Consider the following 130,061-nt stretch of genomic DNA (forward strand, 5'->3'; position numbering starts at 1 on the left):
GAGCGAGCAGATTGGGGTTATTCCAAGCAAGAAAAGGTACTGTTCTTCTTCATGTCAAACAAGTTTTAATGACAGACATCATTCCAGTGGCGACTTCCAAGTTACAAATCACAAGCAAACAAAAAATTTCTGGTTGTTTTTTTCCAGAGTTGAGAAGAAGGAGCGGGCCAGATTAAAAACAGTCAAGTTCCACGCGAGGACAGGCATGATTGAATCAAACAGGGTAAGTTAGAGGCTGGCTGCTCCCTGCCCTGCTGCCTGAGTGGCTGTCCTCAGAGCTGCTGCTGGGCTCCCAAGGAGATGGCCTACTTCCCCCCTAAGTGTGGGAAAGGGACCAGCACCTGCTTACTGAAGCAAGCACAAAGACCTCTCATGTTACTGTATAGATTACACACAAGCTCCATGGAGATGAGAGATCTTTGTAACCTCTGCAGCTCATACACTCAGTAAAATGAAGAAATCTCTAGTTGTAAGAATGCAGCAGGTTTGCCAGAGGCTGACCTGTCAGATTTAATTAGCAGAAGTATAAATCAGAAGTAATATTGTCTGTATTATCTGTCATGGCAGGAGATTAAATTTGTTTTAATGGTACATGTATAATTTGGTCCACAGACACTGGTTCCTTCACATTGATGTGCCATTCATTTTCACCCATTTCCTGCTTCTCATTGTCATCATCTGATGTGGATTGTTTTGTATTACATTTCATTTTTTTCTTTTATTGCATGACGGTTGAGTACCTTCATTGAAACCCAGTGTTTTGTTTTTTTTCCATTTTCGTCCTCCTCCTGCCCCTCCCCCCTCTCTCACCCACAAATGAACAAGCAGCCAGTCAAAGTAAAGCGCAAAAAAAGCTTCAACCTCTCACGCAAGTTCCCGTTTTACAAGAGCAAGGAGAATATTGTGCAGGAGTTGGTGGAGTCTGAACGTGAGTACAAGCTGTGTGATCGAGGGGGGGTGTTGTTTTTGTCCCTTCCCCTTCGAGCTTCAGTTCCGTCTCAACTTTCATCTATCCGCTCACCTTCAGGGATGGTTTGTGTGATAGAACCATTCTCATCCCTTTCTCGCTGTCCCAGAGAAATCCCCCACTTGCAGGAGCCGGCATCACAAAGCTGGAGACATGGGGCTCCTCTGGTGCGACTGCATCTGTCTGTGGGCTCCAGAGGAGTGTGTGCTTGTATGTGTGCTGCCAACTGCGTCTGCACGTTCTTGGCTGCATTAACACCCAGGCCTTCTACAGCTGCGATGCTACTCCTTGTTTAAGTCCTGATCAATTCTCCAGTCAGTCTCTGACCCACAACAGGAAGAATCTCATTAACTGGACTGAGGCTTTAACACTTAACAAGTCAAAATCCCATTTTAATGGGATTGAGCTTGTGTAATTGAAAGGCAGTGGCTTACTATGAACAAAGTAGAGATCAGGCTTAATGAGTAGGACAGCACCGTATGTCAGCAGGCCTGGTGAGCATCACACCACACTCCTCTCCTTCTCTGCCCCAACTCTCACTAACCTCTTCTTCTTCCTGTCTGCTTTCTTCTCTTGGTTTCTGCTCTCACCTGTCGGGACACCTAGGACTTCCCAGGGTTAAGCGATGACTTTTATGGATCAAAGAGTTTGAGTAAGTGTGTGGTTTTACTGTGTCAAGCAGCTGTCCCCAGAGTAAATGCTTTGTCACTGCAGGCCCAGCTGGGAATGCAAAAACCACACACATTTAGTGACAGACACGATTTCAGTGTGTGCTCATGCACACCATCTCAGATTCACAGTACATATGAAGGATGCATTCCCAGGGGAGGGGGAGACAGGGTGACACTTCTGAATGTCTCCTGGGGTCTTTATGAAAACATTAAGTGGAGTTTTGTCATGTAAGGTCGCACAGAGTCACAATAAATTTGATGTAAGAACAAATTGTCACTGTGCAGCTGGAAACACTTTCAGCCACCTCCTGCCTCCCTCCTGTGGACACTGCAATGGCTATATGATTTCATTTGAGTTTTTTTTTTCTTTTTTTCCCCTTGATAAAAGCTGTACTGCCACAGATGGGGTTCTAGCAATAGGAAACATTGGCAAGGGAATTGTGGGTGATTTGGGATATTGTCACAGGAAATGCCTAATTTCCTATTGCTGGCACCTAAAACCACTTCCCTAATATTGCAAGAGCTTGGCTGCTGCAGCAAACAAAAGTTCTGCTTTCTTTTTCCCCTTTTTCTTTTATTGACCCAGTTGTTGAGGAACAGCGTTGATTTTCTTGTTTTGCTTTCTGTTTTCCCCTTGGATTGTTCAGGTGAAAATACTTGCTACTCTTAAGAGGAACATTTATGCGAATGTGACTGTTTTTAATCTAAAATTCACTCTTGCTTTCGCAGAATGCCTGACATCCAACACAAGTGACAGTGAAAGTAGTTCAAGTGAGTCACCCAAACTTGTCTTGGTCTTCCTGATTTATTTCACACTTCCCACATAGATGCAGCTCTCAATTAATGTTTTTTAAATTTTTCTTGTGAAATGATATATTTTAAACCTTGAATTAAAATTTTTAGTGAGAAAAGGGACATTTATCATGTTCTGCTCAACAATCTTATTTGTTTTTTTTAACAGAGGGTCAGGAGGACACAATCCTTTCCTATGAGCCAGTCATTCGACAGGAAAGTGAGTGGAATCTTTTTTATGCTGTTGATTGAGATGTATTGGTTTTCTGCTTTTTGAACCTGTAACGGTTTCTGTTTTTCTGCCCCCAATTCAGTCCACTACACAAGGCCTGTGATCATCCTGGGTCCAATGAAGGACAGAGTAAATGATGACCTCATCTCTGAGTTTCCCCACAAGTTTGGCTCATGTGTACCTCGTGAGTTAACATTCAACACCACTTCACGGCACACTAAACATAACAGCTGGGACCAAAATAAACTTGTTCCATTTGCTTCTGCAGATACAACCCGTCCAAGGCGAGAGAACGAGATAGACGGCCAGGACTACCACTTTGTGGCCTCAAGAGAGCAAATGGAGAAAGACATTCAGGATAATAAATTCATTGAAGCTGGCCAGTTTAATGAGAACCTGTATGGGACAAGCATCTTATCAGTCAGAACTGTGGCTGAGAGGGTAGGTGTCGTGGGATTGATTTGCCAGTACATGTTTGCAGTGACAGGGAGGAAGAGTCATGATAGGTAGCCTAAGAGTGATTAAGTTTCTATACCTACTACCTCCAAAATGAACATTTTATCAGCAATACCAGAACAACAATTCATGTATTTCTCAGATCATAAGGCGCACTTAAAATCCTTAAATTCTCTTAAAAATCGACAGTGCGCCTTATGATCCGGTGGGCCTTGTGTATTAATTATTCTGACTGTGCTTATTGACCCCAAACCGATATTATGTGGTACATGGTGCTCATAAAGCTGTCAAAATGTTTTTGTACAACTTTGGTCAGTTACAAAGCCGCACTGCTTCGTGGCATTACAGCTTACAGCAGCGTTGCAGAGTGATACGTACTTTGTTGTGGCTTCAACATACCAGTACCGGTTTACTTTGTGGGACCTTGGAATAAGCGCATTAAACAACTTGGACCCGTGCATTACCAGTAGGGTTTTAATGCATAACACTAACTCTAGAAGACCCCGACATGCAGCAGCGTTAATGCATAGTTTTATACACAGATCCGAGTTGTTTAGTCAGTGTATACCGTGGTTCCGCACAGTAAATATTTAATAGTAAATGTTTATTTCTTTTTCATAAAACTGGCTAAATATGGTGAAGTACAGGAACTATTTAACGTTAGTCTCAATGTAGTTTTTATGCTAAACAACTGTTGTCAAGCTACAGCTACAGGTTTTTTATTCATTTTATTTTCAAAAGCCAGCTGATCTGAACCAGCTGATTCACGTGTTACCATGGTGACGCCTGAAACCAAGTGATATAAAGATGATTTAACTTACCGAACTACATGTGCGTGCATACAAAAATAATGCCTCATAACACGGTATATGTATATGTGTGTGTGTATATATATATATATATATATATATATATATATATATATATATATATATATATATATATATATATATAAGATGTGATATTAAAAGATCGTTGATATTGCATCTTATAATCCAGTGCACCTTTTGGCCCGAAAAATATGGAAGTAGTTCAAGAATATTTCTTGCAGAAGAAGAGTGATTCTAATTGGGTGAACTCTGTCTGCTTACAGGGGAAACACTGCATTCTGGATGTGTCTGGGAATGCCATAAAACGACTGCAGCAAGCACAACTTTATCCAATCGCCATCTTTATAAAACCAAAATCCATTGAAACTCTAATGTAAGTGGATGTCTTTGCACACATTGTGATCAAGATATAATCAGGTTTGAGTGTGTTAAAGTCCTTTCTGTCTTTTTCAGGGAAATGAATAAGAGACAGACATATGAGCAGGCCAATAAAGTCTTTGACAAGGCAGTTAAGCTGGAGCAAGACTTCGGCGAGTATTTCACAGGTTGGTCCCACTGCTTTTTACTTCAGTCACAGGTTAATATTTATTGTTTCATTCAGATATTTAAATCAAATCTTTAGGTTTCTTTTTGTTTTTGGTAAACAGATGGTTAACACATTTTTTGGAAATCTGACATCAGATTGTTTTTGTTAAACAATTTTATTCTATTTTTTTGTGAACTTAAAAAACTGAAGATATTTGAACTCCATATTTGAGAATGCAGAAATACTGTTTGTAAAATTGTTTGATTTACAAAGCTAGCAAGTAGTTTGACTCGGATAAATAACTTGAAGAGTGCAACATGAGCTTACTGTCTATCAGCTGCTCAACTTTAGTAGCAGCCAACAAACATATCTGCCTGTTTGCCTCCAGCTATCGTACAGGGTGACTCGCTAGACGAAATCTACAACAAAATCAAGCTAATCATTGAGGAGCAGTCTGGGCCCTACATCTGGATTCCCTCCCCAGAGAAGCTCTGAGCTCCCCACCATCCTCTCTGCAGCCCTCCTGCCTCCCAGAGACCCCACCCACGTCCACATCCCTTCCCTCCTCATCTCCTTTTTGCAGATATGTTTCATATCAAGTTTTAGTGTCATCATTATGTTACTCTAAATGAAAAGAAGTCTTATCACCATTACTGTGACTGTGCACACCCCTGCATGAGTTTCTCAACAAATCCATTCAAGACTGGAAACGCCATTCCACAGGAATTTGTCAAATGAAAACAAAAGGGAAAAGGTATAAATCCTTTTGTGGACTGGGAACGCCTGAAGATGAGAACATTGTGAAGAAATCAGAGGGGAGGAAGTTGGGATTCATAATGAAGTTGCAGGGGACAGAGACAAGTCATACCAAGTTGGAACACTTTGTAAATGTTCATTAAATCACATTTTAAAAGACACAAAATGAGAAGTTGAAGACCAATTTAGATTTTCCTGCTTTCATTTTTTTTTCTAAAGACTGGATAAAATTGAGCCCTGCTGATGGTACTGTTCAAGGAGTCGTCTCTCTTATTTGTACTGACTGAGGAAATAAGTTGAGCCTGAAAAAAAACCTGGTGATCTGTGTATCACAAACCAGCTTGCTGTTTGGTCGTCTGCCCGGGGTCTGTGCTGCAGCCGATAGACGTCTTGGGAGGCGAACCATGAGAGAGAAATGCGTTGAGAATAGCTACATTTATATTATTAAAATCACAAGATAAATGATAAATCCTAGTAAGATTTTACTACATATTAAAATCTATACATTTTACACTTCACTTGAGCTGTCAATTTGGAGGGCTGTTAGATTCCTTTTTTCTTTTCTTTGTGGGATTTCTTTGCTTGTTGTTTTTAGCTGCTCTGTAAGGTTGGAGGTAGAGAAGTGTAACCGGGCTCTCTGCAAAACACCAAACTGCCTTATATCAAATACAAATTCTGTTTTGTGACTACCTGTTGTCTGTGAGGGAGACGGCACACAACTGATGAGAAGAGTGGAAACATTTTCATCTTTTCGTACCGTTGTGACCTCCAACTGTCAGAAGATCTGACATTGACATAATTTTTATATTTTTATATATATATATATATATATATATATATATATATATATATATATATATATATATATGTGTATGTATAAATTAAAATACAATATATAAGAAGTCACCTCAGTGGGCATCTTTTTTTCTTCCCTGTCTTTTTAACCTTTATCTGCCTGTGTAATTAAATTTGGCCATTGGATTACAGTTTGGACAGCCAAAGCCACCTTTCTCACGTTAAGCAGCAGACCACCCCATTACACTCTCTGCCTTCCCAGAGGTTTCTCTTCTGATTGGTCACATGGTACTGTCCTATCTGCCACCACTGTAGTGGCATTAAAACGGGTAGAACGACAATAATTGTGCTGGATGTTCTAACAATGAAGTCAGTATATTCTGTTTTGAATTGTCCATCCCTTGCCCCCACCCCCCCAAAAGATAAAATACAACACTAAAATTGGGTTTGAGTCAAACTTGATGCTTTGTCTATCTATAAACATGAATTTTTATTGACTCTTGAAATTGGCAGGTACTGAACCACTGTGTAGAAGTTTTGGTGTGTCTGGAGTGAGCTAGACCAGCTCGGGAATTTTTAACATGAGAGGTCATGTTTGGGCGATGACCTAAAGTTAAAAAATGACAAAGGTGAACAAGCAAGTGTTCAAGAAGACACCATTGAGTGAAAGGTGTTTTTCAGCAGGACTGGGTAATCAGATTGTTTCGCATCATGTTTTTTGCAGGGCTGGAAGCTCATTAAAATCCACTGGTTTGGTAATCTTAGGTTTTGTTGTGTGGCATCACCACGATTGAAATTTATTCACTTTCATACAGATCCTGGCAACTGTATGTACATGTGTGCGTGTTGGAGGGCACGTCTGGAAGAAGAGTACTTTGGCCCATGATCTATATCATTTTTTTTTTTTTTTTTTTTTTTTTTAATAAATTATTTTTTGTCATTCTTCCTCAGAGAGCCAGACCCAACAAGAAAAGTTAACCCAGACCTCTGGGTCCCTTGCTCTCTCCCACCCACAGAGCACCTGTACCTGCAGGCATTTTCTGAACAGGTGTGCCCACCTGCCAGGCACCACTGCTAAACCAGCTGTCATTACCTGTGTCAAAACCAGAGTTCAGGGAATAACCGAAAGGGAACAGAGCCATTTCTAAACTGCTTGCAGACTGTTTCTAAAGGGTGTGGTAGCTGTACAATGTAAATAAGCCCCCAGCAGATCCCCTCACCTGTGCTTCATGCATGTGTGAATCAATCTGGGACAAACATGTTTTATAGACCACAAATGTCAGGTAAGTAAAGTTTGAGCTACTCTTGAGATATAATTTCCATGCAAATGTGCTGTCTTGTTGGTATTTCTCTTGATGCCTATTGGAACACTTAACTAGTCAGTCGGGAATTCAAGTTTTCTCAAGTAGGGCCTGTCTACATGTGATTTCTTGTGGAACGTATCTGGGTGGATAGATTAAAAAAAAACAAATACATATATATATACATATATATATATTGTAAGATAAAGTGATGCAGGCAAGAAACCTACACAATATAACAGAAACCAGGAGCGTCAATCAATACATCATTAGAAGTTTAGAATTGATGATCTCTGGTGTTTAGTTGAAATACAGCTGACTGTTAACAAATGTGTGTGGTATTCATACCTCAGTCAGCCATGTCAAAGCCCAAAGAACTTGTTTTATTTTACTTTCCATTGAAGTTGTGGTAATAAGGTGGAACCTGAATGCCTCTGTGTGTGTATATAATTGATGAGGGTTGCTCTGATGAAAGAAATGACATATATACTCCTATTTTTTGGGGGGGGGGGGTTCAGCATTCTTGTTTGTATTTTTGGGTGATGATATGTTTATGTTATAGCACATCTGTGCAGTAAGTGCTTGCAAACATGAACCCTTTGATTGTACAGTAGTTTCCTTCCTGTCACTGCAGGTGGTACAGCCTATTAGGACACTTGGCCTCCTGGTCTTCCTTGTCCTAGTCATGAGGGAACACAGTCCTGCAACTTTTGTTTGGGTTTTGATTTGGGACTTGACAAGAGTTTATTTGTTTGAAAATAAAATATGTGACTCAGTTATGATTTTGATGTGCTTGTTGTTCTGCTTCAAGTAGCTTTAAATAGACTAAGCTACCAAAATGCATGTCTTTAAAAGATTTATTGGCATTTAAAATTTTATTTGAAGCAGAGGGAGAAAGTGAGTTTGCCATGAACCATTTAGTAGACAGGTTACACCATTACAGATGGTAGGTTGGCATTTAAAGCTGTCCATTTTAATATATATCAAAGTGAATTTTTATGAACACCTGAGATGTAAATGTATTTGACTAAGTTTAAGTGAATATTCAGAACAGAAAAGGCTCCAAGTGAAAACTTTTGATTTGCTCAGCTATTCCACCATCATGTTGTCTTTCTTTGCATTGTCCAACTTGTCCAGGATCTCGCTGTACAGACCCGACATCTGTGGGCACACAAACACCTGCATAACTTAACAGCATTAAGACATGCAGTTGTACCATTTTGCTGGCAGATTCATGGTACCCCAGAGAGTTGCAGTCCTACCATTTTTATTGTTTAAAATAATCTTTGCAGTTGTATGGAAGAAAGTTAATACCTGCTTTTGACTTTAAGTATAATTGTATTTTTATGTGTTACCCTTAGTTAACTGATTTCTTTTTAATACTTTTTCCTGCTTAAACCTATGTGCTTGTCAAATTTTACTTTAGCAGGATGAGTTTTCATCAGTTGTGCTGTAATCACCTTGGACTGCTTCATCCCCCCGTCAGTTTCTCTACCTGTGTTTCATAGCTGTCGTGTAGCGATCCCAGGTAGCGGATGAAGCTCATGGCGAGCCCACACCACTTCTCAGCTTCAGGGTATTGAGTCAAGCTGTACAACAGTATCCCCGTGTTCCAAGCCTGAGTCATCAGCCACAGGGTCTCTATCTCTGGGAAATTGTCCGGCTTCAGATGAGAGTAGAAAGAAGTTGAAAAGACCATTTAACAGAGGCCACCTGGATGGTTTACTTGATAAAGTTTAGTAAGTTGAATCGGCAAGAACAAAGTGAACATTCATCAGATCTTCACTATGTGTATGTCAACCTTTACCAATGCTGAAAAATGGGTTATAAATCCACCAATTTTCTTCATTTCATTCATATTTCGCAACACTTTTATCTTGTTCCTTTACTTTGATCCAAAGTACTCAACAGCTTCCAAGAAAAAACTCTGAAAAGGGAAATTTGCACAGCTTCTACAGCAGCGTCATCTCTCAGTAATTCCATGTCTCTTTCAGAGTTGTAGCTCACCGGCAGTGTTATGATTTGTGCAGCACATTAACATTCAAATTGGCAGGAAGAGGCGGTGAATGGAAGCATCTGCTAATTGAAGTGCGGCTGAAAGCCCATTGATTTTTTTTTTTTTTTTTTTAAAGCCTTGTAGCGGAGTGGAATAGAGGGGGTTAATTATACAGCAGGGAACAGGAGGTGAGAGCTGAGGGATGTTGACGAGCGGTTGGTGCTGACTCACTGCGGCTGTAATGATGGACAGGGCCTCCTCGTAGTAACCCCACACCTCCTCCAGGACTCGGGCCTCCACCTCCGACACACCACTTGGAAGGGACAGCTTGATCAGACTGTGAACGCACTTGCTGAAATCAGGACGCAAGAACAACCACACAATCAGAAACCCTCCCGTCCCAATAATACCACGATGAAAACAGATCTTTGAATGAAATATAAGGTGCGGTGATGCCTGCAGTGAACCAGATCTGGCTGTGGCTGCTTCTTGTGCAGGGAGAGAGCAATTCTCAGGGCCCTTTTACAGAGTTGAGGGAAGTGGGCAGGTGGCTCCATTGCTAAGGCTTTTATTCAGAGAAGAAAAAAAAAACAATAACACACCACAAACACAAGTTTTTGTTACAAAGATTAAATCAACAAAACAGCAACGTTGTTAACCTGCCATGGTCTCCAACACTTTGGCTTCAACATTTTCAAGCTCCAGAACAGACTCCAGCATCGTTTCAACTTTTGGATCATTTAGTTTAGCACAGGCTTCAAATTCATACAGCAGCAGCAGGGAGTCTGTTGGGTCCGCTGGAAAGCTTCCTGTGAGTGAATGTTCAGAAAATGTTTTCATTAGACTTCAGCTTCATAATTAATTAGATCTATCTGTATTTGTCCACAGCTGCAGTTATTTGTGAGTTAAGCTGCTTCATGCACCTGATGCTTTCAGGGTTCTCCAAACCTCCAAACAGGTCTGAATATACTCCAGAGCCTGAGCGAGCTCCTCAGTCTGTGAACCAAACACACTCATCAAGTATTTTGGGTTTACTGTCGCCATCTAGTGTTCTGTTCCTCTTCAAAGGCACAGGGATTAAAAATAAAACACCTACGCCTGCACCAATAATGTTGTTAGTCACCTCTCCTCTCCACTGGTCTTGGTAAATTTCCATCCATGTAGATGGAGATTGTACTAAATGTGGGAGAAGGGGAGTGGGTGGCACACCTGGGTGGAGCGAGGAGACTTTCTGCAGAGCTCCAAAGAGACAGCAGCGGCCATTAGCAGGCAAGTCCTCTGGCCCATGAGCAGAGTGCGGTCAGGAGGGCACAGCTGGGACAGCTATAGGGTCATCCCGAAGAGCATAAATACTTTATTTCAACTTTGAAAACTTCATAAAAAAAGGCAAGGAAGAGAAGACGACAGTTGGATCTGTGATCTGTGGGTCTGGTGTTTTAATCTAAAAAACTTGACAATCAGTTTAATTAAACCTTTATACAAGACTTGTCTTGAATCAATAAACACTAATGTCTGGTTCTACATGCCATTGGAAAGGTCAACCAGGCTGTAATAAGTTATCAGCTCAGTCAGCATTCATTGAATATTAACTTTCATATGTGCTACTGAAGGTGTTTATTAAAATTTTAGAGGAATATATTGCAGTGGAATCTTCTCTTATAAGGCCCTTGGTTGTTTCAATGTCAGACCTAATCCTGCACAACCTGCAACAGGAAAGAACCCTTATAAAAACTGAATGTGTGTGACTGGCTGGATCTTGTCTAGCTCCGTCTCCCACTGAAAATGGATGGACAATCACAAAGAGGAGAACATTTAGGTTGTTTTGTTTGTATTGTTACTAGTAAATCGTGGTTTCCATGGCAAATTAAAAGAGGTTTATTCTTTTTTTATGCTATAATATCCACTTCAGTAGCATTTTCATCCAACAAACTTCATTTTTAATTTCTATTACCGTCTGATGAAAACTTGATTTCTAGAAATATGTTTTTCCTCAGCTTACTTATGAACAGATGGAAAGAGATTAAGTCTTTCCACCTTTCACTGTAGCGAGTCAAGAAAATACAATAAAAAATGTAACAAGCTTGGCTTATTTCTGGCAACTATTACAATTTAGTGCAAATTTGATTAAATATGACATAACTTGCATTTTTTTTAGTACACTTCTAACATAAAACATGTTCTTAAAGTAAGTAAATGATACAAGTAAGTTTCAAAGTGATGTTGCTTACTTAAAAGGCATTAACCCACAAGTCTGTCCAGCCCAGATCACATGAGTAACATACAAGTTAGGAGGGCAGTCATTTTAGGCACTGATGAAGGTTTGGTTTGAAAGTGATGAGACTGATTCTATCACTAAAACTGTTTATTTTTCTGAAACGACATTTGATCCCTGTTGAGGTGTTCATTATGTGCCCTCACGTTCAATAAATATTGATTAACTCACCCGACACATCTAATAAGCACACCCACCTGGTAGGAGAGCACAAAGAAATCCCTCATCCTGTCAGGGATGCTCTCGCACTGCAGAGCTGAGTTCCAAGCTGCAACACAGATGCATGCAAACACCATCACCGAGTTCGCTGCAATATACTACAGATAAATACATGCATAAAAAATACAGTGGCAGGAAAAGAATCAGTACCAATCTTTCTGAACCAGTTAGCTTCTTCTGTGCGCAGTTCAACAGTCATGTGAGACTGGTGTGAGAGCGTCTGCAGAGCTGCGATAGAGAAACCTCAGTGGGTTGTGATGCACAACAGTCTGCAGTTAAGGCAAGTTGAAGCAAATGTGTCGGATATGAACTCACCCCTTTTTAAATATGGCATCAGGGCATCCACATTCACAGTGCTATTGTGATTAAAGGTATTAAATGTAAAATCAGCATACATAATAACATTATGATCTGGGTGTTCTGTTTCATCTCACCTCATCTCACTGGAGGATTTTTCTAATGTGGAGAGCACAAGCCGAACCAAACACCTGTAAAAATATGAATGAAAAACCTGGTACTGACCTCCTTTCTCTCACCTACTAACTGTATTATACAGAAACACACTTTCTGTGAAGAAGTGAGGGAATATAGGTCAGTGGATCATAGAGATGAATGGAAAACTAACGCAAAACATGACCACTACATGAGAGCAATCATCTTCCAATGCAACCCATGAACATTTAAATCTGATATATTTTAATACACTATCTTTATGAACAATCTTAGTCATTTGTTTAAAGTGTATTTTTGTACAAGTCAATAGCAAAAGGTTATATTCAATCAAATAAAAAAAAAACAAGATTAGGTAAAACTGTAACTTACTAAGAGAAAAAAGTATTCCTAAAACTGGGCAGATGTCTGCTGTGACAGTTACAGGCCTGTTAATTAGGGTTATATCTGTGCTATCATTAGTAAAATCCTCTTAAATATGAAAAGGTATTTTCCCCCCTTTCATTACTTATATCAAATATCTTTTTTTTATAGAAACTAGTTTAGTTCTTTGATACTCTTTTTACAATAAACTCTTCAAGTTGTATTTCAGCTTCCACAGACCTCAGACCAGTAAGAACCTGAGCTTCATCTTCAGAGTTCTCACACAAAATCTCCAGTGCTTTCAAGGCAGTTTCCTGCTGTCCATTCTGTCACAGGAGATAAACATCTTCATCATTAATATTCATATACATCACAATCACACAATAAACATCATAATATTTAAAAAACTGGTTGTTAACAGTATATTTACTGACAGTTGGATCAATTAAATGAAGCTGAAAAGCAAAGGATAGTGGCAGATGGTGCAGTCTTCTATTTCTGATATATTTTTTGAGCCAACTTTAAGGAGCTTTTCACTAAATGGTGTAGCATGCCTCTTAGTACCCACCTCTTTCCTGCACAAATATGAGCTAAGTGACAAGGACATGATCCCTCATCACCTTCCCACTCACAAACACTTTCAATTGTGTTAAGCTGAGTCTCTGTCCAAGCTGCAAGTAACACTGATGAGGCACTGCATCATCATAATAATACCACAAGACTGGGAAATGTGTTAATTATACCATCAGACCTCATTTTTATGACAGCTGAACAGAAACGAGCAATAAGGGTTGCAATAATTCTACCTCCAGAGCGATCTGAGCAGCCAGACTGAGGATATGGGAAGCTGCACTCTCAGATAACATCACTTTGTCCTCATTGGTTTCTGGACCCTTGGATAGAAGTGCCATTGCATTCAGTGCATCTGCAGCTGATGCAAATAAGCAGCATAAATACTGAGAAAACACTGAAATTTACTGCATTGGTAATGAAGCTGCGTGTCTGCCTTTATTGCACATGAGTCACAGAGATTATATCTTGTAGATACCTTTCTCCACATTACAGCCAAGCACAGCAATCTTGTAAACATTGAACTGAGTGAAGATGTTATCAGGATCACATCTCTCTGCTTCCTTAATTGCATCTTTAGCCTGAGAACACAAGTTTTGGTATATGTGCAAGTACAAAACAAAAACAATAAGTAGGAGTATTTACCTTTGTGACATATGACATACAATAAGTACTTGGTGGATTCTGACATGCACATCATACTGCAGTCTTTGCCCAGCTGATTAATTAGCGGATGCAAACCTACCTTTTCCAGCTGCTTCAGTTGCAGGAAGCAAGACGCTCTGTTCCTCTGTAGCTTGGCTAAGTTAGGCTCCATTTGACCTGCCTTGAAGAAGCTCAGGGAGTAGTTATACCACTGAATAGCTTCAGAGTAGTTACTGGCCTGTAAAGAAGCATAAACATGCTTTTTCTCACTGAGGTTATCCCAATAAAACTATATGAGTGGAAAGAAGCCACATTGCAAAGATCAGGGACTGACTTTTTTTAAGTGTTTAAACTGTATTTAAAATGAAAATAAAAATCTTACTGAGTGAAAAAGAAATCATTTGTAAGGTGCTTCTGCCCAACCACAAACCTATCTTGTGGTTGTGTTTTTCTAAACTCAACAACAAATCGACTTTCCTAAGAAAAACCACTGCTAGTCTCTCTTACTGTGCTTCTTATGACACACTTAAGTTTATCAATAAATGTAGGGGGTTCTAACTTTAGCTTTTTTGGAGATTATTCCATGTTCAAGGGGCACAGGAAGAGTAAGGTGTAAAAAAAGAAGTGGACAGGAAAGATTCTGCATCGATGCAATGATGGAACATAAACAAAACTTTGCAGCCAACACAAAATTATAGTTTATGACTGCTAATTAGTGATTTTCTGGTCACAATGGTACAATAAAGTCATGCTATTTGCACAGTATGTTGCATTCAATTGCAGTAAAACACAGAGGAAGTAATTACAATGTATTGAGTAACTCAACATTGTGCTTACGTTAAGTTATGAGTGATGTGGTGAAGGAATACAATATTCAAGCTCAACGAGGAGTGATTAAAAACTGTATTTTGAAAACACTTAAGATTTAATGAACCTACAAAAGCAACAACTAAACTAAGAGTAGTCTGAGAGCACAGACCTCTGCCGAGCAACTCATTTCTGCCCATATTGTGATTTCCACCATATGTTGTAGTCCTACATTTACTTTAGATGTAGGTCTATACACTATTAGATTGCTAGATATGTTGACAAAGAATCCACAGTGTCTTGGCTATACTGCTGCGTTTTTGACCAAGCACTCTGACTATTTATTGTGGAGCTATGTGCACATATACTGAAAATGGCCCTATCTCGTAATGGTGAGGATCCTTCAAAAAAGTTGACCGTTCGCAAAAATTTGATGAAATCTAAGTTTGACCAAGACCCATTCTCAGAAAAAACAAATCATAAAAATCTGCCCAGTAGGTTTTACATAGCGTTACTAACAAACAGACAGACAGATAAACGTCAGCAAAAACACAACCTCTGACAACTCCTTGGCGGAGGTAATAAAATGTAGTGTGTTAAATCTGAACAACTAAACTGGATTACTTTTCAAAAACAAATAATATGAGAAACGTTGATTTTTATTTTCCCTCTGACTTAATGTGAGAAACCTTAAGTAGCAGTACAGTTAGCCAACTACTGCCAACTTTGTCCCACAACTCAGAGAGGGAAGAAAATCCTATCGTGGACTTATCTAGTTATAAAGAAATTAGGGTTTCACCAAAGTGGTAAAACACCTTGGAGCTGCTTTTTCTTTGAGTGTACTGTGAATATTTCTCAAGTGCAGTTTTCGTTTGTTTTAATAACTGAATTTAACTGAAATGTGTATTGAAAAAATGTTTTTACTTAATATTTGGATCACGCGGGGAAACCGGGGCTACAGGCTACTTAGACACAAGCCGGGGCTTGATCAACCCTGGTTGGGTCACCTAGGCAAGGGTGTCTGTTGAGAGACCCGGAACACCCAATGAACCTGGGATACAACACTGATGATGTGTCTGAGTTGCAACAAGAGTGTTTGCAGGAATGCAAAAAATAACTATAAACCACTTAAAAAAGGATAAACAAAGCTCACCTCATAGTTTTTGGATGCCTGATCCCATAGAATGACATGTAGGTTTGAGAGTGCCTGTGGACACAACTGTTTACCAGCATAGTGGCCTGTGTGGGAGTAACAAAATGTCAAACAGCTAAAACAGGGACACAATGACAATGCAGTATTTACATAGAGCTATATTTTCATTACAAAAATGCTACAGAACTGACTGCAAAAACACAGTACCAGTGATGATATCCTCTATCTTCTGTTTGCCCAGCAGCTCCTTGTCTCGCTGCAGCAGCAACTCGATGTGCAAGACAAGAGCCATTCCCAGGTCAGGGGACGACTCAAAGTGCTGACACACACACTTCAAATATTCAAATCCCAGCACTTCTCTAGAATAATAACAACAGATCAGTCAGCAGTGGAAAGTGTTTGTCTACACCTTCACACAATTAAATTGTGTAAATGTACATATTAATGTGTTGTGTATTATTACAAATAATAAAGAGGGATCACAAAAATAAACATTATTTGTTATTACCTTCCTTCTGCCATGAGTAGTTGCACAATGCACAGACACACTTCAATAGAAACCTGGAGCTCCAACATCTGATTAAGTCCTGAAAACATATGTTAGCAATTTGTTTTTATATGTATGTTTCCACGTGAACATTAGACACCCATAAAGCCAAATTAGATTTCCCCATACTAACAGGACAAGGGCCATTGTTTATTGTTGGAATCTGAGCAGCTCTGAGGGAAAACCTGACCCAAACTGTAAAATCCTCAGTAGTAGTTACATCACTCTAGAGACTGCCGGACGTTTAAGAGGTCCACAACAGCAACATTTGTAGTCTTCAATAATATAACAAAATTCTCAGCAAATGACATGCAACTGCTGCTAATGATGATCATTATAAACAACTCATTAAGGTCTGGTATTAACTAACCTGATCTGATATCACTGTCTGAGGCCCCACATCTCAGGAGTATTCTGATTTTCAAGTACAGTCCAAATGTGCTCTCACACTCCTGCCAAATTATATAGTGGTGATTAAGATCAGAAGATATTCATGCTTTGAAACATGTATTTAAATAACAATGTGAAAATAATATCTTATACCCCACCTTGTTAGCTAAGGTGACAGCATTTATAGCTTTCTCCTGAAAACTCTGACAGTCCCACTCTAAATAAACTGTGGCAAGGAGCCGTAAAACTTTAGCCTATGGCGAGGGAAATAGAAAGTCTATAAAAAGATTACTCGATTATATGTAGTTGGTGTTGATGTTTGACTTCACTTTCTTACCAGAACTTTAGATTCAGGGCCATATTTCACATTAATTTTTCCAATGTCGTAGCTTTGGCTGAAAAAAGAGGGTGCATTTCCCATTTTACTGTTTATCCACACTTTTTCTGGGAACAGTAAACATAATATTTACCTTAGCCAAAATGCACTGTCTTCAAACTTCCTCAGATTGTAAGCATCTATTCCAAAGTTGTAGCACATAAGGGAGAGGTATGCTGTCTGTCATGAGAGAGTATGCTAAAAATGAACATCCTCTGACTTTAACAAGAATTTGTGCTAAGAGTGAGATAAATGTGGGTAGTGTTGTTATAGTGATAACTGAGGTGTTTTATTTTGTTTTGTCTTTACATCTTTTGGTAGCCGGAGTAGCATGTCTTTACAACGTTGAATGTACACCACAGCCTCTTGGTTATTGCCTTGAGTTACTGCCTGTAAAGAACATCAGACTTAAACTTCCAATCACATGTCAGCAGTGATACTCCCTATTTGCAATTAGAAATTTTCCCTTGTCATTGTTTCTCAGTTCACATAGCTGTCTCACACTTCACACTGCAAGTCTGTCAGAACAGCACTTCCTAAGCTGCCAAATATCACAAGAACAAATATTCACATCAAAGGTGTCGAACATTACATGCACCACAGCTCACCAATTCAGCCTGAAATGACAAAATTCGAAATAGGTCCCGCTCCACATCCGCCTTGCATGAGGTGATGTCAGCTGCTGCATCGCCTCTGGATGTTAGCTGGCTGTAGAGGCTTTCCAGGCTCTAGGGACAGAGCATGTTGAATAATTTGCAAAGTCACCATATTTCTGCTTGCTCTAAACTTAAAAGAGATCTAAGCTGCCCCTCAGTTTGTGTGTTAATGCTTTTTCTTCACCTTGACAGCAAGCCTAAAGAAATGATCTGCCATCTGGGGATTTTTGCAGTCCAGCCAGGTTTTCCCTGTTTTGCTTGCCATCTGTGAAGATTAGACACTGATAAATGGGCTTTGTCCTCCTGAAATGCTGAGAACTCACAGAGGGTGCCTTCAGTATTTGTTTACCAGGATCTGCTTGCGGAGGGTGCCCTCTGTTGGATTATCATACTCACAGAAGTACAGCAGACTGCATGCAACATGACGCACTGAAAGGATGGAAAAAAAATCTTAGAATATGATGTAATGTGACTGTAACTAGCCCTGTTTCCAACAACAGTATGGTGCTTGTAGTACAGATAATTAGTTTAAGTTTTTTCTATTATAATCAATAGTGTAAATACTATTTAAACATAGATCGGTACCTTTAGCCTTTTGAATTTGACTTATAGCAGCTCCTATATTCTTTGTTACTACCCAATTCCACAGCTGGACGGCACACTCTTCTATCTGTAAAAGTGAGAAAATACACACAGCTTAGAAAGTCATGAACTCAGAAAAATATAAATTAATAACTTTGACATAAAATGTCACAAATCAGCTGCAGTTTCTAGATTACAATAGACTTGGCAGCCCAGCATTACATGCTATAATGTCTTTTAAAGTTTCGTTTTCTTTAGGCCTTGTCCATGCATAGCAGGGTATCTCACTAAACAAGATATGATTTTTTCAACTAGTTTTCTTTGACATCCACATGAAAGCGCAGATTTTTTTACATTAAAAACAATTCTTTCAAAAGTATGAAGAGGAAAATCGACTCAATATGATTTGCAAACTGTGTAAACTAATTTGTGTGTAACTTTGGGTAAAAGCATAAACAAATATCTAGAAACCACACACACACAATATTTATGCATGCACAAATTACAATAATGCACAAACCTTAATATTTTACACTCAATATTTTTTACCTTAAGGCTCACAAATATAATAGTTTTGTGTGACCACCCAAGGTTACACACAAATTAGTTGACACAGTTTGCAAATCATGTGTTACACACACACAATAACAGTGATTCAATTTTCTTTTTTATACAAAAATCTTCCACCAAAGTGAATATCTGTGAATACTCTGTGCATCTGCATGTGGACATAAACGACAGGGTTTTATGGTTTCAAAATGTCACTTGTGTGACAAAAAGTGCTCTGATGTCACATAACTGAAATGTGTTTACACTCATAATACAGCATGAATGTCCACTAAATATGCTTAACAACACGCTTATATGGTTAGATGTGGCTGGATTTTTTTCTTTAAAAAAGAGGTGATGAGACTCAAGTTTTTTTTAGATGGAGGGGGAGGATATGTGGGTACATGGCCGTATTTACTATCATGGCACATTCCTGATAAAAACGGCTAAATGCAGTTAGACTTTCTTATACATTTTTATCTACCTGTGCATCTGGTATTTTGATGCAAGTCTCTACACCACAGACTTCAGAGAAGAGTTCCTCGATCACTCCATCATAATCTGTCAGCTGTTTCTGCAGCAGATCCACTGTGAGACCTGTGTCAGATACAGACATGTAGACACAAACAAGAGCATGAACATATTTGTCATCCATGGCATAAAAACTCAATCTAACACTGCATTATTCTAGGGGTGTAATAAAAACTGAATTGTATGATTGCAGAAGTGTGTTGTCTTCTACACTGACAGCAACTCTGATTCTAACGAAACATCAGAGAACAAAGAAAATCTCTCACAACTGAATACATTATAAGTGTAATTCTGGCATTAATGTTATTGTGTATGTTAATTCACATTTACTCTGGCATTTATTTCAGTTTAAGTAAATATTGTTACTCTTGTAATATTTTTCACATTATTTTAGTTGAATTTAAAACGAGTAATAATCTTCTCTCTAAACAGCAAGGGGGATGCAAATCCTAACAGATTCAAAATTTGTGCTGCCTAAATACTGCATCCTCTGCAAGTATTTCTCTAAAGACACACAGAGTTAGAAAATGCCACACACATTTTAGTATTAGCTTTCATGACATACATTTAAAAAATTAACATTGAACTTTGGAAAAACAAACTAAGCAGATCTCAGCAGTTTTTAAATCAAATTTAATTATTTCACCCAATAATCAAATGCAGTAATGTATAGGCTGTATCCAGTTATTGTATTGTGGCACTAAATAATTAGAATCTGTTCCTATTTGTACTCTTTCAGCCCTGAAAAGAACTTATCTCTCCATAAATTTACAAGTTGTATTTGTGTGTATTAAATCTCTGTATATACTAAGGGTGAGAAATCAAATTGAAAAAATTAAATATCAGGATTTTTTTGCTTCACAATTTTAAAATCAATTTTTTTGTTTAAAAGAAAAAATCTTTTTTTCCAACAAATATAAAAAATCCATTATAATTTTTTTTTTTTTTTTTTTTTTTTACTGTTCTTATTGATCTTTTTACTTGTCTTCTCAGGCATTGTAGCAGCACAATGATGGTCTGGTGACTGTGTTGTTTCTTCCTAATTTAAATCAAGAAAAATGTTGAGCAAAAAAACTTTTTTTTTTGTTTTTACTCTACAAAAATCAGCAATATCAAAGAATTATGAGAATCACAATTTAAATCAAATCAGCACCCAAAAAATCAGAATTGAATCAAATTGGGACAAAAGCACATAGTTTCGGTTCTGGTGAATACATAACCATCAAACCTCGCATTAACTTAAAAGATGCATATTCTTCAATATGTTCTCACAACATTTCCACAGAATCACTGACGAGTTTTAATGAATTAGTAGTAGACTGATACCTTTGGACGAAGGACATTAGAAAAAGGTTTAACATTAACATGAGATGTAGCCAGAGAGCAACCACTGCCACAGCCACAGGTCTGTGTCCCTCCTCGTCCTCTGGCTCTGGATGCATCATCTGCAGCTAGATCAAATTCAGTCCTATTCTGATCCTTACTTTCCAAGTGCAGTCAGTCACAATTACATTTTCACTGACAGTATTTATGCAGGGTTTCTGCCTGCTGCAGATGTTTCTCTGATGTTCTACAGTTGAAATAAGTTGCACAAAATATAACAAAATCGGTTTGGTTGAGCTCTAATAACTTTTCTTAAAAATGAACTTAGGGTACCTGTACAGGTTAGTTACTGAGCACCCCTCCACAGCTCATCTTTTACTGGATTTAGAGGTTTGTTGAATGGCTAGAGCATGATGAAAACATCTGTGCTGCATATTTGTGTTGTTCTGTGTGACATGTGGTCCATGGTACTGAGCATACCTCATAATATCACTGTTTAGTTCTTAGTAACTAATCTTGGTCTCAGACAGTCTTGTCATTTAAATAAGATTTGAAAATGTTTACTTGCAGACAACAGTCAATTGCACATCAGGTTACTGCATCTTGGTGTTGGGTTTTGTGTGTGTGTCTCTATATTCTATTCTATTCTATTCTATTATATTCTACAGTCGTTTCGCAGACACTTTTCTCCAAAGTGACTTGCTTATGAGAGAGAGAGAACAAAGCAAGCACAAACTCAAACAGTAGAGGACATCATAGGTAGGTAACTAGTCTGACTGCTGTGAGTCCAGCTGGTCTCAGGTTTTGCCATGTAGTGTTACTTATGAATGTATTTCTGACATTAAAGTAGTACTACTATTGACAAAAAATTTTTTTTTAGAAATGTGGATTTAAAAAAAAAAAAAAGAAGATTTTAAGTTTGGAGAGTGTGTCCAATATTTTACAAAATACTGTCTCTTGGGGTAGTCTTGATACAATATCTTGTTTTCTCGCTTCTCTATTAATTTTTAAATAAAATTTCCTCAAGGTCGGTAGCGCTACCCTAAAATTTTTGCCATTTCTTTACAGCTGTTTTTTGACATGTCTTAAATGTAGAAATATGCCACCACAGTTTTTATTTGGTTAGACCACTTGTGTAATTACCTTTTTAAAAAAATTAATTTAAACCCCTGAACACCTTTTTTTTTTTTTTTTTGCCTTATCATGTCAAGGACCCATACATACACTTTCTTTCTTTCATGGCATAACCTGCCTCTACTCTGCTAATTGCAATTATGCTAGCTAGAGTTACAGCTACAGTTTATAGACAGTTTTAAATAGTGTTCAGACTAAATAAAGCAGACGACAACTCACGTTTCACGGATGAAACAAACTGCTCCATATTCGGTAGTTCACTACAAATAAAAATTCCAGGTTAACACTCCACCCATAGACGGCATAAATGCAAACGTGTTTGATTGACAGCTGCCACAAATGCCCGCCAATATTAGTTCTCGGCTGTGCTGCATTCAAAAGCACTGGGAATTTGGTCTTTGGGGTCTTCCAAAATCTACTGTATTCATCACTATGGAGGATTAAATCATAAACATAAAATACGTCTTTTCATTTATTTTTTTAGATGAAAAGACCAATTTGTTGCACAATTGCCGCCTGTTTGTGTTTTTTAAAAATACATTCTATATGCCCTATTACATATTTTATTAACCAATAAAGAGTATGGAGAATGCAGGTCAAGAGGACATAGGCCTACTATTATTTCGACTGTGTACGTTTAATCGTGTAAAACTAAATATAGCGCGATTGATGGTGGTACACTGAATGGTTTATATATTTATACCATGGTCAGTGATAATTGTAATGTCAACTGGCTGCATTATTTTCGTATATATGCACACATAGTTCGGCAAATTAAATCACCGTTATATCACTCCCTTACGGGGCGTCACCATAGCAACACGTTAATTACCTAATTCAGATCAGCTGGCTTTTGACCGTAGACTGTATGCTTTTGACAGGTGAATGAGGGAAACGGAGCCTGACAGTGGTTGTTACAAAAAAGTACATCAAGGCCAACATGAAATAGTTCCCATACTTTGTTATTAAATGCTTACCCCACCCTTACACAACATTACCCTCTTATATACACACACATCACATACATACATACATATATATATATATATATATATATATATATATATATATATATATATATATATATATATATATATATATATATATATATATATATATATATATATATATATATATATATATATATATATATATATATATATACATATATATATATATACTTCATTTCTAGTTTAGTTACTTAAGAAAACAGCATAAGATTACACTATATATATATATATATATATATATATATATATATATATATATATATATATATATATATATATATATATATATATATATATATATAGTGTAATCTTATGCTGTTTTCTTAAGTAACTAAACTAGAAATGAAAGGCCTTTGCGTTTACAATTTACATGACAGAGAAATGTGTCAGCAAGACCAGAGAGGCTTAATGAAATCCTTAAAATATTAACTTACCCAGTACTTTTATTTTTTCGTAAGTAGGGGAGGATTAAGTTTCAGATCTGTCCTTCCAGGTGTTCCTTCCTCTGATTTCATTCTTTATATGGGAAATCTTGCAGCACCGGTTTACATTATTCCTCTTTAAAGCAAGTTGCTGCTTTGCTCGGCAGTTAAAGTTGTTAGGACTTTGCAGAAGCCCCAGTCCTCAGGAGCCTAGGTGTTGATATAGTTACAAATCCATGACATCTAAGCTTTATGGGAAACACTCTGCAGGTATGCCAGTCAAGTTCTTTCTTTACTTTTACTTTATTGTGTACTTGTCAAGGACAATGATCAATTAAATGCTTGTAAATAAGCTAAGAATTCATTCCCAAAACAGGTAGAAAGAGAAATTAAAACAAGATACAAATACAACAGACAATATAAAATAGAACTAAATACAACAATAAGAAAATAGTTGAAATGGTACAGGATAAAAATACTATCTTTTCAAATCATAAATATAAATCGTGTTGAAAGGCTCAACCGTAATTATAGTAGCATCTTTAAAGAATCAAGTCCTGAACACTTGAGGCATTTTTTACTAACTATGCACTGATTTGAGCCAAAGTTTAAATTGTTTTATAAACAATGAAAAGCTACCAGACCCTCTGATATCATCGGGAAGGGGATTCTGCTTCCCCGCCACTTTTACAGAAAATGCTGATTGTCCGAGAGTTGTTCACTTTGCGATATCCCCCTGAGGATGCTCTGGTCCCCACCCACAATCTTCTGCCAGCCTTGTTGTGTCTGTGTGTTTCATGCGTCTGTATTTTTAAGTTCCCCTGACTGCTCCAACTGTGACTACTTATTCCATGATTTATGAGGAATGTTGGATTTGACAACAAATTCACGCCTGGCCTGAGATTTGTTATTATAATTATTTGTGATAGGGTGAGTTCTTGATCATTAGATTCATCGAAACTTTCCTGCTTTTGGCAATGTCCAATTATATTGCTTACATTCTTACAGATTGTTTCATCTGAAGCTTTACCAGAAGTCCTATGCTAGGAGCTGGAAGGGCATTAACAATAACCGTTGTTCTGTACAGGCCAATCACCATTTTGCAAAAGACCCGCTTGTACATTCAAGTGTAGCAGCGTTGGGACCAACTGGTTTGGCAGCCATTGTGGATGTTTCTTATTCTTATCTGGCAAAAAGAACGTGACACGATTTGCTGCCTTAACTGAGTTCCCCAGAGCTTCTAAACTAGTGTTTCCTTTTGATATTTCAGATACAGCTGTAATCTGTAATTTCCTGGTTACAAACATAGGTGATCAAATACTTTTCCACCCCTTTTTATTTCATCATCTAGGATCCAGTTTGACAAAAATTTTGATTACTATAAATATATTAATAGTAAACTCTGTAAGTAGACATATACATGTCCCTATTTTGTAAACTTTGTAGGCAAACAGATTATTAGCATAAAATATGTAAAAATTTTAGACTTAAACTTTAAGTCCTGTGTCAACTAAAAATTAACATTATTAATGTCTATGAATATTTTAAGAGTCATGTATAAATGTGGCACACTGAGCTTGTTTATATATGTTTAGAGATAGCAGCCCTCAGTATGAAAGTATTAAACTAGAATAATTTTTGTGATAAAAGAGAATTTTAGCAATGAAAATAGTATCAAAATAAAGTTTTCATCATTTTTCAGTTGTGTTTACATTATTTATTTATTTTATTTTTGTCGTTATTTCTTCCATTGCTGTTTTTCAATCAAGATATTTAGCATTTCAAGTTTACTTGGGAAGGGCCCTGGTGGAGTGGGGTCCCAAGCAGCTGCATAGTTTGCTTATGCTTTTGGGCAACCTGCCTCTAATTAACTAAGTTAAGAGTGAAAGCATGCAGATACAGCCAGAAAGTGAAAAGTAAAAGGATTCAAACAACTTTCAAGTTAAAAGGAAGTAAAAACAGGATGCATGCAAGTGGTTGCACAGAGACAGAATTTTGACCTCCCATTTTATTACACATTACCTGTTTACATACTTCGGAGTTTTCATCAAAGAGGATGTCAAATATAAAATATTTAAGAGAAACATTTTTCTTATCTATTTTGCACTGTACAAATTTTGACCTGTGAGTCAGCCAGATGTCAGATTTAATGCACAACTGGTTTCCACTAAAGCCACGTTGTAAAACTTGTGCTGACTTCTGTCCTTGACCTCGGCTTGGATATGGATAAGACTATTATCATGTGAGAAATATTAGCCTGTATCACAGGCTGTAAAGTATATTTTGACAACCTAGACTTGCTTTTATGAAGTGTGTGTATAAATGTGGTCTGAAAAAGAGTGGTGCTGTTTCCACTCAGGCTTTGGTCGAGTCATTGAAGCGACAGGATCGCCGCAGCTCTTGTGCTTAAAGACTTTTCTGCACGTTCTTTTGGACCAGGAGGAAGACTGCGTGCTGTGCTAGTTAGTTTCCCACAGTGTGTTTTGAACACATACTTCTAAAATAAATTGCTCCAAATCCAACCTCTCAGGAAGCAACTTCCAGCAATTGTTAATCAGGAGACTTATCTGTCTCAGTCCAATCGGAATGTCTCCTTTACTGAGGACCTAATTGTGAGCACATGCTGGAATGGTAGTAGAAGAAATGAGTGTTTCTTAATTAACTCAAATCATTATTTTGGTTTGTGTTTCTCTTTGAATGCTGAAGTTTATCATCTAATATTCACATCCAGTTTATTATGAAATCCACAAAAGCGGGAAAGCTGAATTTAGTGTTGTTTTAACTTGGAAGTTTCTTCTGTTCTCTTATGTGAAATGAACCTAGCAGAGAAGTGCTGCCTTTTGACATAGTTTCTCTCTGAATGCCCATATTTGGGTGTTTGCTTTCCTTTTCATGCCCTTTATTTCATGAATAAACAGGCCATTAAACTACTGCGTGTTGGAAATTTCTAAATTCTTAAGTTGTGACATTTACGACCTAAAATTCCCAGAAAGCTAAAAGATTCTCACAGCTGCAGTGGTGGAACTTGTTGCCCATGCTCTCATGAGTCACATCACCCTTTTTGCTGTTAAAAATTAAGAAAGACATGCTTATCTCTTCTTACTTCTGTTGAGCTTCACCCACCACCACCACTGCCTCCCCAAATTGGAAGCTGTTGTGTCCTGATGTAGTGAGGGCAGGATGTTCTCACTTGGAGAGCCTGCAACTATGACCCACAGCAGCGTAGTAATTGTTGTGTTGATAAAAGAAAACAGTCTATAGCACATCCACACACTGCAGGGTCCCTCTGGACAAAAGAGGATTATTTACACTGATATAAAAAGCAGTGTATCCTGTTGCTGAAGTTAAAAATAAATCCAGCCAGTGCTTATTTTGAACACTTGAGCAGAGATTGAGTTTAATATAACAGGAAGTGTTTGTTTTTTGATTGTTAGCTTCCTTAGACAAGATAACGGTTGCCACCTTTGACATTAGCTTCACAGTAGGTTGATTGTGTTGCACACAGAGGTCAGTTATGTAAATACACAGATAGTTTATTGATCTTCTTTATAACTGAACATAGGCATTGCTTTTGAAAATCTGTACACTGCCGATTGATGTTAATTCAGTTCAGTTCAATTCAATTCAATTCAATTCAATTCAATTCAATTCAATTCAATTCAATTCAATTCAATTCAATTCAATGTTTTTACTGGCTGTATTGTCCAGTTAACTAAACCAATTCAATTAGTCCTTGTAAAAGGCAAGGTATGGACTACATATGTAGCATTTTCTTATAATCTTATTGTCACTGTTTGATAACAACATTATGAAACATAACTTCTGCAAAAACTAATACTAAAAAACCAAAAAACAAAAGAGGAATAACATGAAGATAGCTGGCAATTGGAGTTGGTTAAAACGTATTACAGTCACTTGATGATAATATGACCTTTTGTTTTTTAATTATTATGTATTTTTCTGCATATGTTATTGTTGTATGTTGTTTACATTAATGAGCTGCTTTGTGGAATGAATAATGATAAAAATGTTGTTTTCTGTGTCACCTCTTTGGTAGAAATGCTTGTGTTGGCGAAACATCATCTCTTCCAATAACAAATAAATAAATAAATAAACAAATAAATAAAATGGTAGTATTTTTAAGGTACTTTTTATTTATTTGACTTAAACTTATTTGTAAACTCGTTAGTTTCCAAGGTTTCCCTTATTTACAGGGACGACAAGTTTACAACAGCATATCATAAAACCAGTGGTGTATTGGTCTCACAGGAAGTGGGTTTTTCTTTCAATTTTTTGCCTTTTTTAAAAAGATAAAATAAAATAAATAAAATCAGAAAAAAGTAGCTCAGAAAAACAGTATTTCAGAAAAAGTGACATGGAAGATTACTCTGTTTAGTTTACCCCAAAAATCCTTCCGTATTTTTGGTCATTGTCACATAATTTCTGCTCTTCGGTTTCAGGGAGGAAGAGTTATAAAAAGGACTAAACCAATACTGGCCTTGTATAATTGTTGTTGGGATTTTTGGCAAGTGGGATTAAATCTTGAGGATTTATCATAAATAATCTAAATACAGCCCTGCTTTTCTCTTTTTATTAAATAAATACATTCAACACAGAGTTTTTGTTTGTTTGTTGTTTTTCATCCGGTAGTCTCCTCTTCAGACTGTTTCCACCCCAAGCAAGTGACGTTGCGTCCTTCCTCTGAGTCTCCATAAAGCGTGTATTACGCATGGACTGGAAGTGCTGCTCAGAATCACGAGAGAAGTTGACCGAGGCGCGCGGGGGACTGATTGATGCTTTTTCAGTGAGGTTTCCCACTCACCGATTTGGATCTGAAATATCAATTACTCAACTCTGAATTTCCTAGTCCGTTAAATCGCAATTACTATTTAACTCACTTCTCAATACATAGGCTAAATTTATCCTTTGCTGCACCTGCCCCGCTGATAAAGCGGCACATCCGCGTGCTCATCGCGGGGATCGGGAGTTGGACTACCCAGCTGCGCAGGAGAGCTCCCCCGCGAAACGCGTCATGGGATACGGGAGAGTTGGCGCTGTTTTGTCTCTCTACACCTGAAGAATCGGTGGATCCCTAACACGAATTTAAAAAAGAAAAGAAAAAGGACTTTTTTTTTTTTTACACACATTCCTGCTTTATAACCGGAATTTAAAAGCCCCCCCCCCCCCAATCAGCGACTTCATCTCAACATCTTTTTTTAAACAGCAGGTTTGGTTGGAAGTGGCAGGATGATCCCATCTGACTGCCTGAAACTAGTGGCTGTTATCTTCTGCTGTTCGTCACTCACAGCTGGTAAGAAACAAATTATGCATCTCAAAATAACTTTGTGCTTAAATGAGCTCCATGTTTTATTAAAGTTTCAGTGAAACTAACGGCATGTTGTTGTTATTAAAGTCTTTGTTCTTCGCCTGATTGTAAATTTGTTTTAAAAAAAAAAGTTTAGTTGCGCTTTAATAAGAACGTCTCCCAATTTCCCTTTGTCACCCCTTCGCCTTTTTTCGTTGTGTGTGTTTATAGAGTATTTTTGCTCGTTTTAAGAAACTTAAGATGAACCTTTTGGGGCAGGCGCGTCCAGGAGACGCAGTCCTCCTCTATGCCGCTAGAGGGAGTCTTGTCCCTCTGAACTTGATAGTTTGCCCTGACAGGTAATTTGACTGATTTTTTTTTTTTTTTTTTTTTTTAAACAGTTTTGATTAGTTGATCTGTTTTCGTAGATTTTTCTGAACATTTTCTAATTCAGTACTTTTAGAAGAAAAAGGTTTATCCCAGCTATTGTCATCTGTGAGTGAGCAGGAATAAACATCTTGAGACGACAATGTATGTTTCTTCTGACAGCAATAGCAGCTTCATTGTTTCAGTGTCACTCTTTAAAAACAAGACAGAATAGAAAACATGGATGTTCCTCCACCTTGTGCCAGGTCGAATCGACCACTGAGATACACACCAAAGTTTCCTTGCTATTTCCAAATAAACAGCCCATCAAAACAAAGGAAACCCTGTTCACATTCCCACCTCCCTGACATGCACACACACACACACACATGCCCTCTACACATGCATTCGTGCACACTTTCAGTGTACAAAGCTTTGTTTGCAGTAGATTTCCTTCACTGTCCGCACACAATGCGTGGGAAAGACGCAAGGAGGAAGCGGATGCAGGGACAAGAGGCAGCCTGGAATTGTTCTGGCTAGTAAAGGTCACAGAAAAGTGACACGCTACCTGTGCAAAGATTTCTTCCTGGAGCTTCTTAAACTCTTTTTTAGTGATGTCAAACTTCACGCACAAGACAATGGCAAGGAGGGAAGTGGGGCATTGTTTCTGCAAAGGAGCCTTTGACTGCTAGAACCATTAGTTGTCGATGGTCATCAGACTGACAAATTGTTCTGAGATGTGTATCAGAGATACACAAAGCAACGACAGAGATCAAATGACTGAGATACTAAGACTCAGTTTGCGTTACAGTATTAAACTTGTGCAAAAAGTCATTAAAAGAGGTTTTCCCGAGGACTAAAACTCAACCCTAAGTCAAAATCACAAACAAAATTAAGTAAACGCATGAGCATCTCACAAATTACATCAATATAAATGGGAAGCAAAACATTTTCCTGACAAACTACGAACTCCTACAAACGGATAAAACAAAGTAAATTGCATGAAAAGAACATTTTACTTAATACAGTTGCATATTACACAGCACATACATGAAATAGAAAACATGTATCAGAAAACACAACAAAACACCACAAAGATACAGGAAGCAAAACAAGAAAAGCAAATTTCCAAAACATGACCGAAAACAACAAGATTTCTGAAAACTTTACATTTCAGAGAATAAAACAGGATTCCAGGGAGCACAGCAAACATTTTAGAAAACCAACCTGTTGTCACTCCCCACTACCCGCATGCTTCACTAAAATGAAGCATGCCATATGTGTTGGTTTTGCATTAAGGTGCTTTGATCATCACTTTTGAGCATGCAGGGTTTTTGGAGTTTCTAATATAAGTTTTGGGATAAACTCCTTGGCAACTTGATTCTATCTTAATGCATATTTATTATATTTTCCTGACTTTAGCCAAGTTCCTATAAATTCTAATAAACATTTTAGAAAGAAGTGAAAAAAAAGCCAAGATAAAACATGTTGGGCCAAATTTGCTCTTAAGTCATTTTTGAGTCATTTTTTCTTTGCTGTTTGAAGATTTGAGAAGGACTGTAAATTATTATATTATCACTCGCTGGTGGTATGTCTGATTGTGCAAAGCTGTAAAAAAACACACACACATACTCACCTGGATTGTAAGACTAACTGGTGAAGTAGTAAAAAATTACTCCCTCACAGTTTTACGAATTGGCCAATAGAACTGTTCTTATATAATTATTACTGGGTCCCCCGTCCCACCAGGCATGACCCCTTTGAGTCAGCAATATTGTATCTTTAAACCCTGCATCAGATTTCAATTTCAAGGAGCTTCTGTCTGCCTACCTGTCTCAATCAGACATTATGGAACAGTAATCCTCTGGGCTTATTTTTTAGGAGTCTCATGGAGGAAATTCCTGTTTGTTGGTTCAACTTGGCTTTATATAACCTGGAATGACCACCCATCATGACCAGATGTTCTTTTATTTTGCTTTTTTAAGAGGAGTCTGGGACATTTTACCTCGAAAATCTCCAAAGGCTAATATACAGCTAATAAAAAATGCACTCTTCGTAACTGTGGTCTTAACCTTGTATTTGGCAAAGAGAAGGGTTTTAGAAGAGCAGTGAGAGAATGATCCAAGACACAATGCAGCCAGAGCTGGCTGATATTACGGCAAGTGGCCTAAAGTATTTTTAGATGGGTAGTGAGGAATAAATGTTGTGCCAATAGACATTTTAACTCACTTTTCAATTTGAAAATGGCCAAACATTAAATAAAACTGACACAAAAAACTTACTGCAGGACACAACTGCATGTATTATAATGTGAGGCAACATGGTCAGATTAAGTTTTTAAGCCAACAGGTGAGGTAATGTTCACATTTTCATGCATTATATTGAATTACTGTGAAATGATCAGACTATTAAGGAACTGAACAGGTGGCCTGCCGTCCCTCGGCCTTCTTACACAAACGTTGCCTCAGTGTCTGCTGGAGATTGATGATCATTTGCTACTGTTTTGCAGCTTTCAGCCCTGTCACACAACAGTGAAAATTACTCATACACTCTTTTGTTAAACTGTTCAACCTCTTAATGCCTTTTGTTGACACACAAATGATAAGGATCAAGTGGCAAGGTTAGACCCTAGGACCATAATGTTGTCAAGTATTGTTGCTACTGCCCTCACAACACCCAAAAAAGATTTTATCCCCTCTGACTCTGAAGAAAGATATGTTGTTTCTTGACAAGACAGGAATTAAGGAGACATGAAATGTATTTTCTGCTCAAGAGAAGGGAATTCCGCACATTATTCCCTGCACTGAAGGGCTGAGACTGCGGGTTTCCTTTTTCTATTGAATGACAGTGCAGTCATCTTTTACAGTAATAGTGGTTTTTATTATGCAATATCAGTCATGAGTCTCTGGCAGCAACACAGGCTGGTGAAATACAGCCAACAATTGTGTTCTCTCATGTTATATTATGTAATATTTACTTTTAAAGTCTTTAGTCTCACAATATCTTGCCATAGTTTTCCTCTCAAAGTCACAGAACCGTGACGCACCAAATCCTCTCTCTTCGTTTGATTGTGCAGTATTTTAAGAACAACTACCGTAATATTCCCTTTAAGCCAGATGACATTTCATGTTACATCACTCGGGTTTTTCTCCTTTCCAGGCAGTTTTTTTCCCAATATTTATGCATTTTCTCTTCCACAAGTATCCTACAATATTGTAGAGGTGATCCTGGAATTCAATGCTGTTTGTGTATTTCCTGACTGGTGTGTATTCACCACAGATGTGTTTTTTTTAAACACTATGTCCTGTGCCACTTCCCTTAATCAGTGCCAAGTGAGGACATACCCAGTGATCCTGGTCTAATCTTAGTTGACTTGTACCCTGTGTTACTGGCACAAGACCCCATCGTGAGTTCTCTGAAAACCCTCATCCTCTCCCCTCCCTCGCACTGTTTGTTTCATGCCTGTCCTCTTTTAAATGGTTCTTAATGAAAACCAGCTTTGGGGTCTCTTTGAACAGAATAAGTACAATTTTTGGCATTTTCAGGCGATATCCTGCAGGAATGCAGCTCACAGCTGTTACAGGGGGTTATGGCTTTTCAGATGCTTTTCTGAGGCCAGCTCTGGACAGGCACTGAGGCAGGTGGAAGGTTTTAGGGTCTAGAAGGAAACAACAAGACGTTTTTTCCCTCTATAGTCTAATTTTTGCTGGGCTGCTGGGAGCCCCTGCTGATTCATCCATCTCCAAGTGCATTGCTGAGTGAAAGAAGGAAGAAACAAGTTTAGAAGGTAGTGGTGGTATTTAAATGAACATGGCATCAGGAGTTTCAGAAAAAAAACTGATAAATTGCAATATATCTAACTTTCCCCCATTAAAATTCGGGTTACTTCATTCTTTTCATTTTTACTAATGAGCAACAAATAGTAATTGACTTCCCAGCTGATCAGTTTGTGAATCTTCACTTGTAATAATCTAACACTGCCAAAAGGCTGTTTAATCATAACATGAAGGCATGTGAGCCACAAATCTCCCCCTCTGTTTCACCTTGGACAATAAAACAATGATGCTGTAGTATTTTAAGAGGAAGTGGATATTGAGTCCCACTGCCAGTGCTGGCAGCTTTTGCTCATTCTTAGCACAGCAGCTGTTCGGAATAACAGACTAATGCCATTGTGTTTGAGTGAGCATTTTCTTTCTGTGTGCTTGTATTTGTAAGTAGTGTGATTGCAGATGCGCTTGTATCAAGTCTCCAGGTGCACGTGCCTGTGCATAGGTGAATGCCTATTGGCTAGTGCGTGTGTTTGTGTAACACTTTCGTGTTACCTTAATGTCTTTTTTGACAATGTTCCAGGAATGAAGGTCATATTTGGGGCGTCAACGTAATGAAGTTGTTTTTGACAACAATGACAAGATGTTCAGGGATGTCAGTGAAAAGGAGGAAATCACTTCTGGGACTGTGACACCTCCCCAACAGCAGGGAGAGTCACACAGTGCTTCCTATGTTGATCGCTGTTAGGCAGCCCTATCAACAGATTAGTTTGGCTCAGCACCGGAGAGGCCAACTTAGAATCGGACATCACAGTCTCATGTGTTGAATTGTTACATAAAAAATTATTTTACAAAAAGTGAGAATGGCTTTCAGAGTGCAAGGTCGGTTGTAAATAGACAGATGCTGGTTCAAGAGAGTAACGATGTATGTACTACAGGAGGTTGAGTGTAGAGAGGAAACACATGCAAAGGCCTCCTCCTTCCCTCCATCCACCTTAACTCTTTTGTTGATGCTGCTCATCCGAAAACACAATCCATTCAACAACGTGCCTTCCAGCTCCGGAAACATCGCCAAAGTGCACACAGTGGGCAATCACTTGCATAAGGGGCAGAAGCCGAAGCGCACACTGTGAGCTCACATATAAAGCACTGAAGGGATTCATGGGAATTTCCAGCTGCATTTCTGACTAACACACCATTAAAGAGAGGGTGTAAATGTGCTGGTTTGTTGAACCTTTTCATTAATTGCTCTTTTTGTTTGTGTGTGTGCATGTGCTTTTCAGCAGGACACTCGGCGAGAGGCCCAAAGATTCAGCCTGCTGAAGATCTCATTCTTCAGAAGGGTGACTCGTTGAGCCTCACATGCAGGTATGTGGCTTACCTCACTATCTTTTGTCATGCCTGTCTGTGAATGTAACATTTCCCCATAAGCTGATTGGTCAGTAAATCGACCACAACCTTAATTTACAACTTTATTAAATTTATGTGGTAATTTAACAATTTTCTGTATCAGTTTTTTCCTTCCTGGTCTATTAACAGAAGTTGATAATGAGTTTTTGAACTGTGAAAGCTGCTTTTAGGATTAGACTCTGGGTTAGATAAAGGCACCTGCCCTGCAGGTTTTTCCTGTTTCAGCATGCCTGACTCAAATTAATAAGCTATTAAAAATTTTTTGCAGAACATTACAACAAGCTGGTGGGCGGTCCATTTAATTTGATCAAGTGTGTTGGAGCAGGGAAAGATCTAAAACCTGTCCATGCAAAGTTCTTTGGCCGCAAAGAAGCAAGGACAATCCTTGATAAGAACCAGAGATGGTAGTCCACATTTATCAGTGTCTTGCCATTTATTTTGGGAATGGTGGGACCCAAATCTGCTGTGTTCCCATTTGCAAAGAATTTAGGGTGTTGCATCATTTTGCAGGCCTGCAAAAATGTAAAGGAGCTTGTGTCTATCAAATATAACGTTTCCCTACAAGGCCGTATGCTAAGACACTTGGGTCAAACAGCACTGCATTGTTTTATGTCACTGGCTGTTGAACTGGAGGTTGGTTGACCCAGAATTGTGCAGGCACAAGCAGTGGTATGCAAGTTATGTTTGATGTTCCTCTGGGATCTCTTTAATGAGAGTTTTTAAATGAATTCTGAGTGGAAAGAATGTGTTAGCTGAGCACATCTTTCAAAAGAAACATGTTCCCATGTGAAAGTTCAAGGTATCGGATGACTCGAGATTAACTCCAAATAAACTAAGAATGAACATCAGGCCAGAAATTCCCAAGAGTGGAAGCAGCCGCTGTCGTCCTGAGCTGAAAAGCTTGTAAGGCCGTTTGCCAGCTGTGACATTTTCTCTAAAAATAGATCCAAAGCTATGCAGTGTTTATGCACAGAGGATAGATAAATAGGATCCGTTAAAGTATTAGTAACACTAATTCTGTCGTTCACTATCTTTCATCAGTGGTCATGGCGTCTTGCACTGGACACTTGGGAATGCCCAGCGATCGCTGCTCTCAGAGGATGTAAAGATGGAGTTCTGCAATTCCAGGCATCATTCTCACTGCAGCAAACTGACAGTTCTGCACGTGAAAGTCAGTGACACAGGGAGATACACGTGCAATTACTCCAAATCCGGTGTAGACTACATTACTTCAACATATGTCTATGTCAAAGGTGAGACCTGCAAAACCCTCCTTACTTGGAAAAGTATTGATACCCCATGGCATTTTTTTCCTGTATTGTTGCATTTAAACCTGCAATGTAAATGTTTTATGAATTTTTTGTTTATTTATTTATTTATTTATTTATTACAATGGATATGCACAAAATAATCAAAAGTAGAAAAGTGAAAGTAAAATAAGAAGTATTGCTGCCTACTACATTTAGAAGAAACACAATTATTTAATTTAAGTCCATCTGTGAGCCATATACAAATCCCTGGCTTCAAGTGGAGAAAACATCTAAGGAGATTGCAGAAACTATTAAAATTGGGTTAAGAATTGTTAAACGCGTTATTAAAATCTGAAATGATAGTGGTAAACCTTACTGTTCGGGGAAGAAGAGTGGTCAGAAAAAATCCTGAATGGTCAGGATCAGCAATCACTGAAAACATTTGGTGAAATCAAATTGTGGAAAAACAAGAACATAACTCAGAGTACTGTTTAATAGTGAAAGTAAGAGCATTTCCCCACACACAATGCAAAGGAATTGGGGATTGGGACTGAACAGCTGTGTATTCATAAGCACACCACTAATTAGTGAGGCTAACCAGAGAAAAAGCCTTCTCTGGTGAGCATAAAACAGTAGAATCTGGAGCAATGGAAGCGGGTCATGTGGTCTGATGAGTCCAGATTTCCCCAGTTCCAGACTGATGAGTGCATCGTGGTAAGAAGAGAGGCAGATGAAGTGATGCAGCTGTTATGCCTCGTGTCTACTGTACAAGCCTGAGGGGGAAGTTCTGTGATCTGGGGCTGCTGCCGTTGGTCAGGTGCACTTGGCTCATAGTTACTTTATGGGCACAATGAATGAAGTCTGGGCAGTGTATAATCTCTTTGTGTATATAACATTACTGTTCTTAAAGAGTCCAAAACATCAATAAGCATGCTTACAAGTCTGCACTTTTTTGCATCTGGGTCATTGCAGCGTATGGTAGCTGTCACAGCTGGGATCCCCCAATTCTACTTTTCAGATGTGCTGTCCAAGTCCTAAATGCCATGTGTCGCCAGATGGCCATGGTGATTAGGTTTTCACACACCCAGCAGTGATTAAATGAGCTCAAACAAGGCTTTTTTGCAGAAGCTGGATTTTCCCCATAGACACCAAGCATGTGTGCAGAAATCACATACACACACATTCGACAAATGTGCAGTGTGTCTCTGATGCTAAAAGCATAATAACCAACGCTGTGGCAAAATATCCCAGGTCAGTGCATGATTCTTTTATTTGGAAAAACAATTGCCTGTTCAGATGCAGTTTGGTGAGTTTGAGATGGCTGACTTGTAGGTGGGTCAATTTATAAAATTCTGGGTAAAAAATAAATTATGCAGTTAGAAACAAGTATCTGTGTCAAATTAATTCATGTTTTGTTAATTTTATTTTTTTAATTTGACTGTGCAGATCTCTTAAACCATCCACCTGTTTAATTCAAAGACTTTCTTTCATATGGCAATCTTTTTTTTTTTTGCCCTCTAATGCCTCTATAGTCTTTTTATTTCATCAACTGTTTGCATTGTTTTACCAACAACATTAACTTTTTCACAAATTTGCTCCCATAAAGTGTTTCCTTTTGTAGCAGTCAAACGTCTTTGCTGTAGTTCATTCAAGTGTTTGTTGGCTTCATCAGCCAGCATCTCCAACGCCATAGGGTTGAATTTCTTTTTGTGGTTTCTCTCCAAACTCCAAACCCTGAAATGCACCAAACCCTCATTTACACAGAGTGTCTCCAGCATGTTTGCACCTGCCACCATTTAACCAGTCACTCTTATTAAATCACCAGCAAACTGTGGTTCAGCTCCAGGTGCAATATTCTACGTTGGGATCTTGGTAAAGCTGACCCTTGTGGTACTAACCCTTTAAAATCCAGCCTAAGAAATACTGGGGAGAAAGGTCTAATTATTTAAATAGTTTAGCATTTATTACCATGTAATTGGTTAAAACTATTGTACTGTAATCTTCTGCGTCCTAGTATCTATTAGACGAATATCAGATTATGTATCTGAAGTAATGCAAAATGTCTCAGAAACTGTGTGTACCAAATATAACATGTTTGGCCTTATAGGGTTAAACTTATATATATATGCCAGATTTTCCTGTTGGTGGAAGAGGAATAATCAATAATAACCATGTTTTGTTATATAGTGACTTGTACACATTTCACTTAAAATTTCACTGAAAGCAGAAACTTTTCTTATTGATTTTATACCCGTCAGACTTTTCTTCAGAATATAAATCCTCCAACACACTTAAATATAGCTAATCTATCCCTAACCTTTTATATTGTTAAAAGTTGTTTTATCCATAACTTAACTGTTTTTGGCTTTTTTCAAGGTTTGGTAAATTAAAAAAAAAAAAAGATCCTTGTGAAAGGGTGGTTTTAATTTTCTGCCCCAACTTGAACGTCTAGTGTCAAACAACACTCAGAAACAGACAATGAGCAAAATCAAGGACTTGATAATCCGCTCCTTGCACGAAAACGATCAGTCCATAGGAATCGACATACAGGGAATTAAGAAGGTGATGACAGGAATATACATACCCTGTATATCTAGTACTACTACTCGGGAACACACATGCAGGATGCTGACTTTAATCTGCTGGCATCCAGACTGAACTACCACAAGTATCCATCTCAAGCACAGACAAGGAGAGGAAGCAGTTTCTGTAAAGCTGTGGTTTCTTCTGGAGGATAAAGAGTGAGCTTGATTGCACAGGAAACTCTGCTCATTGACTGATTTCCTGCTTCAGCTACTGTTTTCCTAAATCTTCCCTAAAGCATCGTATTGCACCAGTTACATTTTTTTAGTTACATTATCATTCAAATGAAAACTGCTTATATGGAGGGCTGATTAAAAATTCATCTTTAGCCCATTAAAACAATTTGCTTTAAGACTGAAATACAGTTCACATAAGCATAAAGTTCTTAGATATTGGTCCAAGAACTAGTTATCGTGTAAAGCTGGATACTCTCCATTTCCTCTCTTGTTGCTCTGGGAATGTGGTTCCCAGTTTGCCTGCCCTGCTGTGCATGTGTTTAGTCTAGCACACTCTTTTCAAAGGCCCTCAGCTGTTTATTAAATTATGATCCATGCTCACTTTTCAGATAATAGTCCCTTCATCACACCACTAATGCTTGACCTCACACCAATTGCAGACTATTTGTTTAGCCGTTAAGTTCCCACAGTTGTCTTTTGAAGCCTGGCTGCTCAGTAAGAACTACACAGTTCACAGCTCTGATTCCTTATCTGCTTAGGATGAAGTAATTTTATTGAATGCCCTCACGTTGCCCTTTTTCAGTTCTATGTATCCAGTTGTTTCCCCTGCTGATCTTTCATGGGTGTCATGGAAATCTGGTTTCTATCCCAACTGACACTAAGCAAGAGTAGGAGCACACAATATCTCTTCAGTCACAAAGGTAACATGAGGACAGACGTAACTTATCCTCACATTTCAGTGAACCAAACTTTCATGCTTTTTGAATGTTGGAGAAAATCCACTCAGGCACTGGGACAAAACAAGCAAAAAAGCACACAGAAAGCAGCCCAGAACCTCTTTGCTTTGATGCAGTTGTGCTAACCATTGCATTTCTTAATCTGGATCTATCATTCTTTATCTGTCTGACAGTTTGAAATTTGCTGCTAACTGTGTTTGTTCCCATAGGACAGCAAATGAGGAGCCATGCATGCCGTGAAACGTAGTTTTTGCCTGACATGTTGTAGATGTAACTTATTTAGGAGACTTTTATCATCCCTCAGATCCAGAGCAACCATTTGTGGAGCCCCATGATCCTAAACCTTATGTCTTGGGCATCTACAGGCATGAGACCAGCCTTGTGGTCCCCTGCCGGACATCATCGCCTGATGTTAATGTCACACTTACGACGGTAAGGCTTTACAAAGACTGTCTTTTCATGCCTCTTGCATGCAGCCTCCTGCTGTAGGCTGAATTGCTGTATCCTACTATGCACAATTATAAGCAGTGCTCCATAGACATCAGTGGACTTTGAAAAAAAAAAAAGAAAATCTGAAGAAATACAATTTCATTAATGCTCAAGCATTCTTTATGTGTCATCTCAATAGGAAAGAAAAAGGGTTTCCATTGCATACAGGAGGTACCTCTCTGGTTCTCACACCCTTTGAGTATTGATACACTCAGAAACAGGCTTGTCAGAGGAAAGCTCAGGGAGTCATCGTGTCTGCTTCCTGTAAAAGCAGGAAGGTGCTCCAGGAGTGCTTCTCTCAGAATAGACTGTCCGGCTAAATTTAGTCCTGCAACTCTTACAAACATCAGGAAATACAATACATGTCCAGTTGCTTGAAACAACAGGTAACATTTTATAATCTGCAGCCTGTCATGTGATGCCGGAATAAGTTCCCATGACAACCACAAAGGCACTTTTTTTTAGTTGTATCTGCGTACGATATCTAAATATGTGTCATTGTGCCTCAAACACAACAGAAACTGATTGCACAGATCGTGATTGTGCGATCTTCCTGCTATCAGTAAATCTATGGCACTCCTCCTTCCTGCTCTTCTTCCTTCCTTTTCTTCCTCCTTCCCTCTTATCCCAGCCAAAAGTCCTGACATGAGAACAAACAGCAGCAGGCACGTACATCCTTTTCCGAGTCCAGAAAGTTATGTGCTTCATTGCATAAATGATTGCAGGGGTCACACTCCATGAAACAATAAAAACTAATTAGACCTCCACTCTTAGCAGATGTCTATCCCCAGGTGAGCCCAGTAAAGCATGAGTTACATATTAAGTCAGGTTAAATGCTCTCCTCTTCAGTCTGTCTGGCTTAGTGATCTTTACCATCGCAGTCTTATTTGCCTTTATCACTGCAGCGCCCGGCTTTATCAGAGAAGATCGCTAAAGAAATCTTTTGGGATCCAAAGGTGGGCTTTAAAGTTCCCTGCGGTTCCTACCCAAAATACTCAGATCTCACCTGCAACACTGTGATCAACGGGCGTTGGTTCAAGTCAATGTATTTCCTTCAGAGATGGAGTGAGTTTGGTTTTTCTGATGAAACTTGCAGATTAAATAATAAATTCTTACACTGGTTTCTCTGGTTCTGTCTGCATCTCACAATTTCTTCATGTTTTCTCTCCTTTTTACAGCTCTTGTTTTCGAGAATGTAAAGATAACCCCAGAAAAACACGCTAAAGTGTTGGTCGGAGACACCCTCGTCCTGAACTGTAGCGGCGAGACCACCTATAATGGAAGAATTTTCTTCACCTGGGATTTTCCAAGAAAGAGAGTAAGTTTAAAGCTTAAGACTGGCCTTGGAAATGAGGTGTTGCGGCAGCGCTTTTTATGTTCTTGTCTTTGTCTTCAGCAAAATAGACACTACACAGAGACGCCTAATTTCATAAGTGCAAAAGTTACTGTGATGACCAAGACTTTAAAGTTGACAAATGTTACCATGGAGGATAAGGGAACATACCGGTGCAAAGCAGAGCTTGAACCTGTAAAACACAAGAATGTCTCAGTGAAAGTCATTGTGTATGGTGAGTATTTCCTGGATGTTGTATTCTGACTTTCTGGTTATAACTCAGGAGTAAAAATAGCATATTATGATGATGAATACTTTTTATGTCTTTTTTTCTATCAACACTGGCTTAATTGTCTTGATAATTATTATTCTTTGCAGAGCATCCTTTCCTCAACATATCCTATAAGCAGGAGAAGCGTGGCACAGTGATTGCCAATGAAGGTAAAAAGAGGCTTGTGTTTGAGCCCAAGGTCAACGCTCTTCCACAACCAGACATGATAGCATGGTATGTAACACTTAATGGCATGTTGAAGAAAATGTTTGTAATGTTTAAAAAAAATCCTGTGAGCTTATGTTTAGCAGAATGATGCATGATGATCCATCGTTTTGTTTCGCAGAGTGAGAAAATACAATTAATATAAAATGCAGAAATTCTGCAAAATGATCCGAGTTGCAGGTCATTTTGCAGAATTTTGCAGGATACTCATTAAACTGATGACAAGAACTAAATTGTTCTCAAAATATTATAGGAGATTTCCTCCACCTTCTGGTTGTCTTGTTCTTTCTCTGTGCAACCTGCAGCTGTAGCAGATCATTTTTAGTGAATGGATAAGATAAGATGAGATAAGACAAGACAAGACAAGACAAGACAAGACAAGACAAGATAAGATAAGATAAGATAAGATAAGATAAGATAAGATAAGATAAGATAAGATAAGATAAGACAAGACAAGATTTACTTTATTTATCCTCATAGGGAAATTAAATTTACTTGCAGCATCAACATCAGAAAAATAAATACATACAGTATATCTATAGATCTTATATATACACACACATAGCAGCAAGTATATTTACATATCATAAAAGTAAAATTAAACTCGGTCAATGTAGCTGAAGATAAAGCTGTGTGAAATATAATATTGACTTCATTAAGGATTTACATTTTGCTGTATGAGCTGGCTGATAGCAAGATATCAAGAAAATATGTGTGTTTATACGTGTGTATGGACTATTCATAAAGTCAGTGTAACGCCTGGTTTTACGACTGACTAAAGTCTGCATACTTCCTACCCTCAGAATGAATCTTTCTAGGTTTTTCTTTTCATTGTGACCACACTTGTTGCTCTCCTGTTTTTCAGGTATAAAGATGGAGTCCTCATCCAGAAGAATTCTACTTGTTACAAGATGTCTGGCTACAGCTTGGCCATTGCTGATGTGCAGCAGAAACATGCTGGCGTTTTTACCATTAGTCTGGGCAACAAACTGAAGGGACTATACAGAAATCTGAGCTACACTCTGACAGTGCATGGTAAGCTATTATCATAAAGCTGACAATAAATGTGTATCCTGAGGAAAGTAAACTCTGCCTTTGCTCTGCACTGAAGCTTTCCCAGCAATGCTGCTGCTCTCAGTACATTTCATGGGACGGCAGGTAGCAGCTCTAGTATGAGAAGAATTTGGGGCTTGTTGATTCCAGGGCTGGATTGACGTAGCTGAGACAGCTGTTGTTGATTACTGGGGCTCTTTTGAAGGGGCTTGGCGCAGTGTGTAAATGGCTCGAACTCTATTGTGCACACAGACTCCAGCCGCTCCAGACCCCCTAGTTCCATGCATTTATTTGCATCCTCATTGTATACACAGTCCTGCTCACATAAACATGCTCCATACAGTATGTATACAGCTAAAGGGAAACAGATTAAGCATGCAGTTCGCTGTTATGATGGTTCTATGAGGGATACTGATAACTGTTAACACTTGAGGCTGTAAATATTGTAGCATGTGAAGCGGAGTTTATTCACTTTAGCGAACAGAGTCATGCAGACGTTGGCCTTTTGAATTGCATTCTTTTAGCCGTTTCTGAGTAGTGTGCCAAAAAGTGGAAAAAATCAGACCCCTTCTGGCTTTTATATGCTTTATTTATGAGCCCTGACTGTCATGCTTCACAGAACGTTTATTTACTGGAATGAATAAACAAAAACAAACAGTAAAGAAGCTCACAGACACAATTAAACAAAGTAAGGAGTGATCCCTGGCAATGAGATAACAATTTAAATTTGATCATCAGTCTTTTTAGTTGTCACAGGGCTCCACATTATTAATGCACTAATGCTGTGGTGATTGGGGCACAGGTTTTAGCTGCTTGCTTTACTGTGTAGTATTCCTATCTGAGCTGCTCACAATGCAAAGAATGGCTGTGTGAGGTGGATGACCTCCTGAATTGGAAAGTATCTTGGTCTGTTGTTCATTACAGCACACATGGTTGAATCGCTGACCAAAGCACAAGCCACAGCAGGGTTGTTCTTTGACCTTAAGTTAGAGCTAACAAGTCATCCTGCCATTCTTCTTCTACATCAGTGTCAGGATGGTTGATCTAACCTGTTTCTCCTTCAATACTCTTTGTTTTTTTCTTTTTCTGTCTGTACATTTATGCCTTCTTGTCTCTCACAGTGAAGCCAAGTATTTCAGAGATGGAGCTCCCCACTGCAAACGTGCAACCCTATATGTTGGGCAAGCAACATCAACTAACCTGCACTGTTTTTGCAATGCCTGCTCCAAACATCTCTTGGTTCTGGCAACCCTGTCACCCAAACGCAACACTCAAATAGTGAGTCATTGTTTTGGCTATGTCCTAATCAGCAAGTTTAAAGTACAACTCATATATTTCATCGTCATTTAGGCAACTTGAAATGTAAGATTTGTCTCTATAAAGTTTTTTTTTTATGTTCAAGTATTCACATGATGATGATTCAGAATCAGTACAAGAGATATATTCTACCTGTATTGTTGCTAAATTTCAGTCGCCTGCTTTCAGATGATCAGAAAATTTGTTATTGTGCAACATCTGTCCGTAGTTTTACAATTGTGCCTTTTGAATAGCTCTTAGCTCATAGAAACTGAAGCATTTTGAGAACTAAACCAACACCACACATGTCAAGTAAACAAGTTTTCTTTGTGCATTCCTCCTTTAGTTTTTATTTTCAGTACGTTTCCACAACCTTTTTCTTTAGTCATATTATAACGTAAGCTATAATGTCATGTGCTAATCTTACAATGCAACCTCAGTTATTTCCGCCAAACCATCCATTTCTTGATTGCTTAGTCAAAATCAGGGAAGTGGAGAAGGTGGAGCCTATCCGAGCAATTAGCAGGTGAGAGGCAGGATAAACCCTGGACAGGTTGCCAGTGTGTCACAAACCTCATACTACACCAGTTAATGGAAAAATGCACAACATGCATTTCTTATTCAGCAACACGTCAAAGTAGGTTGCATCTACATTGTCAACCACTTTTTTATCTGTCATTTAATCTTGGTCAGATTTTACAGTTCGCAATCACAGCTACTAGCGTCACCCACTGAAACATCACATACGTTAACTCAATATTTTTTGTTTGCCTCAGCAACAGCAGAAAAATTCATATTTGTGAGACTACAATAAAAGTTAGATTGAAGTACATAAACGTGATGCTTAACTGAGGACAGCAAATATTTTTCAGCTTTTAAAGGGAGAAAAGAAGACAGAAAGGCACATACATAGCTTTTGCTGTTTTATTGGCTGATACTTGTACTGTGTGGTCGTGCTACAGTTCCTGCAGCGCTCAGCAAGTGCATATAAGCAAAAATCTGCGAAGAATGTGGGCGTTTTGTCTCAGGTTACATAGCCCATTGAGGTGATCAGACGTCTGTGTCCACACAGCCAATAAAAAACTCTGACATGAGTCACATCAATAGAAAAATTGGTTTTGAGTCACTTTGGTCTGGTAATGTGAACGTAACAATGAGCGTATTTTTGGTTCTGTTTCCTGAGTGTCAAGGGAAAGCTACTACAACTAGATGCGTGTCTGGAACGCTGCAAAGCAGTGCAGGAAAGCAATGCACACCATACTAGGACCATAACTCTGACTTCCTGTAGTTTTTCTTCTTTCCAAGGAATTTTCATGGATTGTGTTTATGAATCATAATCAGGAACAGAATTAATTATCTGCTGTAAATTTAAAATCAAACTTTTAAAATGTTTGCAGTAATTTGAATCAAAATATCACAACAGCTCAAGATCAAGTACACAATCACCTAGATGAACTCTATCATTGATTAGCAGATGTTGGAATCAGAATCACCAGTCTAACCCAGGGATCCTACTTTAAAACAGATCTACACTGACTCAAGTGAATGTGTCCCAGAACATAATGCATAAATCAGAGAAAGGCAGCCATTGAGAAATGGCCTTTCATTTGTGGTCAGTAGCTCTGTGGGCTGAATGGGAAGCAAGGGGAAGATATATTCATCTCAGATTCCCTGAGCTATTACAAAACTAAACAGAAATGAGTGACTCTGCATGAATGCCGGCCTGGTAGTGAACCCACACATAGAACGGACACGAGGACATTCCTTGAGAAGCGAACTTGTCAGCGACAGTGCAAACCTGTGAGTTGTAAGATTGAGAAAACGATAGACCATTATGCTTCGCTTAGCAGGCGCCAGCTCTACTGAGAAAAACAACATAAAGATACTAAACGATCTGACACGCTAGACAGTGCAAATCTACGATTTTTTTGCATAAAAGTTCCAATAATAAATCAGAGAACAACTTGCTCTTTGTAGATTTGTGATAACCAATAACAGAGTTCAAAGCGAGTCCTTTTTGCACTCGCAGAGATAATCAAAGCTGGCACCAGGAACAGGGGCTGCACTGTGGCAGTCAGCTAATGAGACAGAGGAACAGCAACAGCCTGGTGGGGGTCCAATTGTGTAAAATGTTTGTTTTATACTGCCCTGACCTTGCAAAGTACATGTCAGTGTAAATCCAAAATGTAGCCCTTCAAGATTATATCTCATCTTAATCTGCTGGAGTTTGGACAGGAGGGGAAATGCATGGTTTGTGGAGGATTTAGAGGTGGCAGAGGTTTATCATGCTGATAGCGTTACGGGCAGAAATATGGGGACGACTTTATCACCAGGTTGAGAAGTTATCAGCTCTCCCTTGCTGACCGTCAAGGTCTTACGATCAACCTTATCTCCTCTGGCCAGAATGTGTGGTTGAGGTGGTGGTGGTGGAGGGGTTCCTGTACAAGGTGACGCACAGCACAGCCCTTCCTGTCGCTGCGGTGGTTTCCTTTTCTGCCTCTCCACTCATCAAGCTGATTGTTCCCCACCATGGGTGGTTTTTGAGGGGGAGGGGTCTCAAATCAAAGTTTTCTCATTCCCAACCTGGACCAGAATTTTGTGCATAATAATCACTGGATATTGGAGAGAAATTTTACATTTAGCAGCTGGTACAGTGTAATAAGTATAACTGTTTTGACATGTCTGCACGGTGTGACAGACAAACAACCGTTAACACTACCCTTCATTCCTGAGGAGAATTTATAGCGATCAGTTAACCTATTATGCATGTTTTTGCCGATATACTCAGAGAGAACCTGCAAATACAAGTGGAGAACATGCAAACTCCACGCAGAAAGGCCAATTGTTCTAATCTCTCCCCAGTCAAAGCTCGAACCAACTTTCTTGCTGTAAGGCTGCACTGCTAACTACCACACCAGGGTGCCTCTCACCTGGTAATTGATGGGATAAGCTCCACCACGACCCTGAATTAGACTAAGTGGAATGAATGTTTTAACATTCCCAATTAAAGCCACATACAAGTCTGTTTGTTTCATTTTTTATAAATGTAGCTATTTTCTGTTTTTCTATGTTTTATGTTTCCTTGTTTTTGCAGTTGCGTTACTTATACTGAGCCAATCCTGCTCAACCCTGACGAAAGGGGGAATTATTCCAACATTATAACAGCCATTGATGAAAACGATGTGTTTGTTCAAGGAAAAAATAAGGTATGTTTTTCTTAAACAGTACAAGCACCATTTGCATGCTCTTTTTTTCTTTTTTGCTTTGAAATGATGCTGAAATATATGACAACTGGATCATGAAAAGGTTAAAAAGATAAAACACAGACAGCAAAGATCTCAGTTTGATGATCTGAAGCCCTTATCGATGTCACCAATCCTCCCAGTCTTTGTCTTACTGGCAGTGAAAATGATTATTTTAGTTTTCCTTAGTTTTCTTTTTTCACTCCAACGCCCATTTTAATTAAAAGAAAGAACAAAAAAGAATCACATTTGGTGTTCATGTGTGCACCTAAAAATACATGATATTTTCTTGATTTAAGAAACCAGGAAAATGGCAGGTAGGAGTAGTGATGAGGAGGTCGAAAATGCTGTTTTTACCACCCAGTTAGAATTGAAGAAAAAAAATGGTTTCAGCCAATGAAAAGAAAAAAACACCCACTTTATTTCTCACATCTGATTGGGCGGAAAGCAAACAGCCAGCCTTTAAAGTCACTCGCTGTGTGTTGCTTCTTTATGCATCAGTCATATTCTGCATAACAGGGCTGTTGTGCAGAACAGGCTTGATGGTTATGATGTCTGTTGGCTTTAACTGCACACTCACACACACACACACAGCCTCACTGCTTGTGAAAAATACCACTTTAAACTGATGCCTGTTACAGCCATTTCTATGATGGGAACTGCACAAAAACATTACCTCTAAGACGGGAGGATGTCCTAGCAGCTACCCTCAAAGCACCAGTCCTCAGGCTTATTGTCTGTTTCTCTGTCTTGAAATAAATGTGATAGGTGGCTTTATTTATTTATTTTTATTCACTGCTTTGACCTGCCTTTATTTAATGACTGTTAGTCTTTTATGCAATTGAAAATGAGCTCTCTATCTGATTATTTGCACATCAAGTCATTGTAAATTAGTTCATTTCCTCAGAGCATCACTTATGATATGTGTCTGACATAAATAGGGAGGCACTACTCATTTACAAGTACTTGAGGCCAGTTGCTGGTGTTTTATGAGGGTAAGAACTAAGGGTCAATGATAACAAGCAGCAGTTTAAAAGAAGAGGGATTTGATGGAAGCAAATTCCTCTCTGTCACCCCACATAAATCGTGCTGGCCCGTGAATAAGAACATAGTCTGAGTTGGGCCTCTCCACGAGGCCCAATGGCCAGGCAGTCTGGTCCGGGTCACGGTATAAGGAAAACATGGGAGGACAACATGAGCAAAGAGGTCACAGTGTGTCTGGTAAGGTCACTTCTTCAGGAGTGTGCACAGGCATTTAAATGACTGCTTTCAATCTCAGGTTACATCATGTTGAGTGATAGCTGCAACATAATACCAAAAGAGTTCTCCATCATGTTTTGACAGATGACATATCAGCACGGATTGAAGAATGTGATAAAATTCTGAGTCTCCTGCTGCCTTGAATGTTTATAGTTGGAGTATTGTAAGTGCAGCAATGCTGAAAATGTTTCTTGGCCACAACTGAGAGTCAGCACAATAGTTACTATCAGTTCAGGAAGTTATGGCCAGCAGAGCCCAGACAATACACCCACATCATTCACTCTCTTTGATGTAGCTGACTGCCTCCAAAAAACATGTCACTATGAACACTAAACAGAACTCCATGCTGTCGGACCTCCGCCCCATTTTTCCCCATTCTTTTTCTTAATTATAGTCTTCAAGATGTATTTTTTGTAAATTTAGTGCTTTCTGGGAAAGGTACATTAGGGCCCAGTTTTAGATCTGTCGCAATGGTATGAGTGTAGTTAAATTCCTGATTGATTCTTTCGTTAATGTCAAGCGATGATCAATGCAAAATTCTCCATTAGTGTCTGCAAACCAGAACCAAGTATTCTGATGGTGAACACTGAGGATAAAACAAATGCATATCTTCATCATAATGATTGGCTGTTCAAGTTATTCATTTAAAATTGAACTGTCCTAGACTGTGAGCACCCTGGTGGTTGGAGAGGCTGGTGTGTCTGGAATATACTCCTGTTTGGCGCAGAACAAGTATGGCACAAGCACGATGATGAAACCTTTCTACGTTGACGGTAAGTGGAGCACCAGAATGCAGGAGCTGAAATATCAACAATGAATTTTAATGCTTGCAGAAACAAGTTTCATTCTAATTGCAAAGCACAACTAATAATGGACTTTATTTATTTCAAATGATCTACAACGCTGTAATGAACTGCAAGAACAGGAAAGGAATGTGGAGATTGTGTTGTGCAATAAAGAGACCAGAGGGGGGCATTAATTCAAAACATCTTCCACTGTAGCTGAACAGCTTCAGGGCGGAAGAGAGGCAAATGTGTCCTGAACCATATGGGGAGCAGTAATGGCATACGTTTAAAAACAGCCATGAATAACTGCATTCCTGCTCCGGTGCCAGCAGGTCATTCCTCTTTCGCTCTAAACTCCTGTGTGCTACAAGAATTTACTTCTAAAGTGCACTTGAGTCTTTCAAAATATTCCCAAAATGTCTTTTCAAGCACTTATGTAGTAACAGCAGGGATGGGGTGTCACTGCAAGTAAGCACAGTTAACACTGCAAAAAAGCGAATCACCTGTAAAAGAATTGTGAATCTTCTGAAGGCGAAGCAAGGCTTTTGCAGGCACGAGGGAATGTAGATGAACCTTTAACAGAGGGGATGCCAAGTACCTAGAGTTATTCTGTTAGAGTGAGAGGATTCCAAAGCGGCGTCCGGCTTTCTTCCAGAGGTGAGGAAGACGGAGAGTGATGGAATGCTGAAAAAAAAGTACAATTGTAATAACAGCTGTTCTCTCTTACGAAACAGAGAATGCTTTCCAGCAAACTGAGTAAACAAGCACAGTCTGATTCCCTTGCGTCACAAACTTAGCCTCGCTCCAGTTGGATGAGTTCAGAAGCTCCACTTGCCATGATGTCCCCTAACATGCTTCGAATTAAGAGTGATAAAACAGGAAATAGCTGCAAAGTTGACATTCTTAATGTGACGTAAAGCTTGTGTCAAAAACCATTGTCCAAATTAGGATCGCCAGCCAGCGTTTTAGCTGCCATATTGGCCACTAAACTTATCTGTAACTGAGGATGAACTGGAATCATGATGCAGACTATTCTTCTTCTTTCAGATCAACCTAAAGAAGTCATCATCACACCGCTTACAGCAATCGAGGGGGATGATGTGACCCTGACCTGTCGGGCAACCCGTTACCTCTACACAGACCTACAGTGGTTGGATTCCAGGAACCAAACCATCACTTCCAACATGTCCAGCCTCCAGCTAAACAAATATTCCATCTCTCGCTCTCTTTATCTGCACAATGTGTCCCAGAGCAGCTCCACAGGTTACAAGTGTCAAGCGTACAAGCTCCACGAGAGGATTGAACTCCAGACAGCTGCACTGGTTGTGGATGGTTAGTTACAGAAAAATATGACAATTTTAATTGTAGCTTACGGTTTCTGATTGCAACACCTTTTCCCTTAATTGCCTCTGTTATGAAATACTCATGTGCAGGCATATGTGCAGCATTTGGTTTCAAAAGAAAGAACAAAGAAAGTTATGTTCCAGCTTCAAATGAGTCACTTTCTGAGAAGCAGCAAAGCAACAGTATGTCTGATTAATTTGTGTTTCTTTTTTTTGTTTGTTCTTTTTATACAGAGAAAAAACGACCCTGGCTCAGTCAGAACCTGACAAATCAAGACGTGAACAGTAGCAGTACCTTAGTCATGGCTTGCTATGCTTCAGGAGTGCCTCGCCCCCTCATTGTATGGTACAAAAATGGCATTAAAGTGGAAGAGAGTCCAGGTACTTTTAAGAGTAATAATGCCCTGTGAACTATTAATGTGACTTTTTATAGTTTTTATTCTTTTTTTTTTATCATTTCAATAGCTGTGGGTTTCAAAGCAAGGAATAAAGCACACTGATACCCATCGTTTGATCACTTATTAAAGTGTAATTCTTGCTGTTTGTTTTTTGCTCCATTTTAGCCCAGTTTAATGAAACTAAGACTTTATCATTGTGAAGGACAGATCGAAATGTTTTGCTGTGCAAAGTTGACAAAGTGGAATACCATGCTGTTACTTCAACGTAAGAAGGGGTAGGGACAGACCCCGTGTCAAAATGTGAGGTCAAAATAAAACAAAAAGAGATGAGTGTGACAGAGAGGGATCTTGGAAATTTAAAAAAAAATACTAATGGGAGACAGTTCAGAACAACGGGAAATAAAGGCAGACATACGGATGGAAACTAATCTTTAGCACTGCACTGCTTCCAGCCGCAAAAGCTGAAACTTGTAAAGCATCACACACCAGACATCATTACCCTGACACTAACCTACAGCTTTTGTCTTTCAGGCGTCACTCTGGGTGTAGACGGGACTCTGATCATTGAAAGGGTGAAGAAGGATGATGAGGGTCTGTACGAGTGTGTGGCTCAAAACATCGAGGGTTTTGCAAAAACAAGTGCTGTTGTTACTGTGCTTGGTGAGTCAGACACTGTCAAACATTTCCTACAACCAGATATGTGTACATCCAGCTATATTATGCTGGTTTCTGAGTGTGAGGAAATCTGTATTACTGGATGTTGGAGCAAACACACATAGTTTGTCCAGACGCTGAAGCTGTTGCGTTTTCTGTATCTCAGAGCAATTGTAAAGGCCTCGTGTTTTCTTGTCATCACTACAAATAGCTCTGGTCTGATTTCAGTTTGAAAAGTGCTCCTGACGGAAAATGTACAAATGCCAGGAATGCAAAGTGAATTCTTTCCTGCGTTTTATGATCACTTCTTTGGCTGTGGGCCCTTATCTAGAGGACATAACCTCTGTCAAATGTTAAGAGCTCAACTAATGAGTCCTAAAAGATTGCTGCAGCCATCAAGGGACTGGAAGCATACATAGGAGATAACTGGAGAAAAAAAGCCAGTCTCTAAATGGGCATGTGTGTTTATGTTCTGCTGTGCCTGTTTAGTGAGAAACAGCTTGAAATAGACGATGGAGAGGGAAAAAAAAGCTATTTCAGATTTAAGGGATATGAACTGTATCACAGTTTCAGTTTCTGAGTGGCTGCAAAGACAAAGTTTGGAAGAATGCACTAACGGAAGAATTGTGGTATGCGTACTCCAAACAAATCAGAAATAAACACAAACGTGTGTTTCCACTTTCTTTTGAAATACAGAGAAAATTCGGAAAGTAAAAAAAGGAGACTGAGAGAGAATGACGTCGCATCAAAGTCTCTGTGAACTTTATATGTAAATTTGTAATAAACTGTTTGCCTTAGATCACAGCTCTCAACAAATCACTGTCAAGATAACACGACACATAATGGGTGCAGGAAACACACAGATTTTCTGCCAAAGCGGTCAGGGAGTTGACGCCTGCTCTTTTCTTTCCAGGAGATGAAGGGAAGCCAAACATTGAGGTAATCATTTTGGTGTGCACTGGAGCTGCTGCTACGTTCCTCTGGCTCATGCTTATCCTCTTCATTCGCAAGCTCAGGAAGGTAAAGTCTTATGTTACTTTTTTTTCCCCCACAAACCCCACGTGATAAACATTTGCCAAGAACTGGAATGTGACACAGCATTTGTGAAATTCAGCATTTCCTCTTTTCAGTGCCAACTAATTTTTCTCCTGGAAGCAACTAAGCCATGCCTGTTGTGAAACACTGGAACTTCACATTTAGCCATTATTTATGTGTGATCATGAGTTGTGGTGTCATTGTGGGGGCCTGTCTTTAAAATAGAACACAATGTTTCATACAGTTTACAAGAAATAATTTCTGTTTTTAGCTCTTTCCATAGAAAGTATGCATTTCAATACTTTTCTTTCCTTTTTCGCTTTTTAACAAAAGTTCACAGCTTGGTTGTGATGAAAAACTTAGAAATATTATAAATAAATAATGTTGCTTTTTGTCTTTTAAATACTTCAGCAGCCAGCACATTACAAAATGGGTCCATCCATTATTATTGATCCTGATGAGTATCCCCTTGAGGAGCAAAATGACCTTCTTCAGTATGACAGCAGCAAATGGGAGTTTCCACGAGATCGCCTCAGACTGGGTGAGCATCATGTTTCACTTTATATGAAAAAGGTTTTATATCAAATGAACCCTCCATGCCGTGAGTGTTAATACAGTGGGCCTTTTAATTTTGGTAGAAAAGGGGAGAATTATTTGGGCTAGTCATCAAGCTGTTTAACTGTTTAAAAAATAAAACATTAAAAAATGCAAAATATCATCGAAGTAAAATGCAGATATTCATGGTGATAATATTCACAGTGGCATGAGGGTAAGTAGAAGTGTCACTGCTCTTTGCAGCTGCAGCAGCAGATGGCCATCACTTATCGTTGACCTGTGCTGTCATTCAGGCTCATGTGAACCATAAATTCTTTTGAATCACTGTTCGGTGACTTGCAGTGGTGGTCTTCAGGTTGTTGGCCATCTCATAGGGAACCCATGTTGTTTTTATCATTTTTTTTTCTTGTTGAATCTCGATTATCAAGTGTTTTCATCTTTGCCAGGTAAAACCCTTGGTCATGGAGCTTTTGGAAAAGTGGTTGAGGCTTCAGCCTTTGGAATTGACAAGCTCTCAACATGTAAGACTGTTGCAGTCAAGATGCTGAAAGGTAGGATATTAAGCATCCAGCAGTCACGATTGTTGCCTGTAGCAGTTTTCTTGTGCATATTGAAGACTCATTAGCGCTACAGCATCACATGGGCAATTACTATTGGCATGGCTTATTTGTTAAAACCAAAGAACTGGATGTCTGACTCTCGCTAAAGCCTTTAAACTTGCCCCAAACAAAAAGGCTGACATGTTGGGCCAGAGTGTTCAGATGTGAAGATAAGTGAAAGGTTTAAGAGGAGGACATAATGAGCAGTAGTAACATTTATATTTTAACATCTGGGAACTGCTAACTGATTTTGAAGAGAGATCATTTACATTGTAATGTCACCACATTTCCAAAAGTCCAGATTTAAAAAACTGATGGCACAGAGTTAAAACCGGAGAGCCAAGAAGCTGAAGTGACCTCAGATTTTACTTTCTGAGATATTTCATTCAGCACTGCTGCAGTGTGAATGACGCATTTATTCATTTTCTTTACCTGTGTGTCTCTAGAAATGCAAACTGCTGACATGAAGTGATATGGGTATAAGTGGTAAAAAAATATATCTGTGTGCTGGATCATTTACTTATGGTCTTATCTGTATGTCTATCAATCATGTCTGAGCGTAAATCCCAGGGTCCCATATTTAGATGAACTGGCTGTCTGTGGTTAGTCACAGGTCAAACTTAATAGAAAGCAGCAGCTCTGTGATTTAAAACGCTGGCTGCTTTTGCTTCTATCTGATAAAAATGTGGCTGGTCAAATCAGCCTACTCTAAATCTTTATCTTCATGATTTAAGGTGGTGAAATTTTAATGCTGTTCAAATTGAGCAAAATAGTAATGAAATGAGAGTTTAAACATTTACCATTTTAACTCCAAATCTACTATGTTTGAAGATTTCATCCCCCAGTTGCTTCATTTCTCATGGACAGAAGTAGCATTAGTTTTTTTTTTTTTTTATTATTTCAGGAATTCTTCAAATGAAGCTTTCTTGGTTAAAAAAAAAACCAAAACAAAACAAAACAATTTACTCTACATTTCTCTGTATAAAGAACAGACAAAATTAGTAAACGTTGTTGTATTTACTCAAATTTAGATCTATAATTTGTTCATTTGTATATCCAATCATCACCCTTACTTGCCATTATTTTGTCAGCTAACTGGAAATCTATAATTTCTTATGCTTTGGACAACTTCTTCATCATTAACAGCAATTTTTTTTTTGTTTAATTGTTTATTCATTTATTAGCTGGTGCTGTAATGAGTTTTAGGAATTTGATTATATTTTTTAAATATAGGTCAAATACACAAAAAAAAAGATTAAAACATATTTTTAATGACAGATTTAAGTATGTATATTAAGTAGTATAATTGTGTCAAAAAATTGTACAACTTTTCTGAAAATGTGTTTTGAAAATACCTGAACTGCAATGAAATGTTTAAGGTGGCAAGTATAACAAAGTGGAAAAACCTGATAACAGTAAATGGTAAAAGTTTTGGATGTTCATATTTCTTATTGTTGATAATAAAACTTTTAGAAATTCTTAATTTTCTTTGAAACAATAAATTAATCTTGGTTCATCTATAGTCTCCCACAGTTTACAAAAAGGTAGTCTTTTAATGACAACTAATGCAGACTTAATAATGTATTATTAATCTTTTAAGCTGAATGACATAATGCTGTAGTCTTCCCAAAATGATTCAATCTTTAATTAAAAAAGAGTGTTTACTTTTTCATCTGGATGGATGATATTAAATAAAATCTGATATTACAGGCGGTGCTACATCAAATGAGCGTAAAGCTCTGATGTCAGAATTAAAGATCCTGATCCATATTGGAAATCACCTGAATGTGGTTAACCTGCTGGGAGCCTGCACAAAACCTGGAGGTGAGCATTAAAACAGAAGTTAAAACATATACAAGCCATCTAATCCATTCTGTGTCACATTGTGTATAAATGTCCACTTTCTCTTTCTGAGCTTTCTTTAAATGTCTACTGAAACGCCTTTACGTTTACTGTGGAAGCTGCTGTTTTGAGAAATATTAACCATGTTAGCAGCTAACTTTTGTCACATTTTCTGAGCCCTCTCCCAAGTTTGAGATAAGAACTTCTGAGTTTCAAATGTCCTCAAATGCAACATTAACAATTGTTGTTTGAGGAAGGGAGAGGCAAAGTGCTGTCAGAGAAAAAAGCAGTAAATCAGAAAAAACAACAAGAGTTTAAATAATTGTAATGCACACCCACACCTTTCCTACCTACTGTATTTAAAGACTTGTCAGGAGATATGGGAAGATAAATACTTGGAACATCAATGTGTGTAACGTAGCTGAATGTTTTGTAATGTCACCATTGGCTAGAGCCCACACACCCTACTGTAGTGATAATCTAATCCAATCTACCACCTCAACAGGACCATTGATGATAATAGTGGAGTTCTGCAAATATGGGAACTTGTCCAACTATCTGAGAAGCAAGAGAGATGACTTTCTTGTCTATAAGGTGAGCTGCATGAGTTACACTTTCCTGCTCTCAAGCTTTATCTTTACTTCAGCTAAAAGTTCAGCCAGGTGAACTGGACAGACTGTTTTGGTTAAAGCTCTTCATATGTCATCCAGAGCATTTAACCTCCTGTTATTTATCATGTGTGTGTCACTCATCAGAGCCAAGATGGTAAGGTGGTGTCAGCAGGGTCGGGCTGCGAGCTGAGTGAGTTGATGAAGCGCCGGCTGGAGAGCGTGGCCAGCACCGGAAGTTCGGCCAGTTCTGGCTTTATCGAAGATAAGAGCTACTGCGACTCAGAGGAAGAGGAAGAAGGTAAAGGCCAAGCACGTCTTGTTTCTGTTCAGCCCCCGCACTCTTACCCCCTCCCTGTTTGTCCCTCCTGCGCCGGACTAAAAGCTCCCCACAGATTGTTTTCAGGTCTGATGGGACGTTTCCTCCTCCTGTTCAGCAGTACAATCACTGTAGCAGGAGCCACTGTCACCCCACTGAGTCTGGGGAGGCGTCTGTTTGTTTCCTGCTCTCTGCTTCAGCTCAGCATGTCAGGCATGTTGTTTCTGATGTGTTATTTCTGGTACGATTAGCTGTTTACTCAGGTGGGAAAAGGGAAGGACTTCATGCAAGTTCCTCTCCTTACTTCGCCCATTACCACACGTTTCACCTGACATCTGAAAAATACCGTTTTGTTTTCTTCCCCCATCTGTAGCGGATATTTTAAAGATGTATTGTGTAGGAGGAGACAAGTTTGAGACAGGCGAGTTTATAAAGATGACTTGTTATCATCTGGAGGTTTTACATTTACAGTTTCTCCAGAGGATTCACTCATTTTTCAGTTTGTCTGATTTATCTGACAAGTGCAAGGAGCTGACCACATTGAGTGCATTTAAAAGCATGGCAAGATGAGAATTGATGTCTTAAAATGATGAAAAATCCCCCTCACTGAGCAAATGATGTGCTTTTGTTTCATAGAGTGCGAAGATCTATACAAAAGAGTCCTCACATTGGAAGATCTCATTTGCTACAGTTTCCAAGTTGCAAAAGGCATGGAGTTCTTGGCATCACGCAAGGTATCTCATTTCTACTTTGGTGACTTGTTTAAGTGTTCTTAATTATCTAAATCTTTACCAGCATGATAAATGATCACATTCTGTTAAATAAGTGTATCTAAATCTATGGTGCCCAAAGAACTTTAACAGATGTCAAATATAAATAAATGTACAGGAAAGAACAACTTGAAAGGCCATGCTACCACTGATTTGGCTCAGCTTATTTTCGTTTGTTGTTTAATTTCACCCCTGTGGTTTATAAAGGATGTCAGTCTTGCGCTCATTAATTTTTCAAGTCATTCATAGTTTTTGGGGGGACCGGATGACACTGATTAGAGAATAAACCCATTGTAACCTTCAACAGGGTATTTCTCAGCCTGGATAATGAGAAAAATATTTCCCGTTGCGCTAACACTGATGACTTGTGTTAGTCCTGAACTCCAGGATGTGTACTATTTATATGTTATTACATTAAAAAAGTCTCCACTTGAATTTCACTTGGCAAATAGGTACAAGCCTCATAAAAATTGGATAATTGGATAATTACTTTATGTGTATATATATATATATATATATATATATATATATATATATATATATATATATATATATATATATATATATATATATATATATATATATATATATGTATATATATATATGTATATATATATATATATATATATATATATATATATATATATATATATATATATATATATATATGTATATATATATATGTATATATATATATATATATATATATATATATATATATATATATATATATATACATATATATATATATATATATATATATATATATATATATATATATATGTATATATGTATATATATATATATATATATATATATATATATATATGTATATATATATATATGTATATATATATATATATATATATATATACGTATATATATATATGTGTGTGTGTGTGTGTGTGTGTGTGTGTGTGTGTGTGTGTGTGTGTGTGTGTGTGTGTGTGTGTGAGAGAACATATTTACCAACACACATAATTTATATTTGAATATAGATGTTAAATTGTGTTTTTGTCTTTGTCAGTGCATCCATCGTGATTTGGCAGCAAGAAACATCTTGCTGTCTGAGAACAATGTTGTGAAGATTTGTGATTTTGGACTAGCCAGAGACATTTACAAAGACCCGGATTATGTGCGCAAAGGAGATGTAAGTTTTCTAAAGTCCAGTGTTTTTGCATATTTATTAGATCATTTGCACAGCTGTTTACTGCATTACAGAAAGAAAACTCAATGACTAACCATCAACACATGGCAGGCAAAAGAGTAAACTACTAAATTGACAGAAAGAAAACAGGATTGAGATTTTAACGCTTCTCACATCACGATATGTTTATTAAAGTCTGCCTGGATTATTGAACCAGGTTCCACTGAATCAAACCTGCTCACACGGCATTTTAACAAAAAATTATAATACAATTAAGCTTGTGTAAGCTTGTTTTTGTAACATTTGCAATGTTACAAAAACAGTAATTGATATTCTGTCAATACTTGTTCACAGGCTAGACTGCCACTTAAGTGGATGGCACCTGAGGCCATATTTGACAAGATCTACACGACTCAGAGCGACGTTTGGTCATTTGGTGTTCTCATGTGGGAGATCTTCTCTCTAGGTAAGAGTCATGTGTCTGTACTGAGAGCTTTATTCACAAGGTCTGGCTATTAAATGATAGAAAATGCTAGAATTCCACAATCATGAGGAAAATCTGTGATATTTTATTGCTTTCTCTATAATTTTATGATCATGTTAACACACCGTAATCAGTCCCTGTACAGTCTGACCAAAGCATCCCAGCTTTTTTCCTTCACTATTGGAGCTTTTCCCTTAAGTACTTGATTTTAGAGAAGAGATTAAAAATAAAAGGCACTTTATCAGATAAAAATGCCACATGGTTTAGCACTGAAATGGTTCCCTTGTTCAAATTACGCTGCTGGTGTGTTGTCTGAAAGCAGGGTGAAGACATTTACAGCAACTGTTGACTAATTACCCAAACTCACAAGGTTTCCACATCCTCTATGATTTAATTTCATCTCAAAGAAAAAGAAAACTGAGAAAAACAGTGAAACTCATCATAACCAACTGACAGAAATAAAGGATTAATGTAAAAGTAAACTAAAAAAGCACATGAAAAGTGCAGATCATTTCCAACTGTATTTTGATTTCTACCCTATGTTAAAGTTCATTTTAATAACAATGGACATGTTATATGTATATTAGATTCATAGATAATATATTAGATGAATAGATTAGATTCATAGATTTATTGATAATGAATCCACGGTTTCTTGGCTATGTTGTGGTGTTTGTTGCAGGTTTGCATCTTAATTGGGTCTCCTGCAGTGATGAAAAGATGCTCTGTTTTTTTCTGTTCTGGACTGTAATTGAGAGCTTCTCCTGCATTTTTTGCCTGAGCATCCTGACCATATATTGTGCAGTTATATGCATATATACTGAAAACAACCTTAGAGATGGAAAAACAATCATGAAAATCAATCTTGTTTTTTGCGTAAAGTTTCTCACAAACAGGCAAACGTTGGTAAAAACATAACCTCTGACACCCCTTGGCGGCGGTAACAAAAAGCAAACCCAAAATGTTCATTTTTTAAAAAAATATATTAATAAGATTACCAGTTCATTGGCAGCTTGTTTCACGGAGACAAATGCCAAACAGAAGTTTTCACCAGCCAAACTGTATTTGATATGTTCACTTCTGTCTGTAATTAAAGGAAACGGTTTAATCCTCTTTTAAATGTAAACATCAGTGCTTATTGGCATTTTTGTTTAACATCATTATACGTTTATTAATCCAGACATCTCACTTAAACTGTAGTTTCTCATGTATATTCAGTGTGAGGGGACCTGGGAGGGTCTACACGATGCCTCCAGCTACACAGTTTCATCAGATGTTCTGGGTAATAACTGTCTTCTTCCACTATGTAATTATGCCTCTGGGACAAAAAACCTGGACTTGCATTGTCAGTCAGAGGAAACTATTTTGCTTCACTCATGCAGCAAACATTAATGCTTGTGTAAGTCTGAATATGAAGACAGGCATGGGACATTAAATCCACCTCCTATTTAAGCGAGCCATTTTATCCCAGCTGGCAACACAAACTCTCAGTAACCAAGCAGCCACATCAGAGTAAAAGTGTGCCCCTGCTGTGAACACACTGCAGTCTTTAAGGCGGCATTGTGTGCCGGGCCATAATTGCCAGAGAGCCAACAGCACAGTTCTATACATAGACTCAACATGAAATACTGTGTGTTAAAAAGCCACCATGGGCACATAAGTGTCAGAACCAGAGATCAAAGTGGGATGTATTGCTGTACTGTACTTTTTGATTTTGCCGCTTTTCAATCAGAACCATTTGGTTTTAGCCTTTAGTGTTGGTAAAAGTGTGTCAAATTGCACATTGTCTTTGACAGAAAGCACACTGACGTCATAATGACACATTTTTCTTTCCTCCTTTTTGTATTTTCCATTAAAGAAACACTTCCACATCTGGGAGGTGTTAGTGGGCCTCAGAAAAATAAATCAGGAAACAAAGGTTAAAAGTGACCTCAAGACAAAGAAGGGAACTTTGCAACCCGATCATGTTTAAAGGTCTAACTTTCGTGACTCGAGTATGTTTTCCAGATCACTTTGTGAATAAGCAGTGTGTGAGGTGTGTTTTGTAAAAGTTCAGATATCCAGCTGGCTTCTTTAATGTTTATGCCAAAAACAGCTCCAATATGATTCACATCTCCTTTTTGGATGATTAATTTTAAAGGTATAGTACTCCATCTCTTAAAGAGGTCTTTCCATGGCACTTATCTGGCACTTAACTGTATGAAACTGCAGTCTGCATGCCTTCATATTGGAGAAGCAGACAGGAGCAACGTTGACGTTACAAATCAATATGTTGCCCTAAACAGGCTCAACACTAAAACACAATGTAACCAGAAGCAGTATTGTTTCTGCTATTTCCTACTACTGATCCTTTAGAAAGGAGAGCTGAACCAGTTATATCCTCCTTTGCTCCTTTCAGTCTTGCCCACCTCCACAGACAAAAACATATTTTAACCTTGCAAGTCTCTGAAGTTACTGAATTTCAGTCATTTTTGATGAGTAGAATTTTTGTGACATCTTCTTATAAACACGTCAAATCTTTAAAACTTGAAAACAGACTTTTAAAAAGCAGTGGTGGACGAGGAACTCCAGTTTAAACTGGCAATAAACAACTGAGTTAGCCTATAAGTGATCAATATAATAGCTATTGGCTAAGACTGGTGTTTTTGTGTGTGACTGCTGTCAGTAAAGAGGACATAGAGAGGTCAACAAACACAAAAAATAAATTTAGGACAACAGTTAGCTTAACATGCATGGTTTTGGGGCAGCACAGAGTGTGTTGGTTGGTATTGTCGCCTGAAAGCAAGAATTTTCCTGGTTTATGCCTCGGCTGGGGCCTTTCTGTGTGACGTTTGCATGTGTGCGTTATGTCCTGGTACTTCGGGCTCCTCCAACAGTCCAAAAACATGCCTGCCAGGTATAATTTGTGATTCTAAAGTCACCCAAAGAGTGAATCCAGGCACAAATGGTTGTTTGTCTCTGTGTTGGCCCTGTGATGGACTGTACCCTGTCTCTCGCCTGATAGTAGCAGTGCTGGGCTCCAGTGACCCTGCAATGGAATAAGAAGGTATAGATGGACAGATACATGGCTTGTTTCTTACATTTTTCTCAGTAATACATTAATTAGGCTCCATGCCAATACTCCTCTATTCTTATCCAAACTGGGATGTACCAAAACCATAGGTTTTATTACAATTTGTTTTAACAGGGACTATAACAGCATTTTGGTTCATGTCAGTTAGTGGATGTTCAGGTTTCATCTGTAGTGAATAAATACTGTCAAGGAAAGTCCATGAAAAGTGCATGTTTTTATTCCGTCCCTTGCATCAAAAAATGGAGTTCAACTAGAAATGTGATCCATGTGAACAGACGTTCCTTCAACAAAAATGTTTTTTCTACAAATCTGAGATTCTGTCTTGGTTGCATATTAATGTAGATAGCCACAAAGACGACTGAATATGCATTATATGTGGATTTTAAAAGAAAAAAAAACTCTTATCTGAAGTGTCAAATAATGTTGAGTAATGAGGTATAATTTCCAAAATCAACAACAAATTGGCAAACGTTATGCACTTTTTACATTTTATGTTTCCATTGTGAGCTGAGTAAAAATGGTCTCAGCGCAACATGAAAATATCATTTCACATGGTGGTTTGAAAGGTTTCAAAATCCACTGCATTTTGGTTGGTGAGTGAAAGGCTAAAGGCTGAACAACCATAATAATGGAACTGCTTTTTATTGTATAAAATAAGTAAATCATAATTGCATTATCAAACCTTTTTTAATCAAAAGTCTTTTATAGTGAATTCTTTTCAGCAAGCTGGTTGTTAGTCTTTTGATTTTTGTACTTCAGTGTTCTTGAAAGACATTTTTCTTCTGCACTCAATAATGTAAATATCTTGTCACATTGCATTAGTATTTAGATTGAGTCTTGCAGTTATTTTGTGTTTACCATACATTAAGCTTTCAAAACTGGCCCCACATAAATACCTTATGTTAAATGTAACGTAACTACCCCCCTTCTTTTCTTCCCCCAGGTGCCTCTCCATATCCTGGCGTCCAGATTGATGAAGAATTTTGCTGCAGACTGAAGGAGGGGACCAGGATGAGAGCGCCAGATTACTCTCCCTCTGAAATGTGAGAATTTCCTACTAACTATACTTTGTTAAACGGTAATAGAAATTTTATAGCATGCTGCATACCTCCAGGTTAATGTGAAGCTGGCTGTAAGCAATAATTTGACACGATTTGCTGATTATTTGTCCTATCCTGTATATTTGACTTAGACCAATTAATGGAAAAAAAGATTCCTTGACTGTCCAATTAAAGCTGAATTTGTGTTTATGAGAGGCAGCTGTAATAACAATTACATGGGCATTCTGGCACCGGGGGAGAAATTGGAATTACGGGTTATGTCAAGGATGTCCAGCAGTTCACATTTGATGTCAGTCTGGGAACTTGGACCTGGGTTCTCCAGTACCTAATCCACCTCTCTAAGCTCTTGGTCACCCCTATAAAACTGTATATAAGCACTTTTCAAAAATACATTTTAGTGAAATAATAATAAAATTTGAAATATATTGTAACAGAATGAAAATTTGATGTGTTTTTACAATATTGGGTATTTCATATTAGTTGACATTCAACTTGTTAAATTGGAGAATATTTAATTAATTTTTGGGGTATTTCCCCATATTTAGGAAAATACAGTCAAATTATTCTGAAGAAAACAGTAATATTATTTTCTAACAATGTTGCTCTTTAAGGTCAACTGTATATTCTCCTCACAAAGGGAAAACTAAGGCATTGAGTAAAAGCCTCCCATATCACTAAAATAAGAGGAGTACTGTTTCCTTCTAGCTCTTTGGAGGAGCAGGTAGGATGTCTGATAAGAATCTCGGATGATCCTGCTCTGAATGTTACAGAACTACTAAATGCTTCTGCAGCCCTGCGCTCCAAGCTTTAAAGCCCTTTCTGACTGACAGTGCTGCACGTGTAACTGAATACTGAGCAACTAAATATCTTGTCTGGAGCCCATGTTCCCCCTATGATGAGGTTTTTTTGAGCAGTGGTTGGACCATTGGTCTGGACAGAAATATCTGTGGGAGAGCTGAAAATGCTTGTCTTTGGTGTCACTGCTGTCAGTCAATAATGCAGCTTTTCAGACTTTATTTTATTCTTTTTTGTTTTGTTTTGTAAAAGCAGACCCACCAATCACAGCCTGAGTCTCAGCTCAACATGCGTGCGTATCTAGCATCTGGTTTTAATTTGAAGTCACTCACAAGAGTTAAATCTTATCTATTTTGAAAGCATAATGCTGCACTCCTGCTTAGGAAACAATGTTTCATCAAAAGATACATATTTTTAAAGCATTTGGAATTAAAAATTACTGAAAACATTGATCAGCTTCACAAAGGAGACAGTGACTGGATGCAGTTATACTAAATGCAATCCAGATTGTAGGTTTCAGTCAGAGCCAAGACTCCCTTGTACTTTCCATCTTGGTTCAGGCTGTCCATTGAGGAAAATACACCAGCAAAATGAAATACTTTGCATTCTCAATGCTGAGATGACTTGCCTTTAATTTAAAGCTGAGATAAAAACCCGCTTACATCAGTTTAACTGGGATGCACTCTGAGTCAGTGGGGTGAATTCTCTTCATTCCCCAGAGAGCTCTGCAGTTGATCACAGGTGTGCCTAAGCTCAGGTTTTTGACACTGTGACCCCCTGTCACCACCACCCCTAACCCCACCCCTGCAACTCTGAATATAAGAATGATTAAAAACACATGAAGTTACAGATGGTGTCATTTAATTTGTGCTTCTTCAGGCCCAGTTCATCAGGAATGTTGTTCACTGCCTGTTAATAGGATCCCCTCGTATGATGCATCACATTGGAATTTTGCGGATGCTATTCAGAGAGTTGGAGCACAATAAAAAAAGGATGTTCCTTTCCCATTCATACCACCCCTCCACCCCCTCCCCGGATAAACTAGCTCAGCTTTGCAGAATCTTCATCCCCTCAAAAACACCACACTCCTTAAGACTCAAAACATGTGGAGCCATGCTATTTGTTCTCATTAGGACAAGGCAGGAAGCGTGGTTTAAATTCTACTGTCATACAATGTCTCCACTTCCTGCCCAGTGATATGTATAAGAGCTGCGATCATGCTCTCCACATCCTGTCGCTGTTGGGAGGTCTACCACCTGGGAAAGCATTCTCTACAGTCATTAAGGTGGGAGTCACAGCTGTTCAGCCTTTTTAAGCCAGACCTGAGAAAACTACGCAGATGTAGGAAGAGGTGGGGTCGATGCAGCAGCAACTACTCTCAAGTCCTCCAACTTGCAAAAGAACGATACAAGCGACTTATATTAGTTATACTGTAATAAAGGCCTTCACAGATGGATTTCAATCAGTGTCATGCTGGGAATGTAATTGAAAGAGCAGCATTTGCACTCTGTTTCTAATCCTCCCCTGAATGAGGGTGGTCACTGCAATGAGAACTTGTATAAAGGTTTAAGTCATCCCACATGGGCAAAGATGCTGACAGCTTGTCAGAAAACTGATGGAGGTTGTGTGTTCTCATTGGCGGGAAGAGTTAGATACAGTCCCAGAAGCTTGGGATTAACACACACAAAAAAAGAGAACGAGGCGTGTTAAAAAGGTCTGAATGGCAGCAGATTTAGAGGTTGAGCAGATGTGGTTGAATTTTTGGAACAAAGGAGGTCTGTTTATTAAAGATGAAAAAAATAGCAATCCTGAGGTAGCGGTTTGTCTCCGTGACAGTGTAACACATGATACATCAAGTCCAACTGCTCTTGGCGATGTTAATCCACTATGTTGATGTGTCTGCAGTGTGTGCTCAATGGTTTATTCTTCGCTCATAGATATCAGACCATGTTGGATTGCTGGCAGGGTGAGCCACTGCAGCGTCCGACCTTCACTGAGTTGGTGGAAAGGCTGGGAGATCTGCTTCAGGCCAGCGTGCAACAGGTATCACTAATGAAAAAAATGTGTGTTGCTCAAATGTTACATACAGTTATGTGAGTAAGAAAATGCACTTTATTTCCATTATAAGATTTTATGAATCAGGACAAAATAAAAAGTGCAATAAGGCAAACATTGTATAACCTCGACTGAACAGAAACATGTGACGCACTACACCTTCCACCCATTTTCATACCATTTTTATCCAATTTATTGCCAAGTTATCTTTTTTAATCATCACAAATTCTGCCAAAATGCATAAGCGGTGAGCAAAGAACTAAGTACATGTTTCCCAAAGAGTGCCCCAAAGGCTGTTGTGATCTTGGGATATACTTAGTTTGAATCTGCTCATGCTTTGTGGCAGATATCTCAAACCCCAGTCCTCAAGTGCCAGTTTGAATCAAAGGAAACATAAAACCTGCAGGACAGTTGTCCTTGAGGACAAGATTTAATACTGTTTTACTTCTGTTTTCTCTTTTTACTATCTTAGTTGACTTAGTTGACTGTTATTTGTGTGTAGATAATCTGAGGTTGTATTTACATAATTTTAGGGCCTGATTAAGACCAAATATACAAATAAATGAGATCTTTGAATTACAACAGGTTGTACTGTCTTTTTCAAATAACTATAACTCAATGAATTTTAAACTTTATTGGGTGAAAATTAGTTTATTTCTTGAGGATTTCAAGTAACCTCAACATCCATTTCTATACTAATCCAATTAAGGGCTGTAGGGAACTAGAGCCAAAAATAGCAAATATCAGGCAAGAGACAGGGTATGCCCTGGACAGGTTGCCAGTCCATCACAAGACCAACACGGAGAGACAACCAGTCCCTCCTACAGAGAATTTAGAGTGACCAGTTAACCTTGCATGCATGTCTTTGCATGTTAGGTTAATTGGTCAGGCCGTGCATGACAGTGGAAGCATACAGAGAACAGAAACACTCCTTACAGAAAGGCCAAAGTCAAACCTCCACCCAGGCGAGGTTCACACCAGTGACCTTCTTGCTGTGAGGCTGCGGTGCTAACCATCACTCCACTGTGCAGCCCTGAACTTGTTTTTTTTTTTTTTTGTTGGTTTTTTTTTGTTTTTTGTGGCGCAAGTACAGTATCCGAATAGTATCTGCCGGTGGTGCAGAGTGAGTCACAACCACCTGCACATATTCAGCAAGCAGATGATGATAATGGTTTCAATGCAGAAGGGCGCTCATTGTAACTGAGAAGGGAAGCAACGCTCAACACAAACACTCAGCTCCCTTTGAAATAACATAATCAGTCTCGTAAAAGGAACTGCATTTCAAAACACTTGGAGAACAATGTAATTATTAGTGTTAAATGTCACAAACTGTAGATTTAATGTGACTGAATTCTGGTGCAAATGTATGAATCTGAGAGAAAATTATATGAATATACACAATGTCCAAGAGAAGCAATGGCATTTACTCTGTATTGTTAAAACTTGAGTTTCAAAAGCTTTTTTCTTATCTAGTTTGTCCAGTGAAATAATAAGTGGAGAAGCCCCACTTAACGTCACATTAAAACTGCAACTTTTTGCATTACAGACAACAGAGTCTGCTAAAGCCATCCAGTTAGAAAGCTTTTCCAGTGCAGGAAGACTGGTCATGAACTGTACCGCTGCCCGCTCTAACTTCATGATAGAGACTGTGGATTTATTAAGCATGACCTTAGTTTCTTTGGCCGCTCGCCACCACCAGTGGATGTGTACGTTAACATAGCTCACATAGTATCGGCCATAAATCTGCTTCATTTGTTGATGTAGGAGGGCAAACACTACATACCCATCAACACAGCTTTGCTGGCGAAGGTGGGAGAGCAGACAGCCGCAGTGCCTTCGGAGGAGACACCCACACGACCTGTCTCCCACCGTGACTCAGGCGGCACCTGGTGAGACCATTTTTATTGTTCATGTTTAAACAAAACAGACAATTCACTCTTGATCAAGTCTTCCATTGCATGATTGGATGGATGACATTAGGTGCACATATTAGGCAAAATTTTATGTTATCCTGTCAAATATTTGAATCAGTATTTACAAGTTTGGCTAAAGGTTTCCCCCAGTCGATTGACATGTGTTGACTTTGCATGTGCCACCATTAATCTGACTTTTCGTTGTTTATAAAATTTGCCTCAGACATTTCTGTCCCTTATGCTCCCTTTACGCCTCCCTCAGGATGAGGGGTAACAAATCTCAAAATTTTTGTTTCAGAACAAAAATTAGATCAAAATTTATTCTAAAATTTATGTTTGAAAACCAGATTTCTGCAGACGTTGCTTTGCTTCCATTGTGTTGCTCTGAGCTGCTAGCCTGGCTGTAGACTCTTGGTTTCATTGCTGCAAATCTGCAGCATTTCTATGCAAACTTGTCAAAGCATTTAAAGGACATAAATCTCCTTGTCTAGCAAATGTTTAAACCTGTTATAGACACAGAAAAGACCAATTTTGTGCTGAAAAAAAAATGTCCAAAACAAATATTGTTTCTGTTATGTTCTGATTAAACTCAACAGAAGAACATTTAGATCTGATTCGATGACAATAAGAAACCTGCCTGGGGAGAATAGAAAATATACACAATGCTGCTCCTGAGCTTTCAGTGCTGCAGCTTCTGTGATGAATTTCCCCATAAACCACTGAGCCAGCTTTCAGATTTAAGTCCACTTAGAATAATATTTGCTGAGCTGTTGGGTTTTAGCAGGCCTTCCAAGTGTGTTTATTGAGTAGGTGCTGAAAAGCAGCATTGACAGTTACCCCTAAAGCTAAAGTGAGCTGCCATCTTAGCCGCTAAGTGTTGAAATGCAAAGCAAACAGGACGTATTTTCAAAGGACAATGTTATAGACGCTACAAACTGTTGATGTAAGTGATTAGGTTCCTGTGGTTTTGTTGCGGGACTTGACTGTGTTTAATCAAAGGATTTTCTGAACATCTACAAAACATTTTCATTGCTTGAATTTCTTTGTTTTTCCAGGAACATCAAAATCCGCCCCGCTAGTGTGAAAACCTTTGACGAGGTCACCATGGAGAACAGGAGAAATGAGAACCAAGAGGCAAGTTGCTGAACCTGAAACTGACCCAGGAGCATTCTGCCTTATAAAAAAATTTCATCTCTTTTTGCCAATTTTGTTTGTTGTTTTAATTGTGCACTTCATGATCAAGTTCAATTTATTTGTTTGGTCTATGGAGCGTAGAATTAAGAATCAACTTTGTGGATTGAATTAATCACCCTCTGTTTCTTTATCCTCCTTAGGGTCAGTCAGACAGCGGTATGGGTCTATCTTCTGACAACATAAAGACACTGATGAACTTGGAGTCACTGACAGGGCGACCTCTGAGCATCATAGCTCTAGCGTATGTGTATCTTACCTTAGATCAACACTCCACATGCACTACAAGTGACAAATCTACGCAAACATGCAGAAAGATTACAAAGTACCTGCTTGGAAACCATCCTGCTGTGCTGGAATGTAGACACTATAAGTGTCATACCAACGCACAGACAGTTTCTTCTACCTTACAAAGAAGTCAGCTGCTAGTTTTCCCTTTTGTCTAGAGGCTGAAGCACAAAGGGGAAGTGGGAGGAGAAAAGTTTGAGGGTGACAAACTAAAGAACTGACAACAAAAACAGAGGGAAGTTCAGCTGTTTTAAAGAGAAAACACTAAAAACTCTTTGTTTCCTCTTAGAACGGGAAACCTCCCAGACTGATCTAAGCCAAGTATGTTCAGGCTACGAAACCTTTCAAATGACTGACATAGGCCGTTTCTAATCCAGAATACTGCAGATATTTCTTTATGTCTTTAAGATGTGGATTTTGAAAGCACATAAAACGGTTGAAGAGGGGAAAAAAGGCAGAGACAGTATGTTCTCACTTGAGAGGTCAAGTCAAATATGAGGAAGATTTCTGTAAATCTCTCTCTCTTGTGAGGATTTCTATAGCTGTGTGAAGACTTAAATATGAGCTTTATTGCAGCTCAGTGACACGGTTAATTTACAGGGTCAAACCCCTGAACTCAGTAATTACTCTTTAAACCATTTCTCATTCTTCTGCTTCTGCCAGCACAGTTGCAGCTATTAATAATCCAGCAAAGCATTTTGACTGAAAGAGCTCGAACGAAGAGCAGCAGGGAAGTAATTTCGAAATGTTGGTCCGGTCGAAGAGGAAAGAGTGATAACTTCAGAAAACAACATCAATGTGTTGTAAATGACAGGACTGAGCAACCGGAAGGGGGTTGTACTTACGAGGCATGCTTTGCAGAGCTCACAAACCCCTCCAATTAATATACAGCTAACCAAACTCACACCCACGCTCTCACAGTGTCCTTTAGATCTCAGAGCTGAACATTGAGGACTCACTACAGGCCTGCTTGTCCCATCAGGGCCTCCCTTAGCCTTGCACAGCGGATCAGCCCAGGCATCCAGAGAATGATATATACTTCAAGGGGAGGACTTTTCTTGCTGGGCAGACACTCAATCACGACAACCTTTGGACTTAAAAAGGCTTACAAGGGCCTCCCCTGCTGTAGTTCCTTTGAGCAGCAATCCACCTGATGCTCCCCCCCCCACTCCCCTACCCTCACATCTCTCCACCAGAGGGATGACATTTGATTATTGAGATTCTTAGATTCAAAAAAGCTCTAAATCTGCAAATCTGTTACAGTAAAGTGATAGGAACTGGCAACTTACAGTACTGGTAATGTTTGATTGGATAGTCATGGATACCATGGAATATTTTCCTATCCTGTGCCCCATCTGCACCCTTCACCCTCCACTTCACTGTCAAGATAAGACTTAATTATTCTGACGCCCAGTTTAGCATGTAGTTTATTAATCAGGACAACATTCCAGTACAGCAGCGTCTCTTCTTCCTGCTGGGAACCGACCCTTTTAGTTTCAAGAGGCGCTCTTAAAACCCCTAGCAACGTCCGAGATAATAAGACTCAGTTACTCATATTCTGGGAATCCAATGAAGCAGAAAAGCTCAGGATGATTGATTACATCATACATGAATGAGGGACAGTTTATCTGATTGTACAGCTTCACAAGGGGCATTCCTTTAAGGAAAGAGTATCAAAACAGTTCCCCATTGTGAGAGCGATTAAATCAAGCTGGAAAACAAACTGCCTTTCAAAATATGCACAGTTTTGTTTTACACGTCTGCACCGAAGGACCTCATTTTACTCTGAAATACTAAGATTCAAACTTTTCAGAATCAGTTCATAAATCTTGAGTACTTAGTATATGTACTTTAGATAATTTGCAAAAAAGAGACTGTGTGTTTCTGTGTGTTTTGTAAAGTTTGTGTTTCTTTTTTTGTTTGTTTTGTTTTGCACTTAAGACTTCGTGTACTACACTAGTCTGAAATGTGTTAGCTGTCCAGATATGTTTGAATGGACAGAAAAATCCTTCCAAGTCTCGACCAATGCTGGCTGAATAGGCTAAGCTTCGATAAAAAAGTCTTATGCTGTAAAAAAAACAAAAAACAAAAACTACACTTGTACAACTAAACATTGTACATGCACACAAAGAAATTAATTGTTTTCAGGGATTATATGTAGGATGAAACCAGGTTCCAAAATCAAATGGAAAAATACTCAAGGAAACACTTTATTAATTCCCTGAGGAGAAGATATTTATTTAAAAATGATTAATTGTCAGTCACATTGTTCTGTTGGCAAGAGTGACCTCCTGTATCTTTCTCTCTGAGTAATTGAGAAAGCCTCCGAGTGAACACACTGTTGCTTTGTCTTTGTGTCGTTGAGGCTGCGAAGAACTGTCCCTTATGTTCAACAGCTTGTGCAGTATTCTTGTCTAGACGGTCAGCTCTAGTGACTCCAGATCTGTCCCCAGCATAGAGCCATTTCTCTGGATCCTGATTTTTAAAACAAAATGCTGGTGAAAATACATGTGCAGATCTTTTTCTTTACCATGAAGGGTCCAACTTGAAAAGCACTGCAGGACATCCTTTCAGCTTTCCACTAACTTTGTTGTCTTGACCTGTTTGTACAGTCTTAACACAGTGTAAAGACACATGAGAGTCCTGCAGTCATGTTTCAACTAAACACATGGCTGCATCCTCCGTATTCCTGCTGTCTTTGTTAGCGCTTCAACTCATCCATTTTGTTAGCTAATGACATCACATTTCTCGTAAGGAAAGTCAGAAAAAATACTTTGAATTTCCTCCACAGAATGGGTATTGGTTAATTTTCTTCACATATGCTCACTAGTATTCACCTATGTTTGAGTTTTACTTGTATGGTAAGAACTTGTTTCATAGGGGATGAAGTAGGAACTCAGGTTTTGTAGCTTTCCCCCCCAAAAAAACAAAAAACCCCCAGCATGATTCAATTTTTTAAAAAAATATTTAATAGTTTTTCCCCTGAAATGTGTTGAAATGTACTTTTCGGTTGTAAATTCATTTAAACTGTAAGATGTTGCTGTTAATCAGACATGTTTCCTTCATATCTCTGTGTTTTCAGGATGAAGGCTGCGAGCAAGAGTAAAGAGTCTGTACTGAGTGATGCAGAAAAAGAGAAGTTCCCACCAACTGTTCCCCCTTTGGATTTCAGTCTGGATGACTCGGTTCTGGACGCCAGCCTGGAGTGTCATAGTCCACCACCAGACTATGAGTATGTGGTGCGCTACTCCACCCCTCCTGTGTAACCTCCACTGGCAAATCTGAGACTTATGTTGTCATTTATTTTGACTGTTGTCTGCAAGAGGAAAACACAAAGTTAAATGTTTAGAAATCCATCAGTCAAACTACATCTTCAGCCTAACAGAGCATCTGGTGTGCAACAAAGGGAACCTGAAGACTATTGATTCCTTTCCTGGTATCAGATGTGGGCTTACGTTGATGGTCTTTTCAGGTCCGCTGCACCTTCACTGTGATATGTCAAATAGCTGAAAACAGCTCAGGTATTTATTTGATCTACTGTGAAACAAATAGCATCAATTCCAACTTTACCATAAATCTGAAAATTCCTTGGTGATGACAAACAACAAAACCCAGAAAAGGCTTTTTAAATTGGAGATCGATTAATTTTTAATGCTGTTTTAATAGTTATTTTTTAATCTTAGAGATTAAGTGAAAACTGGACAATAATTTGTGATCAATTATTTGAAAAGGGTTAGTCGTTGCAACATTTTGCCCGAGTGGAGGTTTGTGTTTGCTCAAAATACAACTACAAAGCTATTTGTGATCATTTTTCATGGGCTTTTATTTAAAAAAGAGAAAAAAGAAAGAAACAGCTCATCAAACTCAGGTTGACCTACCCTGCGCTAAATTAATGTATTTTTTGTTTTTTTTGTTTTTTTTCTTAGCAAATAACCAGTTAATGTAGGAAACAGGGTTCAGAATTAACATTTTAGCTTGATTCTTCCTCTTGTGCCATTTGGGTGTTGAAAAATGCTGTTTTTGTATATTTTGTCACATATAGATGTAGTCAGAACTGGGGTCCTCCGGTCCTTGAGGGCTGCAGTCCTGCAAGTGCTAGAAGTGTCCTTGCTCCATCACACCTGATTAATACAGTGGTTAATTAGCATGCTACTGGTGCAGAGTTTGATATTAAGCTCTGCATAAGTCAGCTAATTATGTCTGACGTGTGTCAGGTGTGTTGCAGCATGGAAACTCCTAAAACTTGCAAGACTGCAGTCTTTCCAGTTGCCCACCATATATATATATGAACACTTTCACTTGGTCATCCTTTTTATTTAGGCTCATTTTTAAAGTCAACCAAAGTATTTTTCAACTCAGTCCTCCTTTTACCAGGTGTTGAACTCCCATGTTTTAATTCAGGTGTATATTCTGTTTTTGCTGCTGTATTTCTGGATAATTAAATTGTTGGACTCTGCCTCCACAGAATAAAAGTGGAAACTGTTCTCCATCCTTTGTCCGATGCTTGTAAAGGTTGCTGTGAAGCCCTCTGGCTAAGTTAGCACCAATCTTCTCCAGCTCAATGTTACTTTAACGTTAAATTTCTTCATTCTTTTCACTTTTTTTGTAATACAGGGTGCATTGAAGTGCTGTTGAGTAAACGCTTCCATCACACCTGTAAAAGCACGCACACCTCATGTGTATAATGCAGCTAACTTTAATTTGGAAGCCACTAAAAAATGTTTTCAGTGAGTGTCTGCAGTGTGACATGAACCCATGTTTTTTCAAATGTTTTGTTTCTCTGAAGAGAAAATGATTATGCACTGACGTTTTATATCAAGTATTTTTTTTTTGTATTTTAACATATTTTGTTACATGTTGAGGATCACATGTTGCAGAGTTTTTAGATTTTGTGTTTAGCTTATATTTACTTTTATCTATATAGTAGTAAATTAACATTTGCAGTATTATTATCTCATTAAATCATCTGAGTTCTGTGTTCTTTTTATTATTGGTCGTATTTAGTTGAGTCATATGGCCAGAATGCCAAAAGAAATGCAGATTTTATTCACACTTTTGTTGTTTTTCATTGCTTGCTTTGATTTTTGTTGTTTTTGTTCTTAATCTAATGATTCCTTCAGAAGCTTAACCCTCCTAATGTCCTCATGTTCTGTATACACCCTGCCTCCACCACAAAGCGGGTCATTTTGACCCAAAGGACAACAGGAGGGTTAAACCTACATTTTCATGGAATGCAACAAGTTGGTCTTAATAAAAAGTGAAGTACCCAACACCATTAACTTAGCATATAATGAATAAAGATCTATATATTTATACATGAATTGCTGTCTTGGTTCTTTTTTTTTTTTTAATATACAGCCATTTGTCACATGGCAGCATGATGTTAACAGGTCTGCACAAACATTAATGACTCCCACATGACTAAGCTTATTGCATGTGTTGTTTTAATTGATTCCTCCTCTAATACAACAGGGGGTGATTTAGATTACTTTGTAATTAATATCAACATATAAAAAATGAGCTAATTCTTTATAGCTAATTCTATATATATATATATATATATATATATATATATATATATATATATATATATATATATATATATATATATATATATATATATACATATATATATATATATATATGTGTGTGTATGTTAAAACATTCTTAGAAGTAAGAAAAAAAATAAAAAAAATTGTGTACTGTAATTAGATTTGCAGGCATAAAATCTGAACAAACCTATTAATTGCTTTGCAATAAGAATTTAATCCAAATAGACTCACAGAAAAGTACTGAGAAATATTTTCTAATTTTTTCTTTGTTTTCACCACAGAAACGCTCTGATTTATTTAATCTCTTGGAGCCCTTAATAAGTTTTAGACAATTCATAACCTTTTCACTTTCATGCTTTCTTCCCTCCGGACTTAAATCCGTCAACCTCTTCCTTCCCGCTCTCCATCACTCCATCTACCTGTACTTCATCAGCAGGGTATTGGGAGGTGTACACGTTGTGCTGGGTGGTGAGAAAGGCCATCAAGGTGGTCTTGATCGCTGCACCCAGTCTTGGCTCACCTTCAAGTTTTAATTACACGTTGTCATCATCACCCCAAAACACCGACAACTCCTGGACAAGATCTGGGAGAGGGGCCATGCAGTGTACAGTGGATGGGTCTGCTTAGGTGGTCCCTTTCCCAACACTGTGTGGCTACTTCCCTCAATTTTAATTGCAACTAATACATTTCACAATCATTCATTAGCAGGGGGCGGCAGGGGCGATAGGGTCCTCTCATCCCCCTATTTCCAGGGCTTTGCTGGGGGGGAGGGTTCAGGCGGGGGAAGAGTGCCATCTATTAGACCACAGGTGTTGAACTCCAGTTCTCGAGGGCTGGTATCCTGAAGGTTTTTGTTGTCTCCATTCTCCAACACACCTGACCAAAACTTAGAAACAAGTTGACAAGAAGCTGCTGGATGCATATGATTCGAATCAGCTTCGTTGGTGGAGGGAAACAACAAAAACCTGGCGGATACCGGCCTTCGAGGACTGGAGTTTGACACCCCTGCATTAGACCTAGGTCTAGGTTGCCTTGGCTGGAGAAGGGTTCTCGCTGGTCCTATGGGGTTCTGGGTCAGCTGCATCTGTGAGGTGGTGAGGGTGGCCCTGGGAGTGGTGGACGGAAGTTGTTGGGGCCCTAATCGGGGCCTTCCTGTCCTCTGCCCCTCTGGGGCATCTCACATGGGAACGATTGAGAGGCAAGGTGAGGGCACGGTGTGGTAGCTGGTGGATGGGGTTGCAGATGGATGGTGGGTAAGTGGGGAGGGGGGGTATCAGGGTTGGATATGTGGGTGGGTGGGGGGTGAATGGGATGAGGGTGTCTGTGTGGAGGGGTGTGTTGGTGGGTGGGTGGCGTGATGGGGTGGGTTTATGTGTGGTGGGGTGTGCCCGTGTGGGAGGGGTGTGGGTATGGATGGAGGGGGTGAGTGTGTGTGTGTGTGTGTATGTGTGTGTGTGTGTGTGGGGGGGGGGGGGGGGGTGTATATGTGGAGTGGGGTGTGTGAGTGAGGGTGGAGCATGGAAGGGGGGGTTTGTGGATAGGGGAAGGGTTGGAGGGGTGTTTGGTGGGGTATGTGTGGGTGTGTGGTTGTGGAGGGATGGGGCGTTGGGTTGTGGGTGTGTGTGTGTGTGTGGTTTGTGTGTGGGGTGGGGTCTTGGTGGGTGTGGAGGGGTGGGTTGGCGTTTGTGTGACATGGGAGGGGTAGGTGAGTGGAGGTGGGGTGGGGGTGCGTGTCTGATGGGGCATGTGTGTGGATGGGGGGAAGGGTGTATGAATGGGGGTTGGGAGGGTGGGTGCAGGTCGGAGGAGGGAAGGAGGGTGTGTGTGTGTGTGTGTATGTGTGGTTTGGGGGATCTTCTGCCCGGGGGAGCGCAGCTGGTGCACTGGGTTGTGGCCTGGCTGCTGCTAGGTGGCGGTCTGGGGATCCTGGCCTGGGGTGTGGGCTGTGCCGTCTGCCTGTTGGGGCGGGGGGCTGCTTTCGGGCTCTTGGGGCCTTGGGGCCCGCACTGTCTCTGCCCTGGGCGGCCGGTGCTAGATGGGGCCGGCCTGGGCCTGCTGGGGCCTGTTCACCCTGACTGCGGGGGTCTTTGTCTGGGGCCCCTTCTTCGCCACCTCCTGGCTGGATGTGAGGCTGGCTCCGGAGCTGGGGTCTGTGCTTGGGGATGACTGCCGGTTGCCAAGGGCTCTGGGTTCTCCTGGCCTGCCTCTTGCCTATAGGTGGGTGGGGTGACATTGGCATGATCTCTCTTCTCTGAACACGTTCCACTCTGAATGTTCAGTATGTATCACAGTCATTGAGCCATCCTGCAGGTTCATTCATTAGCAGGTAGCTTTCTTTCTGTATTTCTGGTTGAACTTGCTAGTTTTTGGTGCTCCTGACAATTAATGGTTTTGTTCTCTGCAGGGGCCATGAATCTAGAGTTGGCTTGTGTGGGTGTAAATATATGTGTGTTTGTATGTACATGGGTGCATAGGTGGGCATGTATGTGTGTATACACGTATGCATTTATAGCTGTCTCTTGGTTTTTCTTCTATCTGTTCTCTATCTGTCCCTCCTCTATCCTCTCCGGTCTGGTCCGGCAGCATAAACTCGGTTATATGAACAATTATCCAAAACAAATTGAAAAATAAGATAAGACTCCAGAAAATCAAGGGGATCATTATATCTATAGAGCTCCCCTTGGTAAGGTATATTTGCTCAGTACACAGCATCCAGAACACCATTCTGCTTGCTTAAATGCTGAACAAGACAAAAAAAACAAAACTTTTTTTAACCTTTTCCATTAATTGCCTCTAAATTATTCCCCCGGACATTTGTTTATGTTGGAATGTACCATCAGCATTGCGTCTCAGTCCTGCTCGTTGGACTGTAAAAGACTCTCTTCCTTACTGGGACAAGGTGTCGGCAGCCTGTCTGTACTCCAGGACAATGCCCATCTGAATAGGAATGGGAAGGAACTCTTAATCATCATGGTTGCAACCGGAGGGCGCCGCACATGGGGCTTCCTATGGGAGCTCCTGTTACCAGCATAGGGTGTGTCCAAAGGGGCCACATACATGAGACCTGGTGCTTGACAGTCTCTGTCTGTCCTTAAAGCATTTTCTGTTTACGGTAAGGTGAATGCCAAACAGGGAGCACAAACACATGTCAACAGTATCCGATATGGACTATTTCCAGAATATGAAACGAGAACAAACAAGGGAAGGATGGAGGAACGAGAAGCCATGTCATGACTGTCATGTATTTTCTGTCTTATATATTTACACCTACACACAGTGTTTTTCCACACTGTCTAAGGTTTGAAGATTCTTTCGTGTCAAGCAGGTCTACTTCAGTTAAAGCGCTGCAGCTAATTAATTAATTAAATACTTAACAGTACATTTAATGGGTGTGCTTGTTAACGGATGTAAAACATGGCAGTGTCACAACCTCTAAAATTTAATTATAAGGGGACATTCATGTCATTAAACACATATACATCCAAATGTGTAAGCTGAAAACTTACATTTTTTTCAAGCTTTTTTGTAGCTGCATTCTGTAACCTGTTGACCTAGCTGTGTAAATATTACTCCAATCATTGTGCCCCTTCCAATCCCAACAATATGGTGTATGGTACTTTTAAATTTAAACTATTTGCAACTAGAGAGCAATGGCAAAATAAGGAACTATATTTGAGAGGAAATAAAAAGATCTGTAATTGTTGAAAACTGTCCAGGCCAACACTTGATCTGGTAATATCTCGTTTTAAGGCTTGTGGATTAACATCTACAATAATTGAACATACAAAGAAATTTGCAATAATAATAATAAAATTTGCAATGATTTGTCCTCTGGACCCCTGTAGGTATTTCACATCTTGCCCACAGATTTGGAAGCTTTGTAATAACCTTATTATTGCCCCGGCTACTTGTCCAACTCCCACCAAGTGCTTCCTAGGATTGGCTGAATCATCCTGTAATCTTAGAACTGCATGGATAGATTTTTAAAGTCATATGCATGAACTTTAAAAGAAGTAAAACTCGTGATTTGTCACAAAATATTGTTAGTTGTGATTTTCCATTCATATCTTTAAAGCTGGAGACCTTGGTCCATGTTCTACACTGGACTCATGACACAAGAAGCATTTATTGATGCCCAAAAGACCATCTACACTATCTACTACAGATCTACACTATCTGATAGCAATGATCAATCATATTTGTTATTTTTTTAATCTTCTCCAAAAACCTGAACACAACACATGAAATGCAGCTTTCATAAGCAAAAGCAGCAGGAGCAGGAGCTGGAGGTTTCATGCAGAAACAAGAAAAGAAAGACCAGGATGCAATAAAACTATTAAATGTGCTTGAAAATCCTGAAGTTAATACATAGAGACAGTGTGTCATGACTTGCAGCATGAAATAACTGTAAATACAGACAGAAGAAGTGACAGTAATTTATTCAAATTGTTTATCCTATTATTATGTGGCATCAGAATTGTCCTTTTTTGTTTTTAAATTAATTTTTATAGCATGTTCACAAAACTTTTACTATTTGTTCATAATGGTAATTTTTTATGTGTAATTTTAACTTATTTGTTACAAATTATTTAGCTATTTTTATGAAGTGCATCTCATTGGCACAAATGAATCTATATGAACACAGGTTATTAATCAAGCAAGAACCTGATTTGGAGCTTTTCAAATGAAGATTAATGTTTGACAGAAGAAACTGTTTTATGTAAAAAGATTAGTTATCTGCTGATATTTACATACCACATTAACTGCCAATAAGCAAGTGATTTATAACTTTTTAACTGTAATCTGCTTTTTGAATCTACAAGCTGTATTTTGCCTTACTCCACTACCCTTACAGCGATAAGAAATCTCTTTTACAGTAAAGACCTGGCCAAGCAGCCACACAAAATCAAAACTAAGCACAAATATGATACATAATTGAACCAAAAAAACAAAAAGAGAAAAGTGTTCCTGCATTGTGTCCTCTGAATAGAATCAATAACATTTCTCCTTCACTACATTTCCTCTTCATAACCCCAAAATCATCAATAGATACAAGTACATTTTGGAAATTATTCCATTACAAACACTGTTTTATCTAAATGTTTTGGTATTAAAAAGCAACATTTTGGAGGCATGTAGATGGGGATAATGTGTTCTGGGACTTTACCCAACAGAGCTTCATAGACTAATGTAAACCAGTGCTGTTTTCTTCTAAATACTCAGTGATGTCCAGCCAAGTGAATCAAAGAGAATGTAGTGGTGAGAGATTTTGCTTCAGATAGTAAAAATATACATATATGATGAAATGAAGTTTATTTAGGTGGAGCAGCATGCAGGCTTGTGCAGTATTTGCATTGCCATAATAATTTGTTTGTTTGTTTGTTTATTCATTTGTTTCAAACCAAATTCACAATTTGCAAAAACAATTTTACAAAAACAATTTTACAATTTTCTTTTTTTACAATTTTGGTTTGAAAAGGGGGATGGGAGAAGCAATGCTTATTTTAGTCCACCCCCTTCACACACCACGCAGCATAACACAAAACAAAATTACAAAATTTACACAATAATCAACACAGACAAGACAAGACAAGACAATGACAAAGACAGGCCCAACGCACTCCCGACCGCCCCCCGCTCTTCCCGATCACATGACTTCAATACATTTTAACATGTTGTTATCAACCATGTGTTTTACACAGCAAACATAATCAGGTAATACACTTCTAACACATAATACATAGACAGAAATTTGACACTCGGTGCATGTGCCTGGCCATGAAGTTTTCACTGCCTCATCGCCTCCTGGTACTCACTCATTACCTTCCTTTTAAACGTACTTTTAAACAACAAAAGATTTTTACAAGTTTTCATTTCCTCAGATAAGTTGTTCCATAGAGTGACTCCCCTCACAGAAATACACATAGCCTTTAGAGTTGTCCTTACTTTTGTCTGATATAGTTTATGACTTCCTCTCAAATTATATGCATGATGAGCATCTCTATCTTGAAATAAATTTTGAATATTGACAGGCAGAGAATTTGTTGATGCTCTGTACATGATTTGTGCCATTTTATAATTTACCACATCATGTAATTTTAAGTTAAATGTGTTAAGAAAAAGTGGGTTGGTGTGATCATTATATTTAACTTTATGAACAACTCTAATGGCTCTTTTTTGGAGAATGATCAATGGTAACAAATTTGATTTGTAACAATTTCCCCACACTTCGATACAGTAATTTAAATATGACATTATGAAGGAATGGTAAAGGATAAGCAAAGCACTCTGATTCAGTATCAGACTACATCGCTTCATCACACCCACACACTTGGCAACTTTTGAGCGCAAGTAACAGATATGGGGTTTCCAAGACATCTTTTCATCAATAACCACACCTAAAAACACAATTTGCTGTACTCTTTCTATTACTGTATTTTGTATGGTTATTTGTATTGGCATATCCTTTTTCCGGTTACCAAACAGTATAAGCTTCATCTTTTTTACATTCAATGACAGCTTATTTATATTAAACCAGTTTTTTAATTTATACATTTCTTCATTAACATCTTTCAGAAGTTTCTCCAGGTCATGCCCTGAACATAAAATATTTGTATCATCTGCAAAAAGTATAAATTTCATTATTTCAGATATTTTACAAATATCATTAATGTAAAGTAAAAATAGTGTTGGCCCGAGAATAGAGCCCTGAGGCACACCACACTTTATATTCTTACAATTAGATTTATACTGTTCAACCTGGACAAACTGATGCCTGTCCCTCAGATAACTCCCTATCCATCTATGTGGTAGTCCTCTAATGCCATATTTTTCCAATTTATCTAGTAATATGCTATGATCAATGGTATCAAAAGCCTTTTGTAAATCAATAAAAATTCCCATAATAAATTTATTGTTGTCAATATACCTTGTGATTTCCTCCACTAATTCAATTAAGGCAAGTGATGTTGATCGATTTTGTCTAAAACCATATTGGCTATTAGAGAGCAATTTATTTTTTTCAATAAAAGTATGTAATCTTGAATTAAATAGTTTTTCTAGTATTTTTGAAAACTGTGGTAAGAGAGAGACAGGACGGTAGTTTGTAAAGGTGTGTTTATCACCTGCTTTAAATAATGGAACTACTTTTGCAATTTTCATTTGAGAAGGCAATTGTCCATGCTCAAATGATAAGTTGCATATATGTGTAAATGGTTTAACTACAGCCTCTGCAACATTCCTAATTGTTCTCATGTCGATCCCATTAAAATCCTGAGATGTTTTATTACTACATTTTCGTATTGCCTCTAAGACTTCCTTCTCATCAGTAGGGGTGAGGAACATTGAGTTTGTATTTGTTTCTATTAAATTACACACAGGTTCACTATCAGTTGGGATTTTTCCAGCTAGTTCAGGTCCTATATTCACAAAAAAACTATTAAATTTCTCAACAATTTCTCAACAATGAACAGAGAAGTGGTTTCTGCAACTTTTTCTTTGCAGAAAATCTGAAGCATGATGCATTTCTAAAGTAAATTCCAATTTTCATTTTCTTGATGAGAAACAGGTACCTTAAATTCAAGTTTTTAGGTAATATATATATTCTGAGGTGTTAACAGGCGGATGCCCTTTCAATCAATCAATGTATCATCAAACGTAGACATTCTTGGATTATCAAGGTTTTGCAAACAACTTTTTATCAAATAAAAAAAATGTTTATTTATGGGCAGTTAAAACAACCAAATGTTTGGCGGGTGATTATCACAGGGTGTAGTTTACCACTGCTACTGACCCGTAGACGGTTGCTCAACATTTCTATTTTTCTCTGAGATGCTCTTTTTATCCTTATTCGTGATACCAACCTGCTGTTGAATACTGTGCTACTTGAGCTGTTTGTTTTTAGTTTTGTCGCCCCAACTTATTTTTCGACATTTTGAGCCATTTAATTAATTAATTAATTCATTCATTCATTCATTCATTCATTCATTATCCGTTTTGCTTAGTCTTATTGAAGGGTCGCGGGGGAGCTGGAACCATCAAATTAAATATGAGTAAATATTATTTATAAAAAAGTTGATGGCTCACTTTCAAACTCTATTTTTTTTTTTTTTTTATAGTTCATAATATAATGGTTTGTTAGATTTGATCTTTTTTCTTATTTATGTATTTTCTATTTTGCACAGCTTTCCAGCTTTTTACTTTTTCAGGATGAGGTTGTAGCAGGATGGTACATTTTCCACAGCAAAAAAGTGCTGAAATTTCCCGCAAAGTCTGCGAAACCTGTAGAAGTAGGAGGCTGCTTAACGTGAAGCTTGTCATGGATTTAACATGAAATATAATGCAACATAGTGCTGCCTTGGATAAATGAGACCAGGTGTGATTTAAGTTTAATTTTATGTAGTTTGCATCACATATGATCTGCAAACAGTTAATGATTTCCTCTTTTTACCAGTGCACAAAAAACTCTTTTACCCCCCACCCCTCCCTCCTGACTGCACTTCTCCTTGACCACTTCCACAGCTTCCCAAAACAAACAGAGCTGCAAAAACCCTTCATCAATCACTGAAAAAGAGCTGTTAATGAATTAAGGGAGCAACTACAGTTATGGCAAGGGGAAAAAAAAAATCTTATCTTGCAGTTTGATTTGAGGTTTCTTAACGGTTCAAGGAAAAAAAACAGGGACAAAAGTTCCCCCTGACCACATGAACGCCCACACAATGATTTTCCCAGACCCCTGCTCAAGCAGGTGAATGGTGGGCATGCCACATTCACGCCTCTCACCTAAATGCAGAACAATGAGCTGGATTCTTTCCCATTAAGACACCTAACTTTAGTCTATCTTTAATAAGAAAAGCCCAAGGCGAGCCAACAACATGTTGAGCTAAAAAAAAGGAGCTTCTGAGCTTCAGTCAGGAAGAGGAAAAAACAATCAGCTCATCATGATAAAACATAATCTTGTGCTTTAGCTACGAGAATGAAAATGATGAAGGTGCTTCGTTCAGGGGAGAAAAGTTCATGTTTTCCAGAAAAAAACCTTTTAAGAATCAAACTTTTGTTTTTTCTTTTTCTGTTTTCATGACAGTGAAATAAAAGCAAGAAGCAGAGATCATCATTTATAATCAGGCATCACCAACCTCTGTGAATCTCATCATCTGTGGAATAGACAAACATCTGTAAAGAACTGTGTACCAGTTCATCAAATACTCCCAAACATGAATGTTCGCGCAAAACTGCAGCAATCTTTGTAAAAAAAAATAGTTGGGATGCCTCAGTCTGGACCATCTCAAAGTGCAAATGTGGGAGCAGAAAATGTGTTTTCTCTGCCTACAAAACATTTAAGCTGTTGAAAACTAAAAAACAAACTATCTCACTTCTGGGGGACACAAAAGTAACCCTGAGGGCAAAACAGTTTGGGATTTCATTCATGACCGATTTATGGAAACTTCAGCCACATTATTGCAGGCTATTGGACGTAGTACAGCACGGATGAAAAGGAAAAAAAGTCTGCCAGCCGCCGCACATTTACAATATGCTCAAGGCAGCAAACATGAAGGTCTGGTGTTCCACATTTTGACTCAACCAACAATACAGTTCACTAAACAGTGCCACAGAGCAGCCAACAGGATGGCCAACAGAAGCACCACAACTGCAGAGAAGGGATTACCATCACAGACATGCATCTGAACAACAAAACAACCCCATCGTGTTTGCATTAATTATGCCACTATGATGGCAGCATTTTTCCCAGGCCCTGCTGGAACATGAACACTCTGTTCACCCCTTACCTCCTGCCAGGGAGGGAAACAATGGACTGGTTACTTTTCACTGTTGTTTGTTGATGGAAGGCTGTGGTTGAAAGTTCAGAATCAGACATTTATGTAGTTGTCGTAATTCTTTTCTTTTTAGATTTTGCCTAAACTATTACAATGAAGCTGGAGACTTATCTACTCGTATCTCTTTCAAATAATTTTTAATCTGATTTAAAAAGTTATTTAAATGTGTTATGCTCTGGTCTTATCTCATTTAAATAACTTTTACTGTTCTCTATCAGTAAGCAGAGGAGAGACACAAAGTATGAATGAAACAAACATTGTGATGTTTTTCTGCTTCTGTGTAAGTCTGTCTGGTAAACAACATGCCTTCAAGATGCTATGAGATAAACAATTAAATAACAAGCTATATTTACTAGTTTCTTTATTGTTCTTAGTAATTCACAACACATGAGTTATCCAACAAGGATAAACTCTGCTTTGTGCAGCATCACAGGGTCTGGTGAAACATTTCCCCCAGAGCTACATCAGTTTAGAAAAGTCTGGACATTTTCTTTATTTTCTCTAAATGTTATTTATTTTTGCTCAACTTAAATGCATGAACAGTCAAAACCTCCAAAGCATTGATCCTAACAACAAATGGTCATGTAAAGGAACTTCTGCCATTGATGAACCAGACAGCTGGGCCTCCTTTATTTAATCAAAAACACTTGCACTGTAGTTTGTTTTGTCTTTCTTTTGATTTGATTTACTGGCAACACCAAACAACATAGAATATTTCCAGTTAACATGTTGAATTTTTCTACATTTATAATCTTTGTAACCTAAGAAGTGACTTCTGCCTCACAGAGCACAGTATGTTTACAGAAAACTGTTTTATCTGGTTGCTTTGTGGCTAAAAGTTTATCATACAGAACTCTTAATAGCTGGTGGAATATATAACACAACAAAAATGTAAGAGTGGGAAGAAGAAAGCATATTTCTGTGTAATTGTCGAACAGTTGCTTTGGCAAGGACAGCTTATAAACAGCGATATTTATCACAGTCCTGTCAACATGTATTCACTCATATGCTGAACAAATCAGCCCAACTCTCGAATATGACTGGTGTTTGCTGAATTCTTCACACATGTGGAGAGGACGAACCCAGTACCAGAGCCAGAGTGTCAAACGTGTAAGCACTTAGTCTAAAAATAGCAGCAGATGGTCCCGTTTTACCTTCTTTCCTGCAGAAACCTGTGGTTAGTAGCATCAATGAATTCTTACGCTGCTTCACCACTGGCTGTCTTTGATCTGCTGCTCTCTGCTGAGCTCAGGGAAAGGCAATGTTTTGTGTAATCCAGTAAACATCAGCACTGGACAATTTGTTGACCCTCAACATGACAAAACTTTAGGAACTCATCAATATGCTTGGAGACATGAATGCCCCTCAGTCAAACTGGTCGAGGAATCAGAAGCATCTGCTGCTTGAAAACCGAGTAGACCAGCAGATATTCTCTAGAAGGTGGAAATTGATTGTTGTAGCAATGCAGTTAGTTTTGATGCTGTAAAACATCAGATAAGTCAGAATCTACTTTTCAAAGCACTTCATTGCTTAATTACTTTGTTATATATTTTTCATGTAAAGACCATCAGTTAAATATACCACGGAGACAAATGTTTAAAGAAAATTCACAAAACTGTTTAATCAAATTGATTTTTACATTATTTTATCTAAAAAGATGAGAACCCACAAGAAATATCTATCTATCTATCTATCTATCTATCTATCTATCTATCTATCTATCTGTTTTTGAGAGCACAAACCTGGTGATTTTATCTCCACGTCCACAAAGCACATGGGCAACTCTACAGCACCATCATGTGTCCACATGTAGTTTGTGCACAAACAGGTGTTTTACTGGCTCAGTGGAGACTTGAAGTGTTGCATGAGAAAGAAACGAGCCCCAGTTTTAGCCTGAATCTGAATATAATTGATAACAGAACTCCAGCACAATTTCATGACTGTTATCATAATATACATTCTGACATAATGAATCACAGCTGCACTGATATTGTTTGAAATGTTCACTCAGAATCTCAGTCAGCCATTCTTGAAAACACACCACCTATCAGATAAGCAACCGACTGTAAAATAGTTTGGGATTTTTTTCATGTATGAGAATTTAAATCTTGTGAGGTGAGTGTGCCAAAGAAAACATGATTATATAATCATGAATATTATGAGAAATTCCAGCCTAAAACAACAATTTTGTTTAGAAAAGATTAGACGTTTGGGCAATATTTGTCTTTTCTGTTATTGTTTATGTTAATATTATTATTGTTGGAACCAGTGTCATTGGGTGGATAGTGGCTGCCTCTGACTGAGAGAGAAGTTCATAAAAGGCTAGAGGTGTGTAGAGGGTCCCAGGTGAAGCTGGCAATGAGGTGAGCCTCATGCTGAGAGTGAGCTTGTGTGGCAACACAAGATTTTAATGGAAATGCATTGAATTGTTGCTGCTTGGCATGTAGAATGAGATCCAAAGTTGCAACTTAAGACAGACTAACTATTCTCCTTTTATATGTCTGTTTTGTTTGTTGCTTTGTTTGTTTTGGTCTTCTCCCATAAAATTTACCTGGTTGTCATATAGACTTTACTTCCTGAAACCTGGTTTATGGAGTTTGTGTCACAAGTGAGATTTGCAGTGATAATGCACTGGTGGTTTGATGTCCCGTTTCTGGGTTGTCTTTCAGGTATTCTTGTCATGCTGCGGACATTAGGAGTGTATGACGAGCTTGGGTGGAGTTGATGAGGAATTTATTGAAGTCTGTGTTAATAAAATGTTCCTTTTTTTGTTTACAAATGAAGTCCCACCTCCTACAATCAGAAATACAAATAACACAATACAAATAAAAAGCCCTCAATCCTTAAGTGAAGAATCACAACAAACTTGGTGTGGGTTTGGAGGGGAGGTAAATAGTCCCTGATAAAGTGGATCAGAAGTGACCAACCAAGGCTTGGCACTGCCTCTATCTGCAACATCTCAGGATCTCTGAGAATACATCTAGTTGTGTGATTTGTGGTGTTGAGGGATCAGGCCGCCCCATCAGCAATATACTGATACTGACTGTATATGGATCTGCAAAATCTGATGATGTAGAGGTTTCAGGTTTCTGATCCTCTCCAGTTCAGTGAATATTGTTCGTAATACGTCCTCTGTGATGGTCTGAGAACTCAGTGTGCAGAGCAGACTAGATAGAGGGGATATTGTGTTCCCAGGAACAACCAAAGTGCGGTGCTTGAGGAGGATTAAACCGGGAGAGCTTGGACTGCAGATGGGGTGAGAGCATTGAACATTTCCCTGAGTTTAGAGCTACCACCCTTGAAGTTTGTCTCTTGGTCAGATGAAAGTTCAAAGGGTTTCCCTCTTCTGGCAATGAACCAATGACATGCCATCAGAAATAAATTGCTATCCTGGCAAATAGATGTCCAATTCTGATTATGTCCGGCCCCAAAACAGTCGACACCAATAGAGCGGAACACTGGTTGATGCAGTTGTAAACAGGAAAGTCATCAATTTTAGGAGTAACTGGATTACTGGATTACAAGACGAATCTGGAAAGCTCTGCACGGCGAAAACTATCTCTGTTCCAGGATGGGAAAGTTTGCTTTCATAGTCCTGAATGATCTCTCCATGATGATGGATCCAGCAAGGTCAAGTGGAGGGTCTCTTGGCATCTTCGTAGTCACCCTCCGACACAGATCAGCTGAGTTTCTATGTCATATTCTAGGTTAAGGTGAGTAATCTGCTGCTTGTTGGCATCGCCTCTGTAAGAAGACTAAATTCCTCAGAGACACGGTCTCTGCACTTCCCTGAAGAGGAACAGTTCTCCTTGCTTGAAGTCATCTGTTGTTTGAACTCTCAGCTGCTCCATAAAGGACTTGGACAGAAGCATCCAGTATTGTTTCAAAGTCCTTGAAGGTGCTTGGATCTGGCAGACATGTTAGAGCAGGATTCACAGAGATATGTCAACAGAAATCAAACCAACATACTTCAGCAGGGTCATGACATGAGGAGACATTGGAACAGTTTGGCCTGGGCGATTCCTCACAGAATCCCTGGTTCCAACGATTTGAGCTAAGCATCTGTGAAAGAGTCAGTCTTCAAGTTATGTCATCTGCAGGATTGTTTCTGGAAGTACCGCCACACACTTGCATCTGTCATCTCCTGGATGTCTGAAACTCTGGCACCAACAGTTATCTGACAACAGCAGTTTATGCAGCCAGTTTAGGACTGTGGTGGAATCCTTCTGAAGGCTGGTGCCAGAGACACAGATGGTGAGCTCCCTTAGAACACGGTCGAGCTCAGCACCAATGTTAGGAGCACGATGTTTCGGCCTGGAGATGGATTCCTGATGAACTGGAGCTACTCTGCAGCATGCTGCAAGAATTTCCACTTGAATGTTTCCTATTTGTTTTACTGAACGCAGACACACAACGACACCATATGCCCTTTCTGGAGGCATAGAAGAGGGTAGAAATTTTTTTTTAGTTTTCACAAAATCAGATATAAATGTCTTCATCTGGACTAGAGGATAAGATTTGTTAGAATTAATACTTTACATCGAGGATGGCCAACTGTGGTTCTCAAGAACCACAGTTATGCAAGTGTTGGGAGTTTTGCTGCTGGTGAGATCTGGAATGGACTACAAAGCAAGACAAGTTTAGTTGTATAGCACTTTTCATGTACAAGACAGTGCAAAGTGCTTTACATAAAACATTAAAAGCATTGCAGATGCGGTGCAGAAGCTTAAAAAGACAACAACAAATAGCAAAAATCACAAAAAAAAAGTCGAAATTAAATATTACATAGTTGAAATGTCCTGCCTTGAGGGCAACATCTTTTCCAAGGCTGTCCTGTATTTATAAACAGAAAAGCATAAAATCCCTGCCTGGAGACATTACAAAGAAACAACAGAGAAAGAAGACGATGGCCATGCAAGACTGACCAGCCTGCATCTCCGACCTGTTACAGAGGACACAAAAGATGCTGCAGTTACAGTATTGTGTTGCAAAATTTAAGATGTTTTTTTTCTGAAGATAAGGAAAAAATTTTAGTCCAGACACATTTCATCACATAAAATCTTTAATGTTAATTTTTCAAAGTGTTGAAAGAAAATCAGAAAAAAAAGTAACAATATCCAACAACTACACTAACTAATAAATAAAGGTTTAATAACAAATGAAAAGAAGTTCATGAGGTTTAATGTGTTTTTTTTAAAAAATGAACTCCCAACTTTTCCCATTTGTAATGTACAGTGATGTCTGAAATCATCCAGATGGCCAGTTTAGTCTGATGCAAGATAATCCACCAAAATAATACGAAATCAGTCTTTTTTCCACTTGGTTTTAGCAAAGTTTACAGAGCAGTGAGATCATTTATCAAAACAACAAACAAAATCCAACAACCCTTTTAAATTGGGGTCTCTATGAATTAGTAGTCAAATCAGAATATACAAAGATCAGATAAATGCAGATGATTGTGTCAGGAAGAGCAGTGTAAAATGGATGCCAAGTTAACATGCAAATCAGTGCCATGTATACATCGTCTCCATCTCTATGTCTTGAAGATATTCATCAATGTTTGATTATACAATCATTGTGAACCTCTTTGCAGACCTTGAACAAGGCCACAAGCTGTCACTGCAGAAATTGTTAGAAATCATACACTCTCAAAAATAGAGGTACAAGATAAGGACATTTCTGTACCTATAGGTACATTTTAAAGAAATGTTCTCTCAAAAGTACAATACTGGTCTTTAAGAGACCAGAAGCACACCTTCAGAGTACGAAAAAGGGTTCAAAGTGACATAAAGTACAAATTTGTACCATTTCGACCATAAGGGTACCTGCAGCATTGAAAAATGTAATGTTAATGGCTGTAATGTTACAAACTAGAGCAGAGTTGAGTGATGACAGTAGTACTACTTAACAGTCATTTACTACACCAGACAATGAAGGTCAGATGCTGCAAACTAAGTGTATGTCTGGTCAGTATTTTGAGTTTTTGAAGATTATTTCTAGATTAAAGATAAGATAATATTGCTAAGTTGCATGGACCAGGCCTAATGCTGTGGAAAACATAAAAAAAACATAACTTGATAAGGTAAGGTTGAACTTGATAAGGTACAAAAATAGACCAGAACTGAAGGGTACAGAAATGTCTTTCAAAAGAGTACACCCCCAGCGACAAGCATTTGTACCTTTTTAGGTACAAGCTGGTACCTCTATTTTTGAGTGTGTAGCATACTCCACAGCTTTTAGTCCTTGTATTAATTCCTCTCCTGCTCTTTTTTTCTTGTTCTTTCCCTCGCTCTGTAAATATTTCCTTTTTAGGTTATGTAGTCCCTTTGTTGTGCTCTAAGTAGCCTGTGCATTGTTCCTCTTAAGTTCAGCAGATACACTTCTTAGCCATTAGCTGGCAAAGTGTTGTGTTTGTTCTCAAATCTGAATAGTTTTATGATCATGATGACGATGATGATGATGATGATTATGATTATTATTATTATTATTATTATTATTATTATTATTATTATTATTATTATTATTATTTGTTGAGGCTTGCTTCTTCAGGTAAAAGAAGGAAGCCTTGTGAAAAGTCACTCAGACTTGCGCTTTTGACTGTAGTTCTGAAAATGTCCACAAGAGAGCAGCACTCAGTCTGAATTGTGACAAATCCCGAAACAGCCCAATGTACAACTCTCATGGACCCACACAGAGTTTTGATGGGAAGATGTAAGAAAGATCACGGATTTAGTTACTAGGGGCATATTTAGACATATTAATGTATTGATTATCTGTTAAGGGAAAAAGAAACAATCACTTTCTCTTTCAAAATATCAAAAACCTGCTGATTACAGTTTCTATAATAATTTAGAAAAAAGACACAAGTGGACTGCACAATATTGATCTTTTCGTTATTTTATTTATTTGTGTGTGTGTGTGTGTGTGTGTGTGTGTGTATCTTAGAATAAAGTATATTTGTTGGCAAGTCATGAGTCCAGAACTGAGAAAATTGATAGCTGATTTTGTAAAGCTTTTGCTGCAAACACGTCAAGAAAAAGACCAGAATATTTCTTTAACAAAAAACAGCCAGGACACTAGAAATTAGTGTGCAAAGCAACTTTATAAAACTGTCTTATAATGAATTTGTGGGAGATTAACAGATGCTTTAGAGACTTATTTATTTGGGCCTGGAATTCATCTTTTCTTTTTTGGGTTAGTTTTTTATATTTGACCTTTTTTATGTCTAAATGATTAAATATATTCCCTTAAACACGCACAACCTGGAGCTGAACACCGGCTTGTAAAGTCAGAATAAGAAAGTTGGGCGACATCAGTATGATGTGTGACAGGCCGGTGTTTGCCTCTGAAGGGGGTTGGAGTTTCCTTGTAACCGGAATTAGCTGTGAAGTGCGACCTTGAGGTGTAAACGGAATGCGAAAGCTCCGGCTTGCTTCAAGAAAAAGTCTCTCCTACTTTGCACTTCGTTTGCAAGAGAATAACTCAGCAAATAAGTCGGAATTTACGTGCAAAGCGTGGTTACAAAACCTTGAATTCTCACAGGAATGGCATTTGCATTTAGGAGAATTTTAAATATGTTAGATCCACCGTGTTTAATATGAAGGGGCGAAATCAAATAAAGACTAAAAAAAAAATGACTTAATCACTCTAATATTAAACAATTATCTCTAGAAATTAATTTCTTATTAAAGTCAAGTATTTCAGTGCTAGACATGTAAGTGTGCGTCACAACGCACAGGCCTCCAGTCTCACAGTATGTGGACGTGCAGTTTGGTTTATTGTCGGTTTGTGCAGCTGATAGGCCGTGGTGAAAATTTATTATTCATGCAGGGGAGGATTCATGCTCAGGATAGGTCCACTGTTAGGTGATGACGCGCTTCAGGACAGGCGCAAGCTACAGCTGAGCTGGCAGCAACGATCCCTCTCATTAGGATGCAAATCCAGAAGAGCTGATGAGCTGGCTGACACCAGGCAGGCCGTAGTATACCTTCAGCCTCTTGTCAACAGAGGCACATCATGTGAGGCCGGAGACAAACTGGGACTAACACCGCCTTTCACTTTGGAAACTCATTTGGACGACTATAATCAGCAAAGGGATCGTTTTTTTAAACCATTGCAGGGTCGCAATGTCGCCTTAAGACAGGCTGCATCAACCCTTTGCTGTTGTAACAACACTTCCAACTTTTCTACAAAACATGTATGTTGGATACCTATTGGATAAAGAAAGCGGCATGTATCACCAAGGGCCAGTGAGAAGATCAAGCATCAATCTGCCTCCACAGAACTTTGTTTCGACACCCCAGTACCCCGACTTTAGTGGATACCATCATGTGCCAAATATGGAAACGCACAACCAGTCAGCGGGCAATTGGGGACCTTCATATGGAGGACCAAGAGAAGACTGGGGTGCATATAGTTTAGGACCCCCGAATGCTATTCCTACCCCAATGAACAACTCATCTCCTGGACAGGTTCCCTACTGTTCACCTGAATACAATAATATGCATCCCCCTGTATCTGCGGTTCTGCAGCCGCCACCGGACAACGTTACTGTTGCACAACTATCTCCTGAAAGAGAAAGGCGCAATTCATACCAGTGGATGAGTAAAACTGCTCAGTCATCCTCTACAGGTGAGTTCATCTTGAACATTTTTAGTTAAGTTTCGTTTGTTGAGTCTATGGGCTGAAGGACAGGCCGTGAGCCACTCGGGCAGGATTTTACGCGCAAACATAAACTAAACGTTATCATATCTGTTTAAGTCATAAACGTGTCATAAATTGCTGAGAGATTTGCAGAAAAAAGCAGAAGTCTTGTCTGTCCAGGGACATTTACTAATGTCCCGTTTAAATCTTGGGAATATTTGTAGACTGCATCTGATTTGGTCTTTAGAGAAATAATAGAAAAAGCAGAAAAACTTGTTTGTTTCTTCTTTAAAAAGTCGTGCAGCTTGAAGCTGCGGCCTGCGCACACTGCACTGTGATCTCTTCAGTGCTGGAAATGAGAAAAAAAAAAAAAAAAAAAAAAAAAGGTGACAAGAATCGGCGCCATGAGCAGTTGTGATGTTAATGTCATTATTCTTGGAGATGTGAGTTCGACTTCCCTGTTACATTGTTTGGCTTGGAGTGTTATCCGTCATATCCAGGCTGCGGCCTTTGCTTTTAACACCTCTTGGCTTTGATATGCGCCAACCTCTCTTCCTCTCCCAGAGTTATATTGCCGGAAAGAGTGACGTTTTTCACAGATAAAGAAAATCTGGAGGACTACAAACTACAGGCTTTACAGCAGCATGTGTGTGAAATTGAATGTATCATGCTTAATTGTTTTTCCTGTAAAGCTGCAAAACTTTTATAAATCGGAATGATTTCACCAAATTCAAAGCTTTTGACATCATTTGCTTTCCTTCATTTTGATGCAACTTTTTAACGCCACAAATTTCTTCTTGGGTGTTCAGCCATAAAAATAAAGTTCATAAAAATGTCTATATAAAAAAAACCCTTACATTTTAGCTACATTTTCTACAGATTTAGCCTTTACTTTTGTGTTGTTTCTTCATGAGAAGTCGGAGAGGACGATGTGACTCGTGGCTGTCTGAAATCCACTTAACAGGAGTTGTCATCAAAGCGAGATCAAAAGCTTCATTTGCCTTTCTGTAGAGAAGCCAAAGGGATGTGGATTTTAGACGCTGCCAATAAAGATGCAGCGCACAGATAGGCCGGTCCTGGCATGCAGCCTGCTTGTGGAAGTCTTCCACTTCAACCGCCTCATGTATTATTTTGTCCCCTCTTACAGGTAAAACAAGAACGAAAGAGAAATACAGGGTAGTGTACACAGACCACCAGAGACTGGAGCTGGAAAAGGAGTTTCATTTCAACAGATACATCACCATCAGAAGGAAATCTGAACTGGCTGTCAATCTTGGTCTGTCGGAAAGACAGGTAAGATCAAATAGGTTTTTTTTTGTTTGTTTGTTTGTTTTTTACTGCCTTTTTTTTTATTTGTAGTCAATTACAAACAAACAACCGATTTAAAATACGGGATTTTTTGTTTTAGTTTTTACTTTAAAAGAAAAATCACTTCTTTACTCAAAGAAAACGCACTTAGGCCTCCCCCCTCACTGTATCTTTATCCAGATAGATGCATCTTAATTCTAATTAGCTTTATCCAGAAATGTACTGTAGCTTTTGTATTCATTCGTAATTTTTTCTTTTACTTTATTGAAGATGACAATATTATAAGATAGCTTGAATCTGTTGAAATTTTAAAGAAAAAACAAACGTCAAGAATATGTCAATGTTCTTCAAAAGCATACTTTTGTTTAATTCATATTCTTTCTTTATTTTATTTTCTGCTTTATTTCCTATATATTTATTTGTTAAAATTTTATAGGCCAAGAATGTAAAATAAGAATTAAAGACTAAAAAAAATGCAGTTAATAGGAAATATTTTATTTTTTACTAGCTCTCTTCTTAGTCAAATACTTTTATTCTATGTTTATCAAAGACAATGAAAAGCTGTTCATGATACAGTAAGGTAATCTTACGGCAACTTTACTAATGTAATTAAAGCTTATTTTGTCACATACTTGCCATTGATTTTTATTTCTGAGTTTACATTGTGTTTGCTTCAGAAGTTTTAAATACATTGATGCATTTATTGTGTTTAACAAATAAATATGTGCAGCCCAAAATGGAAGTATTTTCCGAAGAAGTATTTAAATTTGATCAAGCCCATAAACAAAAATTTTAAGAAGTAAATATGATAAAAGAAAATATCTTAATTTATTATTCTACATTTTTCAAACAAAAACACACATTTATCTATAGACTTTATTTCATTCTATTTTTTATCCCTGACATAATTGTCTTTTTGACCCATATGAGAGCTTTTTTTAAAAATTTCAAGTCATGAAAAATCAAAGACATCAAAAGATGCGGTTAGAGGAAAAAAAAACAACAATGGTCTAATCGGATTCTTCTGTTTCCTTTCAGGTAAAAATCTGGTTTCAGAACCGCAGAGCAAAAGAGAGAAAGCTGATCAAGAAGAAGATGGGACAGTCTGATTGCAGCAGCGGGTCGGTGCACAGTGACCCTGGTTCAGTGAGCCCTCTGCCAGTGCCAGGATCCCTCAGCCCCACAGATATGCATGGCTCTCTGTACCCCCCTCAGGGAATGAACACCTTGCCATCTATCAGGAATATACAACAAGTGACTGTAACTCAGTAGAAAAACACCTTGTGGACCATCTCTTATAACTGAGCACTCCAACATGTTAACAGGACACTTGACGGACAGCAAGAGGATCTGAACTCACAAAGCTGCAGAAAATTAAAACAAAAATCAAAACTTAAAAAAAAAAAATTGAATTATAGCTACAAAATGCTGGAGGCTCTTGAAATATTGCTTTTTATAGAGTAGTTTTAATATTATGGGGATTGCAAACCAAAAAAGAAAAAAAATGTGTTAAAACTTGAAAGCTTTAAACTGTTTGTGAGTTTATAAGATATAAATATCCTGTTTTTTATGTGATAAAATGTATGTGTTTTTGGATAACTTAGAAAAAAGGTAATTTTTAATGAAGTTTTAACTGAACAGTGTGCAGCTCATTCTCACTTAAGTGTTTGTATTGACGTGACAAATCCTTTAGGTTTCAAATGTTGTCAGCTCTGCTTTGTGCACAAAGATGCTGTCAGTGACGCAAAAAGGTCGTCTGTGGCAATTTTACGAATGTAAATAAAGTGCTTTTTTGCAGCATACTCGTACGTTTTTTCACTTTCTGATTTTTGCCTTAGCTATTTAAAATACGTTTGATCATTTCATTGGGATTAACACTTGGTTATATGTACTGCAACAGATTAATATGTTTTTAAAGCTATGAGTTGTTGCAAATAAGCGTTTCCAACTTTCTTTGCTCAAGGTGTTTTTTTTTTTTTTTGTTTTTTTTTTTTTTAACAGACTGTTTTTGCTTTTGTTCTGAATTACAATGTGTCCAAGAACACATTTGAAAATCTAGCAGATATTAGATATTCGGGGTTGAAACAATTAATTTTATATAACCTGCAGCTTATCCTGTCTTTTTCAAATTTGATTTTTTTTTTTTTTTATCATGTCTAATAAATCTACATATACTATTGGAAAAAGAAAATAATATTGCCTATGTAGGCATATCCGAAAATGGCTTTTCTTTTCTTTTTTTTTTTTGAGGGGGGGGTGTTAAAAAAAGGTCTACGCAGCCAGAATCACTTTTTTTTTTTTTAAAGCAACTAAAGTTCATTCAAGTGTAGAAGTAATAAAATAAGTTGCACAGACCTACATGCATATGACCTACATCCATGCTCTGAATTGGTTCGGGTATATAAAGACCGAGTGATGTCGTGTGTCTCAGCTCTGACAGACTCTTCCGCTCCATTTCTGGTCCTTTTTGATGGCGCTACTGCCAGCTGAGGTAACCATAGTCTATGGAGGTAACCGCATCTAAGTGCAGATCGCCTGCTAAACTCCGGCTCCGCACGCGGCACCTCGTGCGCGAGCCCGCTGGAAACGTCATGAGCGTCTTACTACCCAACATGGCGGACTTTGATACCATTTATGAGTTAGAAGACGAAGAGGATGAGCACGTAGTGAGTGAGGAGCACTTGCCAAGATACTGCCCGGAGCCCGTTGTCATGCGAGGGGCCGGACACATCACAGTGTAAGCAGAGCCGAGTTTGTCACTTTTGTTTGTCTGGGTGTCGCTTTGTTATCCTTAGCATGTTTAGCTGATGCTAGCCTGCTAGCTAACGCAAATCACAACGAAAACAGAGAGCCCTCTGTTTAGTCAAGCAAATAGTTAGTTTGACCACGACAGGGACGATCAAAAGCAACCATTTGCAGTTCCCATGGCAACGGCACACGTTTAGACAAGGGACAGATATTTGATTGAGCCATGTTTACATCTGATGTTAGCTGCAGGTCCTAACACCGAACAACTCCATCTGCCGCAGTTCAGGAAAAACAAACCAAAAAAGTGAGGAAAAATCCATGTATCCATTAATTATTTTTTTTGTCACCGTTGTCATGTCAGCTTAGTATATTATTATTCACTTTTATGCCAAGTTTAATCAATGTCAACAGAGAAGCGTCAGTTCCTCAGTGATATTTGATGGAGGCTGACCACCAGGATGATAAGTATTGTATGAAGCCATGTAAAACCTCAACAGTGTCTCCTGTCAGTCCTTCCCTTCATGTTTATCTTCATTGTGTCCAATAAATGCTGAATCTCTGTTGGAAACTTTTCTCAGTTTAGCAGGAACAGCTTTGATCACATGCAAATCAAAACACAGCTAGGCTTATCCATTTTAAAATGTTTGTTTGTTTGTTTTTGTATTGGAGCAGTTTTGCTAATCTCTGTATGTATTAAGAAAACAGAAAAAAAAAACCACACATTTACATTTGATGACTTTTTTTTCTATAGAAGATGTTCATCTACTGGTGGTCCTCAGGTAAAAATGAGGACCTGTCTGTTTGGTAAAGTAGAGAGATGAAAACAAATTCATTTGTTGGCAGATAAACATGGAAGCATATTTTGAATAGTAAAAAATATGAATAAAATAAAAACACTATAATTCCAGTTATTTTGAAAAGTGGAAACAAAAACAAATGTGCCACAGATGTGTTATTGTTGATTTTCTGGTGTTATGTTATTTAGATTTTTTTTTAGTATTTATTGTTTGTATCTTATTTCATAATATGTACAGTACTTTTTCTTTGAATACTAGAAACAGTAAATTTAAATTTTAATTGAAATTGTCTCTAATTGATCTTTACTTCTGAAGAACACACGTCAAGCATATTTATATTGTTTATTTATATTGTGTATTTAAATTGCAATGCTGTGTCACAGAATATCTATGAGTTTGGTTAATGATAATGTGCCATCATTTTTTCCACAAGAAGCTGTCACATAATACTCATGCAAGTCTTCTGTCATGCCTGAAGGGAAACAACAACTTTAACATTATATTTAGTTCTCCTGCTTCTGATATAATTTTGTAACTGCAGATTTTTCCCTTAGTTTTTGTCAAATATCTTTTTTTAATCACAATATCAATTGCTTCCTTTTTTCTCCCTCAGGTTTGGACTGAGCAACAGATTCGACACAGAATTTCCTTCTGTTCTTACAGGAAAGGTACAGTTGCTTTTTAGCTTTCTTGCACTTCGGTCTTCTGAGCTGCTTTCTGTTTCAAACCCAAGTAGGGAGAATTAGGCAATTAAAGTTGCTGTGATTCTTTTGTTCTGTTGAGGCTTTAACAACCCCAACTTCCCCGAACCCTCCATTCAAACTTCCCAGAGTGGTTTTGATCTGATAGAGATGCATTATAACTAACACTCCACACTGCATAGAAAAGGGCTTGAATGTGTTGCTGTCCAGCTCTGTAAATGAGTAAGCCGTCAATGGGGTCCAGTTGGCAGGGACCCCAGTGTTTTGGAGGGTCCAGCTCCAGGTGATAAAATAATGAAATGAGGTCTCTGCCATAGACAAGAAAGGGAAGCTTCCTGGGTCGGACGCTGAAACACAAAAAGGCTGCAAGGGTAAGAGCAGGCCGAGGGAAGTGTGGGGCAATAAAAAGTACCTTCAGTATTGTGACCCAGGGTGACATGTGATGGATGAGGTCACAATTATGATGATTGAAGGGTGCAGATCAGGCCCTGCTGGGCTTTATTCTGAGGTCTTTGGCTGTTTGCAAAGAGACCTTTGCATCCTGTCATAAAAGATTACGACCCCTGTTTTATGGCGTACAGACTCAGCGAGGAATGAGCATCCATTCAAGTTGTTTGGCCACCGCTGCCACAGGCACTGAGCCTTATCTCTCCTTTGAGTCCCTCCTTGCCTTGAACAGTCTGAAGCTCAGTTAGCAAGTCGGTGGTGTAGAATTTAGAGATTTGATCTCTGGACAACATCTCCAACTTCTATCTTTTGGTTTCCAAAAAGCTCTTTGATCTTCGTGAACAGTTTTGTTTGGAGCAAGCAGCAACTTCAAAAATGACATTGTCTCACTCCCTCTCAGCTGTTTCCCTCATAGTTGTTTCCCCTACCTGCACATTCCTTATAGTTAATGTTCATATTGCTACATACACTGTCTCTTTCCTTTTTTTTTTTTTTTTAAGGTAGCACCAGAGGAATTCAAAACCAGCATCAGCAGGGTGAACGCTTGCTTGAAGAAGAACTTGCCTGTGAATGTGAAGTGGCTTCTCTGTGGCTGCCTGTGTTGTTGCTGTACAGTAGGCTGCAGTCTATGGCCTGTTATCTGCCTCAACAAGAAAGTAAGTCTGAGACCTCCTGTGACACAAGTTGGACAGTTTAACTCTCCCTTATGTCCGCGCTGATTACTCGGGGGGCTGTTATAGTAATTCAGCTGCATTTCTCTGAAGTGCAGAGGGTAATAACAACTTGTGTTCAGTTTGTGACTGTGTGTAGAAATGATACATTGCACAGCTCTTCTTTTTCCCAGCTCAAGGGTGTGTCATTTAAAGGCAGTGGTACCACTCTGTATTACTGACAACAAAGTGGAAATTACTGGCTGGTAAATTGGGAGTTCAGTCCATAAATCCTGAAATGGTGGCTCTCTACTGTTATCTGTTAGTGTTCAGTTGAGTAATGAGTTTTTTCTGCGTGCATTAATGTCAGTATTTTGTTTTTTTTCCTCTCTGTTCCAAAGACAAGGCGGTCGATTCAGAAGTTGTTAGAGTGGGAAAATAACCGATTGTACCACAAGGTAAGATTTAACATTGCATATTAGTGCTTGTGTGAAAGTGCTTAATTGTCCGTGTCAGCATGTAGTGGAAGTCGAGCATCATCATGATGGATAATGATCATTCATCTGTTCTGTAAACTCTACCCTGCCACATAAGCCCTTCAGAGCAGTTTGAGACAGATCTGGTGCACAAGCTCTGAGAGGACCAGAAGGTCAGCAGTAAAAGGACATGTTAATTTTGTTTTGTCTCACAGCAACAAATTACAGCTAGTAGCCGTGCAAAGATATAAAGGATGCTCTTCAGGGTGTCTGGCCACAGTTTGACCTCACAGACACCAGACAGTCCTGCTGCCCTGATGCTGAAGGGGTGATTTTGGACAGATTTTCCTTTCTTTGTGTGTGTGTGTGTGTGAATGTGTGTGACTCTGAGTGTAAAGAGATGCTCATTCATTGTGTTTGTGTCTTTTATTCTCTACAGCTGGGGCTTCACTGGAAACTCAGTAAAAGAAAGTGTGAGAGCAGCAATATGATGGAATATGTAAGTAGACCACCACGGGATAACACTGATGATTTTTTAATCATTTCTCCAAAAAGAAAGTCTGTGAATGTCAAGTTTTGTAAAACCAATCATAGTAAACAATGTTTTGTTTCTATATCACAAAAGCAAAGAAGAATTACAGTCGTAGGAACAGAGGCGTATTTACATTTCTGTGCAGAAATCTTGTGCCACTGTTATTATAAAGAAATATATCAGGAAAATGAGAAAAAGGTGCAACAAGTTGTTGAAACATAATTGCAAGTACAGTATATGAGGCAAAAACAGAGTTTGGACAATTCTAACAATCTTAAAAGTCAGCATTTTGGTTTGATCACCTTCATTCTTCTTTTTAATTTTCTTGCACTTTTTCCCAGTTGATGTTCAGGCTTCATGAGGAACATTTTAAAGCTCTTCTTTTAGCTCTATCGCTGCCTTTTGTTCCATTCTCTGTTTTTATTGTCCCACACTGCTTCAACAGTGTGTCTGGGCTCGAGTGAGGACTAATTACTCAATAAGACCTGTTGCCACTAACTTTCTGTCCAATACTGGCATCATTCAACATATATCAGCCTTTACTTTGTAGCTCCCTTCCTTAAGAATAGCTTGCTGACAGCCACTCTTCCAGGGACACCATTTCTGCTTCAGTGAACAACAGATGGATGAATAGAAGGGCCAGATGTGTCTTTCAGGTCCTGTCTTAAGTAATTTTGTATATCTTCTTAAAGACATTACTTACAAATACTGTTTATTCGTTGTAGATTTTTTATAACTTTAAACTGCTGCTTTTTCTTTTGTCCTCCATTTGTCCAGACAGACTGTACACAGTGCTCAGAAATGCAAAGGTCTCAGCTAATGGCTCTTTGGGAATCAACTTCTTGGTGCAGAGATAATATTTTTTGTTTAACAAACTGTGCTCTCTTTACATTATCCAGAGATGCAGCCAAAGAAATAGCAACAAATGCGATGTTTTTAAACTTTCTAAAGAATCTACTTGAAATTGGTTCTTTGCAGAGTTCTCTGTTATGACTCGGTACAACACCGCTTTATTATTTGAGCTGGGTGCCTTATTTTTGATCCATGAATAATTTGTAGAAAAGTGTTAAGTTCTCTTCCTAACAAAAGGCTTTTAAGCAAACAATAAGAAAATGAGCGGATGAAAAATAAAAATAAAGGAATACTATAACACTGCCTTGAAAGAAGTCTGGCTCATTTGAAGCAAATTGAAATGTGAGGTCCCTCAATTTCATGGAGAGAAAAAAGGAAATGGAGAAAAGGATTCACCATAAATTTTTAAAGCTAGTTTTAAATAATTGCAGAAAACAGACTTGGGAGATAGATCCATCCATCCATCCATCCATCCAGTTTAGTTTCTGCTAGTCTAGTTTAACTGACCTGCTTACACATTAAAATTCATGATGAAATCATTTTCATGAGACAGAAAAATCAACATTGGACATGCTCTCTGTGTTTTAGGGTTCTACTGAGAAAAACTTACGTTTTTGATTAATTTGGGAAATAATTACATTTAGTTTTTATTTATGTTAAACTCTGTGACCCATTGTGTTTTAGTTTCTATTTTCTGATATTAATGTTTGCAGAAACTGTACCTGCAAATTCTTATCCAATGGCAGCACTCAATAACTAATTGTAGTTTTCAGCTGTCATGAATATATAGTTGCTTTAAAGACTATAAGGTTTGCTGAAGCGTCTTCTCTTGTCTTTTCTCTCTGCAGGTGATTCTTATAGAATTCTTACCTAAATATCCTATATTCCGACCAGACTGAGGAGGCTGTTACCAGACTGGATGTGGGTCCCTTAAATCTTATCCTTAGTGCCTTGTATATACAGTATGTTGGAAAAAGGGTCTGCGCCAGCATCTACTATGATGGTCCTGTACATTTCCCAGTACCTTGTACATTAAAAATTGCAACAGTGTCACTTTGCTTTAGAGCAGATTTTGCACATTCTTCCCGACAGTCAGATTTGTCCCCCGTTGTTGCACTCTGATGTGTTTTTGTTACGTGTTTGAAAATCAAGTGAAACTCTGAAAAAGTGCATTTACCCCAAAGAACCATCAACCTGTATCCTGTATGTTTTTATCAGTAATCCCTTGCAAAGAATGTGAGGCCTCCTCCTTCTGTAACTATCCTTGCCTTATGTATGATAAAACAAAGAAAAAAAGATTTATCAACATGTAACCTTTGAGGAGGAATCTGTGGGTTAAACAACACGTTTTAGAGTCCAACATCAGATACTGTCTGCTGGGTTTTCTCTTTGAATTCAGTTCTTTGCAGGTAGATGTGATGGATGAAATTGCCTAACGCACAGTGTACTTCATCACCCTGTGTTTTGTCTTTACATTAGCCCATTTTAAGTGGGAACTAGCTAGTACAATAACTTGATGTGTAAATACCATGTTAGGGTAAGCTGTACAGTGGTATACTATTGTTTACATAAAGTTACTTAGTTATTTAGTTGTTTTTTTGTTTGTTTTGGTTTTGCCAATGTATTGCTGTACCATAGTTTTGATTAATGAAAGATGTCTATGTAACCTAGTTTATATGGACCTGTTTACCTTGTAAGCCATATAGTGACAGTGTATCTGATGCCAGTTAGGACTGATAATTGCACTTGAACCCAGAGAAGAGTCCGGATTTCCGATGGCAGTACATCATCCGGTGACAACATCAGTGCATGTTACCCTGTGGTTTTTGCCAATGAAGACGATGGCAAGTTGTCATCTGTCAAACGTGAAAGATTTTGATTATAACTTTGCTCTTAGACTTTTGTTTTCCCATTATTTTTGTAGTTTTATACTTGCCCCAGTGCTGTGTTGGGTTCCGATGTGTTAGGAAGCGCATCTATCTACAGTACATGAAATACAGAGCAGATAGCTCATTTGTTTCATTCATCACCTTGGTTGACCGTGTTGTTTTCTTAAATCCTTGTCATGAGATTTACTGCATTGCGTTGTATTAGAGTGCCTCTGGAACTGTAAAGAACCACAGAGAAGTACAGGTTATAATCAGTTCTCCTGTGTGAAGGGGACTTTAAAATCCTCCTCCCAGTATTGTTCCTGACGCAGTTGTACATGTTTATCATGATGACCTAATTCCCTCTGGAGAGAGAAAATAAATGGTGGATTTTGATGTCTTCGTTCATGCTTCATTTTCTTTTTGATGCCCTCTATATATTTAGCATCGCTTACAAAATGTGTAACTGAGCTCGTGTGATACACTGAGTGCAGCCTAAGACTAAAGCTGTGGCTGTTTGTCATGTTTAACAAGGTACTGAATCGTTAACTTTAACTAGACAGGCTGCAATTACTCAACACGTTTGTAAACCTGAGGAATGCTGTTACCATAAGTTGCTGCTACTTTCTAATGTTACAGACCAGTGGTCAGAGGATAAATAGTACTTCACCATGTTTCTGCTGTAGCTTAACTGAATCCCCTCCACCATCGTTCACCGAGGTGGTGGTCTTCACTTCGGATTGGTTGATTTTTATGGTCATTTGGTTGTTTTTGTTACATTCAGTAAAGTTGCTGAAGTTTTTCAGCAACATTTTACAGCAGCAGCAGTTTAAATCCCATCTGCTGTCACCACTTAATTTTGGGTAATTTAGTGCAGAATTTTTCATTTAAATGTAGTTTATAGCAGGATGCTGCTGTTGGCCACAAGTTTCGGTCTGGCTGGTTTTCCAAGTAGTTTATTAGAAGTAGTTTATCAGAAAACACCACAGTTTAAAACTTATAATCAATCAGTTTAAGCTTTGATCCATAAAACCTTCTTTGACTCTTAATCTCCAATTTTGTTTTATCTAAATTGTGTAAAACATGTGATACACAGTTACATACAGATTAGTGTTTATATATATATATATAGTGCATGTATACAGAACTACAGGACTGTGTGCTGCTACAGCTGCATAGTGTTGGAAAGAAACAACTTTCAGACAAATTACAAGTTTGTTAGCAATATCAGGATTTTATGCTTGACATGTATGTTAGATATTCATGCCTTATACCAAGTTAATGGTCATTAAATAGATTTCAATGATGGAATATCTAATTTACAGATTTATTCATTCATTCATTTTCTGAACCGCTTAATCCAATTCAGGGTCGGAGGGAAGCTGGAGCCTATCCCAGCTGGCTTTGGGCGACAGGCAGAGTACACCCTGGACAGCTCGCCAGTCCATCGCAGGGCCTTACAGATTTATATGAAGTGAAATTTTTTCTCATGCAACTGTGCAAAATTATGTTGCCTTTAAATGCATAATTAATTTCTATGCATATACGGTGGTAGCTTCATAATTTAGCATTATGTGTCATTCTGCATGAGAATTAATTTTTGGATACTTTATATTTTTTTCAAGTAAAACATTATAAAATGAACCTTTACTGTAACAAGAATAATTTCAGCTTGAGAGTTGCTGGTTCAAACCAGAAGTTTTCATCCATGTTATGGTTAGAACAGATTTCCTCCTTGTTTTGTTGTGTAAATTAATAGAGAAAGTTCCCGAGTTTGAAACTGAAGAGCTTTGGTTGCATGTCTGTCCACTAGGGGTCAGACTGAACAGGCTGTGAACTGTAGACAAATTTAAAACGTTTTTAATACTTTGTTTTCTGGTTGTAGTCATCCACTGTGACTCCCCCTCCACGTGGCAGGAAAACAGCTTTTAAAACAAAAAAAAAATCTAACCTAAGTCCCATTTATCAAACAAGGTGAAGGAATCTTCATATAACAGATTTACTTATTTGACTACAATGCAGGTAAAGGTCAGATGCATATAAGAAACAGATGATTTGATATGATTTTATTGAACATAATGAAACAGCACATGAGCTAATTCACACCTTACTTGCTGTACATTTCACTGATTTGTTCAATAAGTCTTGCATCATATAAAGATACAAGCAAGGCCACTGGGAAGTTGACAGATAATCTGACTAAGGCCATACTCCTTTAAATTCTTTTAAACAGCACAATGAGAAAACACATTTTTGGAATGGAGGCATTTTAAGGCAATTGTACATTCTGGTTTGTCCTTCAATATCTGCAAGGCACCTGCTTCTTAAAGTTATTCAGAATTAATTCTCGTATGATATGAAAATAAATACTGTGCTGATACAGGAATATGTTTCTTTGAATGTATAAAAAAACAAAAAAAAAAAAAAAAAGGTGACAAAGCCAAATGTTTCAGGGATTAAGACCAAAAATTCCCAGAAAAAAAAAACAAAAAAAAAAACAACTTAGGAACAGTTCACATCTTAAGACTAAAATAAAGATCTACAGTAAATAAACCTGGAAGCTGTATTCTACAAATGAAATTTGCATTTATTGGTGTGGAAGTTTTTTCCCCCCATTTTGCAGATATGGCCAGAACTAGGCTAGTCTGTTAAAATCATTAAAAGTGAACCTCATTTTTAATTCAGTTTACCTGAAATTTCATTAAGGTGTCATGTCTGTCCGTCACAATTTTCAAAGTGCAGTCATGTCATATATTAATTAGATCACACAAGTGGTTTGGCATTGGTCTGTTAAGTCAGCAAATGTTATACGTAGTCAACAAAAAAACCCTCATGTCAACAGTCTTTTTATGTAACTTTATATATAATCTATGTACACAGCTAAAGTGAATCACTTCAATCAAATATGACGAAGAACTGATAATATAGAACTAGTAAATGTACATAACCCTTTAAACACTGTCCAGAAGAAAAATAACAATCCTTCCAGTTTTAATTTAGCATATAATTCATGATTGTCATTATTTCCGCACCAAGATATAACCAACTCTTCCATGAGTGCACCCAACCCTAACAGACTCATTCTTGACATGACTCTCCTGACAGACCTATGTTTTGAAATACTAAAGAAAAATTTTAACAAACGTTCTGAAACAAGTTAGACTGCATGGAAAGAGACAGTGTCCTGGTACAGAATGCAGCGGTGCAGCGCAACTCTTGTGTTCAAGATGAGACGGAGTTACACTAGACTGCCTGGCCAAGACACTACAGTCAGTGTGACTTTATTCTTCTGCAGCTTGAGCATTGGGATGAGAGAGGAGTTGTTCATTCCCACAGTTGTGGCTCCGTTCACTGCCACAATCTCATCCCCGCATCTGGAGAGAACCATAGTTCAACAAAGTGGAGTTTGGTGAGTAACAATGACAAATCGGGGGCTGATTATTTACAAAGTAGGAAAAAAAAAAAAAAAAAAAAAAAAAAAAAAAAGCAAGGTTGCACTTTATATTGTAAAAAACATTACAAAGGTGAAACCTTTTGCAATTTTATGACAAATATTAGCTTATCTTGGATTTGACGGCAGCAACACATCTCAAAAAGGTTTCAACAGGGGCGATAAAGGATAGAAAACTAAGAGACACTAAACAGAAAAGAGCTGCAATAACAAGTTGCAAGTTATTAGTTGTATTAGCAACAAGTCATTCATGCAGTAAAAGATGTTCCCCAAAGAAAAAATGTCAAAGAATTTAATATTCCTTGATTTACGCGCATAATGTCATCAAAACATTGAGAGAATCTGCAGACATTTCTGTTAAAAAAAGCACAGCTGAAAATCTTCAGGTCTTCTGGTGACATTACTAAATGGGCTCAGCAACACTTCCAGACACCTTTCACCGTGCCATCTGCACATGCAAGATAAAGCTCTTTTCTTAGCTTGTTCTGATGCCTTGGACATTTCAGGGAGACAACATTAAACCACATACAACATCTGTTAAAAAGCACTATTATATAAAAGAGTCCAGATGCTGGACTGGCCTGTCTGCTGACCAGACATGTCACCAATGGAAAACAATTCATCCATCAAGAACCACAAAATACAACAAAGAAGACACACAACTATTAAGCAGCTATGAGTTTAAATCAGACAGAATGAGACGATATTCATCTCCCAAAGATCCAGCAACTATTCTAGTCAGTTCTTAGATTTTTTACAGTGTTGGGGATGTTGGGATGTTTCACAGTGGAGAAGACCATATCCCAGCCTTTTAGATTTATTGCTGCCATCAAATTCAATATGAACCATTTTTTCTTGAAACATTGAAATTTCTCACTTTTAACATATATGTTGGGGGGAAACGTTTTATGAAACATGCTAATCACTGCATTATGTGTTAATTTATATTTACAGCATGAAAATGTTCCTGGAAAAAATGGTTTTAAGAAGAAAACTTACTTGAGACGTCCATCCAAGTGAGCCGGTGTACCAGGCACTATGGTTTTAATGAAGAAGGGTTGCTGCCCGTGGCTCTCCTCATAGCCCCCAACAATACTGAAGCCCCAGCTCTCATTGTTGGTCTTGTACAGCACAATGTCTCTGCACCAGTGTAAGTGACTGAAAAGACAAGTTCAAAGAAAGCTTTTTAAAAATAAAATAATCAAACTACAGGCAGAGTGAGGCAACAGAGAGCTGGAGACAGCTCTACCTTGGTAAACCCAGCCAGCGAGTCCACAAGGGAGTCCAATTGAGGGTGTTGTCTCGTAAGTCATCTGTGTGGTCGAATTCGTCCTCGTTGTCAGCCTTGGAATCGTCCTGAGAGTCCTCAGAGAGGGTCTGGATGACTCGTAGCACCACCTGGGACTGAGCTGTCTGAGCCTTCAGTGCAGAAACAGCCTCGTTGTAGGTCAGCTGAGTCAAATCAACATTGTTGATGCTCAGCAGAACATCACCTGAGGAAGCACGAATACGAACAGACATTTAAATGAGTTAGTATACTTAAAAACTGCTGTAAAATGATCACATATATATATATATTAAAAAAAAAAAAAAAATCTAATTTGCGTGAAGTGAAATACTTTTGTTTACATTGTTAATATTTAGGATTTTATGAACTGTATCTCCCAGAATACTTTTACCTGTAATTGTCTAAACAGTTTGACCATTTGCATAAGTAATAGTCATTTTAAACTGATGTCTATCATTTCTAAAATGATATAAAGCTACCAGACCTCAATCCATTGTAGGTTTTTTTAAGGCTAACTGAGCGATTGTAGCTAACATGAGCCAACATTAAACGTCTGAATTAAAATAAATTGAATAGCTGAAGATCATCCAAAGATATTTTACAGTTGATGTGGCACATCTAACCTGCTTTTATTATTTCAAAATGTATGAATTTAAATGGCTGTTGGTTTGAAGCAGATAGATACTAAAGTGCATGCAATGTTTAGACAACACTTCTCTATAGATGATAGTGTTTAGCCTTTATTTTAGCAAATATCCTCCGTGTTTAATGGTCCTTAAGCAACACATTGTATCCCTGAATAGAAGCAGGATGAGAAGACAGAACAGCCCGCTTCCTATTTAGCCAATTGTCTTTTTTTTTCTCCACAACAGCAGTTTGATGGCCAGTTCGAACCCAGTGCCTGGTCTGGAAAGACTTCAACTTTTGGCAGCTGAAGAAGCAAAGCTGGATTTAAAATAACACAAAACTTTGCTACCCAAAACCAGAAATTCTTTTATATTAGAGGCTCAGGTTAGGACAGTCATGGTAGTAACTAAGACACTAGAGCTGCTATTTTAAAAAACATGCAGCCCTTTAGTTTGCCAGAAGCAGAGAAAATGTTAAATTTTAGAATGAATAATAAAGCAGCAGTGCAATCAATCATAAAGTCTTAATGTGGGTTCTACATACTTGCTGGTGAGGCATGGTCACTGATATTTCATATTAGAACAGAACATAGAGAGATTGTGAAAATATTATTTAGAGGAATGGCATGACTGAATGAGTGAATGATGGCTCACCTTGAGGAAAAGCAAATCGTTGCTGAAGTTTGGAAGATTAATGAACAAATTTAGCTTAAAGCTTCAGCCCAGAACAAATGTCCTACTTGAATGGTGTTTGTAGATAAAGTAGAACTTTAAATAGAATTTTAATAGTCTCATGATTATAATTTATACTTGAACATTTTTCTAACAACTATTTGTAGATCAGTTATTATTTCCATGTTTTCATTTAGCCTAAATGAACATTTCTAAAAACTAGTCTACTGTAAGACTGATCAAAGGATCAAAAGCCAATCAGCAGCAATATGACAAATACAAGTTTTAGTCAATAAAATGACATAAAATGACATACTTTAGCCAGTTTTCAGTCTAGTATTTGTCATAAATGACAGTAATTTGAGTGATGAGGGGTTAGTAATTGTTTCCTATTTTAACAAAATAAAACAAACACAGATACAGATTCCTTACTTAAAACTGAGAAGCAGGTTTGTACCTTTTTTGATGGTACCGTCATGGTGTAGACAGCCAACAGGCTGCACACTTGTGATGTAAACTGGCAGGCGGCTTCGACAGTCCCTCCCACCAGCGATGGTGATGCCCAGAGAAAGCCGAGGCTCCTTCTTCAGGCTCACAGTCTTCTCCTGGCTGGAAAAGCCACCTGGAGGTTCCTACATGAAGAATCAGACGTATCAACATCAAGCAAACACACGCCAAACATCATCATATTGATTTGAATGGTTGACCAGGATACTCTTTTAGAATACTTGTCTTCATAAATGCAACTCTGCACCGTTTAACCTTGAAAGCATCAAAATTAGTGCCGCAGAATTATTTCCATTTCCATTAACTAACGATACTTTGACTTAATTGATCCTTTTCAGAGAGCTGCTTGTAGAAACAAATGTGAAACATTTGAGATGGAGCTGAGAGGTAAGAGTAGAGGCTATGTGTGAGGATCAACACTCGACTCTCGTAGTGTGCGTGGATGTGTGGAAAATGACAACTTCAACCAGCCTCCTTGTTGCTTTCTGGAGTCTGTAAACTGTCAGAAGGGAAGCTTGGGGGAGGTGGGGGTTCTTCCTTCCCACAGCAGGGAACCCATCCCCCCCAGCAAGACGAAAAGGATCAACTCTACAGGCGAAAGCTAACTGTTGCCGGCTTTGATCCTCTGCCTTCCAGAGAAACAACCAAAAACAACAAGACAGTGGCCCTGTAGCAGCAGAGTGAGCAGCACCCCAGGCCTTTTGATCAGAGACAGAGGGAGGCCCCAGAGAACAGCTTTCATCTCTGCTCACCAATGCAGGTGTCTGCTCTCAAAGCTTCTCACCCCAAACTGGGGGGGTTGTTGTTCTTAACTGGAGCGTATGGTACAACTGTGTGAGAGATACTGAAGCAAACATCACAATCACACTGTTCACAGAAACACGTTAAGTCTCGTACTCCAACCAACTGTTGTAGCATGGGTCGCCATCTATAGCAACATGCCCAAAAGTGCACACCAAACAATTCATGCACAGTGCAGCCATGCAAATCAGTGTCAACATGAGGTAGAGGATAGGTTTATTACTTGTAGGGGAGTATGAGAGGAACAAAAATGGCCAATTGCTGAGAAATTCACCCATAAAGGACCGGAAGTCGTTGCTTGAACTGATGATGGAAACAAGGCCAGACATATTCTTTCAGATAACACATTTACCTTGGAGACCTATTTGAAATGGTTTAATACTTGCTTGAGTACGAGGATTGGTACGAGAGGATTCCACTTGGGGGCACATCTGCTAACAGAGAGTGTGCAGAACTTCTGAACTTCCAGGATGCAAATAAACATTGTCATTAAGGAAAAGGTTCGGATTTAGTTGATGTGGAGACATTTTCTTACATACTATATATGGTATGTACGGTTCCTAAATAAAGGGCATTGAATATCCAATCTCATTTTTTCCTACACAGCACATCACTTTATTGGGATGGACAGAGCTCCAAACACAGCATACACTGAAAGAGGAAGACAATGGAAGCATACACATAGAGGATAGAAATTTATGCCATTTCAATGTTTGTCTTGGTTTGTGAAGAAATGTTTCTCACTACCTTCTTGTAAGTAGAGGGACGCCTAAAGTACTGTGGCTCAGGCACCCTCCTGGCTGCTCTGTGTGGTCCCTCTCTGCTGCTACTTCCTCCTTCCTCCTGAGTCTCTGCAGGTCTCATCACCACAAAGTTCACACGCATCTCACTGGCCTAAAATCCACACAGAAGAAAGACAACTTTATAGAAACTACGACATGAAGAACTTTACACTAACTTCCTGATATTTATATCAGTAAATTTACAGTTTTTGTGACTGTTTTTTTAAGGAAAGCATTTTGTTTGCGCCAGACCATCATTAAATTTGCTGGACAGATCTGTGATACTGAGTTTAGGAAAGAAATCTGTAATAAGATCAAGTGGCTATTACATCGCACTTCTTAGCAATATAACATCATTCAATTCAATTTATGTATACAGCAAGAATTCACAATCAAATAATTGCAGGGGATTTTACAACTTCAGTTTAAGTTTACTCAAACACATCACTAAGCCGATAAACTTGGGGCCAAGTCCACCTCAGAAATTACAGTATCAGACTGTATCAGACTGTGTAATGTACAGTCAGACTACCATTCATTTCATACCATTTAATATTTCTCAATTTTTTTCATTTTACAGTCAGTTTTTGCTAAGTTTACATCATCCATTTTCTCACTACTTGAACAATTTAAAACTATTATTGTACCTACTCAAGTGACAACTCAATGCACATGAATAAATTATATAAAGATAAAAAAAAAAAAATGTATATGCTGAACCAAAAATAAGTTTGTTTTGTAAAATTTCCAACGATGATAGCAAATACATGTCATTACTGGTCTAAACTGCACTAAAATGCGTGAATGGACGTGTACCTGAATGATCTGGGCTGCACTCTCAGGCGTACCGTGCCTCAGGTCATGCCCGTTGATGGCCAACACTTTGTCATTGTTCCGCAGTTTCCCATCTTTGGCGGCCAAACCGCCAGACAGCAGGTCAAGGATAAAAACCCCACTCTCATCAGACTTGCGGATCAGTTTGATGCCGAGTGGCTCTGTGCGGTGACTCTTCATCAATGTCACCTGCAGGACTGTGCCAGGATTGTGATTGGATGAAGGGTTACCATGGGGACTAGGAGAGGGCTGGGTGGCAGTAGAAGTGGAAGGGTGATGATCAGGCCGTTGATCCCTTAATTTGAAACCTTTCTCTTGCATGACAGTGAGCCTAATGAGGGATGGCTGCCGCAGCACTGCGATGGCCTGTGTGTGAGGAACTGAAGCCAAACTGATGTCATTCACCTGGAAACATGAAACCATAAAGAGACATCACCGTTACTGGGAGCCTAACACAAACACTGACATGCAGACAGCACTTTCAGCTTTGATGTAGAGAAAAATGAGATTAATGATTTTCCTGCAAGATGACTGTTGATGTAAGTGGATTTGATCAAAGATCATTTTCAGTTTGTCCTGTCTTACTTTCATATATCTTTTATCTATATTAAGATGAGTGTCACAAATATATTTCTAATTTTAGATACAAATAGGTTCATCAGCTCTGTATGGAGAAATTGTTCAGTCATTTTGAATCAAAAAGGAAAATAGGTCATCATGGGGAAGGAAAAGAAAACAAACGAAGACAAGAAATATTGCGTTTCAGAAGCTTTGTGATAAATCCTTACTGATCTTGATGGCATCTAAAAAAAAGCCTGCAGCCAATGTTTCACATCCTGAAAGTGTGCCATTGGCTGGCAGATTTTTTTTTTCATTTCCAGGTTTGGGATTAGTTGGGTTTAGAAGATAAACTATATTTCAAAAGGACATACATAAGATGAAACAGCCCTTCAGCTCAGTTTTCAGAGGCACCACATATCAGAACAATTGAAGGGTAGAGATCCAAGGAGGTGGACTGCAGATACAGCAAACATTAGATCTTTAAGTTTTCAATTGGTCGTCTTCTGTGTTTCGACTCTCCTCTGAGGAAACCAGAGGGGTAACTGGACTATGGTTAACCATGCCCATAGGGCATTCACATTAATTGAGTTCCTGTTCTTTACATCTTATTATTATTATATACATTATTCTGCCAATTTTTGCCGTGCAACTAGTCCTGCACCGTTCAAGTCACTTCAATCATTCAGATCTTAAACCAGGGGTGGGCAACTCCGGTCCTTGAGGGCCGCAGTCCTGCAAGTATTAGGAATGTCCCTGCTGCTACACACCTGACTCACATCAATGGCTAATTAGCCAACTGGTGCAGAGTTTAAAGTCAAGCTCTGCACCAGTTGGCTAATTAGGTCTGATGTGAGTCAGGTGTGTTGCAGCAGAGACACTCTCAACACTTGCAGGACTGCGGCCCTTGAGGACCGGAGTTGCCCACCCCGTCTTAAACTGTGCAGCTCCTTCAGGACATGTGTGCTACAATTTGTTTTATTTGAAATCTTTGTAGTTTTCGAGAAATTTAGCATTTTGTAAAAATAAATTCAGTCTTGTGATTGGATGAAAGTCCTTCAAACCCAATCCAGATTGGATGTTGAAAAAATTCAGCTAGGCGATTGGTCAATTTTTGCATAATGAGCTGAAAACAGCTTCAACGGGGGTTCGAAGCTCTGCACCAGTTTGCAGTGTCCGGTTCGTCTTGGTCCCGGCCTCAATTGTCTTTTCTTGCAAAATCTTTGAAACGCTACTCCTCCTACACCGTTTGCCTCACTTCAAGGTCATGGGTTCAAATCCCGATGTGGGCCAACTAGTAAAAATTGAAGTTGTGCTTTTTTTTTTTTTTCAATTTCTTATACTTATGCCTTTTCATTTCAAGCATTCAGCATAGTTCAATTAATGGGCATTCACATTTGCTATTATTGCAATAATAGCTGGCTCTAGTTATTATAATTATGTCTACTTTATACAACTTACAAAGTTAGGCATATTTGATGTTTTGTATATCAGAAACAATCTTGAGTTCATTATAAATTTTATAGGTTAACTTAATTCGACCTTCTCTAATCTTTTAAATACTTGTGTTCAACTTTTCAGTCTCTAAGCCCGTATTCAAAACAAGCTGTTCTCAAACAACATAATTAATCAGAGAAAAAAAAAAACAAAAAAGTATAAGCACTTAATTGTCCACTTCTAAAAGAAACAAATAATTTTTCAGAACCTGTCATATTTGACTCAAAGTGAGAGGTAGTAAGTCAGTCAGTGACAGCAACCAGGTGAGGCTGTTCACTCTGACATGACGGGTTTGTGCCTAGTAACCACACCTTGCTACCATGGTGACAAAACTAGATTATCTTGAATATCTACTGTCTCATTCCCTGCTGAAAAGCACCTTGTTTACATTACTATGAGAATGCAGCTTCAAGGTTTTAGTGCTAAACCGTGCTGAAGTGAACTGTGTCACACTATGCTCCCATCCCATCCCCACACCACACACAGAGGTAGAGACATTGTGGGAAATATAATCCCAGTCCTTTCATCTGCCTCACCTCTAAGATATGATCCCCCGGGGCCAGTCGGCCATCGCGAGCTGCTATTGAGTCCCGGACAATCTCCTGGATGACTATGTTTCCCAGCGGTGTGTCTTTCCCACCTACAATGCGAAGGCCCAGTTCCTCCTCTGCTTCCTCTTTGAACAGCTCCACAATGTTAGCCTCAGCCACCAGACTGGACCGCAGAGGGGTGTTGTCTGGAGGAAAAGGGACCAAAGAAATGAACAAAATAAACAAAGATGAAATTCCTGTGTATCATAGAAACTCAGCATCCTCTTGGATGGGCACCTTCTATAAATGCATCATAGTGTAGTTTAACTCACATGATAAAAAATATCCATGACATCATTTCAAAAAGCAGTTGTGAAGTTTTAATCCCCATGTTGATAAGCATATATCTTAAAATGTTGCAACAAAGCAGAAAAATAAAGACAGGGTGGGCGGCTGTGCATCTCAAACTCGGGTCCTTTAGCAGAGTCCAGGGACCTGGAGGGTCCCATCTTGCTGTTCAGAGGACTGCACTCCTCTGGATGGAAATGTCTGTTTCTCCAGGTATCACTTCCAAAGGGTCAGGGACACATGCCTTGTCCTTTCACGTTGTTCCTTTTACCTGTTGCCATCATTGGAGATGAATACATCGATCACTACGGCTTTCTTCTGCTGCTTATCCATGACCACTATGTCCGGTTGGTTGGCCACCACTATTCTGTATATCTGGATCCAGAAGTCCAAGAGGATCTCAGCCCTCTCATTTTCCATAACTTAGGAGGTGTTTCGCCTTGTCACCTAGTCCATATTCTGCACAGATGTTTCTGTACGCTGCGCCGGCTGCTTGGTTACCACGTTCCATATATTCTGTTCCTGCCATCCTGGTTTGAGGTGTTGGCTTGTTTCAAGGACTTCTTCGCACAGCATCTCGCTCTTGTCCATATTCTAACCCTTTAACTATTTTACACATTTCATTTTATATTTAAAAAAAGAAACAATTTAAACAGGGTAAGAAAAAAGGCCTTCATGCTTTCCGTATTGATTTTGAGGTTGAGCACATTTTATCCTAAACAAGTTTTCCCCATGTGAGAAGGTTGCAGCTATAGTGGGAAAAAAACACAAAGCTTTGCACAAGTTGACACACTGCTTTTGTTTTATTTATTCGTCTTTGTCTATTTGCATACTTTACTTGGACGCCGGCATGCTCCCAAACAGGAGTTGTAACGACAGAAAAGGGTCTTCAAGCTCTTGTTCCTCTTTAAAACTTTGGCTAGCTACGTCGTCTGCTAACCAGAGGCTGAGGTGCAGCAGCGTTGTTGTTTACAGAGGGTAAAACTGCTCACTTCTGGTTATTGTACAGCACTGACTATTGTGCAAGCAAAACCACTTTCTATTTAACTCAACATAAAAGTGGTTACATAATCTGGTTAATTTTTAGCTGCTTTACAATCAGGTGACCTTTTTCAATGCAGTGTCACAGCAAATACCCAGATGTTGACATAATGGCAGAGATGTTCAATGTTTCATTGTGATCATTTTATACAAACTTGAAATCGCCTTTTATGTTGTGAGAACTACAAACTGCGGCTAGCGCGATGGGAAGGTTTTAGCTTTGTCAAGTTGCTTGTTGTTAGCTGACCTTCCCTTTAAACAATCTCTTTACTGAATGCTGTAAAGCAGATCCTCCTCTCAAACTGTCCACCATAACTGCAAAAACATTATCAACTTGACAAAATGAAGCTTAGTGGACATCGGTTTATAATTAACAGAGTAAGATACTCCTTAACATGTTCTTACACAATGTACCGCTGCGCTTCAAGCAGACCTAACAATTACTCATCAGCAGTTCTGCTGACCCAAATTACTCTTCACAAAATCATGAATATATGAAGCTGAGACTGTGCTACCTTCACAGGATGTTCCTACTTCTGCAGAAATATACATTTAAAAAACTTATAGAAATGATAACGGCAGGAACACAAATTTCTAAGTTGGTTGGCATCCATCTTTTAGTAGACATTGATCCAGGTTAGAGTTAGAGAGTTGCTTTAAAGGTTTTTCCAATAATGAAACTGTCTGGCTTGAACATCTGTGAGCTGCTACATGTTCCTACAGCTAAGTTGATGATTCAACAGTAACAGGCAGATCAAACCCTTGAGGCTAAAATCAACAGTCCCTATGTTTGTCTTACCATTAACCTCAGAAAGGAAACTATTTCTATTAAAGCTACAAGGCTCTTCAAACTGTAGTCATTTTCACAGCTACACACTAACTTTGCATTGCAACACAAGAGGATTGGCAGCATCAAATATCATGTTTGGACATGAAACAGACTTTTAGAAATGACTGAGTGGGATAAACCTATAAGGATTATGAGGAATACATGAAGGGGAACTAAAAGAACCCATACCATCCTCACTTTCCTCATAAGCAGGATTAATCAGTCCAGGCTCAGGCTGATCCCGGGCAGGATTTCGAGACAGTGTTGTTGCATGTTTAGCATCTCCAGACAACTCCCCGTCACCCTTACGTCCCTTTAATTCATGCCATGAGGGCCTCTTCCTCCTCTCTGCTTCCTCCCTCAGCCTTCTAAAAACAGGACATCTAAGGAAAAACAGAAACATGAAGGGCATGACAAGTTATTTTATTCTTAGAAACCATCTGTGAATGTCAGTCTATAAATAAACAAAGAGATTGGGATAAATGTGTCATGAAATGAGGAGTTTAGGAAATAAATGGATACAGAACTTTGTGGATAAAAAAAAAAGTATAAACTTGTAATGAGTTAACAAAGACATGAAAAGAGAAGCACAATGCAGATGAGGAGACAATTTCACTGCAATGCAGAGTGTCCAGAGAGACGGGATGAGTCAGAATGCTGGGACGGCTTCTTGTCCCTCATGCTTGAACTTTGTATCCTTGTTAGTTTCACAGAGAGGTTAAAGAAGGCCAATCTATCTTTCACAACTGACAGAGTCATGTTTGACCACCAGGATGATAACCACCACACTGGCCATGTGAAAAACAAGACAAGTGACCTGCACCTCTTGTTGAGGTAAATAATTCCAAGACTGTGTGCTTACAGAGATATGGTGCTTACTAAGGTTGTAGTAGCCTTTCAGTTCAGGGAAATACATGAAAGCACAAAAAGATTTTAAACAATTATGATGAAAGATATGTAAATAAAAACATTTAAAAAAATCTAAATTCTGTTGTAGTGACTTAAATCTAGCATTTAGGGTTTCTCCAGGTTCAGACATGCTTATCAATTTGGAAAACAGACCACAGAACTGCTACTACTCGTGTCTGTAGTTTATAATACACTACCAGCCAAAAATTTGGACACACTTTCTCAATAAACCCAATAATAAGCAAAAGGATTGTTATGTGCATACCTTTAAATCACTAAATAACTTATCAGGTATAGTAAACAACAGAAATTCAGATCAACAATACCTTAAATGTCAAATTATTCAAGACAGAAAAGCCTCTCAGTGACATTTTTTCTAAGGTGCCTCATAAGCAGAAATGAAAATGTGAGTATTAGAATTTTTATACTTAAAATATAGACTTCATGAAAATTTCCCCTGAAATGTGCCTGCCACTTTTAATCAGCTGATCTTTTTTGTACAGTCTGTGTTGCTCTACTTATACTTGTAAAAACGCTTAAAACTGTGTCTCTTAGAAACTACATCCTATCTATCCATAAGCTTTACACTTTTGACTGGAGCATATTCAAGCTGTACAAGGGGAAGGGTTAATCAACCACACACACAGTCACGGCCAATTCAGAATAACCAACTAACAGGCATGAATGTGATTGGATTATGAGGAAACTGGAGAGAAAAAAAAAAGAAAAAGCTTGTAAAACACTGGAAAAACAGAAAATCAGCATGCTTTAAACTAAAATCCTCTTCTGTGGTGAATAAATCAGAATATTTTCATGTCAGAATATTTCTCCTCTACCATGACTGCAGGCATCTATATCTGTCATCTCCAAATTTTCTCCCCCTACTTATCAAACATCTTTTATGTCTACTGAAAAAATTATCTGGAAGCTTGCGTGTTGAAACACCTGCAATTACGATTTGTTTTGTACTTTTGGGCCTGTATTTCTACCTACATTTTAAATCATGATGTAATTTTAAGCACTATTGCATAATAATGTAATATTAAACAGAACTGAATGATGCTGCACCTTGGCCAGGCCGACGAAGTTACATATTTTGCCTAAAACACTCACTTAACTGAGAGTTTTTCCATCAACAGGCAACCTTGTTAAACCATTTCCAAGGATTGCATTAACCTAATATTTATTAGGTTTATTGTTTATTAAATACTTGGAAGTATTTACAATGAAAGTAGACTATTCCCCTGTAAAATAACATGATGCTCACTTTGTTTAATTTTTTTTTTTTAGAAACTGTAAGGTTGAGACTTAATAATAACTGAAACGGCTGCATCCAACTTTGGTTCCTACCTGTTGTGCAAGTGAGGCTGCAGTTCACAGCGCTGCATCTGCTGCTGGCACTCTGCATAATGGGGGCACATCACAGTCAGCTTGTCCAGCAGATTTCTTACCAGCAGGCTGGAGGGACGACACTGATGCAGCTGCAGCCGCTGGCGATCCACAGGACAAAAGTCCTGCTCTTTCAAGAAGTTGCTGAGACAGTGAAAGCAATAAGTATGGCCACATGGAGTATCCATAGGTTTGAGCAGGGGTTGTAGGCAGATGTGGCAAACCAGTTCATCGTCTACATCATCGTGGTAGTCGTATAGGTGAGTTTCTTGACCCTCGTGCTGCTGGCCACATTCTTTACAGGCACGTGCCCATGACAGACCTGGAGTGCTGCTGTTGGTAACTTTAGTTTCCGTTGTAGCCATTTTCTGAGGGAGTCCAGTCCAATTTTTTTCCTTTCTCTGAAAAGGACCAGCGTCCAGTTTCCTCAAAATCTCTGGCTGTCAGAAGTTTATGTCTGCATGTCCAAAGCCGAATCCTATCAGATGGTAAAATGATCCACTGGTAACAATGCTATTTCACTGTCTTCATCTTGATTTTCTGTGGAGAGAGAAACACAGTTAGATCTATTATAAACTGTTCCTTCTCAAACTATCCAGCACCACAGGAAATCACAAATCCACAAAAGCAGCAGCAATATGGCAGCAAGCTGCAGCTGCTTCCTCTCAGCACGTTTCCTGAGGGACAAAAGGAATTCTCATCTCAACTAAAATCCACCATGCTTCCCACTGAAGGAAGCTAAGTTTGGTAAATTAGGCAGAAAAATATCCTGAAGTCAAACTGTTAATTGTGGGAGGAACAAAAGCACGACAACGCACAACTGCAAGAATTCTGAATTAACTGGGCAGAAATGCAATCCCATTCACTAATGACCCCTTCAGCACCCTAACTGCAGTGGTCTCCATGCCTTTGTGCGTTTCCTAATCTCCCTTTAATTCCACTGTAAAGAGAGAACTTAATAGGAGTACACATTCTTTGCAGAAACATTTGGACAAATACTTTACAAATGTACAAAAGTAGACTGACATGTAAAATCCTCCCAAACACAATCAGAAAATGTTTATCTTTTAATGTTTCTTCTGAGGATATATTAAACCATGAACTATTAATACAGTAATAAGGTAAATAGAATTGGGGCAACTGAGTTAATAGAGTTGCAGAGATAGTGTGGCAGCATCTCAGAAGGTTTGGGCTCTCTCAGGGCCGAAGAAATGCATTGCAGGTACGAGAAGTAAAAGAATATCAAACATCACCTGAAACAACCCAAGTTTATCTGGAATATAAAGCCCTGAAAAAAGAAAGGACAAAGAAACCACTGCAATAAAGTCACTACCTACACTTTTCTTATCTTTGTGATCCGAGTCCAGATTTCAGGTGAAAAAAAGGAGAGAGCGCTTTATCCTTTGTGTGACCCAACATAGATGATATCTTTGTTGTCAAGCAGCCAGCAGTCACTGCACGCAAACAAGACTTTAGCAGTCGCCTAAAGCCTGAATGAAACCAGAGCCCTGCCTCCCCAGCAGCAACAGACCATTAGAATAATGCCTGTGTGTGTGAGAGAGAGAAAGAGAGAGAGATGAAGTGTGTGTGTGTGTGCACATATTTGTGTGCGGCAGTTTGGATGTGTATGAGCTCCGACTGCACCGGTGTGAGGAATGCAGAGGAGGGATTGGTATAACGAGCCAGCGTGATAGGAGAGGAAAAATGTTCCCTCTGCATCTGTTGTCGGTACCAGCGAATGTGTGTGCACATATGTGTGTGTTTTTTCTCTCAAATTGCTGATGTTGCACTACCACAGGCAAAGAACTGTCAGTAGATGAATGATTGATTGCAAACAGAAAAAGCGAAGTTACAAATTTGTGTGCACCCATCTTTCCATGAGCATACACACAACCCTTCTCCCTGAGGCGGTACATTTTCCTGTAATGGATAGGGGGTCATATATCCAGTAGCCTAAGAAAGAAACAAAACTGCTTCATATTTTAAGCTATTTATATTAAAAACACATGACCTAGTGCAAGAATGTGAAATTAGTGATAAACAAGGTACATTTATATTAATTACCCAATGAGGCCTCATGGCAATGCTTTATTTTAAATGAAGTAATTCCTTTTAGTCAGTTTGGATTCATCGTTTTACTCCCCCAAAATTCCTTTAGCATGTCATGACAGCCCAACTGAAATTGATTTATGGAAATAAGATATGTTGTTCCTTGTTACAGAGTGATCAAAAGGAACTCTGTTTCAATACAAGCTTCAATATATGCCTTCATTAATGTATAGAGATGCTTGAGAGGAATGAATATTATCTTGTGCCTGAACATTTCTGGCTTTTGAAGCCATCAGGCCAGGTCCAAATCAATGTTCATTTATTCCAAATTAGCACAGCAGTGTTGTTCTATGTTTATCAAGGACACAGTATGAAATCAATACTGGAAAACCTCTTTCTAAAGACCCTCAATATAAATGGCAGACAAGTTGAAACAGGAAAGGATCGTGTGTAATTCAAGGAGTCAGATTCAATATTCGATTTTCTATTGATAGCGATCTAACTGGAAGCTCTTCAGTGTTTCTGTTTGTATTATCATACATCAATATGTCCATGAGGTTGTGAGTAAGTGTAACTTTCAAAGATGTTAGCTACATTCAAACTAGAGCTTCACAATATTTAGTTTGAGCATCGTCAACGCAATGCACATTTGTGCAATAGTCAAATTGCAGGTCTTGTTATCTAGGTGGCAAATGAAGTCAGCATGTTCATTTGTCCATCTGCCCATCAACAACCTGCAGACGTAGATGGCTAGCCAATCCATTTTTGTTTAAAACTGCTCCAAGATTGGCAGACGGAAATTAAACACGATAGAACAAAACATTTACTCAGGACCTAGCACAATAAAATCAAGCAATAAAAGATACGAAAAACTCAATACAGACAAAAACTAACTAACTAACATGCACAAATAGAGTTGTGATCAATACAGATTAATTGTCAACCAGATAGCAGGGGTACAGCATAACTTAAAAGCTGGGGTAGGTAATGTCGGGGAGATAGCAAGATTTGAAAGTGGCACCTTGTCTTGGCTCCTTCCCCCTCTGGTTTTACTCCTCCTCGGAGTCTGAACATTTGGATTGGTCTGTTTTTGCAGATTTACAGTAAATTGAGGGGTCTAACTATATTTCTTATTGTTCGTGATAACAAAATGTATAGACTGCTATCAGGACGAGGAACCACTTCACCCAGAATAAAAAAAAATAAATGTCTGAGCAAGATTATCTACTTACCTAATTGCCATTTAAGTTATATTTTTAAATGTGTATTTTTTCATATTGCAATATATATCGCTGATTAACAAAAAAAAAAAAGTAATGCAAGTTTTTTTCCAATATTGTACAGTCCTAATTCAAACTGCACAAGCTGCACAATATATCCTTTGAAAATAGTCTTCGTAATGTACGTGTGTCCAATAACCACACTGCAGTTCCTGTAATGTAGGAGGCAAATTAACTCTGCATGTTATTGTTAATTTCAAGGGTACCTGACACAAGTTTGTTCATTGCCAATGACAATAAACAAACCTTTACGGTTAAACACAATTCACATGACAGAATGAAACATTTACTCAGGATCTAACACAACAAAAGCAAGGAATAAAATATAATAATTTTCAAAGAAAAGACAAAAGTCATCCTTTAGACATTCACAAGAAGTAAGATCAGTGCAGGGTAATTGTCAACAAGACGGCAGTCAGGCAGCATAAATAAAGTGCTAAAGTCATCCACTTTTTTTTTAAATGATGTACTTAATAACCAGCATGCAGAAATGAAAATACATCTTTGAAAAGCTCAATCAAACAGCTTCACAATAGAAAGGGTTTTACATGCTTATGGTAACTGTAACATATAACAAGGGAGCACTTCATCCAAATGAAAAGCTTGTAATCATGTGATGGTGTAAGCTTTCTGGGGAAATGTCTGTGGCCCTCCAGTATCCTGTAGTCTCCTAGGGGATTACTAGAGGTGGCATTTCTTCAAAGCTGTACTGAAATCTTTGCTGCTGATGGCTGATATGACTAAGTCACATGTGCTGCTGCCACACCCTCTGTGCACAGATGGCACCACGTTAGATGACAGTTTGACATATGTGTGAGGCAGGTGAAGGTGGGTCTTCCGTACTTACGCCCAACAATAAAATGGAAAACTAAACAAATGACAACCCAGTGGTGCATGACTCACTCTAAGTCAGTGTCTGAAAATTACATCATCGGGTAGAAAATGTTTACATGTGAGATATCAAAACACCGCTTTAATTACAGTCTGAATACATGCTGAAGCCAGCAGCTGATATAAAAATAAATAGTCTGCCCGTTTGTTTTGCCTTAGTACACAGAGATTATGTTGTTCCAGAGCTCAAGCTAAACTCTGATAAGCAGCAGCTGCATTCTGGGAAACTGCAGAGATGTTCAACATCTTATCATGCATACATGAAGTTTGAGAGATTACTGAAACTAAGTGCTACTTGTACATGTACATGTACATGCCTACTTTCAACCTTCTTTTTTGTAAGCTTCTGCTGAAACTTAGCTTCACCTCAAATGTGCTGTGAAAATGTCATTTTATCCAATCGATAGTCTACACCAGTTATACACTACTCATCGCCAAGCTTAAACGTTAAGATATTAGCTCCTTCAAAATGACAATGAAACCCTTTGCTTTTACAATATGAGTAGTATACAGCTGCTATAACAACAACATGCAAAGCTTTCTGCTATCACCAGTATTTGCATTGTTTTCCTTTAGTCTGGTCAACAAAGTATCAACTCCAGCAAGACAAACCACTTAGGGGATGTTAAAACATGCATTTCTAGGGACTTTCTCAATTCAATTCAATTTAATTAAACTACAGACTTAAGAGTCCATGCTGAAAGATAAAGCCATAGTTAAAAAAAAAAAAAAAAAAAAAAAAAAAGGAAAACTGCAACAACACCACACATCTTTAAAAATAAATGTATAAATAAATAAATAGCAACAAGAAGACAACTGCAACAGTGTTTTCACAACTGAGCTTGGTATTTTATTGTATGAAACTGTACAATAATTAATACCATAAAAAATGGATTCTCTGAAGAATATAGGCAACAAATCAATGTAAACTTTGAATTTCGTAATACTGTGGAAGTACTGCCCTTTGACAAGACAAATTAAAACCAGAAAAACAGAAATGGACTAACAACACAAGATCATCTGCAAACTAGGAATGTTAAAACTAGGACACGTTGAAATACTGGACATTCAGTCTGCTGAGAACAGGACAATCTGCCCTTCTGTCCTGCAGGTTTTTGGTTTTGCAACAGATTCTGTGCTGGCGCTTTATTTACTGCTTTACAGGCCATTAAGTGTGTGTACCTTACCATGCAGGCAAAACCTTGCCTTCAAGTCATTATCCAGGTTTTTTTATGCCTCCTAATACTCACTCCTCTCACTGGGACTTTGTTGTACATCACACATGCATACACAGACGTGACAATGGCTAGCTTTAGCATCGATGAGTGATCCAAACAGACAACAGCAGCAAAAAAGCAACAATCTATTGAGAATGCTTTTGAACAGGATGATGGGATTTTATATGACTATATATAAGTGGTCAAACAAGGTTTATTAGTTATTTAGTACAGAAATATCATTTGCTCCTACTATGGAATTCTTTTTTTTTGTGCTGACAAACAAAATGTAAATATAATTTTGGGATTTTTTTTTTTTTTTTTTTTTTTAAAGTTCTCTTTATGCACAAAATACGTACTGACACAATGGCCCAAAAGCGGAGGTACGGCCTGTACGGTGGATTACCTGTACCACTGTAATTAAATACATTTTGGAAGGCAGTCCCCAAAATTAAACTGGATTATCTGATACAGTAATTCCATCTATAGTGCAGGACAGTGAAATTTAACATTTATGAAGAACGGTCACCTTTTTTGCATAATTACCCAAAAACTTTGCAGCCCTGGAGTCTGCCCTCATACCTTTCTCGAGTTTACAGATAACACAAACAGCACATACTTTGCATTTTTATATTCAAAACACAGGTGTCTGTTTGAAATGTGCACATTTTGTATTTATACTTCTCTTTAAATACCAGCCTGTCACCTTTGGAGCATAATCTGCTATTTAACATGGTTACAGACTTGGGCATTTAAACCACTCTTCCATCGTGTTCAGAATCAGAAAAGGGAGGGAAATCAAACTGTTGTAGCAGCAACAACAACAGAACACCGATAATTGAAGAGAGACAGTATCACAACTGTATAAAAGGCTATTATTCAGAACAACGACAATATTCAATGTCTTACAACCATCCAGATTGAAGCTGTATACTCATTAATCAGGTTGTTTATTCATTAATGTGGCCTAATCTCCTTCCAAGTCACAATTTGACTAATCTGACTAAAGATTCACAAACAGTTCAACTTTCTGGGTATTCACTGAACACAATACTGGCTGAGAAAAAAAGTAAAATTCTGACTTTTTTTTGTACATACATCTGGCGTGTCATGCTGCATCTCCCAACCTCAGCTTAAGATCACGAAGAGCTGCTCATATTTCCCCTTAAATATTGCTATGCAATGTAGGGCTGGGCGATACGACAATAGAAAATGTCTATTGTTTGATATGAGGCTCTATCATTTACGCCACGATAAGGTACTTTACTGCAGTATTTTACATCAAGATGCGCTTTACAGCATGCACGCTGCAATACTCTAAACTATCTCTTGCACATGTAGCCTACATTTGTATTAAGTGTCATTTTTAATTGTGTTTAGCTTCTATTTCTTTTTTTATTTAGCTTATATTTCTACTTATTTATCTTCTATTTCTATTAATACTTTTATATAGTTTTTAGTATATATTGGTATTTCCTTCTCTCAGCCACTCCCGAGACCTCAGTTCCATGTCTGACGTGAATGTGAGCTGAAATGACAATAAAGTTCCTTGAATCCTTGAATACATAAACAAACATGGAGAAAGACGGTAGCGGACGTGTTTCAGAGCAGGATAATTCTCTAAAAGATGATCAGCCAACCAAAACCAAAACTGATGAGCTCGTTCATAAATTTCTGTTGCATGGATGCGGTTTGGATATAAAAAGACCGACGTGGAACTGACAACAGACTAGCTAACAGTCCCAACAACGGAGTCCGACACAACAAACTCTTCATCACCTGCAAAAGAATCAGGATACAGAATACAGAATAAAGAATAGAGTCAACGAGCAAACGCCGCAAAAGGAGCGTCAAGTGGTGGTGAAAGGGCGCATAATAAAATTCAGACGTAAGCGCTGCAACAGGCATTTACCCGTAAAACGTCATACAGCCATAGTTCCCGCAGATGGAAGGAGATCACTGACGCCGTTATCAAGCACATCTGAGAAATAACTGATGACTGACATAAAATTACACAAACAATTTTATATCGTTATGTATGTCGTAATGGGGATGTTAAATGAGCTATATCATGATATGAGATATTGGTCATATCGCCCAGCCCTAATACAATATAATGTCAAAGTCCTGATGTAGAAAAAATCATTGTTTTGTTGTTTTTTTTATTTTTATCGGAGATGTGGTGAAGAAAAAGCTGTTTTCGTTGTGTGGGACAAGTTGTGCCATTTCTGCTTCCTTAAAGGCCAGTGATTTTGGATCAGCAGATGCATTTTGTCCTTTCTGGCCAGCAACACAGTCATCAAAATGTGTGGATTTGCTCCCTACACTTAATCAAAAAACAGTTTTATCAACAAGGTTCAATACAAGGCAGGCTTGAGGAGATTGAAGCTAAAAGTCAAGGCTGTACAAAACTACAGGCGTGAGCCAACATCAAGCAGTAGTGATAAAAATAATAATGGCATTGTGATGGCATTAGGTGCATGAACACATGTCATGGACACACTGAGTCACAATTTAGCACTTTCTTCTTAGTACTTTTCAGCACATAATTTTTTCACTGGGCAACCTAAAGTATGGATTTGTTGCCTCTGAAAGTCAGAAACATGGAGTTACTTGCACAACCATGCATAGTTTGTATCCATTACTGCCTCAAGGACTTTGTAAACTGCATATTCCAGAAATAATTAGCATATTCGTCTTACCACACCTTGCTATGGAAATTCATTGAGCAGTTCACTTTTGGTTCAGACTCCGGCTCCAAAAAATATGACGGATCTGAGGTGTTGTCATCCTCAAAAATATAGCCTCCAGTAAACCTTTCGCCACCAAATCCCAATCTTCCTCTCTTCAGTTGTGTCAATGTTTTGATTTGCTTGAGCAAACGTGACGGGCAGAGAGCTGAATGGCTTATGGAGTCTTTCATAAAAGAAAACTTGCTGGTCCTGGACTGTGGAGGTTTACCCATCAGTAGCTTCAGTGAAGTCTCATAAGGTCCAAGACCAGCATTGAACTTACTGTCCACCAACAGAGGCATTATGTAAAGATACTTTGAGTCAAAATACCCAACATAATACTACAATAATTAATAATGAACTTTCTTGCAGTATTAAGCTTTTTTTTGTATATTTGAAATTTAAAGGATATTATGCTAAATCCTCCACTAAAAACGTATTACAACAATTTTTTGTTGTAAAAAATTGTGGCTTTGCATTATTCATATTTGGACTCTAAAATGCTATCACCCTTTGTGAAATGTTTTTACTGAAATGATATTGTATTTTAAACACTATACACTAAATATACTAAGGGAAACATACTGTATATATATATATATATATATATATATATATATATATATATATATATATATATATATATATATATATATATATATATAGTATGTTAAACCTTAAAATACAGCATACTCATAATTTCAGAGGCACAAAAAAAGCAATATACACCTAAATAGAAAAGTATGAAGAAAATTAAATAGAAAATTGTTTTTTGAATGTTTGTTTTTCACGTTATTGAGAATAAATACATGTAGAGTTAACATGTAGCATATGAAAAAGCAACTAACAATAACAAGGGCATTTGCAATCACTTTCTCCTCGTGCCGTGATGTGATCTGTTGTCACTGCTACCATAAATAACACGCTGTCCCCATCTGACAACCCAGTGGTCCTAATCTCTACACCATGGTGACAGATCTCAATGACAGAGGAGGCAATAAAAGTTGCTCTCCATAGTTATCAGAGGGATGGTGGTTAGTGCAGCATGTAGAGAGCAGGACGACATGGCTTCACCTTCAGCTCAGCCTGCTGACAGAGCGCTAAATGCTACACACCTTGACCACAAAAACTCACTTTTCTATCAATATGTAGACACTAATTCACACACAGTACCATCATACTACTAACAGTATGTTTGCTTCTAGTCTGAAAGCCTAATACTGACGCTTGTTTACCGACACAAGGTGAATTTACTCGGGTCGACACCGAAACTCGTCTTACCTGTGTGAAGGTTGTCTTCCGGAAGCGGCTAACATATCACTAGCTAAAACAAAGAGATCCAGTGAAGTCGAAGAAAAGCTAAACTCAATCAACCTCAAGTCTCACCGACGTCCACACCGAGGAGGCTTTCGTTTAGTCTAATCTCCTACCGCATAGCAGTCTCTGAACAGTCGCAGCCTGCTGTCCCAGGTGGAGTTCAACCTGCAGGCAAAGTCTGGGCGACTTTCCCAGTTTCGAGCAAATACACTTGAGAGCTTTACCAGAGGAGGAAGTCCACGCAGGTGTGCACATACATACACACACTCGACACCACGATCCCATTTCTCCCTATTGATGACAGAGCTGGAGCCAGGTATAACTGCATAACAACCAGCTTCTCTCATACACAAATACTCTGGTAAGGTAAAGTATTGAAGTTTATTATCTAATTCATAATAAAAGCACATTGTTTATTACCCTCTCGTTCACCTGGGTATCTGAGGTTTACTCAGGACTTGAAGTGGCAACTTGGATTGATTTTTTAAAGTATAAAATTGTTTTGCACTTAATATGTTTTCTAAGCACACAAATTATGTGCTATTCAAATGTGATTTCTTCGTTTCAATTAAACTATTAAGCAATACACGATGCTGACATAGTTTTTCAGACCTTTTAAACATTCCACTTTGTGTTTTAGAATAATCCTAAAGGGATTTATGCTTTCCCCCACATGAATGCACTCCCGGTTACCCAGAAGCAAAGTAATTTCTTAAATTAAATTAATTTAAAAGATGTATACAAATAAGTATATAAATTTTTTTTCAAAAAATGTATTCATATCCATTCTTGTGGAAATAAGCTCTGGTGCAGAATTCTCTGTGGTCTTTGAGATGTTCCTGTAACTTCAGTGGAGTCGTCCCACCCCTTACTGAATTTACCACAGGTACACACGTCAACAGTCTCACAGCTGATGATGTATGTCATGAAAAAGTCATCAGGTTGCAAGAATAGTTTGTGGATTTGTGAGGCAGGGTTGTGTGAACATACAGATCTAAGAAGACTAAAATAAAATTTAGCAGCTTTAAACGTACTACAAAACACAATAATCTCCATCATTCTCAGATAGAATAATTCTTAAATAATCAGTGAAGCCCAGCCAATTTT

The 130,061-nt window shown here is 38.4% G+C and overlaps 6 protein-coding genes across 15 annotated transcripts in view; 4 read left to right on the plus strand and 2 right to left on the minus strand.

The window, feature by feature from the left end:
- dlg3 (discs, large homolog 3) overlaps positions 1–6,011 on the plus strand; it is a gene marked incomplete at its 5' end in the record, with an annotated part of 94,518 nt that extends 88,507 nt beyond the window's left edge. For 4 of the 8 annotated variants that reach the window (XM_079249962.1, XM_079249965.1, XM_079249959.1 and 1 more), the window contains 10 exons: positions 1–36; positions 148–223; positions 829–928; positions 2,368–2,409; positions 2,600–2,650; positions 2,745–2,846; positions 2,931–3,103; positions 4,212–4,321; positions 4,402–4,493; positions 4,863–6,011. The exon at positions 1–36 is cut by the window's left edge and continues 141 nt beyond it. In XM_079249962.1, the coding sequence (XP_079106088.1) occupies positions 1–36; positions 148–223; positions 829–928; positions 2,368–2,409; positions 2,600–2,650; positions 2,745–2,846; positions 2,931–3,103; positions 4,212–4,321; positions 4,402–4,493; positions 4,863–4,969 (889 nt within the window). In that variant the 3' untranslated portion in view covers positions 4,970–6,011. Of the gene's footprint in view, positions 37–147; positions 224–825; positions 929–1,573; positions 1,620–2,367; positions 2,410–2,599; positions 2,651–2,744; positions 2,847–2,930; positions 3,104–4,211; positions 4,322–4,401; positions 4,494–4,862 lie in introns of all 8 variants that reach the window. The other 4 variants (XM_079249964.1, XM_079249960.1, XM_079249963.1 and 1 more) reach the window with 2 other exon arrangements.
- A 2,404-nt stretch (positions 6,012–8,415) lies between these two features.
- tex11 (testis expressed 11) lies at positions 8,416–22,136 on the minus strand (the record flags this gene model as incomplete). The annotated part of the gene is given in 31 exon segments (XM_079249659.1): positions 8,416–8,487; positions 8,822–8,989; positions 9,554–9,674; positions 9,779–9,887; positions 9,982–10,131; positions 10,246–10,318; positions 10,532–10,645; positions 11,792–11,862; positions 11,964–12,041; positions 12,129–12,169; positions 12,248–12,301; positions 12,867–12,952; positions 13,433–13,557; positions 13,675–13,777; positions 13,942–14,079; positions 15,802–15,887; positions 16,009–16,160; positions 16,310–16,388; positions 16,719–16,800; positions 16,897–16,992; positions 17,076–17,133; positions 17,209–17,294; positions 17,424–17,504; positions 17,723–17,842; positions 17,846–17,875; positions 17,879–17,938; positions 17,940–18,035; positions 18,120–18,199; positions 18,356–18,440; positions 19,386–19,498; positions 22,109–22,136. Coding segments are annotated over 31 exon segments (2,835 nt in total).
- Positions 22,137–28,086: 5,950 nt separating this feature from the next.
- On the plus strand, positions 28,087–74,309 carry kdrl (kinase insert domain receptor like). Of its 3 annotated transcripts, none has more exons than XM_079249632.1 (30): positions 28,087–28,632; positions 34,043–34,127; positions 35,211–35,422; positions 39,220–39,347; positions 40,310–40,469; positions 40,583–40,722; positions 40,801–40,972; positions 41,116–41,242; positions 42,099–42,268; positions 43,408–43,564; positions 46,677–46,788; positions 48,749–48,857; positions 49,917–50,201; positions 50,447–50,593; positions 51,142–51,270; positions 52,178–52,284; positions 52,711–52,840; positions 53,301–53,405; positions 55,164–55,277; positions 55,801–55,889; positions 56,051–56,204; positions 56,859–56,956; positions 58,020–58,142; positions 58,494–58,605; positions 62,640–62,739; positions 65,490–65,595; positions 67,372–67,496; positions 68,576–68,654; positions 68,855–68,955; positions 72,082–74,309. In XM_079249632.1, exons 1-30 carry the CDS (start codon positions 28,569–28,571, stop codon positions 72,263–72,265), a joined length of 3,924 nt encoding a protein of 1,307 aa, XP_079105758.1. In that variant the 5' UTR covers positions 28,087–28,568; the 3' UTR covers positions 72,266–74,309. The 3 variants fall into 3 exon arrangements, with proteins under 3 accessions (XP_079105758.1, XP_079105760.1, XP_079105759.1); XM_079249634.1 differs by having other exon boundaries at positions 52,714–52,840; XM_079249633.1 differs by having other exon boundaries at positions 34,046–34,127.
- Positions 74,310–92,579: 18,270 nt separating this feature from the next.
- cdx4 (caudal type homeobox 4) lies at positions 92,580–95,607 on the plus strand (the record flags this gene model as incomplete). Its single annotated transcript, XM_079250439.1, has 3 exons — positions 92,580–93,015; positions 94,175–94,320; positions 95,374–95,607. The coding sequence occupies 3 exons, from the start codon at positions 92,580–92,582 to the stop codon at positions 95,605–95,607; spliced, it is 816 nt and encodes a 271-aa protein (XP_079106565.1).
- Positions 95,608–96,926: 1,319 nt separating this feature from the next.
- On the plus strand, positions 96,927–103,766 carry chic1 (cysteine-rich hydrophobic domain 1; the record flags this gene model as incomplete). Its single annotated transcript, XM_079250488.1, has 6 exons — positions 96,927–97,072; positions 98,494–98,548; positions 99,529–99,684; positions 100,080–100,136; positions 100,594–100,653; positions 102,387–103,766. The coding sequence occupies 6 exons, from the start codon at positions 96,927–96,929 to the stop codon at positions 102,435–102,437; spliced, it is 525 nt and encodes a 174-aa protein (XP_079106614.1). The 3' UTR covers positions 102,438–103,766.
- A 1,883-nt stretch (positions 103,767–105,649) lies between these two features.
- lnx2b (ligand of numb-protein X 2b) lies at positions 105,650–119,965 on the minus strand. The gene is made up of 9 exons (XM_079249524.1): positions 119,430–119,965; positions 117,360–117,553; positions 114,959–115,158; positions 112,350–112,772; positions 111,499–111,645; positions 109,901–110,075; positions 108,107–108,350; positions 107,857–108,015; positions 105,650–106,780 (listed from the first exon to the last, which is right to left on the minus strand). Exons 1-9 carry the CDS (start codon positions 119,831–119,833, stop codon positions 106,645–106,647), a joined length of 2,082 nt encoding a protein of 693 aa, XP_079105650.1. The 5' UTR covers positions 119,834–119,965; the 3' UTR covers positions 105,650–106,644.
- Positions 119,966–130,061: the final 10,096 nt, after the last annotated feature.

Source organism: Telmatherina bonti (genome assembly GCF_933228915.1).
Source record: "Telmatherina bonti genome assembly, chromosome: 12".
Lineage (NCBI taxonomy): Eukaryota > Metazoa > Chordata > Actinopteri > Atheriniformes > Telmatherinidae > Telmatherina > Telmatherina bonti.

What these genes read in the sequence shown, in the direction of transcription:
- kdrl (XM_079249632.1), top strand. Translation starts at nt 28,569, where the DNA reads ATGATCCCATCTGACTGCCTGAAACTAGTGGCTGTTATCTTCTGCTGT. An exon ending in TCGTTGAGCCTCACATGCAG is followed by an intron (nt 34,128 to 35,210) that starts GTATGTGGCTTA and finishes ATCTTTCATCAG; the next exon opens with TGGTCATGGCGTCTTGCACT. An exon ending in ATTATGTGCGCAAAGGAGAT is followed by an intron (nt 58,143 to 58,493) that starts GTAAGTTTTCTA and finishes ACTTGTTCACAG; the next exon opens with GCTAGACTGCCACTTAAGTG.
- lnx2b (XM_079249524.1), bottom strand. Translation starts at nt 119,833, where the DNA reads ATGGCTACAACGGAAACTAAAGTTACCAACAGCAGCACTCCAGGTCTG. An exon ending in TTATGAGGAAAGTGAGGATG is followed by an intron (nt 115,159 to 117,359) that starts GTATGGGTTCTT and finishes CTTTTCCTCCAG; the next exon opens with ACAACACCCCTCTGCGGTCC. An exon ending in CGGGGGATCATATCTTAGAG is followed by an intron (nt 112,773 to 114,958) that starts GTGAGGCAGATG and finishes TCATGTTTCCAG; the next exon opens with GTGAATGACATCAGTTTGGC.